This window comes from Lynx rufus, unplaced genomic scaffold (genome assembly GCF_022079265.1).
Source record: "Lynx rufus isolate CCGP_SWC_20201006 ecotype Redwood Valley unplaced genomic scaffold, mLynRuf1.p SCAF_5, whole genome shotgun sequence".
Lineage (NCBI taxonomy): Eukaryota > Metazoa > Chordata > Mammalia > Carnivora > Felidae > Lynx > Lynx rufus.
In genome coordinates, this window is record NW_025814867.1 from 148,255,286 (window position 1) to 148,377,181 (window position 121,896).

The window sequence follows — 121,896 nt, forward strand, 5'->3', positions numbered from 1 at the left end:
AGACATCTCAAAAATACTTTCTTGGCCATTGGCTCCAGATTCCCATCACTCCAAAACCTCATCGGTGAGATTGAGCTCCAAGTTGGGCTCAGCACTGGGCTCTGAGCTGGGGGTGGAGCCAGCTTAAGATTCTCTCTCTCTCTCTCTCTCTCTCTCAAAAAGAGAGAGAGAGAGGATATTAGGTGCTTCAACAGCCTGCCAACTTCTGCTCTGGGGTGGATGACGGAGGTGAGCCTTTGGGGGACATCCCTCCAGAGTCAGCCACCCTGGACCCAAAGCCACAGGACCTGTTCTGGCCCATCACTGCTGTCCCCAGCTTCAGCAAAGGGGGGGTCCAGCACGTGTAAACGCGAGGTAAGGAGCTGCACTGCTGTGGAAGTTGGGTGGTCCAAGAAACACAAAGGAGCTGATCGGAGGAAGGCCGTCCCCAATCTCACAGAAGGGCAATTATGTACGAGTTACAGCAGAGGGTAGGATGGGGGCAAGTCACGGCTATCCGTGTGATAAGTTCCTGCTCAAAGAGAAAATGGAAAAAGGGCTCCCACATTCTTCAACTCAGAAGCAGTCTGCTCCAGGCAGAGGATGACAGCGGTTCTCCAGGTAGAACTTGTACTAGAAGTAGACATTCAATGGTCTGAGAAGGAAAATGAGATCATCTTACTGGTTTCGGGGCCTACGAATAGCATCTCAGGCCCCTGAGGGCAGGATGGGGCGGGTGACCTCTGGGTCCAACAGGCATGGTTGGTAAGCTTATGGGAATATTACAGAAGCGTGGGGGTGTGTAAGGCTTGGTAAAAGCTTTAAGTAGTCAGGCCAGTGCCAGTGTCCCAGGGACAAACCCAGACATGAGAACCCGCCGTGAACTATGATCTCATCCTTGGCAGGTCCCCACTCTGCAGCTTGAGTGTAACAGAGCTCTGTTAACCTTTAGTCAAGAAGTTAACACACCTCTGCTACATTCGGGGCTCCAGAAACAATGGGCTCCATACCAACCCCACACTTCTGTAAGCCCTGGAGGATCACTAGATCTCAAGGTGGGCTTTGAACTTGGTGTCACCACCAACCATGGGTGTGGGCCTGGACATCTCAAGCCTCAAGAGTAGGAATGCTGATGCCTGGGAATTGGGGACATAGGAGACAAACACTCTACTTCTACATGTATTTACTGTTTGGGCCAACCATGTCAGGTGCCTTTCCTTTTTTGATCTTTGTGCCAGAGTCCTTCTCATGAGAATCAACATTAGCATCGCCTTAGCCGAAGGAGCCTGTCTTGGGTCGAAAGGCCAAACCCTTCCCCTCGCATTCAATCCTGGCTGGATTTTAAGGACTTTTGCCTTATCTCTCTCTCTCTCCAGCGTTTAGCCCTGTTTTGGGCACCTAGTTGGTACCCAATAACTGTTCAGAGGTGAATGAATGAATTCAACAGGTGAAGAAGAAGCTGGCCTAAGGGTGGTTTGCTTATTTGAGAAAGTCACTGAGCTTGTTAGTATCTCATCTCTTTCCACCAACCAGGAATAGAGACCAAAACCCAGATTAGTCTTTTCATGCCAGGACGTGTCCTGTCCTTTATATGGTGTACTCTTAACCTTGGAGTCCTTGCTTTTAGTCACTCCTAATACCCTAATACTCTGGTGCTTACCTGGATGGAGCTCACCTTGTGCTCTGATTGGGGAAGCCCATCCTCACCCAACCCCAACCTTCCACACTCCCTCACCTGACTCCGCCTGACAGCTCGGCCCACTGGCCCCTCCATCCGTTGGCAAGAGTGCACCGTTGACTGTTCTCTACTGACACGTAAGTGCAAACTGATGCTCAGGGCACCGCCTAAGACTGGAATTCAACCAAGGCTGCTAATGGCACACGACCAGAGATCATGACATTCCTTATTAAGCCACAGCAGTTTCCCTTCTCCTAGAATTTCCAAGCTCCCATACGAATCTCATCATGGCTTACCACCAGGTGTGGGTGAATTTCTCATCTTCCTGAGCCTCCCCCTTCCTTCGAAAACCATCTGTTTTTACCTTAAGGGAAATAAATCTTTAGGAAAAGCGGGCTGTTTGGGGGTCCAGAATTTCAACATATGGCACCAAACCTTTTCCTTCCCGCTGAATTTTTGGAGGAGCTCCTCACCTTGTGAATTTGTAGCACTCCAAAGCAGTGAACCCATATAAACACATGTAAATGCAAAGGGCCATCCACTAGTAGGCCCCTGCTGTATACCAGTTACGCAGAGGGAAGAAGGTAGAGAACTCTTCATCCAAGCAGCTGCTGTGAGAAGCCTTGGCTTTGTCAGGCAAGCCCACTGTGGCAGACCCTGAGCCGTGCTGATCGACACTGGGCATTCGGGGGGGGGGGGAGTGAAAAGTCTGAATCTGAGTGCGTGTTTGGGTTAGGTGGGATTCAGGAGGGCAGAAGAGGAGGTGGCAGGGGGAGGGAGAATGAGATGGCAGAATGTTCTGCAAGATGAAACCCCTCCTCTCGAGCCAAAATGAGCGGCCCCTCATGCACAGGAAAAGATGCTTCACATCACTTGCCCCAGGGAAAAGGAAACGCACACCACAGTGAGATGTCACTTCATACTCACTGGGTGATCAGACTGAAAAAGTCAGGTCACACTAAGCATCGGTGAGGAGGTGGAGAAAATCCAAGCCCTCATACACTCCTGGTGGGCGTGCAAAATGGTTCAGCTGCTTTGGGAGACAGGCCAGTCCTCAAATGATTAAACACAGAGTTGCCATATGACCCAGCAATTCTGCTCCTACGCATAGACCCAAGAGTAACAAAAGTGTGTCCACACACTTTTATGCAAGTATTCATAGCAGCATGATTCATAATAGCTGAAAAGTGGCAACAGCCAAATGCCCCTCAACTAATTAATGGATAAACAAAATGTGCCAAAGTATACAACAGAGTATTATTCCATCATACAAAGGAACAAAGTGCTGATACGTGATACAACGTGGATGAACCACGTAACTGTTCATGATGCGTGACAGGAACCAGTCACAAAAAGATCACATGTTCTAGGATTCCATTCTCACGAAAGCCCAGGATGGGGAAATCTGCAGGAACAGGAAGTAGATTCATGGTTGCTTAGACTAGGTTGGGGGTGGGGTTTGGGGCGGGGGGGTTGGAGGAAGGTTGGGGGATAATAACTAAAGGGTTCGGAGGGTTTTTTGAGGTGACAAAAATCCTCTAAAACAGACGGTGGTGTGCTGGTTGCACACATGTGTGAATACACCCAACGCCCTGAACTGTACACGTTAAACGGGTGAATCGTGTGCAATTAACGTGTCAACAAAACCATTTACGAAGAAACAAAGCGAAATGAAACCGAAAGTCTTCTTCCCGTCTTGTTGACTTCTTGTGGAAATTAACCAGAGAGGCACACTTTGCGACCGGGGAGGTGTGGCAGAAAGGGAGGCAGAGGCTGGTGGGAAAAGTGCAAACAGGCGCCACGCGAGGCCTTGGGCTCCCCCAAGCTGGCGAGTGCGCCTTGCTCTTACCCTGGCAGGATGCTTGGACATCGGGGTCGCACACAGACGTTCTCCAAGCGACACCACAATCCTCCGGAGCGATGTGCAGTGTCTTCCTGTTCGTGCTCTGACAGTGCGTCCTGAGGGTCGCGGAGCATCACCGTGCAGACTTCTCCATCCCTCACTTCGCCTGAAAAAGGTGCAATCAAGTGGGTGCCAAAACTCTCACTGGCTAATCCATCTCAAGAGGGCTCGGACAAGATCCCCAAGAAGGACCCGGCTTGGGGTGTCTGCTCCAGTCACTGCCACCTGTCAGGACGTGCAATTCCCACTTCCAAGTTGCTGGAAATTCCCAAGCATATGGAGTTGCTTTGTGAGACAGCACAGAGGAGTCTGGGGACGGGGGCGGGGCGGGGCGGGGAGTTCGTTAGAGTATTAAAAAAAAAAAAAAAAAGATGTCGCTAGGGTGCCTGGGTGACTCAGTCGGTGGAGCATCTGACTCTTGATTTTGGCTCAGATCATGATCCCATGGCCCCGGGATCGAGTCCCAAGTCAGGTGCTGTGCCGCACAACATGCTTGGGATTCTCCCTCTGCCCCTCTCCCCTGCTTGTGGGCTCTAAGGAAAAAAAAAAAAAAAAAAAAAGACATTGCTTGGCAATGATTTCAACATCTAATCTTTGTCAGTTGAGTTGTGTAAGCACTTGGGTGTCAAATGGCTTACATCGGGGGATTATTTGGTTCTCAGTCGCCATAGGAAAGTGCCCAGGAATGAATTGTTATTGTGCATTCAGAAGCAAGAGGCTGCAGCTGTTGCATATTGCAGGTCAAGGTCAGTAGCTCAGCAACGTCCCCTCTGTGCCAGCTCTTTTAAGCTGGGCCCTGCAGATCCCACCGGGACAACTTTTCAGACACCTGCAGGGTGCCTCGACTAATCATGTCTTTGAAATGTTTTCTCATCACTCAGTGATGTCCTACTTCAGCTCAAGTCCACTGGCCAGATAGACGGGGCAGATAGGGACACAATATGGGCACAGCCAGAGGCTGTGGACATGAGAACCAGCGTCCCCGGCCCCCGGAGCACCTGTGGAAACCCAGGCTGGAGTTTCCGTGTTGGATGCACGGTCTCCGTTAAGAAAACACCTCCTGTAAGATATTTTTGTCATCTGCTTTGCCTGAGGTCCCACCAGCCACACAGACACAGCCTGCTCAATAGTGTTGGGGGAGGCTCTGTATCTTTATGGAAGAAAAAAGAATCAAGTTGGTTCGTAAGCAGTTCAGCCAACAAGTATCTATTGAATGACTATTTCTCTCCAAGCTTCCTGTGGGGTGCCAGCAAATCAGAGACAAATAAATTGAAACACTTGGCAAACCGGCTGGGGGTTGGAAGGGAAGCCAGCCACCAGTTCGGGGTGGTTGGATCTGAGCTGGGGACACACCAGATTGCAGGAGCCCAGAGCAGGGACACAGAGAGTAGTTTAGCGTGACTTGAGGACATCAGACAAGCGTCCCCAAAGGAAAAGACGCTTGAGAAGGGTCCTGGAGAATGACTAGAAGCTGGAAAATCAGAGAAACCATTGCAGGTGAAGACACAGAGGGAGGGGAGGCAGGACCAGAGCAGTATGGGTGCCCCATGGTGCCTGCTGGCGAGAAAGAATTCCCAGCGTAGAGGAAGGTGTGTCGGGAGATTGAGTTTGGCCTGGGCATGAAGGTGAAGGGGAGTATGAAGATCACACATATGTGTTAGAAAGCTCACTCTGGGGGCGCCTGGGTGGCTCAGCCGGTTGAGCGTCCGGCTTTGGCTCAGGTCACGATCTCACAGTTCGTGAGTTCGAGCCCCGCCTCGGGCTCTGGGCTGACAGCTCAGAGCCTGGAGCCTGTTTCGGACCCTGTGTCTCCCTCTCTCTCTGCTCCTCCCCTGCTCATGCTCTCTGTCTCTCTCTCTCTCCTTCAAAAATGAATAAAAAGATTTAAAAAAATTTAAAAAAAAAAGAAAAGAAAGCTCACTCTGGCAGGAATGTGAGAGTGGATGGGGGAGGCTTTGCTAGAAACAAAGTGAGAACTGAGGCCCTGAGTGAATGAAGCAGGGACAAGGAGTCAGGACACCTCCCAGCACCCTGCCTTGAGTCACTAGGGGCAGGGCTACCCATCGGAGATGTGGAAACATGGAGAATATCCAATTGTGGGGTCCCTGGGAGAGGGCTGGGGGCAGTGTCGTGGAGAACAAGGGGCTGGGCCCCCCGGGCATGTTAAGACTTCCCTCCGATGTCAGAGAAGCTCATCTCTAATGGTGACAGAAACAAACACACGTCTGCGTGTCAGCTTTGAATATCTTTCTTAAATGAGGGCCTAGGGGTGGAGTATCCCAGGACTTCCCTTGCCCCCAAGAAGATCTAAGCCAGGATGGTGAGGAAGCTCTGAGCAGGTCATAATTGGTTTAATGCAATGCCTTGCTTCAAACTCCACTGCATCAGTGACAAACCAGATAAAGGGCTACTATCCAAAATCTGTGAAGAACTTATCAAACTCAACACCCCAAAACCAAATAATCCAGTGAAGAAACGGGCAAAAGACGTGAATAGACACTTTTCCAAAGCAGACATCCCGATGGCCGGCAGGCACATGAAAAGATGCTCGACATCACTCACCATCAGGGAAAGACAAACCAGAATCACAAAGAGATACCCCCTCACACTAGTCAGAATGAATGCCGAAAACTAACAGCTCAGGAAACGACAGATGTTGGCAAGGATGAGGCGAAAGGGGAGCCCTTTTGCTCTGTTGGGAGGAATGCAAGCTGGTGCAGCCTGTCTGGGAAACAGTATGGAGGCTCCTCAACAAATTAAAAATAGAACTCTCCTACGACCCAGCAATTGCACCACTAGGTATTTATCCAGAGGATAAAAAGTGCTGATTCGAAGGGGCATATGCTCCCCGATGTTTATAGCAGCACTATCGACAATAGCCAAAGTATGGAAAGAGCCTAAATGTCCATCGATGGATGAATGGACAAAGAAGATGTGGTGTATAGGTCCAATGGAATATTACTTGGCAACGAAAAAGAACGAAATCTTGCCATTTGCAACAATGTGGGTGGAACTAGAGTGTATTATGCTAAGCAAAATAAGTCAGAGAAAGACAGATACCATATATGACTTCGCTCGTATGTAGAATTTAAGAAACAAAACAGATGAACATAGGGGAAGAGAAGGAAAAAATAAGAAAAACAGAGAGGGAGGCAAACCATAAGAGACTCTTAAATACAGAGAATAAATTGAGGGCTGCTGGAGGGCAGGTAGGTGGGGGGATGGGCTAACTGGGTGATGGGTAGTAAGAAAGGCACTTGTTGGGGATGAGCACTGGGTGTTCTACATACGAGACGAATCGCCGAAGTTCTGCTCCTGAAACCAATAGTACACTGTGTGTTAACTAACTTTTTATTTTATTTAAAAAAATAAACTGGGGCTCTGGGGTGACTCAGTCGGCTAAGCATCCGACCCTTGATCTAGGCTCAGGTCATGATCTCACGGTTCGTGGTTTCGAGCCTGAAGTCGGGCTTTGCAGAGCCTGCTTGGGATTCTGTCTCTCCCTCTCCCTGCCCCTCCCCTGCTCATGCTCTCTCTCTCTCTCTCAAGATAAATAAACCACCTTAAAAAAAGCAATTAATTAAAACAAAGCAAAACGAAACCTCCATTGCATCATGAACCAGAAAGGAGGCAGGAGGGCTTACCAGTGACTTAGCAGTCTTGGCATGCGTCTGAAAAAATTTAAAGACACCCACTCTGACTCTTAGATATCGTTACAAACAGGGACTATGCGTGATGACACCACTACCTGGAGTTGTACGTCATCTTTCTTTGGAGTCTAAGACAGTACCTCAGGTCTAAGTCAGCTAATCTGTCCCACTCACGCTTTCGGCGTTTCTGGAAGAACATCTATGAAGGAAGTCTCTCGGAAGCTTTCAGAGTGACCAAGCTGACATTTTGACAGAATACGTTTTTTAAAGCATGGACGAGGCGAAGAGTGAGGGAGCAGCCAATAGACAGCTTCATAAAAAAAAAAAAACAAAACCCACAAATCCATGGAAGTGAATATAAATGGTAAGAAATGCAATACAACGAGAGATCTTTCTTCCCTTTTTATGAATCTGTTAAGCATACTCACCCTAGTGTTCCCACACACAGAGAGACTGGGGTCATTTTCTTCACCACGGCACTTGTTTGAAGTGTTGATGCTTTGCTAATGGAGCGGATTTAGGTAAGACAAGATTTAAACCGGGGTGTTAATTATCTGTTGCAGTAACAAATCACCCCAAAAGTGGCTTCCACAACCACGACTGTATTCTCTCCCGCTACCCCCCCTTACGCTGTGGACCGACTAGCTTCGGCTGCCATTTTCTCCACCTCGCGAGGTGGGCTGGGGCTACAGCTTCTGGGAGCTCTATTTTGCCAGAACACTCCATGGTGGCTTCTTTGCTTGCGTGGCCGAGAACTCGGTGGTCCTTCCTGTGGCCTTTCCCCCCCGAAGGAGGGGTCTCATGCCCCAGGGCCTCTCTGTGTGGACTCGCTCCACAGGAAGTAGTTAGACTCTACACAGCAGCTGGCTGCCAAGGCGACACGAGGGGAAGCTGCCAGGCCCTCTTAGGCCCCTTCGGCACGAGGGTGGTGTCCCTGTCACCACGTTCTCTTGGTGAAACTGAGGCTTAGGGCCCACTCAGACTCAGTGTGGGAGCGCGTGTCGCCAGAACAAGTGAGCTGGCAGTTGTGAGTCCTTGGCGGCCATCTTTGCACACAGGCCGCCACGACCCACAGTGCTGGAGAGGCTGTGTGGCCTAGGGGTTAGAGCATCAGCTCTGGAGTCACACAAGGGATGAAATTTTGCTTCATCCACGTCCTGCCCATAGTAGGAAACATGACGATGCTGTGTAAGACATAAAAAGAAGAATCGGTATCCTGTGCTGCCCTGACCCCGGGTGCCGTTGGAGACCCCGTGGTCTCCTCGCAGGTTCCTCTCCCCACTCGGCTCCTGTGGAGAAGGTCCCCCCGCCAAACACCCCTCCTCGTCACACAGAAGCTCGGGGCCTGCTGACCCCTGAGCGCGGGGTTCCAGTTCCCGCCCGGCTCGTGGAGTTCTCCAGACAAGCCCGTCACACCCTCCGTGGGACCCGGGCCACCTCACCCTCTTGCTGCTATAGAGCCCGCCTCTCACAGCCCTGTTTGTTCACTCTGGTCCTGAGTGTGACCCTCGTGGGGCCCCTGCGTGGCCTGCAGCGCCCCCCTCCCTCTGACTGCGAGTGAATGAGGCGGAGAGCCTGCTGTTGGTCTCGTCTGTCCAGTGTCGTCCTCCCCCGCCATCCCTGGGGCAGGAACCCCTCCCTCACCACTGGGGTGGGGACGGCAAGGTGATTAAAACAGATGACCCAAGCCAGGGTAGGGATGCTTCTGGAAAGGGGCCCGGAGCTAAGGAATGCACCCAGTCCGGGGAAGCAGAAAAAGGGAAGGAAACAGATTCTCCCCAGAGCCTCCGGAAGGAACACCGACACCTTGATTTTAGACTTCTGACTTCCAGGACTGTAAGACCATAAATCTGCCTTGTCCCAGGGCACAAAGCGTGTGATAATTTGTTACCAGCTGCAACAGAAAATGCTGTTTACCTTTTCCACAGCATTGCTCGCCTGAGATTATTTGTTTAGATCTTACCGTCCAGTTCCTCTGACCAAGCTCTGTGAGACTGGGCACCATGTCCGTCCTTCTTATCCCTTCTTCTCCAGCTCCTCCAACAATGCCTGGCACACCTCGATGCTCAATAAATACCTTCCGAAGGAGCATTAAATGCCAAATTGCACCACTGCAATGGTCTGAGTCCCGTACTCTCCGTGCTTCTGTTCTCCCAGTAGCTCAAACAATCACGGGAAGCCCGATTTTGAAAATCACTGCAACTTTATTTTGCACATTTCACAAAAATGCTTTATACTCAGAGTACTGAACCCTTTATTTAAAATTTTTTTTTAACGTTTATTTATTTTTGAGACAGAGAGAGACAGAGCATGAACAGGGGAGGGGCAGAGAGAGAGGGAGGCACAGAACCTGAAACAGGCTCCAGGCTCCCAGCTGTCAGCACGGAGCCCGACGCGGGGCTCGAACCCACAGACCGTGAGATCGTGACCTGAGCCGAAGTCGGACGCTTAACCGACTGAGCCACCCAGGCGCCCCGGTACTGAACCCTTTAAACCAAAAACTAGGGGCGCCTGGTGGCGCAGTCGGTTAAGCGTCCGACTTCAGCCAGGTCACGATCTCGCGGTCCGTGAGTTCGAGCCCCGCGTCAGGCTCTGGGCTGATGGCTCAGAGCCTGGAGCCTGTTTCCGATTCTGTGTCTCCCTCTCTCTCTGCCCCTCCCCCGTTCACGCTCTGTCTCTCTCTGTCCCAAAAATAAATAAACGTTGAAAAAAAAAATTTAAACCAAAAACTAAAATGAAGGGCACTCGGGTGGCTCAGTCGGTTAAAGCCTCCGACTCTTGGCTTTAGCTCAGGTCACAATCTCACGGTTCGCGAGTTCAAGCCTCGCGTCGGCCTCTGTGCTGATGGTTGTGGACCCTGCTTGGGATTTTTCTGTCTCTGTCTCTCTCTGCTCCTCCATGGCTTGCTCTCCCTCAAAAAATAAAAAAATAAACAAAACCAAAAATGAAACCTACCACGCATGCATAGCTGTATCTTTTCGCAGAAGTGCTTAGGAAAGAGCTTACTAAAATATTTTTGCAAACGTATTCGTTACAAAAGAGGCCAGAGAAGCACGCGTTTGGCTCAGTCAGTTGAGCATCCAACTCTTGATTTTTGGCTCAGGTCACGATCCCAGGGTCATGGGATCGAGCCCTACACCGGGCTCCATGCTGAGCATGGAACCCGCTTGAAATTCTGTCTCTCTCCCTCTGTCCGTCTCCTTCACGCTCTCTCCCTTCCTCCCCCCCCCCCAAAAAAAGAGAGGCACGAAATCAATGTTTAAATAGTCATGGCCTGGGGCGTCTGGGTGGCTCAGTTAAGTGTCCAACTTCAGCTCAGGTTATGATCTCACGGTTCACGAGTTCGAGCCCCACCTCGGGCTCTGCGCTGACAGCTCAGAGTCTGGAACCCGCTTCCGATTCTATGTCTCTCTCTGTCTGCCCCTCCTCCATGCACTCTCTCTCTCCCTCTTTCTCAAAAATAAATAAATGTTTAAAAAAAAGTTAAATTGTGGCATGCAGTACAAGGATAGTTTGAGGACGGCTCAGGTCTGTTTGGGGTTGATGGCTCCCAAGAGCCCAACGGCCTCCCAAGAGGGGTGCTGGCCTTCTGGCCATGTGAGCCTGGCCTCAATGAAGAGGTCACACGCCCCCTCTGAGGTGACACCTTACACCCTACTGCTGCACAACTAATTACCAACAACACAGAAGTCTAAAACAAGACACATTGATCACCTCGCAGTTTCTGTGGGTCGGGCGTGCCGGTGTGGGTTGGCTGGGGCCTCTGCTTAGGGTCTCTCCCTAGGTGAGACCACCATGAAATCAAGGTGCTAAGCAGAGCCAGGGTCTTACCTGTGCTCAGGGCCCTTTTCCACACTCATGCAGTTGTTAGCAGAATTCATTTCCTTGCAGTTTTAGGACCAAGGTCTTCTTTTTCTTACTGGCTGCTGGCCAGGGACAGCTCCCAGCTTCTAGAAGCTGCCCTGTGGGGGTCCTTGTCACCTGGTCCTCCTCTCACAACCGGGCAGCTCACCTCTTCCTGCTAGCAGGAGCGCCTTGCTGCGGCCTCTTTTCAACTTTAAGGGCTCCCCTGATTAGGCCAGGCCCACCCAGGACAATTTTCCTTTTGATTAACTCAGTCAGTGAGTAGGGCACTGAGTTCTATACGCAAAATCCCTTTTCCCACATAAAGTAATATAATCATGGGGGGGGTGATATCCCCTCAGGTCCTGTTCACCGGGAGCAAGGTTGGGAATCTTGGGGGCCATTTTGACCATGCTGCCCTAACCACACCCCCTCGACCCCCACACAGCTTCGCTGTCCAACCCTGGGACACACGCCTCAGCCCAGTTAAGCCCAGGGAACTCTCTGGTGGCTGGGGATAAAGGGACTAGCTCTTCAGACGAGGGACACCCCGCTGTGGACCTCTCTTACCTCCCGCCACGACCGGCCCACGTCCCTCCCTCTGCCTCCCCTTCCGGAGCCCCCCTGAGAACTTCCGGTTCCTCTTCCTGTTCTCTGAATGTGTGCGGCTCAGTTCGGGCAGCAGGGGGCGCTGCTGGCTTGGCCGGCGGGCAGGCACCGGAGGCTGCAGCTCAGGGGCGTCCCCCAGGCCCAGGCTCAGCTTCCTAGATCCTCAGCCTTCTCCCAGTCATCTGTCCTCGATCATCGGGACCCTGGCACTGGGAGGGGGCAGGCAGCGCGTATGCCTGAGGCCTCCTCTCTCCCAGCCCGTGTCTCTGCCAGGGATCTGTCCGTGTGGCCTTGTGGAGCTCCCCACCCAACCCACCCAGACCCTTGCTTCAAGTGACTTGGGTTCTCTGCTGCAAGCACCCAAGACTGAGCATTAGGAGTGGGAATGTCCCCCAAACTTGAGCCCTTAGGGCCATCTGTCGGTCACTTGCTTCTGCCTCACTGAAAACCGCTATCCTCGTTCGGAGCATCCCAGGCGTGACTCCCGGGCAAGATTCAAATGACCTGCTCCCTGGGGAGGAAACTTTATTTCCAGAAAGCACTCTGAATTTTTTTGGTGATTCAGGATTTCCAAAGCTGGCTCGGTGGTCCACCTGCTGCCTCGCCCACCTGGCATCACCAGGCTGGGGCAATAGGGGTCATCTCACGCCCTGGGGGTCTGACACCATCCGTCCGTGGGGAACTTTCCTCCCCCGGAAGAAACTCAGTATTTCTAGTATTCGGGGCCCACGGTGAAGGCCTGAAATTTGCCATCCATGCCTCTGTCAGCATTTTTGCTGGGAACTGCACGGAAGCATTATCTTTGGCAAACTTGAACACGAGGGAGTGTTCGGATGTTGGTGTAGCTGGACGGGGTCGCGCCAGGGAGAGAAGAGTACGTGAGGAGGTCTCAGAGCCAGGTAAGGATTTTAAATTGCATTATATATATGTATGTATGTATGTATTTTTAAAGTTTATTTATTTACTTTGAGAGAGAGAGAGAGAGTGCGAGGCAGAGGAGGGGCAGAGAGAAAGGGAGAGAGAATCCCAAGCAGGCCCCATTCTGTCAGTTCAGAGCCCGATGCGGGGCTTGAACTCACGCACCACGAGACGATGACCTGAGTCGAAGAGTCAGGTGCTTAACTGACTGAGCCACGCAGGCGCCCCTAGATTGCGTTCTAAGTCAGAGGGGGTATTAGCTTCCTACTGTTGCTGTAGCAGATTACCACACACCTGATGGCTTAATCCACATTCATTCTCTTTCGGTTCTTTCTGGAGGCCAGAGAGCAAAATGAGTTTCACAGGGTGGAAGTCAAGGTGTTGGCAAAGCTGACCTCCCTCTGGATGTTCGAAGGGAGACTCCTTTTCCTTGCCTGTTCCAGCTTCGGGGGTCGTGTTCCTTACATCCCTGGGCTCAGGGCCCCTCCATCCTCAAAGCCAGGAGCGTAGCATCTCAGTCTTTTCTGTAGTCAACTCTCTTTGCTTCCTTCTTATAAGGACCCTCGTGGTTGCATTTAGGCCCTACCCTGTTAATCCAGGATAATCTCATCACAAGGTGGGGAGCGTGAAAGAGGACAGTCAGAGTGACCCCAGGATTTCCAGGCTGAGCTGGGTGAAGGGTATCACCAGTCCCGGGGACAAGGAACAGTGGAGGAGGGACAGGCCTAATGGTCCTGCGTAGAAATAAAGACATTAAAAGAAAAAAAAAAAAAAAGAGTTTGGATCTGGGCACATTTTGCCTGAATGAATGAAAAAAAAAACCAACCAAACCAATAAGCCCAAGATGAAATGAAGTCTGGGTCAGGAACTCACCTTCTGAGATTGGCAGGCAGCTCAGTTCACCTGTTTACTTTCTCTTTCCATGTGATCTCCTATTTTCCCAAAGGTAAACGGTGCCTTGAGCTTCCTAGGTACTCAGCTTCCTTAGTGCCCAGTATCAGCAAAGGAGCTGGTGGCAAACCCGGATTGGGGGGTGTTGGGGGGTGAAGGCGGTGAATGCATTTGCCCTCATCACATTTGTTTCCTCGATAGCATTCCCTGTGATTGTGTTTGTCGGGTGTAATGCGTTCATAGAAACGAGCTATATTGTGCCATCTGCAATTTAATCTATGTGATGTTCTCCATTCTTGGTTATTCAACATGAGTGTGGGTTGTTTTTTTTTTTTAATTTTTGAATGTTTATTTATTTTTGAGAGAGAGACAGGGCGCAAGCAGGGAAGGGGCAGAGAGAGAGGGAGACACAGAATCTGAAGCAGGCTCCAGGCTCTGAGCTGTCAGCACACAGCCCGATGCGGGGCTCGAACTCACGAACCGTGAGATCATGACTTGAGCCAAAGTCGGACGCCTAACCGACTGGGCCACCCAGGCGCCCCTCAGTATAAGTGTATTTTAACAAAATTCTCCATACTCACTTGCTAGTACCTCTGCAAACAGTTGCTTTTTCACAAAACACTTGCTATAAAGACCAACTGGAACTATTTACTGTGTAAAAATTGTGAATTTAACTCAATTAAAAGAGGATATTTGGCAACTGAGCCCATAATAAAACCACATGAAGAATGCCAGAATTTGTAAAGCATAAACATGCGTGTGTGGTGCAAGCCATTATTTGTAATGGTTATGGGTGATCCTATGTAGCTTTAAAAAATTATTTCTCCATCATTTGTGGTGCTTAAACTTTTTTTTTTTATCTCTGTAAGCAAAAGATTGATGATGCACATTTTGTGTAATTTGCAAGAAAAATGTTTTGGAAGCTTCAAAAATAAAACTGACCTAGCAGAAAAGTGGGGTTTTTGTTTGTGTCTTTTTCCAGCGGTTTATTTCCAATGGTTCATCACTGCAAATGTATTTCCTGGTCCCATATGTCACTGTGGCCCGAGGTCTCATGAGAGTCTGGGTTGGCATTAAAGACACTCTATAAAGTCCATTTCATTTACCACTGATTATATGTATGTACTTCTTGAATTAGCAATGTGTTCGTTCTGAACATGTAAAAAGAATTAGTCCTGTACATTAAACTTTAAGAAAATAAATATGACTTAAAAATCAACTTGGACATACCAAGTTCTTCTAGAAAAGCTCATTCGAATGTTTATACTCTAATTTGGGATGCTGCTTTGCTTTGCTGTATAATATTGTTTAAAAATATTAAAGCATTTTAGGGGTGCCTGGGTGGCTCAGTCAGGTTGGGCATCTGGCTTTTGACTTTGGCTTGGGTCATGATCTCACAGTTCGTGGGATTGAGTCCCACATCAGGCTCTTCACTGACTGTGCAGAGCCTGCTTGGGATTCTCTCTCTCTTTCTCTCTGCCCCTCCCCCCTCAAAATAACTAAACAAACATTAAAAAAAGCACTATACACTTGGGAAATATTTCTACTAGGATGTGGAGAACGAAGACTTTCCCTCAATTGTTGTCCACGAAACAGGTTTTGGAATTTTTCCCCCTTTATCCTGATTTTTAAAATTCAAGTCAACTTTATTGAGGTGTACTTTATATGTAATAAAATGCACCCAGTGTAAGTAAGTATGCAGTTTGGTGAGTTTTGGGCAAATGCACACTTGTTGCTGCTTTTATTCCACGTGTTGCTCAGTCAAGGCACGGAGCATTTCCATCCTCTGGCACGTTCTTTCCTGCCCTTCTCAGTCACTCACTCTTTAGCTAACCACTCTGAGAAGAAAAATTTAAAAACAAAGCTTTTCTTTTCTCATCTATTGCCCTATCCCAACACAACTAGGTCTCTTTTTCTCCCTCTTTCATTCTTGTTTTTCTAGCAGCCTGGCAATTTGTATTAAAACACTAAGCTGCTTAATGCTCTATTGACTAGGGAGAGGAAAACATGCCCCATTATTTTCCTATTCTTTCTCAATGACCTCTTACTCTTCTGCATCTGAAATCCCCATCCATCCATCCATCCATGCATCCACCCACTCATCCATTCACTCATCTATCCATGCATCTATCAATCCATGCATCCATCCATCCTTCCGTCCGTCCATCCATCCATCCATCCATCCATCCGTCCATCCATCCACTCATCTATCCATGCATCCATCTATTCATGCATCCATCCTTCCATCAATCCTTCCGTCCATCCATCTGTCCATCCATCCATCCTTCCATCCATCCACCCATCTCTCCAACCCTCCATCCTTCCGTCCATCCGTCTGTCCATCCACTCATCCATTCACTCATCTATCCATGCATCCATCAATCCATGCATCCATCCATCCTTCCGTCCGTCCATCCATCCATCCATCCATCCTTCTATCCACCCATCCATCCACTCACCCATTCACTCATCTATCCATGCATCCATCCATCCATGCATCCATCCATCCTTCCATCCATCCATCCATCTCTCCATCCTTCCGTCCATCCATCTGTCCATCCACTCATCCATTCACTCATCTATCCATGCATCCATGCATGCATGCATGCATGCACCCATCATCCATGCATGCATGCATCCATGCACGCATGCATCACCCATCCATCCATCCTTCCATCCATCCATCCAACTTGTGTTGAATGTCTATTCTGAGGCACAGACTACCAGAAATCCTGCCTCCACTTGACTTAGGTTCTAACAAGGAAGACAAACAATTTAATTCTTATGCTAAGAAGTCAATACATATTACAAAGGGGAAGTATGGCACATAACGGGAGACTCAGCAGTAGCAGCTGGAAATGATTCTCAGGGGGAAGGAGACATCAGTGATGCAACTGTAGGACAACTATCAGTGAGTCAGTTAATCATTTCAGCAATGTTTATTGGTCGCCACTGGCCAGGCACAGTGGTAGCTGCTAGTGATTCAGAGAGAGGTGACTAGGACAGACATGGGCCTGCTCTCGTGGGGGGGTCACATCATTACGGAGTTAGCCTGGGCTGGGCTGGGGCAATGGGATAATGGTCTAGGCACAGGGAACGTGGGGGATGGTGCATAGGAAAGAGATGATATGGTGAGTTAGACACACTGAAAATTCCATGTGACCAGAGCTTAAATGTCAGCCAGGAGGGGGTTCCTGATGACACCGAAGGACAGAACGGTGAGCAGCGGCTACGGCAACCGGTCAGCTCTCATTCGCTCTGTCAAACGGTCATTGTATCCCTAACCAGAATCTGGAAAAAGAAATGTTGAATGTAGACACCACATCTCAATCACTTTCACATAATTTCCTTCTGCCGTTCATAAACACAGCCACGATTAAAATGACCTTTCACGCACAGCAGAGAGGCGGCACTGAAGAAAATGAGGTATGTGAGAATAAAATCCATCTACCTGATTGCCATGTAGCTTTGGTGAGTCACAAGAGTGAGAATTTCAGATGTGAATTAGAGATTGCCAAGAGGGGTGGCATTACTTGAAAAGAAAAAACATCCCCTACGTGTCTTTAAGGAATCAGAAGACCAGAGAATTAGGGGAGAAAGAATGTATTTCTTACATATATTCTAACTTCTTCCCAAATAATTTTCAGGTTATTTATAGTCTCCCTCTGAATTGACCTTTCGATGACTGTTACTTGATAGGCACTTAATATATTGAGGCAAATATTCCACAGAGTTCTGCAAACCTATGACAATACATTTAGAGCACGACATGCCCCAGCTGCTGATTCATTTTTTGGCCATAACATGTCCATATACTGTAGTTAATCCTTTGCAATTTAATATTTGATAAGATCTATTTCCTTTGTAGTGAATTCTGTACGTGTCACTGAAAATTAAAGTTCTCCGAAAACCCCCATCACCTGTGGGCACTGATTTCACACTCCATTCTGGAAATATAAAATCTTAAACGCTTGCTGACTGCAAATCAATGTTCATAATCCAAATATTAATAGCCGCATGAAATGTTAATACTTCTCCATCGATTACCACCCTTCACTTGGATTTAGCATACATTTCACGGAGGCTGGGTTTCTTTTCTTGGATGACCCTAGGCTGGTTACTGCCAGATCAGAAATATATCCTATCAGGGCACCTGGGGGGTTCTCAGTCAGTTGAGTGACCGACTCTTGATTTCTGCTCAGGTCATGGTCTCACGCGGTTCATGGGTTGGAGCCCCGTGTCAGGCTCTGTGCTGGCAGAGCGGAGCCTGCTTGGGATTCTCTCTCTCTCTCCCTCTTTCTCTCTGCCCCTTCCCTGCTTGCTCTCTCTCTCTCTCTCTCAAAATAAATAAACTTTTTTTTTTTAATGTTTACTTATTGAGAGACAGAGCACGAGCGGGGGAGGGGCAGACAGGGAGGAAGGCACAGAATCCAAAGCAGGCTCCATCCAGGCTCTGAGCTGTCAGCACAGAGCCCGAGGCAGGGCTTGAACCCACGAACTGTGAGATCATGACCTGAGCCAAAGCCGGCCGCTCAGCCGACTGGGCCAACCAGGTGCCCTATAAAAATAAACTTAAAAAAAAAAAAAAAAGGAAATATGTTCCATCAAAATCTAAGGAACACAGTCAATCAGTGGCAAAGGGCGTGTTCTGCACGGTTCCGCCTGTTTTGTGTCCGTTGCTTTGCATTTCACGGAGCCCTCTGAGGAGCAGGGCCAAAGAGATGTCTGAGTCTTGAGCACGCTTGTGACCGGGGGCCCTTCATGGCCATCAGCCTGGTAACCAGCAATCGCATGCACTGTGGGTTTCAGAAGCTCAGCTGAGGCTGCCACAGAACTGCTCACCTGACATCACCGTCCTGAGTGAAGATGTTCGTTGACTTGTGATTTCTACTCTAGGCTTTGCCGGCTCTGCGGGCAGTGGGACCGTCTGCTTACATTTTCCCAGGTGGGCAAAGGGGACCGACGGGAAATCTGAGTTTACTGACTAATGTTAACACTTCTCCATCCATCACGACCGTCGGATTTAGCATACCTTTCGTGGGGGGCCGGGTTTCTTTCCTCGGATGACCCTTAAGCCGGTTACCCCCAGATCAGAAATACGTCCTATCAAAATCTAGTTAAGGGACACATTCAATCAGTGGCGAAGGGTGACAACTGACAACACGATTTGATTTTATTCCAGGGTTATTTATGAAATAGGATCCTGGGCTGGCACACGGGGCTTACTGGGCTCCCAGCTACTCAACAGGACGATGAATGGCAGCCCCCTCCCTCACGAGGCGGTCACTTAGTGAATCTGCTCGATAATCAGATTTGGCCACCCGACTGAAAAATGGATTTTCCAACATGTTTAAACGTCAAACATCGACGGGTTGAAAATATGTAAATTCTCCTGGACACGACCGGAGGAGCTATTCTTAGAGAAAAAAAACACAAGAGCATGTGAGCGTTCACGGAAAAGTGCCCAATGTTAACCTTGATCAAGATTAATGTCGTCTGCTAGAGTTCAGCCAATAAACCCTGGATTGTCTGGGCCTCTGTGGGCATGCACAGAAAGCACGCCGCCACGTGTCATAAGGGCTCCAGGGGGAAAGGCTGCTTGGGATTCAGACGGAAGGCTCAGAGACAGACTTCCGGAACATTAACTGGCCTTTGTCATTCAGTGTCTTGCCTGGGCTTCTAGCAGGAAAGACAGCTCCTCCTATGAACGATCGGAAACGTTGTTGCTTATTGGAGCTGGTGGTTTTGCTGGGGAACAGGGTTTTCCTCGTCTCCCTCCACAAAGCAAATACCCAGACTCCCGATTTCGGTTTTCTCCATTTTCCGCTTTACTAGGTGATATACAGTTAGTGTGGTTAACCCCCCATGAACCACAGGAAAGCATCACAAGTTTCTCAATGGCAGCTGACGAAGGAAGGAGCCCTTTGGAGACGGCAAGGTTCACAGGGTTCACAGACCGATCGTCAGAAATAAAAGGGCACAGAGATCAAGCTTTCCGTAAAGAGGATATTGTGTTGATTTATTATAGACTGCAGTTAAAAAAAATATTTTGAGGTTAGCCTCTCCAGTTTAAAAGCACTTAGCCAGGAACACTTGAACAGCTAGGCAATGGTCTCTCCCTCACGGCCCCCCAACACCTCACCAAGTACTGTAAACAGGGTTTTGAGAACATCCCGTCAATTTCTTGATACGGACAACCTAATGCATTTGCTTCTTAAGGAAAACCACCTTCCAAATTTCCAAAGCATGCACTGTTACTGGGCGTTAGGGATTTCAAAAGGACAAATTTCGTTATGGTGTTGTAAGGCCAAAATAGAATACCTATTTACCAGACACACACATGACGACCAGAAAAAAATTACAGACGTTAACCTAGTGTAACAATTCCATCAGGAATCAATGGGGAAAAAGGCACTGCGTCCCTAGCATTCCACCACATATCTACTATCCACTTGACATGCTTTGAATTCAAGTCCCGTCCGACATTTAACAGCGTTTTCTACAACATACAAGTCACAGGTAGGGTAATATTCTGACACTACGATTCCACTGCCGTATTTTTCACCCGAGTGTACAAATGGGAATGAAAATATGCTATCGGCTTTATTTACAGGTTTATCTCGATGTTTTAGTGGGGTTAAAAAAACAAAAATCAACTATCTCCACCAACGGTTCCCCAGGAAGGTATTTTGGCTACGATTCATGTGTACAAACCACCACGGAAAAGAAATAAATGGAACTGATGTCTGACCCCAAACACCTAACCTAAAATTTCTCACCCACTAAATGCTGGCAGTGACACTGCTGTTCTCTGCACTTTACGAAGTGAAACTCTACGTGGGAATTTCAGATCGACTTCTTTTGCCAAAGCACAAGGGCTATGTTGCAATGGATAGGATGCTGAATGAACGTATTCCAGGTGCATTCCACGTGTGAGTGCTGTCGCAGAGAATCATGAATCTGGAAAGGCGATCGGTTGTTCAAGCTTTCCCATCTTCCCAAAAGATGTAACACAACAATGGCATAACTATACACAAACAGAGGTTAGTTCTGAAAATCCGTAATATACATGCACAAACATTAGAACGTGATGGGGAGAAAAATGAAACACTACAATTCCCACACTGCATTGTTGTTTCCACAGCCTTTCTGCACCGGACGCTTTGTGGCTTCGCGGTGCCTTTTCCTACCAGTAGAGAGAGTCTGCCCCGTGGGCTGGTTGGAAACAGAGGGTTCTCCCCACACCCAGGGATCAAGCCGCCCTTGACAAAAGACAGAACCTACCAGAAAAGAACAAGTACAAAACACGATCGGTTATCGGTTTTCTCGAGACGTGCCCAAATGTCCTCGTGCGATCACCTTAAACTTCAGTGATTGGCCCAGGACATTCCCGGAAGCCATGAACATTGACGGATGCCCAGCATTAGAACCAGAGGACAAAGCCTTGATTCTCTTCTGAGCAACGCGAACTGGAATTTCTGCCGCAGCGATCACGGCTGCCACCTCCCCAGTTGTGAGCGGCCACTTGCACAGAAAAAGATTCCTCTCCGTGAGTGTGATTCGGAATACTTCTTCCTCCGGGCGCCAGTTCAGCTTAAGTGGAGAGGCGTATACTCTGGCCTTCTGGTCTGGATAATTTTTGGTTTGGGTCTCTTCATTCTTTCCGTCTCCTCCTCCTCCTCGTTCTCCTGATCGCTCTCACAGACGTGGACCACCACGCTGGGGGTGGTGTCGGTCGCTGCGTGCAATTCATACTTTTCCCCTGGGGAAAGAAGAGAAATGCAGGGTAACTGCAAGGGCAAGGACCGGAGAGCCAAGAAACAAAAGCAAACGGAAGAGCATGTATGGGTCTGCTCGGCCTGGCTTCTGCGGACGTTCAATGGGGACCGAGGGACACAGCCAGATATGCTCTGGATTGGTATTTCTTTGGTGGCTCTAGCGGGGAAAAAAAAAAAATTACACACACACACACACACACACACACACACACACACACACAGAGTCACCGTTATATATTATTCTGCTTTCAGTCAAACACTGAATCTAGGCATATGAAAGCAACGGAAGGAGTATATTTTTTAATGACACTTAACGTGTCCACCAGGCCTCCTAAAATACCCAGATGGCTTCCCCATTGTGGTGCGATGTGTTCGGGGAGACAGTGCACGAATAAAACGCGTTAGGAAAGGACATCGAGAGCTTCCGTCTTTTTTAAGTTTATTTATTTATTTTGAGACAGAGAGAGGGAGAGAGAGAACTCATGAACTGTGAGATCATAACCCAAGCAGAAATCAAGAGTCGGGGGGCACCTGGGTGGCTCAGGGGGTTGAGCGTCAGACTTCGGCTCAGGTCATGATCTCACGATCCGTGAGTTCGAGCCCCGCGTCGGGCTCTGTGCTGACAGCTCAGAGCCTGGAGAACTGCTTCCGATTCCGTGTCTCCCTCTCTCTCTGCCCCTCCCCTGCTTGCACTCTGTCTCTCCCTCCCTCTCAAAAATAAGTAAACATTATGAAAAAAAAAAAAAGAAATCAAGAGTTGGATGGTTAACTAACTGAGCCACCCAGGCACCCCAGGAGCCTCCCTCTTGAGGCTCCCACCGAGGCGGTTTGCACTGGAGACAGGCCACAAAGGGGGCCCACACGTGGCCTGTGATTCCCTCCACTCAGGACCTGGAGCCCGTGCAAAGTCACCTTCCCTCGCATTCCTGTGACCTTCCACGGCCTCCTCCGAGAAATGGGATAATTATGGCACTGACCTCACAGAGCTGCTCAGGTAAGTACAAGCTAAGTGCTTGGGACCTGCTGCACGGTCCACAGGCCCATTAAGTGTCACCTAGTTTTACTAATGTTGACAAATAGGGCGCGGATCTTGACTGGTCGGAAGCAGGGAGTAGTAGAAATGTTACGATTTAAGCAGGTGGTGGTGGGGGGGTTGCTTCGGCTGGCTCCGCCCCCTCGGGGTGCAGAGGTGGGTTTTCCTTCAAGTTCTGTGTGCTCTTCCCCAGCCCGATTCCAGACCTTCCCGCCTCCCGCTGCTTTGGGGACGCCTCTGAACACGGAAGGCACTTTTCCTCATAAGAAAGGAAATTGCCGGTTCTCTATCTGGAACGTTCATGGCAAATGCATCTGAAAAGGTGAGTGCGCCTCAGCTCTGTCAGGGAGGGAATTGAGGTGGAGGGTCACAAGATCACAGCCGTGGGGTCAGGGTCCTTATCTACCTGCCCATCAGCCAGGGTCCAGAAGGCCTCAGTGTAGGGCCACATTTGCAAACTCTTTGCAATCTTGCTGGCGGCAAAGCACGGCCCAGTTTGAGATCTGGTTCCAGCTCACTGTCACGTAAACTAAGGGCGAATGGATTGCATTATGTCTTTTCTGAAAGGGCTTCTCAAATCAGAAAGGAGGGGTAGGTTCTGGAGTGGGAAGGACTGCCTTCAGCAGCACTCCTTGCCCTTGGAGGAGTCTGTCCCCTCCCCCAGCTGGAGGACCCGTTTCTTCTCTTGTCTAGCGTCCCGGCAGACTCCAGCCCTCAGCTCGGCTAAGGCACCTCAGCCAGGAGCTCGCGCTTCCTCGGACTGGCCAGGTCCGCCTTGACCTTGACACCAACATCGGCAGTGAGTAATGGGATTCTAGCTTTCTCCCACAGAGGCGATTTCCGCTGGGGGCAGTGTGTTCAGAAATGTAATCTTTTCAACACGAAACTGCTGATGGTCCATGAAATAAAACCCTCAACCCAAAGGAGTATCATCAGGTTTCTGGTCCGGAAGAAATGGTCTCAGTATTTGTTTGCTCTGTGTGGATAGGGCAGGAGCTCAAACTGCTTCACCCCAAGACGTCCTCACGAACCTGCCCGCTCACCCCAAACCCAGCAGGTAGGACAGGAACCACCAACATCGGATTGTTTCCAAAAATCATGTGTTGGGCGCAGCCTAGGGGCCAGGCACGTTTTGAAGTGCTTTCTACACAACGGTCTCACCTACGGCTCACAGCTCCACTGGGTAATACCCACTGTATGGAGAAGAAGACTGAGGCCAGAGCACCTGTTATCTCCCCGAACACTCACACGTTCGTCCCATCGGAGGACTGAAGACTCTTCTTTCTCAGCTGGGGAGCACCCCAATGGGGCCAAGAGGGGGCGTGCATGACTGGGGCCCTTTCTTCACTACGCCCTACGGTTCCCTTGAACATTCAAAGGAGCAGGTGAGAATCAGACCAACCACCTTGACTAAAGATGAAATTTCCAACGTGTAGGGTGGTTTGTTTTCCCTTTCCAAGTCTAATTGCTCATCCTGGAGCGACAGGGCCTGGTGCTGGTGCTCAGTGGGTGACGGGAAGGATTCCCGTGATGCTGGCAACGAGCGGTCACGGTGCTTGGTACCCAGGACCCGCTAAGGAATGAGGCCAGAGGCAGGCAGCTGTGCGTGTCCCCAGCAACTTGAGTTACAGTCGCAGATGAAAGCGACTAGAAACCATTCATAAAACACGCGGGGGGCCACGGTGGGGGGAGGCGCTCCCTGAGGCAGGTGAGCATCTCCGTCTGGGCCCGTGAACGCCATCTCTGCCCATCTGTCTCCCTGCTCCCACCCAAGAGCACAGCTTACCTGGCCCTAGCTTGGAGATAGCGTATAACAGATCATAATTTATGACAGGAGTAGCGTCTTCCACTTGTTTCCAACCAACGGGCGGCGAGGCAGGAGGAGAGATCAGAAACTGCTTGTCCGGATTCGGGGGGGCCAGGTGGGAACTTCCTATGTGTAACGTCTGCGGAGAGAAAGAAATACAGGCACGTGGTTTCTGGAGGAAAGAACCCAAGCGAGGCGACAGCGCTCAGTGACAGCTTGTGGAGGACAGGCGCAAAAGGACAAGCCTACGTCTGGGCGGCAGAACGCATGCGGTTCCGGAGGGGGCTCGTGACCCAGTCCGTATGGAGAAGGCAAAGGGGTGACGGCACAAACATGGTTAGAGCGCCCTCCCAGGACTGGGACCCACAGGCACAGGGATTGCCAGGAATCACCACGGACGGAGACCGGTGGAAAAGGAGTAGCGTCGTACTAGAAATGGACAAAATAAAGCACTGTTGCTGACGTCACAGGGATCTCAGCCATTTCTTCTAGCTCCTCAGGTCACAAAGGCAGAACAGAGGCTCCAAGAGGCTAAGCGACAGCTCTAAGATGATACAGCCTCTGGGAGGGCAAAGTGGGGCTGGGGTCCCAGGGCCCCCGCCCACCCGGTGGTACCCCACAATTCCCTTCCTCTGCGGTTCCAAATCAGATGCCAAAAGCAAAGAAGGAAAAAAAGATCCACCTTCCAGGAGATTAAAAAAAAAAAAATACTATCTTGAGAATGCGAACTGGTGCAGCCCCTCTGGAAAATAGCATGGAGGTTCTTCAAAAAATTCAAAATAGAACTACCCTACGACCCAGCAATTGCACTACGAGGCATTTATCCAAGGGATATAGGTGTGCTGTTTTGAAGGGACACATGCACCCCCATGTTTATAGCAGCACTATCGACAGTAGCCAAAGTATGGAGAGAGCCCAAATGTCATTCATCAACTGATGAATGGATGAAGAAGATGTGGTATGTATGTACATACATATCGGCAATCAAAAAGAATGAAATCTTGCCATTTGCAACAACGTGGATGGAACTAGAGGGTATTATGCTAAGTGAAATTAAAGACAGACGAGTATCATAAGACTTCATATGTGGAATTTAAGATACAAAAGAGATGAACATAGGGGAGGGGAAGCAAAAATAATATACAAATAGGGAGGGGGACGAAACATAAGAGACTCCAACTGAGGGTTGCTGGAGGGGTTGTGGCTGGGGGGATGGGCTAAATGGACAGGGGGCATCGAGGAGGAAATTGTTGGGATGAGCACTGGGTGTTGTGCGTAGGGGATGAAACACTGGATTCTACTCCTGAAATCATTATTGCACCATATGCTAATGAACTGGGATGTAAACCTAAAAAAGTTAAATTAAATTAAAAAAAACTAAAAAATAGCATGAAACGATAACCCATGGTTCTAGTCTGGGCTTAGAAGTCCTCTCTGTGCAGTTAGAGGGCTGCCCAGAAAGATGTTGTATCAAAATCTTACCAGTTTGGGTTTTATTTGTATTTTAATCTCCCACTCCCCGCCCCCCCCCCCCCCCGCCAAATTTTCACACTGAGCGTGCATTTACTTTAATAATCAGAAAAAGTGGAAGGACAAAGTCATTCTACAGACCCAAGGTCGAAAACCCGTGCTTTGCGCCGCCACCAGGGGGCAGGGCATCCTAGCTCTAATTTATACTTGAAGGGCCTGCAAGGTGGCCTCCTCCCAGGGTCAGGAAGTGTCCCCACAGGTTCCGCTCCTCTACTGGCCTGGGGAGCTCAGAGCCCCCGTGGGGACGAGCCGTAACCAGAAAGCTGCACCTGAGAAGCTCCTTCCCCTTCCACGGCCAACCTGTTGGACCCCAGATGCAACAGCATATAGAACTTTGTGAGCTGCCTTGAAAATGGGTCACCTTATCACTGAAGGTCTGGGGGGTGGGGGAGAACCAGAAGGGTGGTGAGCAAGAGAAACAGCAAACCCATTCACAGCCCTTCGAGCGCGACCCGGGGCTGGGACTCCTGCCACCAGGAGGCTTTCTTAGCGTTTGCTACCTGTCTGGTTAACTCTTTTTTTTTTTTTTTCCTTTCCAGCCAGGCCTGGCAGCCTTGTGCCCACGCGGCTGCCCGCACTTGGCAGACGGCTGGTTCTCCACCGAGGGAGGCTCGGTGCTGCCGAGAACCTGCATAGAGTGAGGCCCCGCTCAGGTCTGCTCTTGGTCTGAAACAAGTCAGTAGCCCTAACCCTTGAGCCAGTTCCTGGAAACATGCTGCACAAACCTTAGAGTGTTAGACTAGCCACGCCCACAGCCTTGTACTCTTAACTACCTTGTACAACTACCTTGTACTCTTAACTACTGAATGAGCAGGAAAGGTTCTCCCAGCGCTACTCATCCCAAGGTCAAGGGCCATTTTGGAGATCGCTTGCTTTTAAACACATGCTGATGTTTGATTTCTTTCTTTTCTTTCTTTCTTTCTTTCTCTCTTTCTTTCTTTCTCTCTTTTCTTTCTTTCTCTCTTTGTTTCTTTCTTTCTTTCTTTTCTTTCTCTTTCTCCCTCTTTTTCTTTTTTTCTTTTTCTCTTTCTTTTCTTTCTTTCTCTCTTTTCTTTCTTCCTTCCTTCCTTCCTCTCTCTTTCTCTCCCTCCCTCCCTTTTTTATTTTGAGAGAGCGAGAGAGAGAGAGAGAGAGAGCGCGTGCAAGCAGGAAAGGAACAGAGAGAGAGAGAATCCCAAGCAGGCTCCACGTTCAGTGCAGAATCCAACACGGGGCTCGATCTCAAAACTGTGAGATCATGACCTGAGCTGAAATCAAGAGTCTGGCACTCAACTGACTGAGCCACCCAGGCACCCCATGTTGATGTTTTCTTAAATAGGCGGGACATTCAAAATTTAGAGTATGGATTTTGCCTTCCTCAAAATGAATTCTTAAGAGTTTTAAATCAACCCAGCCGGGTACGTTGACCAGAAAGGCTGTCCACGATACACTGCTAAGTGAAAAAGAAGGCTGTAGTAATTCAATTTTTTTTTTTTTTTTGTGCAAGCAAATTAACTCATACTCATGCACTTGTATGTTTGTATATGTGAAGGGGAAAGTGTGTGAGGATTCACACTAGATTTTCAAAGGTGGTTATGTTAGGCGATGGCTTTAAAGGGGGAGTGGAGAAATGTATCTACCTATTTACTTTTAGGGACTATTGTACTGTACTTGGATTGTTTCAGTTAATCTGTGTTGCTTTTGTCATTTAAATGACAAAATAAACATGCTTAAAAAAAGGGTGGAGAGGGGCGCCTGGGTGGCTCCCTCGCCGATTTGGGCTCAGGTCAAGATCTCACGGTCAGTGAGTTCAAGCCCCTCGTCGGGCTCTGTGCTGACAGCTCTGAAACACAGCCTGTTTCAGATTCTGTGTCTCCCTCTCGCTGACCCTCCCCTGTTCATGCTCTGTCTCTCTCTGTCTCAAAAATAAATAAAACGTTAAAAAATTAAAAAAAAAAAAAAAGGGTGGAGATGTAACAATGTTCCCTGCAGGGTTATCTGTGATAGTGAAACATTGGAAAACAAGATAAATGTCTGAGAGTAAAGACTGCTTAAATATGTCTGAAATATCTATATGGTAGAATATTACGTACCTGGAAATGATCTTACTAAACACATTTTAATGTTGCGGTAGAATGATCACGGATGATACACGGTGAAAAAGGAAGGGTACAGAATAGGATCTACTTAAAAAAAATTTTTTTTTGTTTATTTTCGATGAGAGAGAGTGTGAGCAGAGGAGGGGCAGAGAGAGAAAGACAGGGAATCTGAAGCAGGTTCCAGGCTCTGAGCTGTCAGCACAGAGCCGGACGCGGGGCCCAAACCCACGAACTGTGAGATCATGACCTGAGTTGAAGTCGGACGCTTAACTGTCTGAGCCCCCCAGGCGCCCCCAGGATATACTTTTAATTCCAACATTGCAATTGAAATGCGTATGCATTAAAAAAAAATCAATGTATAACATAATCAATGTCTGAGCTACTTTTAAAAAGGGTGAGAGGGAGAAGCAGGTGTATCACTGCATTCAACTCACCTGGGCAAAATATAATTTCATTTCCTTTCCAAGAAATTCAGTCTTATGCAGCTGGAGTCTGGCGTCCGCCGCAGATAAGGGGTTGCTGAAGTTTATTCTGACCCGTTTGAAGCTCTTAAAATACTGAAAGGTGATATCCTTGTCGTATGTCCTAAAGAGGGATTCAAATTTGGCCTGAAAAGTAATAACAAAAATAAAAGGAGTTAAAATATACCTGCATAGGAGTCCTGACGACTACATCGCATTTCCACTTGAGGAAGGGAATTAGTGTCATTTCGAGAACACCCAACTTCTTTCTTAGACAAGAAAAGCCAGCCTTACCCCTTCAAGGAAGATTTGCTTTTGGCCCCTTTAAATTCTAATACAGGTGATTTTCTAAGAAAGTTAGAATGTAGGCTTTCTTAAATTCATTCAATCAGCAAAACAATTACCAGTCGCAGAAACATTCTTTTGAAAGTAGGAAAGGAGGACATTCCAAGGATGTCCAGCTTGGTAATTTGTCACCCCCCCCAACAATTCCTTATGTCCAACAACCTTCCCAGGCCTAGTGAACTCCCACCCCCACTGCTCAACACAGGGAGTGGCTGTGTATATCAGATGTTTCTTTAGGGTTTAAAAACACTGGAACTCATTTGAAAAAAAAAACACGGGGGGGGGGGGCACCTGGGTGGCTCAGTCGGTTAAGCAGCCGACTTCAGCTCAGGTCATGATCTCGCGGTCTGTGGGTTTGAGCCCCGAGTCAGGCTCTGTGCTGACAGCTCAGAGCCTGGAGCCTGCTTCTAATTCTGTGTCTCCCTCTCTCTCTGCCCCTCCCCTGCTTGCTCTCTGTCTCTCTCTGTCTCTGTCTCTCTCTCTCAAATAATAAACATTAAAAAATTTTTTCTTTTTAATTTTACTGCATTGGGAAACAATGAAGTTAATAAGAAACCCTGCATTTCTCAGTGTAAAGGAAGAGGTTTAAAAAGAAATCTCCCTATTATTTTCCCACTGAGTCTGTTACTTTTTAACTCTCTAAAATAATACTGGTTTAAAAATTAATGTACGGCCAATGGACCCATTTCTTTCTTCCCTTTCAAAAAAATTTTTTACTTATTTAAATTCAAGCTAGTTACCATACAGCGTAGTATTGGTTTCGGGAGTAGAACCCCCACCCAGTGCTAGTCCCAACAGCTGACCTCCTTTATGCCCAGCACCCATTTAGCCCATCCCCCGCCCTGCTCCACTCCAGCAAACCCTCAGTTTGTTCTCTGTAGTTAAGAGTCTCTTACGGTTTGCCTCCCACAAATGGATCCATTTCTGCATGCGGGCTACAATGTATGTATATTTCTAGCTCTAGTGTTACAACGCCTAGTGAAAGTTACAAAACAGCATGAGTTCTTAGGATGGAAATGCCCAAGTCCAAGGGTGTTAGGCTTAGATTCAGGAAGGAGCTCACCAGCTTTCTGGGAGAAGCTGTGTGGAGAGGCCCCTGCTGGGCTGGGTCCTGGGGTGGTGGCTTTTGCGGGAGGGTGTGGGGCGAGATGGGAGACCACAGCGAGGTCTCAAGGCTCCAACCAGAGACGGAGTTGATAGTCAAAACTTCCAGAAAGATTGTATGGACATTGAGGCGTCCTACCCTCCGAGCCTTTTCTTCCAGACTGAACAGGAAGGACAGGTGGTGGGAAGTCTGCGCAAGGCAGAAAGGGCCGGCTGAGGGTCCCATTGGGGAAGGGGCGCGCCTTCTACAAAGGGGACCGAGGTCGAGGAGGAGGCGGGCGGGGCGCACCAAGTACCTTGGAAACCTGCGGAAAGCAGTTTCTGCAGAAGGGACGCCTTACAAGAGAACATTTTCAAGAATGTTCAGTGCTAGAGAGAGGCAAGGGCATGGGACCTCCAGGCGCAAGAGGCTTCACGGGCAGGACAGGACTTGTGTTCCAGCGTGGGGGCGGTCAGCCCGTGCCCACCAGGCAGGTTGTCCAAGGGTGGGGGTGGCAACAACTCACCAACTTTCTCTCTCTGAATCCCGTGGCTTTGCTTTCGTTTATGAAAACCTCTGAGGGGTTTTGCAGAGGCAAAGAATGAGAAAAATGTTACACAGCAGATGCTTCCCAGAGGATTTCATCTGGCCGCGGGCGGACTTTTTCCCCACCTCTCTCCAGCGGGAGCTCAGGCAAGTTTCTGGCGCACGGTCTGTGCATATATATTTGGAATTTTGCATGACCTCATCAATAGGCATTGTGACCCACTGTTTAGTTTTGGAGTTATGATTCAGAATTTAGGGGAGATGACTTTGAGGAATATTTTTAGAATACAAGTCAGGGCTCAGGACCAGACCACAAGAGAAGGCACACAGAGTCTGTTAAAGCCACATCACTATGACGCCATTCTCCTAAAAAATAATCTTATTTGTTCTGACAGCTGGGATCAGCTCTTATAGTTGCTGGACGCTGTCCCTCTTTGATTGAATAAACAATGATTTTACTCACATAAGGCTAATATGAAATACGTAGCTTTTGTGGGATTTTCACACATAGAATGTGCTGCTATCTCGTTCAGAAACCACAGTCCTAGCTGTCAAGCATCATACACACTCGTGCAGTTCAATTTGATTAAAGAAAAAAAAAATCCTTCACATGTCCCAATATGGCATGGGCTCTAAAGCCTATAGCACGAACACCATTCCCCAAACACAAGACACAGAACTCACTCATATACAATATTGTTAGAGATCAATTAGACAGCTGGGTAGCTACTGATGGAAATCTTACATCTTCATCGAATGAAGAAGAAAAGCACGGTGACTACAATGACTAATTCTACTAATTACCACCAATGAGAGCTGCTTCCCCACACTTAAACTTAAGAGATTTATCCAGTTTTTTGTTTGCTATGGCTGCATTTTCCCTAGCTAAAGGAAGCTGAAAACTCGAGGACAGGCCCTTGTAATTACCACAGACATACAAATATCTTTGCGATATTTATTTCCCAAGATAAAATTACACTGTTCTGATCTCTAGATGTCAAAGTGAAACGCTCTGTTCACGGCCAGAAAAAGCTTCCCTCTAAAAGGTTGCTTACAACCTACACAGAATGAAAAATACAAACCATGTTAAAACTTTGCATTACTGATTGGTCAAGGGACCTGGATGTTTTCAAATACTGAGAGTTTTAAACATTCCTTCACAGTTAATCCCTCGGGCAACAGCTTTGTTTGATAAAGCACCAAATATTTTGGACTTATTTCAAAACCCCCAAACCCGCAAGACAGCCACATCACACCCCCGCAAAGATTTCAGCTGCTATTTCCAATTAACACAGTGCTTTGAAACCTCTCAAAAATCACATTATATTAGAAGCCTTACCCTGGTTTCACTTTCGCTGAAGATATCACTGTTTGCCACACAGGCAATCAGGGAGCTAAAGCTGTAGTTGAAGTTTCTAAAGTGCATCTTGCTTTCTTAGAGCGAAAGCACTAGCGACTCAGGCAGTCAAGCCCCAAGTGACGGTCCCTTGCAAGAGGCTGGAGGTTGTCGCTCCAGCAGGCCCTTATAAAGCACCGAAGTCCAGCCCCCTGGGAAAAAAAAAGCACAGCTTCTAGAGCATCCTGTTTGGACAGCAAATTCCTGAGTCAAGTCCTGCATGCTTTTAGGCAGACAGAGACAGAGTGTAAGTTTCTACTGGAAAGAGGTGACGTCAACACCTTAGTCATTTTCCCTATGCTAATTAACTTTGCTTGGGGAGGATGGAAAAAACAGCCAAGGTTTGCCTTGCAGCTGCTTTATCAACTCCTCTTGCAACATAGTTTCCACTGGTAGTAATTCCATTCAGCCACTCAGACACCATGCTCCTCAACTGAATGGGACCACCCTTCTTAAGATGGAAAATGTTACAGAAGAAAAACGAGGAAGGTCTCAGCAGTAAACAGTAATTAGCCTCTGGGGGAGTTTTGAGCCTTTGGGAAACCTGGAAACTCAAGCCTTGGCTAGTTGTTTGATCCCTGTAATTCCCTGAAAACCTCAATCCAAGTTTCATGTTGGGGTATTAGAGAAAACGTTTTGAAATCTTTCTTGGTCAATGAACTCTGTTTTTAAAGAAAAAAAAAAAAGTGGAATTCATTTTGAAATATGGCGCTTTTTTTCCACCCTAATTGAACTTTACTGGATAAATGTCCCCATTCTCACTTGTATTCCACAGTGGGAATGTGAGAAGAGCTCCTCAAGCAATCCTGGGATTCTTCACTGGAAAATTTTACTATTGTAATCTGGAAACCAGGAAGATGCAACACTTTGATCATTTTCTGGGAGCTACTGGATTCAGAAAAAGATACAAACACATTTTAGAGAATCTAGCTTCTGGAGTTGAGAAAAGAAAACACTGAGATCAGCTGTCCTGTTTTGAGACACATAGACTAAAAGTTGTGTTTTTCTTCTCATAGAAAAGGAAGAAGAAATGAAAGGAATGCATGCTACAGTTGGAGAGCGTACCTGAAAACGGGGCTCTTTTCAGGTGAAATATCTGCCCCTTCTTTCCAAAGGCTGCAACTCTGAGGTGCTAAGCACGTTTCCAGTTTCGATCCCTGTGGCAGCCTGGGTCCTCGGTCCTTCCCAATCTCCCCAGTTGCATTATCCCCTAAAAGCACTCAAGTTACTTCTAAAAGCATTGTCTAGTCTAGCGGCACACAGAGACACCTCCTAAGCTTCCAGAAGTTAACTAGAACTCTGCCATTCACATGTAAGAATTACCTTCAGAGAACCATTAAAATTAGCCAATAATATTACAGTCTCCAATAATGGAGCAAAACGAAACCGGAGCATTTATCCCTCCAAAGGAGGAAAAGTCAAGTCTTGGATGAATGAGCATTGCTTAATTTCAATGCGCACTGCCTTACTGCCAACTGTAGAGTTATGTAAGAAACCAGTTATGGTGTTCGCTTTGCCAAATTACCCATAACTCCCAACCCGAGAAGATCTAAATGCATATATTCTAAAACAGTTTGGAACACTGTGAATAGTACGGGTCTGCCTCAAACCGCACGGGGATTCGGTCGCATGAGATGGTGCTTGGCGATGGGTAGCGTGTGTTTGGGCGTGCCGTATTTTCAGTGCTGTCGGCAGCCTGTCCCTGACACACGCACGTTGTGGCGGTGGCGGTAGTGTGGGTATGGGAGGCGTTGGTGGGGGGAGGGGGAGGCGCTAAGGGGAAAGAAAGGGGGGGAGGTAGGACACAGGAGCCTCCTCCAGAGAGGCTGGGGAGGGCTCTGAGGTGCACCGCCCCTCCCCCCTGCCCTGCCACGTCCACGTCCACCCCACGGTCCCCCTCCACCCCCCCTCCCCGCTTTTTCTCTTTCTCCTGGAGTCCACCTTAGCAAATAGAGTTAAACGGCGGTCAGAGGAGAAAGAAGAGGCACATTTCTGCTCTGAGAAATAAATGATACATGACCGCTCTTTCACTAGGCTGCCCCAAAAGCCTAATGTGTGATTCTGTACCTGCCTTTGACTTGATTTTAAGGTCCATTTGAATCAAATTGTGATCCTGAGTGCTCCCATTTTTACACCCAGAAGAGGCGCTCAAAACAGTGACCAACTGTAGGGGGGCTGAAAAGAATGCTTTTCGGCAAAACTCCTCGGGTCACAAAGTGACCAGGGCCTTGGACCAGAGAGGGGCACCTACGGTCCCCCAGCACCGGCTTCCTCAGCTACTGCGTGAGAGGCATGGAGCAGATGCGGGTTTTCGAAGTACGTCACTGAGTGGCAAGGCTCCTTCATGGCGCTCCAGCCCTGGCTGCAGGGACGTTATAAAGGGACAGGACACCTGTCTCGTCCCTGTACCCAGAGGTAACACTGCTTTAAACGCATCTCAGTTTCCCTTCATCTGCTAATCTGACAGTTCTCATCAGGAATGCCCACTCTTCAGGGCAACTGGGTGGCTCAGCCGGTTAAGCATCCAACTTCGGCTCAGGTCATGATCTTACGGTTCATGAGTTCGAGCCCTGCGTCCGGCTCTGTGCTGACAGCTCAGAGCCGGATCCTAATTCAGATTCTGTTTTTCCCTCTCTCTCTGCCCCTCCCATGTTCTCTCTCTCTCTCTCTCAAGAATAAACATTAAAAAAAAATTTTTTTTAGGAATGTCCGCTCTTCAGCTGCGTGTCTATTATACGGGAACTTGGATTTCTAAATGTCCTATGCAAAAGCATTACATTGTAAACAGTGCCTGTCCTCATGGAGGATAAAAATTGTTCCAAAACAAGTATTAAAAAAAAGTAGACGTTCCTACATGTGTATCCCTTGTCATTTGGGAGACAAGTGCATTCCTGATTCTTGTTTGCTAGTCGGATAGAAGTGATTTGAAGAAAGCAGTGCCTAATGTCTCATTAGAGCTCTTGAGAAGCATACCAAAAATTGCACTTAAATTAGTAAAACTGACACCAGAAGTTGAAGAAGAAATGAAATGCTTTAGTCAACTGAAAGCTTTAGATGTTTTGCATTTCTTCCATTCGTGCCATAAAAATCCTAAATTCATCTAACTTGCAGTAAGAGCATATTTTCACTAAGAAGTTTTCTATTTTCAGGGAGGAAAAACTGAGGTTTAGGGTGAATTCCACCATTTCCATTACAGCATTCCCGGAGCAGAGTTAGGATGACCTCAGCGCGTCCTTATAAACCCCAAGGAGTTTGCACCTCTGCCAAGAATGTGCCACCACCAGGGAAACGGTTCTACAAGACGACCAGAAAGGGAAACTGAGTGTGGACCTTGATGTGCAAACCGAAGCAGAGCAAAGAACGGGGCAATTCACAAAAGATGGGGGGGGGGGGGCCCGGAGGGCGGGGCGGGGGAGGACATACCTGACTGAGATAAAAGGTACCCGTTTAAAGAGCATTCATCTTGAACGCTAATGAAACTCAGGGCTTAGGCGAGTTTTTAGCTTCTGAGATAATGGAATTGTTTTATTGTTGCTTCGTATTTGGAGCCCTTGCTGCCTCTGACGTGGAGCTTTGTGCCTCCAACCTCGGTTACTGTACAATGGAGAGACCTAGGACCTCACGCTTACTCATCTTTACCGTTTTCCCAGTCTGATCGATGGTATTAACCGAGGGGAGTGTTCTTGTCCTCAGCTTGTAACCCTGGTTAATATCCAATTCAGCGGTGGAGCGGGATCGAACAACGTGATGCTGGCAGAGCGCTGAGCAGGGCGCCTGAAACACTACCGGGGGTGGTTGTGTGTGAGCCGCGTCTCTGTTTCCTACTTCACCTGTCGTGATACTGAGGTTGAAAAGGGCACAGTTTATTTAGGGGAGCCAGGACTCACCCTGGTCCATCAACGGCAGATTCCAGGCCGGTTCCAGGGAACTACAGCGCCGTGCTCCCCTGGCAGCTGCACCTTCTGGTGTCGGAGCTCATTTCCCCACCTCTGTTCTCTCAGTTGCTGGACTGTCTAGGGCATCTTGGACGTCTTCCTCTTCTAGGTGCCCTGCCCGCAGGTCCGGGGAGAGGTCTGTGGATTCTCTGTACCACCCTCCACTTTGCACTCCCCGCACAGCACTTCAGGCGGCTTCTGCGACTGCAATACCTTTCTAACAGGCCTCACGGTGGCCACTTTCTTATGGCTCCAGGATAGTACATAATTCCCACAACAGGTAACTTCCCGAAGCCGAGTTTGATCATGTTTTTCTCCCATGGGAAAAACTTCAGCGATTTCCATTGTTCCTTAGGTTGAAGATGACGACTTTTACTAAGTATTCATCCATCCATCCATCCATCCACCCATCAACCCACCCCCATCCCATCCATCCACCCATCCATTCTTTCACCCAAGCAGGTTTTTAGGTATTGGAGATTCAAGGGTGAACAAAACAGACAAAACCCTCCGCTTTCACGGAGCTGATATTCTAAATGGGAAGAGAAGAAAAAGAAAAGAAACAAGATAATTGGGTAAAGTACACAGTGTGTTTAGACAGTGGTAAGTGCTGGGGGAAAGGCACAGAGAGGGGACAGGAAGAGCTGGGGAAAGATGTTGAAAGAGAGACTGGTCAGAGAAGGCATCCCTGAGAAGGTGACATGTCGATGCATCAGATCTGAAGGAAGTGGGAGACTGAACTGTGGGATGCTGGGGAACAGCATTCTGGGCCTGGGAACAGAATACACCAAGGCGCCCAGCCAAGAGAATCTTGGCACATTCAAGGCCCTGCAGGGGAGAAGGGTGGAGAAAGCGGTTGGGAACAAGGCCATTGGAGCCTTTGAGCCCTGAGAGAACTCTGGCTTAAATTCTGATTGAGGTGGCAGCCATCAGGGGGTTTTGAGCAGGACTTGACTTCCATACAACAGAACCACTCCAGTATCTTAGTTCAGAATAGAGCAAACAGCACGGTGGAAGCAAGATCCCAGTGAGGCTTGAGGCCTTTCCCGGCCATGGAGCCCTCAGCTGTGCCTGTTTTCCTCACTGCCCTCAGCCAGCTACTCTCTTGTCTCTCTCCTCTGCCCATCAGACCCCTATATATCCTTTAAAGCGCATCACAAACACTGCTTCTCTGGGAGACGCCCTTCCGTTAACCCAGTGACCCTCTGGGCTCTCCTCCTAGTTACATTCTTATCTGGCAAATCTCCCTGACTGCAGTGAAAGCCACATGGGGGCAACGGCACTCATTCTGTGCTTCCTGGAGATGCTGGTAAATGTTTGCGACATTCAGAGACTGCCCCAGCGAGGGCCCATCTGAGTCCCACAAAGAGCCAGAATTCACCAGGCATCAAAGGGCCATGGCCTTTGGTGTTCCTGACTGAAGGGTGTCCCTGTGTCTCTGGTTTAAGCAAAGGCCATGCCACTCCTTTTTGTCACAGGACGTCGTGTAGCATCGGTAAAGGCACATGTGTGCTCAGAGGGTGCCAGTCCCATTCCGGGACATACGTTCTCCGTCCCTGCTGTGTGGGAGCCCGCAGGTCACCCAGGCGGGGGTGGGGGGGGGCACTGAGCCATCAAGTCCAGACTTGGGGGCCCCACCCCTGGGACGCTCCTGGAGGCCTAGGATTCTTCGGGGTCTATGGCAGCCGTCTTGAAAATCTTCTGCATGTGGGAAGAACATATTCAGCTTACTATATTTTCACTTCTTTTAATGCCACTGATGTCTTTTTAAAATGCCTATTTTTAGGGTATGTTTTATAAGGTGCCCAGTGTAGAGTTGAAATCGTGTAGAATTTATGAACAAAAATGCTTTCACTGGCAGATGTACTAAAAACTCTTTTACCAATGAGATTCATGATCAAAACCCACGGAGACCATTTGTCTATGCGGCAGTGTGATTAAATCCCCATTTTTCTTTGAGCTTCGCCCTAACGATCCAGGAGAAGAAAGAGAGCAGGAAAAATATTCTTCTTCTTGATCTCGGAAGGAATCTCCATTCTTGTTCTCTGTCAGGAGGAATCAGAGAATGAGCTCGGGGAGGAGGCCAGATTTGGGCTCAGGAATTTATTGCTTTTAGCACTACTTTATTACTGGTAAGATCGGCTGCGTCACAGGGAGGGGCCTCCATTTCAAAGCAAATGTAAAACAAAGCAGGTGACCTTTCTGCTGATGGGCTCCAGGGTTCTAACCAGAACCCCCTAAAAAAACAGGCAGGTTGGGGTTCTTCCACAACAGAGGGTGACGCCTGCCGTAAGAATTCCAAATCTGCAATAAGAGAACCGTCTTAAGTGAAGATCACTTCTATGTTTAATAAGCACTAATCCTCTGGATCTGCAGGGTAACGCAGAAGAAATGAGACTAATACTAAGCTTCAGCCTGGTACATTTCTGATAATTTGAAAAACAGAAGAGTCTGACGGATCTGCTACTTTGCACGGATTAGTACAAGAGAGTATACACATAATTAGTATTTCTGGGAGAACACAGAGCTTTCAAGGACTTAAATATATAATATGGGTGGCGCATTGAAGCCAGTGTCAAAAAGGATCGATGTATTTTTTTTTAATGTTTATTTATTTTTGAGACAGAGAGAGACAGAGCATGAATGGGGGAGGGGCAGAGAGACAGGGAGACACAGAATCTGAAGCAGGCTCCAGGCTCCGAGCTGTCAGCACAGAGCCTGAGGCGGGGCTCGAACTCACAGACCGCGAGATCGTGACCTGAGCCGAAGTCGGACGCTTAACCAACTGAGCCACCCAGGCGCCCCAGGATCGATGTATTTTAGCAGAAGGGGAGGCATACTCTGTTAAAGGTTATGGTAGAGTGTTAAAAAAAAAAATGCAATCATCAAAAAAAAAAAAAAAAAAAAGAAGAAATAAAATGAAATAATCAGTTGATTAGGAAAAAGTAGGGATGAGAAGCATGTTCGAATTTATACCTTAAAAAGGAGGTCAGGGCTCAGGCAAGATTTCATCTCGGTTGTTAAACTCCACGTGAGCTCAAAATCCCATTAACTTTTGTTTCCTTATTACCTCAATCTTTCCTTAGTACAGAAAGGTTAAACAACCCTCTGTGACTTTTTGGAAACGCATGGCTTAGGAGGCCGAAGACGGAGAAAACAGCCATAGGCAAATCGGAACTATGCTTAATGAGCGGCCTGGAGACCAGCGGACGTGGATTAAGGGAGGTAACGTTTATTCAGAGGTGACTGTGGCCAAAGCCACCCTAATTAATCATCCCTTATTTGCTCTCTTTTGTCGAGTCCTTTCCCGACCCACCTCGCTTTAATTACTGATTTTAATTTCTGCCTTGATGCCTTCCTCAGCTGGGGCACAATTTTGTGGCAGCAAAAACCCCTGGGCAGGAAGTGTATGGGAGCAGCTAGCGACAATCTGCCCCTGTGCTTACCACTCATGGGGCTGGTTATCTCTCATTCCAGCCCTTCATTGATTCATTCCCATCAACTAAACCAACCCTCCTTTTAAGTTCATTTATTTATTTATGTATTTAGAGAGAGAGAGCAGGGGAGGAGCAGAGAGAGAGAGACAGAGAGAGAGACAGAGAGAGAGAGAGAGAATCCCAAGCACGCTCCACGCTGTCAGCTCAGAGCCCAACTCGGGGCTCAAACTTACAAACTGTGAGATCACAACCTGAGCCGAAATCAAGAGTCAGACGCTCAACTGACTGAGCTACCCAGGCGCCCCATAAACCGCCTTCCATTCAAAGTATGAGCTCTACTTTTTAGTGTGAACGCTGACGGAAGAACCCGGATCCTTTCGTTGCATATTCCATGCTCATCCGGAAGAACTGACCCAACCAGACGTGGGCAGGACATGGGCCGCCGGGAGGCAGAAGCCACGTGTCATGCTAGTAGGTTCTCCCGAGGAACCTGGCACAGTGCTGGGGTCACGCAATAGCCTATCGATACCCGGTGAATGTCTGGTTAAACAAGCAGAAGATGAAAAAGTGAGAAGGTTGTGCAAGAGAGAGGAAAGAGGGGAGCAAAATCAAAATCCGTAAAACCAGATAGAAAACACAGTTTTCAAAACCTTTGCTCTGCAGAGTTTGTATCCACACCCAATTTAAAAACTCAGGAGTCAGCTCAGAAATTGTTCCTTGCCAAATGCGGGAGAAGAGAAAACTGTGTCATGAGTGCTTTCCTACTATTTCCATTACCGCCCCCAGGCCCTGTTTTCCTGTCTGTAGCCGAGAAGTTTCTAACAAGGCCACAGCTTAGGTTGCCTTTTTATACTTTTGTTGCCTTCTTCCCTGATTATTTAAAGTCTGAAAATAAGTTGCATGAGGAAGTATATCCTGTCTTCGTAAGAATGGCACAATGATTTAAAATACGCTAACGTATATTTAAAAGGAAATATACTGGGGCGCCTGGGGGGCTCAGTCAGTTAAGCGTCTGACTTCGGCTCAGGTTATGATCTCACAGTCCGTGAGTTCGAGCCCCGCGTCGGGCTCTGTGCTGACAGCTCGGAGCCTGAAGCCTGCTTCAGATTCTGTGTCTCCCTCTCTCTGTTCCTCCCTCACTCTCTCTCTCTCAAAAATAAAGATTAAAAAAATTAAAAAAAAAAAAAGAAATATACTAAAGTATATTTAAAAAGAAAAAGATAAATTATCAACACAGAACAAAGGAGACTCCACCGCAACTTGGATATTAACACGCACCATCAAAAAAGAGAATGGTTGCACCAGGTCTGTTGTTAAGGAAATTTGGGCATTCCTGTCAAGTGACTAGAATTTGGGCACACATCTTTACTCCGTAGCATCTGGGATGGAAGAGCTGTCCCCTTAGGTCTAGAATTGCCAGCTCCCCAACACTTAAAAAAGTTAGTTGTCAATATTGAAAAACTGGGAAGTTTCACATAGAAATAGAATTTAAAAAAATTTTTTAATGTTTTTTTTTTGGGGGGGGAGTAGGGGAGGGGCAGAGAGAGAGGGAGACACAGAATCCGAAGCAGGCTCCAGGCTCTGAGCTGTCAGCACAGAGCCTGACGTGGGGCTCAAACTCACGAATCACGAGATCACGACCTGAGCCGAAGTCGGACCCTGAACCGACTGAGACACCTAGGTGGCCCTAGAAATAGAATTTCTGGCTTCTTTGCGGGGGGGGGGTGGGGGGGTGGGGTGGGAAGGGAAGATGTGTCAACTCAGGGCCCAGAGACCCATATGGTGATGGCTGAACTGGTGGCTAAACCCTGTGCTCTCCAGATATCATTGTCCCCATCACTCCAGACCCCAAAGGCATTTGAGCTTTTGGCCTCTGGCTTAATTTAGGAAGTCATCAAAAATAGCTTAGTCCCTTGCTGTGAGCCAGACACTGAGAGATAGGGATACACACGAAGGCGCTCACCCATCCACCCCCCCGGCTCAAAGTGTTTCATGTCACATAATCTACTTCAAATAACGCATTTATTTGTTAAGAAAATGTTTTAAATATTTATTTTTGAGAGAGAGAGAGAGAGAGAGCAAGCTCCAGCGGGGGAGGGGCAGAGAGAGAGGGAGACACAGAATCTGAAGCAGGTTCCGGGCTCTGAGCTGTCAGCACAGAGCCCGACGCGGGGCTCGAACCCAGGAGCCGTTGCGATCATGACCTGAGCTGAAGTTGGACGCTTAACCAACTGAGCCACCCAGGGGCCCCTCAAATAATACATTTAGAGAGCATGTCCATTACACCTCACAAGGCAATTCTTCGTCTTTTTCCTTCTGGCCCATTCACTGGCACAACACATTTTCATAAGTGACTTCCTGGGCATTTGCTGAACGTTCTCTCCCGCCTCTGAAATTATACAGTAATGTAAGCGACTGGTGGAGACATTATTAAAGGGATTACGCAGATTCTGCTCAAACAACTACAAACCACAGTTGGTTTCTTTAGAAATTGTTAGGAAGACGTTGGGTCATACCAGAGACGCAGCCAGCATGGCTAAGAATCAGAACCTTAACCCACTTACAGATTTCTGCAGAACTCGTTTGTGATTGATGGAGGCAGAAAGGTTCTGTCACGAATGGCCTTAGAAGACAGGGTTAGAGATGATCCGAAAGTAGACAGAGTTCCAGGTATTTTCAGAGTGAGGCTTTTAAATTTTTTTTTTTCAACGTTTATTTATTTTTGGGACAGAGAGAGAGACAGAGCATGAACGGGGGAGGGCCAGAGAGAGAGGGAGACACAGCATCGGAAACAGGCTCCAGGCTCTGAGCCATCAGCCCAGAGCCTGACGCGGGGCTCGAACTCACGGACCGCGAGATCGTGACCTGGCTGAAGTCGGACGCTTAACCGACTGCGCCACCCAGGCGCCCCCATGAGGCTTTTAAGACAGTTCTTTAACAGACCATTTAAACTGCCTTTGTAAAAATTTAGGATCCAGCTTAATCGAACTTCTTATGTTGAAATAAGTCTTAGGAAGATGGTGCCTGACTTCATCCTTTATGTTATTTTATTTTTAATGTTTATTTGTTTATTTTGAGAGAGGGAGAGAAAGCATGAGCAGGGGAGGGGCAGAGAGAAAGGGAGAAAGAGAATCCTAACCGGGCTCCACGCTGTCAGCACGGAGCCCAACGGTGGGGGGGGGGGGGGCCCAATCTCACAAACTGTGAGATCACGACCTGAGCTGAGGTCAGGAGTTGGACGCTCAACGTGCTGAACCATCCAGGTGCCCCCTGACTTCATCCTTTAAAGAAACCTCCCCCAAGAGTCTGAAGATGGAATACAGGGTCATCAACCGCTGGGGGGTGGGGTGGGGGTGGGGGTGGGGTGGGGGTTCTGGGGACGACGCGACCCTCACTGGAGCAGAAGAAGGGCTTGTGCTGATGCCCCCACATTGGTCAGCTCCGGGATGGCAGCGACCTTGAGAAGGGGTGGGGAACTTAGAGAGACGGGTGGCTCTGCTCAGCTGATATAATCCCCCAAAGGGACAACTGCCAAGGGCAGCTGGGTGGCAAATCCTCTATTCCTGAAGGGTCCTGGAGCGTGTCACTGTGTTTGCCAACCAACCAACCGAAGAGGGAAACAAAGGCAAGAAAAACATAGTTTAAGTTAAATGTCCTTACAGCTTGCAGCCCACTGGTAGACGTCTGAAACATGGAAAGCGTGACCTTCCTCAAGGACCTCATGGCTGCCTTAGTGCCTTAACGTGTGTGTTTTATCAAAGACTAAAAGTAACCTTATCTTAACAGCGCCAGCCCCTCAAGGTCCTGAAAAGCCTTGCTTCCAAATTCCCTAGAAACGTACTGTCTCTCTATCCCTTCTCCCTCCGCAAACTCGAAAGTATTTAATCAGTCCCTCCTCACAATCCTGGCACAGCTCTTTCTGCCCAGGGGTCCTGTCCCCATGCTGTAATGAAATCACCTTTTTGCACCAAAAACGTCTCAAGAATTCTTCTCTTCTTCCTCCTCCTTCTCCTCCTCCCCTTCTCCTTCTTCTTCTTTTTGAAGTTTATTTATTTTGAGAGAGAGAGAGAATGAGAGAGAGAACAAGGGAGAGGCAAAGAGAGAGGAAGAGTGGGAGAATCCCAAGCAGGTTCCACGCTGCCAGCACGGGGCTCAAACTCACAAACCATGAGATCATGACCTGAGCCAAAATCGAGAGTCAGACGCTTAACCGACCGAGCCACCCAGACGCCTCTCGAGAATTCTTTCTTAGCCATTCGCTCACGAACCCCATTTTATAATTTCATCACAACCAACCACCAATCGTTCCCAAGATCAAGGAACCAACAAGTTCCAAGGTCAAAGATTTGTACACTAAGTTAATCATCTGAACTATCCCACAAGTAGGACAGACTTCAAACTGGATTCCATGAAAATACTACTGATTTTACTCCAGATCATTAGGTCATTGATCCATGTTAAGGAACTTGAAAAAAATACAGTTAAAAAAAAAAAAAAGGTAGTAAACTCAACAGTTTCAGAATCTCAGTATTTACCATGTCAGTTGAAGCCCCGACAATTTTACTCCTACGAATTTATTCTACAGAAAGTACAGAGCTGTGGGCAAAGGTTTAGATGCAAACATATACCCTGCAACCCTGCTTGTGCAAATAACATACCAAAACCAACCAGTGACCGGCTAATATGCTGAATCCATTCCACAGGCTACAGAGCCCTTCACACTAAGGAGGTGAAAACTAACGACATAAAAAAAAGATGTTCACAACTGACTGTTAAGAGAAAAGAAAAGCAGGTTACAAAGCCACGTTTATTGCTGGGATCCATTGTGGCGAAAAGAAAAAATGTGCATGTTAGTTACGATTGCAGGGTTTTCCTTTTGTGCCTATTTGGACTAACTAGTATTACTGTTTGGGCTTACAGTGAACATTTATTACTTTTGTAATAACACGAAGGCTTCTCTGTCTGCCCTCCCTTCACTTTCTCTTATGTATCAATGGTCACAGAAACCGTGGTTAACAGATAACGCTCTTGCAAAGTTAGACGGTTAGGGGGAGAGGAAATTTACCCCCCTATTTCTCGCACAGCGGTGTGTGGCTTGTGGCTTTCATTTCTTTGCCCTGTGAGTATTTGTTACCCACAATTTCCAAACCTGGTGTTCTTAACTCGTTAATATTTTGGGGGTGCCAACTGTTGAGAGAATCCCCTTTCTTACTTACCTAAATACTTTTCAAAAACAGAGATTTCACCAGAAAATACTGCTTTTGTGTTTTCTTCGATAACCTCCTTGGCCAGCCATTTTTATCCGGTGAAGTGACCAACCACTTAGTTGTGTTGACTGGGACATTCTCACCGGAGTCCGGGCCACCGCGTGCCAGGAGACGGTCACGTGACTGTCCTGCTCCCTGGTGTTGAGCTGCACATTAGCATGACCAGATCTTAAGCAGCACACTCAACTCAGCAGGCTCTAGGGGGTGGCTGGCAGAGAGTTATCTGCTGGGTTTTGGAAAATCTCCTATCCGGGCTTTGCAAATGACCTCCAGCATGATGCCTTCTCCGAGCAGAGCCGTCAGATTCTTTCTTGTCACTCCCATGTCCCCACATCTACCCCTTCCTCATCTGTGTTTTCTCCACTCTTCTTGCTGACCCAGAATCACATTCGGAGCTCTTTCTTTCTCCTTGGGACGGCCCTGCCCTCTGCGTCTCCCTTCTAACGAGACTGGAATGTTACCTAATGAGCTTCCCCCCCCCCCATTACAGTGTTAATGATGACAGCTGTTCAAGTATAAGAGCTCTCAGAGAATTTGTATTTAATCAGCATATTATGGAGATCAAAGTCTCGTCCCCAAAGGAATGACTGCATTGCTAAGAGGAAAATTCCAGACAGCAAATCGGTTACAGGGGGGAAAGTCCCCTAGACAGGTGAGCTTTTCTGAGGCAGGGTTCTACCTACGTGGAGATATTTTGAGCACCTATATTGAGTAGGTTCTTATGTGAGCTGTTTGGGATATAGAGCAGACGTTCGAGCATCAAGAAAAATGATTCATTTGTGTATTCATTCAACTATCATTTGTTAATCTCCAGCCTTGCATGACCTTGAGCAGAGAACCCAGGTGCCCACGTTTGGACTTCTGACTACAGACCTGTCAGCTAATAGATGCGTGTTGCGTTATGGGGCGCCTGGGTGGCGCAGTCGGTTAAGCGTCCGACTTCAGCCAGGTCGCGATCTCGCGGTCCGTGAGTTCGAGCCCCGCGTCGGGCTCTGGGCTGATGGCTCAGAGCCTGGAGCCTGTTTCCGATTCTGTGTCTCCCTCTCTCTCTGCCCCTCCCCCGTTCATGCTCTGTCTCTCCCTGTCCCAAAAATAAATAAACGTTGAGATGCGTGTTGCGTTAAGCCACTGAATCTGCGGTAACTGATTATGCAGTTACAGAACATATTTAATGAATCAGGATCTGGGTTTTTAATAAGTCCTCTAAGTGATAGGATACACACTCAAGTTGGAACACCTCTGGTGTACATAAAGGGCCCACACAGCAGAGCTCGGCAGGCGGCTCTGAAAAAGTTTTTAAGAGTACAAAAGAGGGGCGCCTGGGTGGCTCAGGCGGTTAAGCATCTGACTTCAGCTCAGGTCACGATCTCGAGGTTCGTGAGGTCCAGTCCTGTGTTCAGCTCCGTGCTGACAGCTCAGAGCCTGGAGCCCGCTTCAGATTGTGTGTCTCCCTCTCTCTCTTCCTCTCCCCCGCTCGCGCTCTCTCGCGCTCAAAAATAAATACACATTTTTTAAAAATTTAAAAAAAAGAGCACAAAAGAAAAAAAAAATCTCGACTTGCCCTTCAGGTGTAAGATCAGACTGACTGCTGGACGTTCTGTAAATGCCAGGCAGGGGGGCCGTGCAAAATTCCCTTTCCCCCCATTCAACCTAAGGGTCAAGGGCAGCTAGAGCTAACACTGATAAAGTAGCTGCAGAAGAAAAGTTCTAACGGAAGCGGGACCGGGAAGGTGGACCGTGTCCCATAGTCTGAGAGGCTGAGAGGGAGGTTGACCTGAGTCTCTGAAACTATGAAGGTAGGACCTACTTCACAGGGTGGTTGTGGGGCCCTAAGAGGACCCCACCCGGGGTCAGCACAGGACCTGGCTCGTGGTGGCTTTGCAGTCGGGGGGGAACTGTGAGCGCACTCCCCTTTCTCCCTTCCTCCGATCCATCCTTCTGCACACCACTCATTTCTTCCAGTTTTTTCTGACTCTTTTCCGATTAGTGTTACCACGGTTTCTCTTTCTCCACCCGTTTATTTTTAATCTCCATGTGTCTTCACATCTAAAGTGTGTTTCTTATTGACAGCATCTGGTGGGGTCTTGTTTTTTCATCCCCTCCGACAATCCCTGTCGTTAAGACCCCTGGTGTTCAAAGCGATTGCTCATTTAGTTGGATTCATAGCTACCATTTTGGTTACAATTTCTGGCTCTTTCTAAAATCCCTGCCTGTTTCTTTTCCCCATCCTTCTTTCCATCTCTCTAGTTTGTTCTTCCACCCCCCCTTTCACTGCCAGGAGGGCGCCTTCACCTGGGGCTGCCTCGGGAGTGACATGGAGGATACCATCTTGAGGGTACCGTCTTGAGGGTACCGTCTTGTGGATGGCCACGGGCGCCTTCACGTAAGCTTAGGGCAGCTCTGTTTATAGGAGTGGGTGTCTGGAAATCCTCGCCCAGTTCTCTGCATGCTACTGGACAGCAGTAGAGCAATAGGACCTGGCATACAAGGAGGAAGACGTGCCTTGGGAACATTCTAGAAGGTGAGTCTTGGAAAATGCACCACCACAGCCTCTTGGAGACATTCCTAACTTGGGATATTACAAAACAGCCTGTCTCTCTCTTCCTGCCAGCACTGCTTGGGCCTCCGTTCGCTCTCAGGAGAAAATCCAACATCCAGACCATGAGTGGCCCCTGGGACCTCTCGGCGCAGGTCCTGCCTTGCCCTTGCCACAGCCCAGGTCCGGCCACACGGACCTGGTTCATCACTGCTCCCCAGGCTTCTAAGGCTCAGGGCTTTCATCCAAGCTTCTTCCTCTGCCTGGATCACCTCCTGCATCTCCTCCTAGCCAAGTCCCACTTGAATAATAATTTAAATATCATCTCTGGGGGCACAAAAGTTGCCCCTGGGCCCCCAGATGTGGCAAACTCTTCTGTTAAGCATTCCTATTCTTTCCTGGCACCTATGATGACTACAATTGGTTGTGGGTTTATCTTTTCACCATGTCTTCCCTGCTGTGCACTCCCCAAGAGTTGGAAAACGACCGTCCAACCATGTTTTCAATGACTTGAAAACGTGACATAGAGCACGGAGTTAGCAATTTACATGTGCCGTTGGGGGTACAGGACTCCAGCACACTGTGCTGAATTCTGCAGTAGATTTATGCTGGTGATCTGCACCACGGTTGTTCCTTTTGCCATAACAACTTATACAGAGGGTGGGATCTAAGTACAGTGTGTCAAAATCAAGGGTTAGAATTTGCTACAGGAATAGAATACCTATTGAACTCTCTGTTTAAATTATATAGCTAGGCTATCTTGCCACATTGAAAATGAATTCAGAAGAGGTCCTAAAAAATTAAAATTAGGAATATGTGTGGATATATGTTTAATTTTTTTTAATTTTTATTTATTTTTGAGAGAGAGAGAGAGCGCACAAGCAGGGGAGGAGCAGAGAGAGAGGGAGACACAGGATCCGAAGCAGGCTCCAGGCTCTGTCAGCACAGAGCCCGATGTGGGGCTCAAACCCACGAACCGTGGGGTCACGACCTGAGCCGAAGTTGGACGTCCAATTGACTGAGCCACCCAGGTGCTCCAATGTGCGTATATATGTTTAGATGTTTGATGTACATTTGCATAGCATGATGGGAATGTAAGTGAAAGGCAGAATGGTTGCTAAAGAGTTAAAACACAGGGCTGACCCTGAAGAGTCAAAGCAACGTTGAGAAAGAAGAACAAAGTTGGAGGCACCATGTTTTCTGATTTCAAACTATACTACAAAACAGTGGTAATCAAAACAGTATGGTACTGGCACCCAAACAGGTGCATAGCTCAATGGAACAGAATGGAGGAGCTCAGAGGTAAACCCATGGCATATGGTCAATTAATGGATGACAGAGGAGGCCAGAATATATAATGGGGAAAAGACAGTCTCTTCAATAAATGGTGCTGGGAAAACTGGAGAGCTACATGCAAAAGAATGAAACTGGATCGCTTTCTTATATACAAAAATAATTCAAAATGGATTAAAGACTTCCATGCAAGACCTGAAACCATAGAACTCCTAGAAGGAAACACAGGCAGTAAGCTCTTGGACATCAACCTTAGTAATATATTTTTTTAAATGTATTTTCTTTTTTAAACATTTATTTATGTACGTATGTATTTTAAGTAGGCTTCATGTCTAGCGAGGAGCCCAACGCAAGGCTTTGGGCCACGCTCACAACCCTAAGATCCAGACCTGAGGTCAAGAGCTGGACACTCAACCTACTGAACCACCCAGGCGCCCTGATGGAGGCATTTATATGTGACTTTATGTTGACAAAGCTGAATAGAATTCTCTGGCCCGCTGTCACTGGGGTCACAGCCGCTGGGACCTCCTCTCCTGAACCTTGTGCCTGAAGTCAGGGACAGGCTGGATTGGCCTTGGTTCAGCAGCCCCATATACTTCTCAGTGGGATGTGATCTCTCAGAGAAACGAGATCAGAAAGCAAAAGCACAGCAAAGTTATAAAAGCAGCACCCCCACCCCCACCCCAGCCTTGTTTCAAGGTCATCTCAAGCTTGCCTCTTGCTCATGTGGGAGATAACAGTATTCTACCAGCCGGTCAGCGTGTGTTCCCCACGCTTCCAGAACCAGCAAGAGGACGGTCTGAACACTGCCTGGCATTTGTTAACAAAAGCTTGTACTGGTGGAGTACTTGCGTGTTGGTCCCCCACAGAAAAATGACGTGAGCCTCGTTCTAGAAATGAGGAAGTAGATCTCAGGCTCCTTGTGGTTTCTCGTGAAAACTGCAGCAATGTGGGGCAGGGGTAAAAGGAAACCCTGATGGCACAAAAACAGACACTCAGATCAGTGGAACAGAACAGAAAACGGACCCACAAACATAAGGCCAACTCATCTTTGACAAAGCAGGAAAGAATATCCAATGGAATAAAGACAGTCTCTTCAGCAGGTGGTGCTGGGAAAACTGGACAGCGACAGGCAGAAAAATGAACCTGGACCACTTTCTTACACCAGACACAAAAATAAACTCAAAATGGATGAAAGACCTCAATGTAAGACAGGAAGCCATCAAAATCCTCAAGGAAAACCTCTTTGATCTTGGCCGCAGCAATTTCTTACTCAACACGTCTCCAGAGGTAAGGGAAACACAAGCAAAAATGAACTACTGGGACCTCATCAAAATAAAAAGCTTCTGCACAGCGAAGGAAACAATCAGCAAAACTAAAAGGCAACCGACAGAATGGGAGAAGATATTTGCAAATGACATAGCAGATAAAAGGTTAGTATCCAAAATCTATAAAGAACTTATCAAACTCAACACCCGAAAGAACAAATAATCCAGTGAAGAAATGGGAGAAATACATGAATAGACACTTCTCCAAGGAAGGCATCCAGATGGCCAACCGACACATGAAAAAATGCTCAACATCACTCATCATCAGGGAAAGACAAATCAAAACCACAAGGAGATACCACCTGACACCTGTCAGAATGGCTAACATGAACAACTCGGGCAACAACAGATGTTGGCAAGGGATGCGGAGAAAGAGGATCTCTTTTGCACTTCTGATGGGAATGCAAGTTGGTGCAGCCACCCTAGAAGGAGGTTCCTCAAAAAACTAAAAATAGAACTACCCTACTACGACCCAGCAATTGCTCTATGAGGTATTTATCCAAGGGATACGGGTGTGCTGTTTCAAAGGGGCACATGCACCCCCATGTTTATAGCAGCACTATCAACAGTAACCAAAGTATGGAAAGAGCCCAAATATCCATCGATGGATGAATGGATAAAGAAGAAGTGGTATATATATACAATGGAGTATTACTCGGCAATCAAAAAGGATGAAATCTTGCCATTTGCAACTACATGGATAGAACTGGAGGGTATTATGCTAAGCGAAACTAGCCAGTCAGAGAAAGGCAAATATCATACGACTTCACTCATATGAGGACTTCAAGAGACAAAACAGATGAACATAAGTGAAGGGAAGCAAAAACAATATAAAAACAGGGAGGGGGACAAAACAGAAGAGGCTCTTAAATATGGGGAACAAACAGAGGGTTGCTGGAGGGGTTGTGGGAGGGGGGATGGGCTAAATGGGGAAGGGACATTAAGGAATCTACTCCTGAAATCATTGTTGCACTAGATGCTAACTAATTTGGATGTAAATGAAAAAAAATAGTAATAAAAAAAAAGGGAAACCTTGAAAAACAACGATGACAACAACAACAACAACCAGATGTGTGTGCTCAGTTTGCTCTTGTGTAGAAGAGGGAGATGAGCCTGATGGGGAAGATGCTTTATATCCCAATTTTTCTGAGCCTAGGATTTCTCCCAATGCTTCCCAGTACTTACACTAACCATGTTTGGGATGAAATCATGTTTCCTTGCGTGGCCCTGTGCTTTGCATTCTAGAATGTTTATCACTATGAGGGGCTCCACCCCCCCACCCCCGCCAAGTACCAGCAGCTCACCCGCCATTGCTGCGATCCCGGTGGATGTCTCCCATGGCTTTTCAAGTGCCCCTGGGAAGACAACTCTGGGATCCAAGATGAAGCTGGTTTGTTCTAACACGCTAAGAATAGCCCCAGCATGCCAACGCATTCCTACGTTCTGTTAATTTCTTTTCAAAAGGCAAGGGTGGCCTCTCTTCATACAGGGCTCCTTTAAAACATGTCATTTCAAATGGGTCCAAAGAAGATATCATCTGCATTGAAAAACACAGGCAGAAATGTTGAAAAGATTTCAGTCGACCCTGAATAAAATGAAATCCTTCGGAGATATAACATGCTCTTTGATATCTGAAGGACGGCAAAAGAAAGAGATTTACAGAAATAAAATGGCTAATAGCAAAGGGTCTCTGTGACTCAGAAAATGGTTAGCAGTCACATGAGGCAAAAGTTCATTTTTTTCTATTAAACACCCCCCCCCCCCCCGACCCAAAATTCCGCCTAATAGCAATCTCTGCATCCAAACATTTACCCGCACACTCACTAACCTTTGGCCCTAAGAACTTTCCGGATTTATTAGATGTTGGCTTTAAGAAGAAATGACCTAAAAATACTGACTCTATGTACTTGCTCGCGGTTTCTTCCTTATCATTAATCTTTTTCCCTTTTTTTTTTTTGTTTTCAAATGTGGACATTAAAACACTTTCTTTGTTTCAAACTAAATAGCTTTTAACTTAAAGTCACTAGCCGGTATAAGGGAGCATTGAGTTACTCGAAAAATCCCAGTATGGTCAGCAAGGCATGTAACTACCACATTCTTATTTCAGAAGCTGATGTGAAAAACGTACCATCAATGTTCACAGGAAAGAACAATCACCGTAGCTTCAAAGCCAAGCCGTCTTCGTGGTTTGCAAATAAACACAGCATTCTCAAATACCAATAGGCAAATAAGTTATGACAGCTCTCAGAGCAGAAAATAGAAGTCAGAGCGCATGGCGACTTCCACTGTGCCAGGAACCAAAGAATAGGAGGAAGTAGCTAAGAACAGCAGCGGGGTTTTCCCTGAGATGTAGACTTTACAAGAAGGGTTCAATTCCATTTGAGATATGGAAAGACAGAGTGGTTTTTTCCCATGAAAAGGGGAAACAGGAAAAGGTAGAAGTTGCTTGACCCATTACTGTGTCGTGTCTGGAAAATGAAAATGATGGGAAAATGATTAGTCGCGAGTGCGTGACTTATTAAAAGGGACCTGCGTGAACACTTCCCAGAAGCTCTGTTTTGGGGTCCACGCTCTTGAAGGCTCTACGTGGTCAACAAACATAGTGGGTTCCCGGGGTGGTGTTTTCTTTGAACCCAAAGGGTCACAGAAAGATTCCCACCAGGCCGCAGCCACGCCACCTCCAGAATCAAGGGGGTGGTGGAGTTCCCAAGGGCCCAGGAGCGTCAGGAGCTTGAACCCAGGCGAGGGGGAGCCCCCAGCACACCCAAGAGAAAGGGGCATTTCCGGTGGAGCCAAGAGGAGAGCTTTCAGGGGCAACCAGGCGGGCACTCAGGTCTACTGCTCTGTGCACACCACACATCCCCCTCTCTGCTCACCCTTTACTCACTCCTGCCACGCGGGCTAAGAGCCCCTAGGAGACGGAGAATCTGGAAAAAATAGTCCCGACAGGAAAAGCAAAAAGGCCAAGAAAATGAGATAAATTAAGTGCCTTGCCCACTGCAATGGATTGAACTGTGTCCTCCCCAAATTTGTATGTTGAAGCTCAAATTCCCATTGTGGTGGTCTTAGGAGGTGGGGCCTCTGGGACCTAATTAGACGTCTAGACGAGGTCATGAGGATGGGGCCCCCAAGATGGGATTGGTGTCCTCACAAGGAGAGAAAGGGAGGCCAGGCCTCACTCTCTCTGCCACGTGAGGACACAGCAAGAAGGCAGTCATCTTCGGGATGCCTGGGTGGCTCAGTCGGTTGAGCACTGAACTTCAGCTCAGGTCATGATCTTGGCAGTTCGTGAGTTCGAGCCCCGCGTCAGGCTCTGTGCTGACAGCTCAGAGACTGGAGCCCACTTCGGATCCTGTGTCTCCCTCTCTCTCTCTGCCCTCCCTCGTTCACGCTCTGTCTCTCTCAAAAATAAATAAAGCTTAGAAAAATTTAAATTGGGAAGGTAGAGTTTTCAAAAGGGTACACACGATTAAAAAAATGTCAAGTCAGTTCGTGCTCGGGATTTTAAATTCTCTGCAATATCGAAATTTTCCAAATATGAGTACGCTACTTTTAAAAACAGCCTTATTTGAGATGTAATTTAAAAATCATTATACTACCTTGAAAATCTCTGCCTTTAACTATATCGTTATAAACTGGCATTTTGCTTAACATTGTAAGAAATACCGTATAACTGAAAAATACCGTTCACGATAATTTCAAAAGCGATTTTTTTTTTACAGTCTATTTTATTTATTTTGAGAGAGACAGAGACAGTGCGAGTGGGGGAGGGGCAGGGAGAGAGGGAGAGACAGAGAATCCCAGCAGCCTCTGCACTGGCAGCACAGAGCCCCCTGCGGGGCTCGAACCCACGAAACCGTGAGGTCATGACCTGAGCCGAAACCAAGAGCTGGGCCCTTAACCGAATGAGCCACCCAGGCACCCCTCAAAAGCGATTATTAACCTCTGTATCTATCCATGAACCTGGTCTGTCTGGTTCAAAATGTGCCGGCCAGAAGAACGTTGAATTCCGTTCGAATGCCGCCTACATAACACGTTATTTCTCCTAAGTTACATTGCAAATCCAAGTAACAGGGTATTAAGCAATTACGGAGAAATGCACGCTTTTCCCGTCTGCACTTATTTTGTGTGTTTCTTTCTTATTTTGTGTAGTTTGGATGATTTTGCTAAATTGCACTGCCAGCTGGCTTGTTGCTGTCCATCACCCAGAAGGAGCTGGGAGATTTCGTTTGCTGCATGCTGAGATGTGACCAAGCAGTCGTGTCTGAAGTTCTCTTTCGTCTGCCTTCTGTTCCTCCTGCTCTCTGCGGTCTCCGTCCTCCGTGAAGAGAGGAGGCTGCCTGTCCCTGGCCAGTGACTGAGGTGCTCTGCTGGGCACGCTGTGGGGGGGCTCAGGGCACTCTGACCCATGCTGGCAGTGACCCTGGAAGGCACTGGGCAGAAGAAGACAGCCAGCCAGGGGCCGTGGTTGTGGCAGCCTGCATGCAAAGAAGATGAAATCTGCCACGAAGGCACTTTCTAGGAGAGCCTGTGACTTTCTGGAATGTTGTTGTTAGTTCTTTCGAGCGGTGTTCACTTGCTAGCCCGGTGGCGGTTCAGGTGATATTCTAATTTGCTTTCGAGTTGCGAAATGGGTCTGCTAGACGATTCGCCGTGGTTGTTCAAAATCGGCATTCGTGGTGGCTGCCTAACCAAAAGACACCAAAGTGACAATTTATGGAGGTAAGCTTGGAAGGTTAATACTCACAGCGAGGGTGGTGCTGGCACCCCTCGAGTCCAGGTTAACACGGGGCTGCACGATACCTGCCTTGTTTCCACCATCCACAAAGCAAACAGGGTTTAACTCCACTGGTGGCATCTACCCCAGCAGAGCCTCCCTAAAGGACTGCACTGGGAGCCCAAGGGAGGGGGACTGGCAGGAGGGCCACAGGCTCCGTGGCTGACCTTCTGAAATGCTGCCGTGTGCGGGTTGCCGTTGTCATTCATTCGTTCATCCGCTCATCCATCCACTCATTGACCATCTACTACAGGCCCGGCATGGGCTATGCCAGGTGCTGGGGCCCAGAACAGACTCCACCAGGGTTCCTTGAGGTGCCAATCGGCCCGCAGACTGAGCCCAGGAGCTACTGAACGCAGAATCCGTGTGTGATCCTGATGCCCCTCCCCCAGGTGCTCCTGCCGGTGGTGGGCAGCGTGGGGAGGAGCAAGTCAGAACAGAGGAAGCACAACCAAGACTGCTCCTAAGTGGCCAAGGTCCACCCTGTTCTCTGCAAAACACCTGGGCTTATTTCTACAGAAATCTCATCTCCAGTGGGCTACACTATCGCTTCGAGAATTATGTTGCTGTCGTTGCACTTCTTTTTAAGAAAAAATTTTTTTAACGTTTATTTATTTTTGAGACAGAGACAGAGCATGAACGGGGGAGGGGCAGAGAGAGAGGGAGACACAGAATCGGAAGCAGGCTCCAGGCTCCGAGCCATCAGCCCAGAGCCGGACGCGGGGCTCGAACTCACGGACGGTGAGATCGTGACCTGAGCCGAGGTCGGACGCTTAACCGACTGAGCCACCCAGGCGCCCCTGTTGTTGCGATTCTTAATTTCTGTGCTAGGATTCCAGACCTGCACCCACAGTGGAAAGACCGCTGGGGGAAAGCTGCCTTCTCCAAGCCAGGGAGAGAGAGGCCTCAGAAAAAAACCCATCCCTGCTGACACCTTGAACTTGGACTGCCAGCCTCCCGAACCGTGAGAGCATAAATGTCTGCTGTTTAAGTCCCCCTCCCCACCCCACAGGAGCCTATGGTTTGTCTTAACATCTTCAGGGAGAACTTTCTGGAAGAAAACGATCAGCTAGGAATGTAACGACAGCCCCAGTCCACCACTGGAATGCACCCCCAGCTGTCTCTGGAGAAGTTTGGTGGTGTGGGCAGAGCTTTATGGTGCACCTGATGGGATTTGCCTCCTGCCATCACCCAGCACCACGCTGTCAGTCTGTCCTTCATGGATGCAAAACCACACAACTCTGATGTTGACAAAGTAAGACCAGCAATTCTGATAGTGATTAAACTCACCTTTTCAAATGCCACGTTCTTGGCAACCATTTGGAATGGGGACTTTGCTTTTTCCCCCTAAACAAAGACCCAAAGAAAACAGTGGAAAGGCTTTCAGAGGGCACCCATGACACTCAGGGAAAGCATCAAGGATATACACATGCCAGTGGTGACTATTTTTACTCCTACATTCTGAACACTGTTTCTTTTCAAACAGAGTTTATGAAAGGTCAGCCCGGCTGCCTTCTAACCGGAAAAGTCACAGAAATGTACCCGTCCAGAAAATATCTATACCAGTTTCTTCCTTGGAAAAAATAATGACAAATCCTGAATCATATTTCCTAGGATCTTAAAATAATGATGTCGATTTGCCGGTTTATTTGCAAATTCCACGGTACTAAAATAACCAGTTAAAGATTTAACCTACTTCCACTGGGGCAATTAGGGGGAAAAGGCAGCGGAAATCAGCCCTGTCACTTTGGCTTAAGGATTCTTCAGGCTGGTCCAAATGCATATTCTGATGATGGGTGGTTCTTAAGCACAGCAACAGCTCAAATTTCTGGGCTGGGATACTCCCCTTGTGAATATTCTTTTTTGATTCTTTCTTTAAATCAGCCTTAAGGAATTCATAAATCTCTTAGACCTTCCTTCCCAGAACATCTAGCATCGCCCCCTTGGTCTGTGAAGTTGAAGTCCCCTACTGTCTTTCTGAACTTTGTGAGCCCTTTCCCTGCATGTCAGAGGATAAAGACGAGGGGTACGTAACACATTTTTAGAATGGAGGCTCAAGTGTAGGTCCTGTGGGTCCCATGAGGAGACTTGGATGACCAATAGTTGTAGAAATCGTCCTCATACTAAGGAAGCGTTTAGTCAGTGGAGAAAGGGAGGGAATTGCCAGAACCCTCCAAGGCCTTGGCAGAATTTGGGGCACACAGTCACGTACTCAGAGGATGAAATGGAGTTTGAGATGCTAGGTGGGAAGGTCAGCAGGGGACTCATGCCACAGGCCTCTGAGGGCTCCTCCGTCCCGGGGTGTTTCCTGGTCCTGCCGGGGGTAGTGTTATTGGGACGTGAAGAGACGTGAGGTCACGGACACACAAGGGTTCTGCACACACTGGCACAGGGTAGCAAGGTTTGGCTCCCTGCTAACTTTGCAGACACAGCTCATTTATACAGCAAGTGGCCAGGACGGCCTGGATTCTCACGGGGTGGCCCTGAGCCAGCAGCACTGGCATCACCTGTGAGCTTGTGAGAAAGGCAGAACGGCCGGGCCCCACCTGAGATCTACCGAAGCACAGTCTGCGTTTTAACAAGACGCCCAGGTCACCTATGCACGCTGTGTGGCAGCTTATAGACAAGAGATGTCGAGTTTGCACGGTTCTGGAGGTTGGAAAGCCCAAGGTCAAGACACTAGCTGATCTGGTGTCTGGTGGGGTGCCCTTCCTGGTTCGCAGAAGGCTATCTCCTTGCTGTGTCATCACACGGTAGAAGGGGAGAGGGAGTTCTCTGGGGTCTCTCTGGTAAAGGCACTAATTTCATCCGCGGGGGCTCTGCCCTCATAACTTAATCACCCCCAAAGGCCCCGCCTCCGGTACCATCACCTTGGGAGGCTAGGATTGCAACACTTGAGTTTCCAGTGTGGGGGGACCCAAACATTCCATCCATGGCACACAGTAAGGTGTGAGAGGCACTGGTCCAGGGTTGGGGGGCGGGGAGGAAGATCTGCCAATTACCATCTGATCGCTAAGTGCTACCATGTGACAAGCACATTCAGCTGTCCTCGGATAACTTGTGGACCAATAATTCTCCAGGGGAATCTTGCCAGATTGCCACAAATGGCAAACAAGGCAAACCTGGTTTACAGGATTCTTCCAGAGAAATGTTTACCGGGTTGCCAAGGACACCAGAGTCAACTAGACATTTCGTCGATGTTGAATGGGGAGTGTGAATGCTCACAGATAGGTTCCACTCTTATTGAATTCTCCCATTAGATACACTGGTAAATATATATATATATATATATATATATATATATTTAAAGGCGTCTGGGTGGCTCAGTCAGTACAGCATCCGACTCTTGATTTCAGCTCAGGTCGTGATCCCAGGGTCCAGGATCGAGCCCTGCACTGGGCTCCATGCTGAGCATGAAGGCTGCTTAAGATTCTCTCTCTCTGCCTCTGCCCCTCTCCCTGCCTTGCACTCTCTCTCTACATATATATATAATATATATATATATATAATGTATATATGTATATATATATAATATATATGTAGATAGATAGATAATATATATATTAGGTAGATATATATAATATATAATATATTATATATATCTAATATATATCTAATGTAATATATATATTACATATATATCTAATATATATATATATATAATATATATATTTCCCAAGCTATAATGATTGAATGCCATGTGTACTTATCAAGCAGTCAAGCATAGGAGGCAGGAAAGAGGTGATGTGATTATGTGACTTGTATTCCAGAAAAACAACCTTATTTCCCTCCCCATACAGTTTTAATAGGTGACTATATACGTTCAGCATTTTCCTCTAGTGATATAGTTTTCCAGACCTTACATGACTCAAACTTTCAATCCACTGCATTTCCATAAGTTTTTCTCTCCTTAACAGGACGACAGGAGACTGGAACGCGCTGCCTTATTCTGAATTTCCGAGTGCCCTTCTACACACGCACAACGCAGGGAGGAGGACCTCTGTTGTAGACCACAAAGGGCATGGTTGTGTAAGCCTGCAAGACCTGAGGTTCCAGAGAAAGTATTAGAAAACGAAAGAAAGAGACGGATTCCTCCCTTTGTAATGTGACTCCGTCAAGGCCAACTGCTTTCTCAACTTTACAGGGCTGTGAGGGTGAATGTCCTTGTCTCCACTGGAGTGGGGATGGGTGGAAATCCATTCAAGCTGACTGTAGGGACAGCCAACTACTGGAAGGAATATAGCACTTTTCAGTTTTATCTCGAAAAATATGATTAAAAAAAAAAAAAGACTCCAGGTGCCTTGGAGCCTTATGCCACATGATTTACAGCACATAAAATCATGGAAAGTCGCACCACTTCCTGATAGCACACGGCTCATGCTGGCCACCGAAGCCCTTCTTCTGACTAATTCATTCCATGCTGTAGTTTTCCATGTCTGACTCATAACCATATCCTACTTTTCTCATTTCCTGAAGTGATTCGGATGAAGGTTATTCCACATAAAAAGTGGAATGATCTCTAAAACCCAGAAACCTATGCAGAATTTTGAAGTCTTGACTGTAGGTCCTGAAGAAGCTTTTGGCCATAAATTCGTAAGATGGGCCCATGTTTCTGGGTTCTAAAGGGCATCGTATACTCCAGTAGATGAGCCTGGAGCACGATGCTGGGCTCATGAGCAAAACTCACTGAATTCCGCCCCAGAATCAGATCTACTTGTAACGGAACAAAGAAGGTATAAAGCAAAAATCTTTTCAGAACCAAAGGGAGGTCTGCATTTAGGAAGGATGATTAGGATACAAAGAGGAGTAGAAGCAGTAGAGATGCACCTCTCTATGAGAAGGTGCACCATTAGGCTTTACTTAAAGGGGTATTTCAATATTTAACCACCGACTTTTTTTTTTTTTTTTTACAATATTACCAAAAGGAATATGGAGTATTTTAAATTGCCTTGACTTGCTTGTGCTTTAAGGGGGATAAGTGACTTAAAATCACTGTGTTCTCTTAAAAAAAATTCTCGGAGGGGAGGGGGGGGGCCTGGGTGGCTCAGTTGGTTAAATGTCTGACTCTTGATTTTGGCTCAGGTCATGATCTCACAGTCTGTGAGTTCAAGCCCCGCGTCGGGCTCTGTGCTGACAGCTCAGAGCCCGGAGCCTGCTTCGGATTCTGTGTCTCCCTCTCTCTCTGCCCCTCCCCTGCTCACACTCTGTCTCTCACTCTCACTCTCAATAATAAATAAACACTGAAACAAACAAAAAGAAAGCACTTTAGTCTTTTTTTTTTTTAAAGAAAAGAGTCCTTATCTCTTTGAGATGCATACAGTTGAAGTGATACGATACCTGGAAGCGTGTTTAAAATTACCCATGGAGTGAGGATGGGAAGGGGGGGTTCCATGTGTTGACGATTGTTGAAACTGGGTGATGAGTTGAGCGCATGGGATACACTGGCTCATCTTCTCTACTTTCGCACACATTTGAAAAACTACACAGACGAAAAATTCTTTTTAAAGAGTTCGAAGGCAGATAAAAAAAAAGGTAAAGAGCTGGTAAGTGACTTAAAACAAAGTCAGCACTCCGTACAAATTCTACACAGACGTGCGTAAGATGGTTTTCGTAATAAAATGTGTAAATTCACACGAGGTGAAAATACGTAATTTAATTGTTAACAGTTTTTCAAGAGAGTGAGGTCTCTGATGAAAAATTTCATCCTTTGATGCTAAAAGTACACAACAGAATTCTCTTGGATTTGGTTTCCTTTTGCAATTACTGGCGATACAGTCAGCAGGGAAAATATTGAGAACACGTTTCAAAATGCTGGAAAACGGAAGCAGAGAAACACCTCAGCTCACCTTTTGGAGGAGGACCAAGTAATATGGACCTTTTTTTTTTTTTATTTTATTTTTTATTTAAAAAAAATTTTTTTTTTCAACGTTTATTTATTTTTGCGACAGAGAGAGACAGAGCATGAACGAGGGAGGGGCAGAGAGAGAGGGAGACACGGAATCGGAAACAGGCTCCAGGCTCTGAGCCATCAGCCCAGAGCCCGACGCGGGGCTCGAACTCACGGAGCGTGAGATCGTGACCTGGCTGAAGTCGGACGCTTAACCGACTGCGCCACCCAGGCGCCCCAATATGGACCTTTTTGTTGCCTGCTGTGTAACAGACCTGTGTCAGGTCAGTCACGTGACCTGAGTGGTCTCAGGGCCACGTTCAGAAGGATGCTTTTACTGCACCGCTGATGAGACATTTGGATACTTTGTGAGTGTTTCCTTTTTAAAAACGTTTATTTATTTATTTTGAGAGAGAGGGAGAGAAGGAGAGAGAGAGAGAGAGAGAGAGAGAGAGAGAGAATTCCAAGTAAGTTCTGTACTCTTTGTGCAGAGCCTGATGCTGGGCTTGGTTTCACCAACCGCGAGACTGTGATCTGAGCCGAAATCAAGAGTCGGACGCTTTTCCAACTGAGCCCCCAGGCGCCCCCACTTTATGGTACTCTAATTTGAAGCTGTGAAGCCCACACCAGAGTCATCGAAAGGCAATGCCCATTCGCCCAGACCCTTGGTGCGTACACGGCTCGTTCCTGGCGCCCGTTTGGGATGCAGCAGGCCCTGACTCGTGCAACAATCCGACCAGGTGTGGCTTATTTCACCCATGGATGTCTTTTTTTCACCCATGGAAAGGCTGACGCAGATCATGTGAAGGTTCAAGTCAAGGGAGTGACTCAACAGGAAGGCCAGAAATAAAACCCAACCCAAACACCGCTAAATCCCGGCGTCCCACTTCCACCATCACAACGCACTCTTCCCAGGCCAGGGGGTGCAGGGGGAAGCCGCGAGGCTGAAGGACGTATTAACATGCATGTTAGCCAGTACAGGTGGTGGATCTTCAAATTTCCAGATAATTCTAAAAAATAACGAACACTAACTCAACGTTAGCATTTAACAATACCTAAAAGATGAGGAAGGTGTCCATTGGTCACCGGCAGTGACGTTGAAAGACTTAGCAAATAATGACGGTGACAATGGCGAAGGCGATGGCAACAGTAGCCATCGTGAACTTGACAGCTCCCTGTCTCCCGGGTTCCAAGGCAGGTACTCTGCAGACAACGACCTACTAGGTGAGAGAGGCACCGTTCCTCTCTCATGGATGAGGAACTAAGGCTGCGCCTCGTGCTGAATTCTCTCGGATGTTTGACTCAGAATCAGAATCTGAAGAAAGGCGACAATGAAATTGTACCCAGGCTAACACAAATTCTTAAAATAGTGAAGAACGATCTATCATAGCCAGTGGAAAACCATGTTGACAGTTCAAGCTGTCAAGGAGGTGCCTGTGGTCTCATGTACTACTGGTGGGAAAAAAGCACAGTTCTTTTCTTTTCTTTTTTTATTTTAGAGAGAGAAAGAATCTGAAGCAGGCTCCGTGCTCAGCACGGAGCTGGATGTGGGGCTCGATCCCACAACCCTAAGACCATGACCTGAGCTGAAATCGAGAGTCGGATGCTTAACTGACTGAGCCACCCAGGCACCCCCAGACTGTGCATTTTACGCACTGATCTCAAAACGATTAAATATTAGGCTTTCAACAATTGTTATATATTCCCTTCTCTATAGAAAACTTGGCTGTCTAAAGATTTTTGAATAGCAGAGGTTTTACTCTGGCTTTCCAAAGAGGCATGGCATCTTAGGAGGGATGCTGGTCCAGGAGGTGGGTTTGGTTTCTAGCCCCAGCTTTGGCAAAAACAAGCTGAGCTGCACTGGGCAGAACATTCCATCTCCCCGGATCACGGTCTCATGTGTTGCAAAGTCAATGAATGGTAAAGGATCCTTCGGCCCCAGCACTCTGAATCCAGAGCATCTAAAAGGACAATGGCAGAGATGGCAAAGGTTACAATCCTGAATAATATGATTCAGCTTATATAACGGAACCAAGTGCGGGAAAGCAGGCAGAGATAGTAACACTCAAGTGTATTAAATTCTATGCTAATAGAGCGCTATAAAAACATTTTACCTGGACACTAAAAACAGGTTTCCAAGTAATCATAATAATAAAAAAACCCCATAAGTTGCTGTCAACCCAGCTGCATGAAACTCCCATCGGAGTCACTGGAAATTGTGAGAAGGCATAGATGAATAAATGTAGCCTACTTATTCCAAGAATCGTTGGAAAATTCAGAACAAGGCCAGGATAGGGAAAAAAATAAAAGAAACTTGTCTGACAAATTAAGTAGCGTCAGGAAGTTTCATACAGGCTGTTTGATTCACGCAGCACAGGATTCTTTCTGTAAGAACTTTCATTAAAGCCTGTTTGTTCTGGATAAAGACCGATACGCTCACAAATGAGTTCAGACAAGCACAAGCTCCGTGAGGAATCCTATTATGTAGGTGTTTCTGTAAATTTCACAGGCAAAGCAAGAAGATAAAGGGCTTGTTTGTGAGGTGCACAAATGTCCTGCTGGTAATGGTCTAATCAGCCTAATGCTTTAAATGCCACGCTCTCAAACGTCCCCTTGTTCCAGCGGATTAAGTCCTTCCAAATACCCGGAACTGGGTCCCACAGAAGGTCCTGATGTTCCTCTGGGAACGTGGCTCAGGTATTTCCAGTTTATTACGCCGGCTCTGACATAATGATTCTAAATGACACTCAAACTATGCTTTGCAGTCTACAAGGTCTTTTCAAACGCATGAACTCATTTGAGTTTCCCGAAACCCGTGGAGAGGACGAAGGCAAGGCATTCTTATCTTTACCTTCGCAGAAATGAGAGGCTCGGGGAGCTCAGATTACTCGCCCAAGGTCGTGCAGCTCACAACTGGCGGAGTCTACATGCACTTGCGTGCCCTCTCACTGTGACCCAAGACGGCTGTACCCAAATACGCCTTCCTGTAAATCCCCGAGATAGTGCCGAAAAAGGCACGACGGTTTGGGTACGTGGACCCGCCCTCAGATTACAGTGGTGAGTCAGCAAACACTACTTAACAGGAACTTTGGTGAGCTCATTTAGGTCTCGGGCTCTGACCCGACATAGGGATAGGATCGCTAAAAAAAAATTCCCCCCGAATGTATCTTTTAATGCAAGAAGTCAGATGCTAGGTATTTTTGAGGGCTCTGATACAAACCTAGAATCTGCTTAAGTGAGGAATAGAGGTTGCACGATTTATGACTAACAAGCAAGCATAAGGCTTTAGTCTGAGCGTGTGGCTGAGCGAAGGCATATATCGGCACAGACACAGGCCTCCACGAAGGTGCTAGTGAGGAAGAACACACATAGGAAAGGATGCAAGTACCTGTGAGACGGCGAATTTTATTTTTTAAAGTTGATTTATTTATTTTGAGAGAGAGCACACGGGAGGGGCAGAAAGAGAGGGAGAGAGGCCGAATCCCAAGCAGGCTCCACGCTGTCAGTGCAGAGCCCTATGTGGGGCTCGAACTCAGAAACTGGGAGATCGTGGCCTGAGCGGAAATCAAGAGTCGGGCCGCCTAACGGACTGAGCCACCCAGGTGCCCTGAAGGCAAATGTTAAAACTCCTTCTGTGAACTGTTCCACATAAAGATACCAACCTCGACATCCGTAAGAATTTAAAAGCAGGATCTCCCTTTATCATTTCCCCATATTCTACACTTAGAACAAACAGGGAATAGAGAATATGAGGGAAAAATGAGGAAGAAGAACAGAAGCGAACGATGAATATCCGGACTGATCTTCAGCTCAAGGTTGTTGACTTTTGTGGGACCTCCATTTACTGGAAAACCTCGTTATAAGAGGATTGCTGTAAAGTTGTAAATGATGAAAGCAGGGTTTTATAATGGAAACTATTTTGCAATTCTCTAATAATTTTAATACTTAATATAATAGCTTCAGATGTACCAGAAGAACATTTGGTTGAAGTGGCAACAACAACAAAAAAATAGTGTGTTAAAAATCGGAACTATTGACACGATTTCACAAAGACATCAGAAGAACGTTACGTCTGTTGGGGAAACGCTGTGAGTGCCTGGGGGGGACGTCAATGGAGAATTAGTGGCGAAATAAAAGAATAAATAGGAGTAATGTCCAGCAAAGCGGTATATACCCCACTTTTCGAAAGTTCGCGTTCTGGCCCTCTGCTTTTACCAAAGACCTATGTAGTACCTGCTTTCTCTTAACCACAAGAAATTGAACAGGACTTTCACTTCTATGAAAGAAGGCAAAAAGCTACGAGAGCGTTCGGCGTTGGTTTTGCAGCAAGTCACATAGAGGCGGCGCGCGCCCTGAGCGACCAGAGTGACGCCCCCAAGGGCCTTCCCCAGGAACTACACCCAGCATCTTCGCGATTAGTCCCTGGAGCACTGAACTTGCGTCTCGGAGCACCTGTGCTCTATCTTGACTGATATTGCGCATCCTTTATTTAGCAAGATACGTCCTAAGAAAAGAAAGTCCAAAGACAGTGGAGTTTTGGGGGTGTCTGGAAACGCTCGAAAGTTTTCCATACAAATGCTAATTGCTTCTTTGCTTTACGCCACTTCAGCTTACGAAAGTTTTCACAGGGACACGCCACGTTCAGAGAGTGGGGGAACCTGTCGTTAGAAACTAATGCTGTGTTGAGATCGCGATCAGTGTAAATACAGGATAAAAGTTCCCAATCTCTGCCCTTTTCTCCAGCACCAAGAAACTCTTCTTGACACGTGGGTTATTTTAAAACTTTTATTTTTAGTACAAAGAAAAATAATCCCCCAAGTATATCTGTAAGCCTGGTTGGACTGTTTGCAATGTCAGAAATAGTGATCTGCCCTCATACCCTGTTTATTTTAAATAGCGTTCGAATGCTCCGTAGGTGAACAAAAACACATTTGAATAGTCTTATCTTCCCCCAAGAGTGAAAAAATATTGTCGTTGGTTTCACTTGGCTGGTTGAACGCTTGAAAGCACAATGGCAAAGGGCAAGCACTTTCTGGAGAATGGTTACCTCTTTCTGGATTATTTCACATGGAAATTAGTTACCTGAGTAATCTGTTTACGAAAGGAAGAGAAGCTAATACACAGTGTCAATGCCAAGAAAATCTGAATTCTAATGCCAAAATATCGTCAATAATGGCCCCATGTGGGGGGGGGCACAATAGTCCTACTGTTCTGAAGAGTTGACCCATTTTCCACAGGCATTGAGGATTCGGGTTCTGGGCTCCTGAAAAGGCCCAAGATGCTATCTTTTCCAATTCAGGAATCTGCCCAGAAAATTCCAGGCTGCGCTGCACTCAAGTACATCTTCTCTAGCGTGAGCGCGTTAGCTGAAGTGGAGCACTCCCAGATCAGCCGCATGTTTTCTGGGAGGTCACGCAGAAGAAGCACTTCAAGGAAATCTGACAGAACGCTCGGTGAATTCCATAATGAAAGCACATAAAAACAATCATCTTCCCCCGGTGTCCCTCAGGGGTAATTTCTTAAGGTTCCATTTTGGCTAAGAATCAATAAAGGCTTCATGGAGCACTGATGTACCTTCTTATACTCCTGGAAAATCAAATTACTCTCTATTTTATAATTTCCCCCAAGGGTTTGCTTTATTATGTCATCACTGATTGCATACCTACTACGTGCCAGGCATTCCTAAGAAAGTGTCTTTCTCGCGGGGGGCAGACCCACAGTGGCACACGGAGTCAAGGGACAAATGCCCTGGGGAGGCACCTGCAAAGGGCCACAGGACCATACAGGGGGAAGACTGGGGGAGGGAGGGCTGGTCTGCCTACCTGAAACGTCTAGCACGCTCACAAAAGCACGCTTTTACACAACAACTTAACACAACCGGATTGTCCATTAAAAAACATGTTTTTTTAATGTTTGTTTATTTTTGAGAGAGTGAGCGCAAGTGGGGGATGGGGAGAGAGAGGAGGCACAGAATCTGAAGCAGGCTCCAGGCTCTGGGCTGTCAGCACAGAGCCCGACGTGGGGCTCGAACTCACGAACCTTGAGATCATGACCTGAGCTGAAGTCAGAGGCTTAACCGACTGAGCCACCACGCGCCCCCTGGACTGTCCACTTGAAAATGGTTGGGGCGCCTGGGTGGCTCAGTCGGTTAAGCCCCTGACTCTTGATCTCAGCTCAGGTCATGATCTCGCAGTTCGTGAGACGGAGAGGGGGCTCTGTGCTGATGGCTCGGAGCCCGCTTGCGATTCTCTACCTCTCCCCCTCCCTCTGCCCCTCCACTGCTCGCTCTCTCTCTTTCTCAAAACTAAATAACTAAACCTTAAAATAAAAATTAAAAAAAAAAACAAAAATGGTTAAGAACGGTAAATTTTGTCATATGTATTGTCGCAATTAAAAAAAAAAAAAAAAAAAAAGGACACACAGTCTCCGTCTAGTCCCGGGGAAACATCAGACAGATCCAGGCTGAAGGATGTTCTACAAAATGATGGGCTGCAGCTTTCTAAAGTGTCTAGGTCATGAGAATGCACGAGAAAGACTGGGGCACGGCTGTGGGCTGAAGGAGACTCGAGACAAGACGCCCACTGCAATGTTCAAGCCTCAGGTAGATCCTTTCATTACAGCGGACATCCCCGAGACAAATGGGGCGCTGTCAGGGGAATCTCACGGTGGCATGGCAGTGACGCATCAGCCCTGACGTCCTGATCCTGAGAGTTTCATTGTGATTATGTAGAAGCACAGCCGGGTCGTGAGGAGATATCCCACGGTATTCGGGCACCAGGTGGGTAACCACTTTCCGGCAGCTCAGAGAAAAAAAGTTATCTGTGTTGAACTTGTAACTTTTCTAGAGGGGCGCCGGGGTGGCTCAGTCGGTTGAGCGTCTGACTTCGGCTCAGGTCATGATCTCACGGCCCAGGAGTTCGAGCCCCGCGTCGGGGCTCTGTGTTGGCAGCTCGGAGCCAGGAGCCTGTTTGGGATTCTGTGTCTCGCTCTTTCTCTGACTCTCCCCTGTTCATGCTCTGTCTCAAAAATAAACGTTAAAAAAAAAAGTAAAAAAAAAAAACTTTTCTAGAGGAATAACAACCCTCACAATGGTAAGTGCCCAAAAAAAAAGCCCCACAGAAGAACTATGCCATCAAGCTGGGCAGAGGCTAAACCCAGCATTGTCTCGGGGTGGTGGGGGGCTCTGGGCTGCCCAGGGTCGCATCCCAGCCTCACTGTGTGCGCTATGAACTCACCACCTTGGGCAAGGTATGGAAGCTCTGTGCGCTCTAGTTTTCTCATCTGTAAATATGACACATAATCAAAGACCCCGGTGATGGCGTATCCAGGTCAACCCTGCCAGCAGCGCGCCGAGGCGTATCTTATGCGGTGAACTGGCTATCTGTCATCACTCCTCTCTCCCCTTTGCCGGACACACCAACGAGGGACATCTTCCGAAAACAAAGCTTTTATCTTCATTTCTGCTCACCTCACTTGGCATCATCATCATCACCACGTATTGATTACGTGTCCGTTGTTTTCAGGGCAAAGGAATGTTGGGAGACACACCCTGACCTTTGTAGAACGAGCATCTAAAGTGGAAAGCCAATCCGTTTGACATTAGCTATTACAAACCTAGGAACCCACCATACACTGTAGCTTAAAACTTATTTTGAGGCCGATGGTGGCAAAATATTTCTGAGTTAAAATTCAGGATTTACTGATGTTGACACTGAAAAGTGGTTCAACCTTTCTGGAAGACAAGTCTGCAATATGCAACAACGTTCATAAAGGGTCCATAAGCTGGGACTCTCTAATTCCATTTGGGGGAATTAATTCCTATGTTTAAAAAAAAAAAAAGAGGTTGTAGAAAAGTGTTTTAATTCAGTGCTGTTTGTGATAGAAAAATATCTGGGGGGAAATGCAACAAAATGCAGAGTTCTCCATAAGAGCAAACAGCTACCGTTTGCCGAGGGCCAGTGCAGAGGCTGGTTTACGGGGAGCCCCAGGCAGAGAGGCATGGAAAAGCAGGAACCTTCCAGAACTGCATAGGGCTCAGCAGCTGAAGCACATGGGGTGGGAGCGGTCACAGCAGAGGAAATAAATAAGAAATGAAGCCGGAGAGGCAAGAGGGGGCCAGAGGCGAAGGAAGGAGACCGATTTGTGACTCGAGCAGACACTCAGGCACCTCAGAGAGCTTGAATGGGGAACAGAGGGGAGAGGGGAGAACGGTGCGCAAGCTGGGACAGCCACCAGGTGACTGGGTGGCCGGTGAGAAGGCTCAGACCCAGGAAGGGGTTCTGGGGGTGTACATGTGAGAAAAGGGCCAGTGAGTAAAAGCAGAATATAAACACAGTTGAGGGCTATAACGCCGTAAAATGTGTGCTTGCTAACCAGAAAAGATTTGAAAGCAGATTAAAAATAAAGCAAATTGAATACGATGTGCATTGATTTTTTTTCCTGAAAATTTAATGAAAACCTCATAATCATAAATATACGTATTTTAAATCCCGGCTTTTGACCTCTACTTGTCATTTAGCATAAGGCTGCCCAAGTGCGTCTGTGACGGGGGCCGGTCTGCAATGAGGTCAGAAGAGAACCAAGGGAAGGCGTTTAGAAACTTTTAAAAGCAATTTATCAGGAAAATTGTATGTCTGTTGCATCTAAGAATAAGACGTTGAGGCTTGCATACTGTAGGTCTTTCTGTTCACGCCATTCTTCTAGCAATGTATTTTTATCATGTTGCGTTTAGATGGCAAGGGGTTGAAAACTGCAACAAATCTGGTCAAAGTCACAGGCAGTTTGGGAAGCGTGGCCTGCCATCCTGGAGGAGCGGGTCGCGCAGAGCCACCTGCTCCGGGAGGCTTCGCAGCCCCACCTCCCAGCCCATCCCTGGGCCCCCCCAAACCCGGGTGCTGCTCCATTTCCGGGGCGGACACTTGTGTTCCCAGCACCCGGCCAGGGACACAGAGCGAGGGCGACCCCCTCACGTTTCAATGGCACGTCCCTGTTTAAGGCCATTTCCTGCGTATCGTCTCAGGGACCTGCACCCCGTCTCTTGCACCCAAGGCTGGCTGCTACCCTCTCTCAGGAACACCTTCGACTCCCTGCCTGAACTGCCGCCTTTCTGGATCATACTAGACAGTGCCACGGTGGAAACGGGGATGCCTTGGGCCGAAGAGAAGAGGGAAGTATCTCAGAGCCGTGTAAGGATGCAGCGGGCTGCCCGCGAACACAGGAAGCTGCCCTTGCCCCCGCAGAGGCCCGGCGACCGTGAACATGGACGGGCGCGGGCCTGGCCACGCAGACCCGCACAGTGGCTTCGGGACCCGGAAAGCCTCTTCCCCACCCCGGGTCTCCCAATCCTGCACGGAGAACCCCACACCTGCTCCATATCACAGCACTTGGGTTGAGGGCGAGCTGTCTTTCTTGAACAAACGGAGGCCCGCATATCAGGCACCTAAACGGTTAAAAGCCTTCATCAGTCAAAAGTTTTAAATAAAATATGTTCTGTCTTCCTAACTCGAAAAAAAAAAAAGGTTACTGTAGTGTATTGAATGTGCCCCCTTCTGCCATCTGTTGAAGTGCTCATGTCAACGTGATGGTATCTGGGCGAGGGCCTTTGGGAGGTAACTAGAGGACCGTGGTGGGGCCGTCATGAATGGGTTGGTGTTTTTACCAGAGGTCCTAGAGCTCGCTCACTCTTTCTGCCACGTGAGGATACGAGGAGAGGTTGGCCCTCTGCCAGCCAGAGGGGGGCTCTCTCTAAACCCCAACCACGCTCGCACCCCGATCTCCGACTTCCAGCTTCCAGGGCTGTGAGAAATAGGTTTCTGTGATTTAGAAGCCACCCGGTCTGTGGGACTTTGTTAAAGCAGCTCCAGCTGACGGTCATAGTGACCTGCGAGGCCAGGCACCAATTTCGGATTCTCAGACTCCCTGGGGTCCCTAACTGGGATGTGCCAACAAGAGAGAACTAACCCCTTCTTTTCCTAACACCGCCTGCACCCCATGCCCTGGGGTCATACTCCATGGGGCCCTGCTCACTCCAGACCGGCACCCAAGTTGACACGTTAAAGCTATGCCCACAACCCCAAGACGATTGTTGCTCAGCCGTCCTGTGGCCTAGAGGGGCTTCGTCCACGGACCTGGGTAGGAGACCCACAGAGACCTTGGCAGTGGATCTGGGTCATCTAGCGAGGGAGGCGCGGGGTCCTGGGTATCCACAGTGTGGCGGAAATGGAGAGGTATAGGGCCTGGATGGTGTGCCCCTTTGGGAACTGGGGACGTGGCCAGAGGGTTCCACTGGCGAAGCCCACTGCCGGGGTCCACCATGGAAGGCTGACTACAAGCCACACGCCGCCACGTTCCCCGCCCCAAACCCCCAAAACATGGCTCCTCTGTCCTCCAGCTTCTCCGAGGCACAACTAAACTGTCCTTGCTTTTTCTTCCCCGCCCCTTTTTCTTTCTCCCTTCTCAGCGTGTGCACACGCACGGGCCGACTTCTGCACACGCGCACAGCCAGGGCGCCCATGCACATAAGCGCACGCCGGTAGGTAGGTGCGAAACGTAGGTAGCAAACCAATCACTTGCTCCCCCGGTCAGAGGGAGCACGGCACACTCCCAAGACACACAGGCCCTCACCTGGAGGGGGGGCCAGGATCGTGGTTAGCGCCCTCACTTCAGAGTTGTTTGACCGGACGGCTTTAAACTAATAATCTGACCCACGGTGTTGCTTTGACTTCCACCCACCCCCAAGCCCCCAAACGCCACGATGATTCCGAGTGTTTCTGCATTTGAGGCTCCGTGTGGGCGCAACCCACATGCTTTCGAGCAAGAGAGGCAGAGATCGTTTCCACTAAAAAGAAACTTGGAATACTTAAAAGATTGGGAATACAAGCTCTAAGAGGCATCACTCTGTTACAAAAAGGTAACCCAAGTACTCAGAATAACCTCAAATCAACGTTGAAACAAAACTTCAAGGGCACCTGGGTGGCTCAGTCAGTTCAGCGTCTGACTCTTGGTTTCCACTCAGGTCATGACCTCGCCATTCCTGAGATCAAGCCCAGAGTCCCAGCATGGGGCTCTACAATGACAGCGTGGAGTCTGGTTGGGATTCTCTCTCTCTCCCGCTCTCTGCCCCTCCTGCTCTCTCTCTCTCTCAAATAAATTAACTTAAAAAAAAAAAATTAAAACTTCAGCCTAGTTACTGGCAGGAAAAAATGCTTGGGAAAATCTTTGTAAGGTTTAACGTACAACCAACTGAAGAAGTCTCTAGCAAGTCTGGGCTTCATTAGAATTTCCTACTTGCTGCTGCTGCTGTAATGAAATAGTAACCTAAGAAGAAACGCGGGGAGGAATCACGTGCTTCTCTTTTTCCATTTCTATTCCAGAGTTCTGTCTGCTACGTGGACAGCAGATAATCAGAGTGAAAGAGATATTGTTGTCCCGTGTCTCATGCATTTGGTCGGTTCTCACAGTCAGGACCAAATTCCACCCGATGGATGACTGCATAGGAGGGCTAAGCTGTGAGAGCAGGGGAGGTGTTGGCGGACCCGTGTGGCACTGCACTTAACGCAGCTTCCAGGGGGACGTGAGCCTTCCACTCAAGACCTGGGCTCCGGCTTTGAAAGCCCACCACAGTCCCATCAAGAGGAAGTTCAACACGCACGCTGAAAGCTGACTTCCGGCTTCGGCACTCCAGCTGGCTACTCGTGCTTTGGCCAACGCTTCCTGGGCCCCTTCAAGTCAGGATTCCATCTGGAAGTCCGCACACTTTTTTTTTCTGCACTCGCTTTAGGCAGCAGAAAGGGCAAACCGAAGACACTCTTTATTGGATGCAGCTCTTCGCCCCCCCCCCCACCAAAGCCATCAACAGACCTTGCTAATTGAATTAAATTGGCTGTTAAGAGCTTGACCTCGAACGTGTTTTAACCTTTCGGTTAACTGTGAGAATTCAGTGTTCCAAGTTCGCAATGACAACGAGGCCGTAATTGAGTCTAAAAAGTGTGTCTGCTGGTGAGAGATGGCAGGGTGCCAGGCAGCAGAAGTGCGTTGGGGCCACTTTAGTTCCCTGACATTTCCAGTAGACGGGCTCCTCAGAAGGGTCTCCTGATACCAACACGGGAATCCCGAGTGGATCGTATGTTAAGGGTGAGGGGCTGTCAGTGGAAGGGAGCTTTGTTGCTCTAAGCTTCTGTGCTCAGGGACAAGTGGGGCAGAACCCGCTGAACGGGACGCATTTGGACCTGCCTTTTCACGGGCAGGTGGCCAAGTGCCTTTCAAGGACTAAATGGTAGGCTCACAGGGAGAGTCTTTGGAATAAAACTTAGTTTTGAAGTTGGAGAAACTGCTGTGTAGGAATCACCATAAATCCTGAAAGACTGATCCTCAAATAAGAGTCCGTTTCCTTCCAGGAATTTAAAATAATTTAATCCGAACACTAACGGATGCTGCCTTTAGTCTGTGTGATTCTTTACAAGTTAGCCTATCTTAGATTAGAGGCCATTTTCAAAAAAAGTTTAGTGTGTGTGTGTGTGTGTGTGTGTGTGTGTGTAAAAGAGAGAGAGAGAGAAAGAGAGAGAACCAGCGGGGGAGGGGCAGAGAGACAGGAGGACAGAGGATCTGAAGCAGGCTCTGAGATGTCAGCACAGAGCCCGATGTGGGGTTCGAACTCACAGTGAGGATGGGGCGTGTGAGGGGTGGGGATGATTGGATAAAAGGGAAGGGAGGAGGAGGAGAGGGGAGGGAAAGGAAAGCAATGAACAATGTAAGCATGTCCTGTGTGCCAGCAACTGTGTGTAGGTGTTCACGTGTATTATCCTTTTAAATTTCTCCTCTTCGGGAAATGTATAAAATTGTTGAATTATTGGGGCACCTGGGTGGCTCAGTCGGTTAAGAGTCTGACTTTGGCTCAGGTCATGATTTCATGGTCCGTGGGTTTGAGCGCCGTGTCGGGCTCTGTGCTGACAGCTCAGAGCCTGGAGCCTGCTTCAGATTCTGTGTCTCCCTCTCTCTCTGCCCCTCCCCAGCTCACACTCTGTCCCTCTCTGTCTCCTAAAAAATAAAACGTTAAACAAAATTAAAGAAAAAACAACAAAAAACCTGATTAAGTGCATTCTATAGAACTTAAACTTACATTTACCTCTCAAAAAGAGGTATTGGGTCAAAACGTGAATGTACTTTTAATTAATGAAACTAAATCTCCTAATAATGTCAATCAATTCATTTAAAATTAAAACAATACAGCTAATACAGATAAAAAATGTAAATGACTTCACAATTAGTCACTAAGACTAATTTGGTAAATTACAACAAACTGATTTTACTTGCTTGCCAATCAAAGACCTAATTTAATTATCAGTAACATAATTGGTGACCAAGAAAGGGCAGAGAATGGTCATCCCAGTGCCAGAAGAACCCGTTTATAAAGCTAGGGAAACACAGTGCCCAGTGGTTCCCAGGATGTAGGCTGGGAAACCTGCAGAATTCACCTGCACTGTCTGAAGGGCTCGCATGTGTCTGTGGGACTAGAACACAAGCAGTTAAGTCCCTTATGAGATCCTGGGAGATTTGGTAAGAGCCTAAGGCAAAAAAAAAAAAAAAAAAAAAAAAAAAAGCCTCTCCAGAGACAGCTCCTTTCATTCCCGTCAGGAGCTAGAATGTCAAAATCTGGATTCATCCACAGCTCTTTTCTGTCCGGCGTTTGCTGTCTCTTGCTGGCGGGAGAACACAGAGAAGAGAAAGCAGGAAGTGCAGTTCTGACCCCGCCTGCCCTCGTCTGGATTCCGCGTCCTCGATTATAAAATAAGGGGAACTTGGGGCGCCTGGGTGGCTCAGTCGGTTGAGCTTCTGACTTCGGCTCAGGTCATGATCTCGCGGTTTGTGAGTTCGAGCCCCGCGTCGGGCTCTGTGCTGACAGCTCGGAGCCTGGAACCTGCTTCGGATTCTGTGTCTCCCTCTCTCTCTCTCTGCCTCTCCCCTGCTCATGCTCTCTGTCTCTCAATAATAAATAAATGTTAAAAAAATTTTTTTAAATAAAATAAGGGGAACTCCTAGGAGTCTGTGGATGTGATGGGGAACTCCATGGGGGGGGTTCCAAGGCAGACCGCTACTGCACAACGGGGCAACTCCTCTTTGCTCTGCTTACGTGTTGGGTTCAGTGAGAGAGTTCGTTTGAAAAACGAATCTTGATTTCATTAAAAACAACAACAAAACCCAAAAATGAGACCATTTCAAAACCACTTGGCTGGATCTCTAAGGTTTCTTCCAGCTTCAACAATTCTGAAGTCAATGAAAGTGAGTGAATTTGACTTATCTGGTCTCCGTTCCTAGATCCAAGCCAACGTCACCTAGAATTTATGGTACAAGATGAAATTACTTTGGATTTACGATGCTGATCCAAGGATAATATCTGAAAACAGACTTGAGGTATATGGAAAAATTTTAGCAGACTGCCTCGAATTTGGGGGACCAAAAGCTTCCAACTTCTTCCTTTTTGCCTCCTTTTTGCTTCTGGGACAAAGGTTGGCATCGTGATGGTGACTGAGGGAGCAGGGAAGGACACAGAGAGAACACTGAATCACGGCTTGGATAAAGTCAAGATTAGGTAGCTAATCTCTCGTATTCACATCGCTGATGACAATATTTTGCCTTGGTTGAGATCCCTCATCAATGTCCGGCCACCATGCTGGCCTTGCTCAATTTCCAACTCACTCCTGCTCACAGGTTCTGATTATTGGACATAAAGCCAGGCCAACCAATCCCACTACAAAGACATCCTATATAACTTCAGGTGCATCTTCAAGGCTTCCGGGGCAAACTTCCATTCACCACTGTTGCCTCAGCAGGTGTTTCGTACCTTTTTCTACCCCTGAGACTTTAGCCCCCGTCAATGACCTGAACCTCCACTTTTTAAGACTATCAAAGCCGAGAAACTTGAATTAACTTCTCCCTTTGTACGACACCATTTTTCTGTATTCTCACTCATTCTTGGCTCCTTCTCTATCTTGCCAATAAGAACCATCGCTCCTGCCTCCTGTGAGGCCTTACTGTATCCCATAATAACTTCTACTGGTAATTTTCATTATTGCTGTTAACAACATACGTTGCCTCCCTAGTTGGTAGAACACTGTCAAATTTATCTGTGCCACAAAAACACATACAGATAGAAAATATAAGAGATAGAGAGTGCCAATTTAGGAGGCCTGACATGCAATTGCCAGGGTTCCAGAAAGAGGAGAAATAAATGAAGGGGAAGAGATTAAGAATGCTTAAAAAAAAAAAAAAAAAATTCCTCGGGCCTAAAGGAAATGATTGTTGAGATGGAAATAAATTGGCAAATGAAGACCACCATGAACAAAGATTCACATGTAAACCTATCTCCAAAGCATTTCAGAACATAAATGATGAAGAAAAATGCTTTTTTTTTTTTAATTTTTTTTTTTTTCAACGTTTATTTATTTTTGGGACAGAGAGAGACAGAGCATGAACGGGGGAGGGGCAGAGAGAGAGGGAGACACAGAATCGGAAACAGGCTCCAGGCTCTGAGCCATCAGCCCAGAGCCTGACGCGGGGCTCGAACTCCCGGACCGCGAGATCGTGACCTGGCTGAAGTCGGACGCTCAACCGACTGCGCCACCCAGGCGCCCCAAGAAAAATGCTTTAAGAGAAAAACAAATAAGTTCCCTACAAAGGTGTGTGAGTTAGACTGACCTCAGCCTTTACATCAGCGAAACCCGTCCCTAGAGGACAATGAGCTTCCCGAAAAGTTCTGGGAGAGAACAGTATTCATTAGACAATTCTACATGCAGAGAAAAACTAGCAATCAAGTGGGAAGGTGCCTAACTATTTTTTTTGAGATATTTCAAGAAGTCACATCATTTACTTTTCATTCTCTCTTGGGTGTTGGGGAGAGTTAAGGTGAATGTAGTCCGGCCAGATGAAGGCATGAACCACAGAAGACAACGACAGGGGATCTTGGGAACGTTCAGGGAGGAGTGAAGAAAAGTGCCCAGGTGGCAGGAAAGCCTCAGATCTTGAGAAGAGCCAGGCCAGAATGCAAAAATGTGAATAACAGAAAGTTTCCCATAATTGAGAAGACACAAAGACTTCAGACTATGATAAAGCCTCTCTCTCTCTCTCTCTGTCTCTCTCTCTCTCTGTCTCTCTCTCTCTCTGTCTCTCTCTCTGTCTCTCTCTCTCTCTCTCTCTCACACACACACACACACACACACACAGAAATTAAGAAAAATAAAAATACTACCCAAGTAAGTCAGGTCCAAGAATCACAGGATTTTAAACTGGCAGATTTTTGAGTTTTATAAAAGGAGAGTCCATTTCCCTTTGATGTTAGATACTTTCTCTTCCAGTGCCTCGTGGGTCATGAAGTTGGACTTAGAAGGAAATGAATCCTAACCAACTGGTTGGCCCAGTGCTGAAGAACATTTTCAGAGTTATAATAGCATAAACCCTGCTTACTGATGTTCCGGTTTTAGAATCAACTTATGAACAAAACATGGACAACGGTCACAGGCACAGCATGTAAACATTAATCACCTGAATATAAAGGCAGGGCCCCTAGAAGGTGGAACTGGACAGATGGGAGGAAATCACGAAGAGATGAGAGGGAAAGGGAAGTGGACACTGTCAGCTGTAAAATTTGAGGGCCTCTCCTAAAACTAGTCCCCTTCCATCAGGTGAGTTTTTTAAGCAACATCATGGGTCACTTTTTACCCAAACTGGCCCTGGGGCTTTGCAGAGACTTGGTCAGGAGGCGCCTCTCCCTGCAGCAGCTACCTGGCCCCTCCCCCACAACCATGGCCCACCCTCAGCAGGGGCGCGGTACTCCTCAGGAAAACACCAGCTCTCCACCTCGTCCCTGCCCCGCCGGGAGCTCCCACACTCAACTTGCTAACGACAGCATTTCCTTCTTCCCTCCTCCTCTTCCTAACCCCTCTCTCTCCCTCTCCTGATCATGCAGCTTCTGGTAGACGCCCGACATCATGGCGGAGGTGATCTTGCTCCTGAGGGGAGCCCATTTTAAGGACGTCCAGACAGAGCCTGAGAAATCTCTGCCTGGAGGGTGACAAAGCAGAAGGTGTGAAGTAAAAGTGTTTTCTAAAAGGCAGAGCGGGGCACCTGGGTGGCTCAGTCGGTTAAGCATCCGCCTCTCGGTTTCGGCTCGGGTCATGACCTCCCAGTACTTGAGATCGAGCCCCACGTCGGGCTCCGGGCCGACAGCGCGGAGCCGGCTGGGGCTTCTGGTTCTCTCTCTCGGCCCCTCCCCCACGTGTGCGTGGCTCTCTCTCAAAATAAATAAATACACATTTAAAAAAAAAAAAAGTGAAAATAGCAGGCATTTCACACGGGAAGGGCAGCGACGAGGCCTTCCTCAGCAGGATTCCGCTAATTGGGAGGACGCGCGCAAAAAAATCCCGAGACACGGGGGAGTGGACGAGGAGGCAGTTGGCCGGGCGAGCCTCAAACACCTCGTTTTCGTTTCCTCCTCCGGACAGCCCTTCGAGGTGGGTGTCGGTTCCCTGACCAGGAAACGAACTCAAAACAAAGTGAGGTGGTCCAACCCAGGCCCGCGTGGCCGGAGCTCGGGTTCCTTTCGTCACACGGTCCGGGACGGTCAGCTCTCGGTCGCTCTGGTGAAGCCTCCCAGATGCCGCAGCCCAGATGTGGGGGCTGCAGGAGGGGGGAGTTCAGCAGGAGGGAGAGCTTGAGGGAGATCTGGCCTGGGGTCCAGGAGCTCAACAACGGAGCTGAGCCGAGACGGTCCCAGGCCGCTGCCTGGTGACACAATTCGGTGGTTTCAGAACTGGCCTCCTAGTTCTTCCTTCTGTTTCCCAACACGGGCGCGGGGGTTTCGGGCTTCCCCGGATCAGCGCAGTAACGGAGTCGGGGAGCCCTCCAGGATCACGCCTGCCCCACTCGCGCCCCCGGGGGGCCGTGCCCTCTCCCTGACCCGTTCCTTCCCTCAAGGAGATCCGAGGCCTCTGCGAGGACCGGGCTCTGGACGGCTTCCAGGGGAGCCTGTGACAAGGAGAAGAGAGCCTCCGGGACACCATCCAACTCAGACCCGAGCGAACCGGGGCGGGGGGCGCCTCTGAGGAGTTCCAAGCGTGGCGGGGTCCTCCTGTTCCTTTAATAAAGCCACCTACGGGGGCGCCTGGGTGGCTCAGTTGGTTAAGCGTCCGACTTCAGCTCAGGTCACGATCTCGCGGTCCGTGGGTTCGAGCCCCGCGTCGGGCTCTGGGCTGATGGCTCGGAGCCTGGAGCCTGGATTCTGTGTCTCCCTCTCTCTCTGCCCCTCCCCCGTTCATGCTCTGTCTCTCTCTGTCTCAAAAGTAAATAAAACGGTAAAAAAAAATTAGAAAATAAAAAAATAAAGCCACCTACGAATGCCTCCTGTCCCTCTCCGCTCGGCCTTTCTTTTTAAGGAAGGATGCTGAATTTTACTACAAATAAAACCCAAACCAGCCAGGAACTAGAGTCTTCGGAAGAAAGAAATTGTAGTAGGTTGAAAGAGTGAGCCACTGGCACCAGAGAAGTCTGCACATTTGGGTGAACACATAACGATGTCTTAAAGTATAAACTGGGCAGATTGCCAGGGGGTCTAATGGCTTGCTTGGCAGGGAATCTATTGCAGTCGAATGAATATTATAATACAAAGGCATGGGTGGGAGAAGACGCAAAGACACCCAGCGACTTATGCTATCCCCTTGGGCTCAATCGTGACTTGGCTTTTAAGCATATGGCCAACTCATGCATGCATGCGTTCATGCGTTCATTCATGAAACGCTTACTAACAACACATCACAAGGCGAGCAGAGAACGTGTGTTAGGAACGAGCAGGGCAGTACCAAGACAGGCTTTTCACTGGAGAAGATCAGAGGTTAGCTGGGAAGAGTCCGTCTCTCTGTCTTACAATCAACAGGCCGCACAAAGAGGATTTGGAGGGCAGCGAAAATACTCTGTGTGACGCTGTAACGGTGGATGCATATCGCCGTACATTTGTCCAGACCCCCAGAACGTACAACACGACACCAAGAGGGAGCCCGACCGTAAACTGTGGACTCTGGGTGATGATGATGTGTCCGTGCAGGGCCATCAACCGTAGCAAAGGCACCCTCTGGTACAGGCTGTGGATAATGGGGAGGTTGTGGATAATGGGGAGGTTGTGCATGGCGGGGGCGGGAGGGGGGAGTGGAGCAGGGCCATATGGAAAATCTGCATCGTCCGTACAATTTTGCTGTGAACATAAAACTAGTCTAAAACATGAAGTCTCTTGATTTTTATTTTTGTTTTATTATTATTTTTTAAAGTTTATTTCTTTGAGAGAGACAGAGACAGCACAAGTGGGGGAGGGGCAGAGAGAGAGGGAGAGAGAGAGAATCCCCAGCAGGCTGCATGCTGCCGGCACAGAACCCTACGCAGGGCTGGAACTCATGAAACCGCGAGACCGTGACCTGAGCCGAAACCAAGAGTCGGACACTTAACCGAATGAGCCACCTGGGTGCCCCTATTTTATTTTACTTTAAAGTTTATTTTGAGAAAGAGAGTGAGCATGTGTACGAGCAGGTGGGTGCAGAGAGAGACTCCCAAGCAGGCTCCACACTCACCACAGAGCCCAACACAGAGCTCGATCTCACAATCCACAAGATCATGGCCCCCGCGCTGAAATCAGGAGTCGAACACTGAACCGACTGAGCCACCCAGGTGCCCCTCTAAAACATGAAGTCTCTTTAAAAAAAAAAAACAAACGAACAATCTTAAGAGGCTACCAGAAGGACCGAAGGGGGCCAACTGGATGCAGAAGCAGGGAGAGGCATCCCAGGCAGACCCACCACCAGCTTCATCGTACAGCTGTTTGCATCCTGGGGACCCCACTGGGTCCACACCCCTGCATTAAACGAGCCATGCTAGGGAAAGGCAGGGGAGGAACAGAGACGTAAGCAGGAGCCAAACAAAAGGCCTGTTTGCCAAGTAAGGATCTCGAACTTCAACTTCTAGACTGTGGATAAGTGCGAAGGAGTTCTTCATAGCAGGACAGTGAGATGCTTAAACAGATCTTCAGAAAGATCTCTCAGGGAGCAGGCTAGAGGTAGATCGGGGGTCACAGGAGCGGACGGCAAAGTCAGGTATGAGGCTGTTGCAGTCACCTAGGCAAGGGACGGTCTCAGAGACCGAACTGAGGCAGTTCTGGTGAGGACAGGGAAGTGGAAACGGGAGGGACGCATGGTTAGATGTGAAATCTACAGAACTTTTGGCTGAATCAGTGATGGTGAGAGAGAAGGTATCAACAACTCTCTCCCTTGTTTCTGACCCGAACAGCTCAGTGGTTGGGAGAAAACAAAGGAGAGGTGGACAAGTTTAGGAGCGGGGCCGGCGGCCCAGGTTTGGACACACACAGCTTGAGAGGTTTGTGAGCGTCCGAACGGAAGTCCCGCTGGGACATGTCGGGAGTCCGTAGAGAGGTCTGGATGTCAGTCTGTAGACTACTGACAGGGGCTGAAGAGGAGGAAGAGGCCGAGCCAGCTAAGGTCGGAGTCCAGGGGCCCCCCAGCCGACATGTGAGAATTCAAAAATGGGAAAGGGCAAGATGTGTGCTGTGGAAAACATAAGATCTTTGTATTGTCCTTGACCCTCGTATTTCTCTACTTACCTCCGGTTTTTTACCCCCAGAATATATAATTTGGGTAAGCGAATGAGGACCTCATGCTGGACTCCATGTTAAATGCATACGAATGATGGGCCCAATCTGGAAAGAAGAATATTGCACTGAAAAACTCCAGGAAGGGGTGGTGTGGAGGAAAGACATCTGAATTACCTTGCAGGAGGAAATTTAGAAATGTATTTTATCAAAGATCAGGAGGTCTCCTGCTGCGAGTAGCAATCAGCCAGACCCCCTAGAAATCTGTGACAGGCCACACTACCTATTCTTTTTTTTTTTTAACGTTTATTCATTTTTTGATAGAGACCCAGCATGAGCGGGGGAGGGGCAGAGAGAGAGGGAGACACAGAATCCCAAGCAGGCTCCAGGCTCTGAGCTGGGTCAGCACAGAGCCCGACGCGGGGCTCGAAGATCATGACCTGTGAGATCATGACCTGAGCCGAAGTCGGACGCTCAACCGACTGAGCCCCAACCACACTGCATATTCTTATCATCTCTCCACTGAGCCGAGAAAGTAAGAAGATAACCAGTGTGCATCCAAAGCCTACTGGACAATCATTTTTATAAATGGGCCATTTGGCTGAGGCCATTGACAGTGGAAATGCTTTGTCACAGACAACTGAACTGGTTGTCTAAGGCTCGATTCCCATGCAGCTTGCCGTCACGGGGCAGCAGGTGGATTGGACAGACCAGCTCTATTCTGGGGCCAACCCTGACATCTGTTCCCGTCCTGGCGGCCCCTCTCTGGGCCCTGGGGCGATGGGTCTGCCCAGAGAGGGAGAGGAGACTTTGTAGACAGTCTTCCCTACAAGTAACCCTTCCTAAGGGTTAGAGAAGAATCTCTGGAACTTAGTGGGTCCTCTGGGAGGTCCATCTTGGCCGGAGCGACACTGCAGGGGCATCGGTCACACTACAGAATGTTCCAGGTGGTCTGTGTGGCTGTGCACACAGCGTCTTGGCCACCAGCCTCTCCTGGCCTGGGAAGAGCAGGGCTGGGTTACCAGTCCCAACTCAACACTTGTGAGTCCCTGTGACCCCTGGGCAAGGTCACCCAGCACTTAGGTGCCTCACGTGAGGAACAACAAAACCAAGCAGACAAAAAAAAAAAAAAAAAAAAAACCCAGGAAATGAAAAAAGGATCTGTATTTAGCGATTCTGGAAGGTGGGTCCCTGAGAGATGTTTAGGCCGGCTGTTTAGGAATTGCTTGGGAAGGTTATTCAACTTGCAGTGCTGAAGGCCAAGTCCAGATCACTGGCCCTGGGCCTGGAGCAAGGATGGGGGCCTCTGAATTTCTCATGAGCTCAGGACCCATTCAATAATCATGACCCCAAACCTAACACAGTGTAGCTGCATTCCTCAGACGTTACTTACACTTGCTGATGAATAACACTATTTTGCTTTACAGAAAACAGAATAAAATGAATTAGTCAAGGGTTCTAAAATAGACCCATCTCTCAGTTCCCCGGAATGAATTCTCTAAAACGGAAACAGAGTGTCAGCTACGTCCCTGGGCTCAGGGGAGGGCGGTGGTGGGTTGGCCAGGTTCAGGGCCACGAGCTCCGACTCCATCGGGGCCGCTGGTTTTCAGTAATGACCGTGAGCTGAAGGATTTTTGTTTGGTTTGGTTGTTTTTTTTTTTTCTTTGAAATTGCCTGTCCGTTCTATCAAACAGAAATGACCACCACCGATCTTTCCCCCCGTGGAAGAATTCATATGGGATTTGCTACCAGTCTGACTCTTTTCAAGTGACAGCAGGCGTCAGGGAACAGAGAGGAGAAGGTCACATTGCATTCCTTTCAGACCCAAAGTGTCCGCACTGCCCTCACTTCAACGGCTCAAAATAAAAAAGCGAACTTGGCCACAGGTTCCCAAGGAGAGGGGAGGAGGCCCCGTTCATCTTGCTTTTGCAGGTAAGGTGAGTCCGGCTTTAGAACACGAAGAGCCGCCTTATCTCCCCTCAAGCGTGCTGGAAACGGAAGCCGGTCTGCACAGCCCGGTCGGCACTTGCAGCTTCCTTGGGCTGAACGTGCTGGCGCTCAGGCCTGATAGCGAGTGGGGTCAGCACGAATGGAAAGAATGACAGTGTGTCCCTCCATCTTCCTGAGACTCCGGCTGATATGGAAACCGGCTGGCGCAGGCAGCAGTGGAAAGTATGAATCCGTTCTTGCCGGGGGTTGAATGACTGAAGAATAATCAGATCGGGGCTCATGTTCAAATATCACCGTGGCTCACTTGACAGGCTATTATCCAGTCACGTCCTCTGCGCTGCAGGGATTGTATGCTGTAACCCGACGCAGCTGAAAGGCAGCGCTTGCAAAAACAGGCGCGGGACACTGGACAGACTCCCGGGAACCAGCGTGGGGAGGGGACATGGGTGTGGGGATTGCCCTGGGGGCTCTGGATGCTTTTCTTCGGCCCCTCACCTCGGACCCTGGGGTCCGAAGAGGCATGCAGTATTCACCCCACTTTATGGATGAGGGAATCCAACCCCAGAGAGGTTAACCAACTTGCCCGAGGTTGCACAGAGCAGGGATCCAAAGCCCAGGCGCTGTGAGTCTGAGACCCCCGAGACCTTAGAGGCTTCCTCCTTCCTTGGCTCCCGTCCATTGATGACATATGTATAAAAGCTGGCTGGTTGCGCGTCAAGAAAAAGCATAGAAAGTCACCCCAGGGGATGTTTGTAAACAAGACCGGCGAGGAGGAGGGAGAGGAAGGAGACTTTTAGGCCAAAAGACTTCAAAAATGTCTTTTGACAAGCACTAGAAAAATCCTGAAAACCGAAAACACTGAGCAGTGAGTCGGAGTTCTAGGCCCTTCTAGGGATGGGCCCAGGGGCCTCAGGGGAGTCTTAGGCTCTGTGGGAAAGATCAATATTGGAAATCACTTCAAGCTGGAGAGTTTAAATAGCCAACGGCCTTCCTTGTGATTTTGTTTTCAAAGACTACCTCACAGTTCAAAGATACCAGTTCTAACGTCTCAACAGCCAAATGAAGATGCTGTTTCTAGGATCTTGACTGCCCTGCTCAGGAAGCTCCAGGACCGGGCACAGGAAGGAAGGCTAGAAGGAGAGTCTTGTTAAAAAACAGAACAAGGGTGCCCGAGTTGCCAGTGGGTTAAGCGTCCCACTCTTGGTTTCGCTCAGGTCATGATCTTGCGGTCTGTGGGTTCCAGCACCGCGTCAGGCTCTGTGCTGACAGTGGGAGCCTGCCTGGGATTTTCTCTCTCTCTCTCTCTCTCTCTCTCTCTCTCTCTCTGCCCCTTATTGCCTGTCTCTCTCTCTCTCTCTCTCAAAATAAATAAATAAACTTAAAAAAAAAATTGAAAAAACTGAACAGAACAGGGGTGCCTGCCTGGCTCAGCCGGAAGAACATGCAGCTCTTGATCTCAGGGTTGTGAGTTTGAGCCCCATGTTGGGTGTAGACATAAACAAATTAAAAAAAAAATGTTTTTTAAGTTTATTTATTTTTGAGAGAGAGAGAGAGAGAGAGAGAGAGAGGGAGGGAGGGAGGGAAGGAGGGAAGGAAGGAGAGAGAAAGAGAGAGACAGAATGCCAGGAAGGGGCAGAGAGAAAGTAAGAGAAAGAATCCCGAGCAGACTCCATGCTGCCAGCGCAGAGCCTGATGCAGGGCTCGAACTCACAGAACCCTGAGATCATGACCTGAGCTGAAGTTGGATGCTTAACCGACTGAGCCACCCAGGCGCCCCACAAACAAACAAACTTAAAACAAACAAACAGAACAAAGATGAACATCTCCGAGGGTCAAAAAATGAGTTGATGGTGCCCCTTAATGATCTTTCGAATCTGAGAAAGTATTACTCACACCCTCTCTTTCCTCTTATTTGAAAAGTTTCCTCAAACGGGAGAAGAGGAGGAAGAGGAAGGGGAAGTTCCCACTCTTGGCTCTCCGTGTACTAAATTCTGACCTTGGAGATGAAGAAGCCCAAAGAAAAACAAGCAGTCATCCCCAGACGTCAGTGCCATTACTAAGGACAAAGAAATCACTAAGAATGAAAAGCCTCCATTGTTTGCAGCCCTAAAAAGTATGAAACACAATCAGGATACCCAGCGTGACAGTTTCAGCGGTGGAGTAATCATGGGAAAAAAAAAAAAATCTAAAAATAAAAAGTCGGGAAGATGGGCAAGTGGCCTGGTGCCCACCGAGAGTGCACCCAGCAAGCGCGCCTCCCAGGGGACCTGCCACATTCTTGCAAAGCAGGTGCCTTCCTATTTAGGTCACAGAATCAGGGAGTGACCTGGGGGCTCTGATTTTGTTATCAAAAGGCCAACAGGGCTGCTCTCTTCCAAGCCAGATGAGGCATTTACTCTAGCACCTGGGCTGGATGGAGTTTGGTGCCATTTTAAAGAATGCCTGTGAGACTGTGATTGATAAGAAATAGATATTTCGTCTTCATCTCTGTGTCCCTGTGGGTCAGGGAACTCCTAAAACCCTTGCAATTTGCTAAGCGTTGGAGGGCAGAAAGGTGTCTTTGTTATGTTAATGAGGCGAGTTTTAGACCACTTCTCAGAATGGGGGGGGGGGGGGAGAGCCGGTGGGACTGGCTGAAGTTGCTGGGTGAACCCACTGGGTGATTGGAGGGCTGGAAGTTTCAGTCCCACCCCTTGACCTAGGGAGGGCAGGGGGTCTGGAGGCCAAGGATTTCATCCATCACGCTCCTGTAATGAAGCCTCCGTAAGAACCCCAAAGGACCGTGTTCAGATAGCTTCTGGGTTGGGGGACACATAGAGATGAACAAAAGGGCGTGCCCAGAGATAGGGAAGCGCCGTGCCCTTTCCCCACACCTTGTCCTGTGCCTCCCTTCCGTCTGGCCGCTCCTGACTTACAGCCTCTAATAATACACCAGTAGTCTAGTACGTCAAATGCTCCTCTGAGTTCTGTGAGCCGCTCTAGTGAATGAATCAGACCCAAGGCGAGGGCCGTGGGAGCCTCCGATTTATAGCTGGGTGGTCGGGAACACAGGTGGCAGCCTAGACTTGGGGCTGGCACCTGAAGTGTACGGGTGTGGGGCTGGGGGGCAGTCTGGTAGGGCTGAGCCCTGAACCTGTGAGATCCGACGCCACCTCCAAGTAGATGGTGTCGGAATGGAGTCGGATCGTTGGACACCCAGCTGGTGTCTGAGAACTGGTGTGGTGGGGAAATTCCTCCCCACCCAGACACGTTGGAATTGGGTCCAGGGTCACTAGTTTCAGAGAACAGCCTGATACTTGTTCTAGAACAATAGTGCTAAGAAATTCCTACAGATAGTCTCCACCCCCCCCCGGGTTTATTGGTTGACTGATAAAAACATACTGATTAATAATCTTATATATTTAAGATGAATAAATCTATCTACCTATCTATCTATCTATCTATCTATCTATCTATCTATCTATATTGTCAAAGGAGTCCTACAATCAAGCTTATTTACGTACCAATGGTTAACCTCTGGGGCGCTTGAGTGGTTCAGTTGGTCAAGGGACTCTTGATTTCCACTCAGGTCAGTTCCCAGGACCCTGGGATAGAGCCCTGCATGGGATTCTGTGCTGAGTGTGGAGCCGGCTTGGGATTCTCTCTTTCTCCCTCTGCCCCCTCCCCTTCTGGCTTTCTCTCTCTCTCTCTGAAAAAAACAAAAAACATTACTTACCCCCTTTTGTGTGTGTGTGTGGTGAGAACACTTAAGATCTACTCTCTTAGCAAATTTCAAGTATACAATACAGTGTTATTAACTATAGTCACCATGCTGTATATTAGATCCCTAGACCTTATTCCTCTTATAACCAAAAACGTACCCTTGACCAACATGTCCCCATTTTGCCCACACCCCCTAGCCCCTGATAACCAATAGATTACTCTAGTAGTGTTATAGGTTAAATTGCACCTGCCTCCCTAAATTCCCATGTTGAGGTTCTAACCCTCAGGACCTCAGAATGTGACTCTATTTGGAGAGAGGGCCTTTAAAAGGTAATTAAGTTAAAATGAGGCTCTTAGAGTGAGTCCTAATCCAGTCTGACTGGTGTCCTCTTATGAAGAGATTAGAAAGGGTGCATGGCTGGCTCGGTTTGTAGAGCACGTGACTTTTGATGTGAGGTCATAAGTTCAGGCCCCATGTTGGGCAGAGAGCTTCTTTAAAAAAAAATGGGGACGCCTTGGTGGCTCAGTTGGTTAAGGGTCCGACTCTTGATCTCTGCTCAGGTCTTCACTTCAGGGTCTTGAGTTCAAGCCCCGCAATGGGCTCCACACTGGGTGTGAAGCCTACTTAGAAAAAAAGTTGGGGGTGGCGCCTGGGTGGCTCAGTAGGTTGAGTGTCTGACTTCAGCTCAGGTCATGATCTCACGGTTCATGAGTTCGAGCCCCGCGTTGGGCTCTGTACTGACAGCTCAGATCCTGGAACCTGCTTCGGATTCTGTGTCTCCCTCTCTCTCTCTGCCCCTCCCCAACTCGTGCTTTGTCTCTCTCTCTCTCTCAAAAAAATAAACGTTAAGAAAAAAAAAAAAAAGATTAGGATACATAAAGGGACATCAGACATATGCATACAGGGGAAAGACTACACCCGGACACACAAGAAGGTGGCCATCCGCAAGCCAGTGAGAAAGAAAGAACTCAGGAGAAACCAAACCTGCCACCATCTTGACCTTAGACTTCAACCTCCAAAACTGCTGGAAAATAAATGTATTTTGTTGTTAAAGACACCCAGTCTGTGGCACTTTGATGCGGCAGCTCTCGTAAACTAACAAACACAAAGAGCCTCTATTTTGCTTTGCATCTCAACAGGTTGATAAACATAACCCTGATTTACAGAGATCCCATGACCAGACCAGGTAACAGAGACCTGAAGGCTGACTATTAAGAAAACAAACTACACACACACACACACAAGCAAAGTTCATACGAAGTCTAACGAGGAGTTACCAGTTTACTCCCAAATACCTTAGGATGACTTTTCTTTGAACCTTCTGCTGAAGAGCATGCCTCCTCCTTCCCCCCTCCTGCCCACCCAACCACCCACCTGAGGACAGGGCTGGCCAAAGGCAGCTTGCTAGAACCATCTGGAGTGCCCCAGCCTGCTGGCTGACATCATGCGACAATTTGTTGACTTTACCTTTTGCCCGTATTCTAGAGGCAGAAAAATCTCACACCTTATTTCAAGTAATCTCTGTTAATATCCTTCCCTAGCCTTCAGAAGGTATTAAGAATCCAAAGGGAGGGCACTTGGGGCACTCAGTCATTAAGCATCTGACTTCGGCTCAGGTCATGATCTCAGGGTTCGTGAGTTCAAGCCCCACGTCAGGTGAGCTTGAGCCCTGCTTCGGGTGAGCCCAGCTTCTCTCTCCCTCTCTCTCCCTCTCTCTCTCTGTCTCTCTCTCTCTGCCCCTCCTGCGATACTCTCTCTCTGCCCCTCATTCACTTGTGCCCTCTCTCTCTCTCAAAAAAAAAAAAAAAAAAAAAAGAACCTGAAGGGAAATCAGAAATTCAGTTAGCTAGAAATAACCAAAATGTCTCATTCAGAGTGAATTCACCAAACAACTTCAAAGCAAAATAATAATGAAAAACAAGACTTCCAACACCAAAGTATCTCTTTCCAAATGCTGCCACCAAATCTAACAAAACAGACATCACCAAGGTTAAAAAAATTTTTCCTTTGTAAAAATAAAGCTTCGTAATTATAGTTTGTTCTTGTGAATGACTCCTCAAATACAACCTTCTTGCAAAAGGGTTTCTTTTACCAGCCTACTCGTCTTCCATTGCTGACGGCAGTGGAAAATTACATTCCCCTATGAAATATAATCTTGTTGATATTAACACCTACTGAGGTTTGCATCAAATTGCTAGGTGAGATGGTATAATTAGGAACAGGTCGGGGGAAAATTACAAAGGATGCAGAGGACATCAGTCCTCTTTATGAAAAGATCATAAATTGCTTTTAACTTTGGGTCAGGTGCTTACAAATTAGAAGGAGTTCATAGGCTAGGCTTCTTCAAACTCTGCAGAAGCATGTACCTGCCTGCCTGGTGCCAGGGTCTTGTTGAAAATAAACCTGTATGTTTTCCATGTCTGACTTTTCACCAGAGGATTCATGAGAGCATCATGAATCCAAATGACAAAATCAAATGCACACTGACCACTAGTCCCCACAGCTGCATGTAAATGTGTGGCATTAGGAACTAAAAACGAGAATTTTATGTTATCAGAGGGTCATGCTTTGATACACATTTAACAGATACTAATTCTGTATGCTGAAAGGGCAATGCTCCAAGATTTTACCTCAACTGTGTACTTGGATTATTATAAAAATAATTTATAAATCATTCTTGTTTAAGATGAATTTTATCTTTTTCTAGAAAAATTAATAGCAGAATTTCAAAAGAGTTGAATGATTTCTAAAGATTATATAAGATTTCAACTTTACTCTTAATTCATTTTGGTGATTATTAAAACATTAACAGTTGCAAGAGGTCTTTTAAGAACCTTACTGACACACATACGCAGAAAGCAAATTTACATGTTATTTCCAGAATAATACATTAGCTACAGAAGCAGCACATGCTAAGATAGTATTTCTACTCTCTAATTCATATCAGACCTTAATAAGTCAAGGATGCATGTTGTAATCTCTACAACAACCACTATGAGAACACTAAAAGAATAGTAAAGAAATGTATAATGGACAAATTAGGGGAGGGAATGAAATAATGAAACAAAATAATTTTTAAAATGATGCCTTCTTTTGCGTCATTTTTTAAGGTTATTTTATTGTTATATATACGGGGGGAGGGGGGTGGGAAGGAAAGAGTGAACATGTAAAAGGGGAGAGAAAGGAGAAAAACATCCCAATCACAGTTTTATTTTAACTGTGTTTCAATTTTAACACACTTCTCTTGGCATCATGAATACAAACTCAGTAAGGCAACAGATGATATGAACAACACAAATGACAAATTTAACCCAATTGACTATAAGGTGTTGTTCAGTGCATCCAACAAGCTACAAAATACACATTCTTTTCAGGGTGCCTGGCTGGCTCAGTCGGAAGAGCACATGACTCTTGATCTTGGGGTTGTGAGTTCCAGCCCCACACTGGGTGTAGAGGTTACTTAAAAACAAAATCATTAAAAAAAAAATACACATGCTTTTCAAGTATACATGAAACTGGCCCTTAGTGGAGCTATGAAGCAAATCTGAAAAAATGTCAAGGGACTGAGACAGAGTGTTCTCTGATCACACAGAATTATGCTGGGAATCAATGACACAAAAGATAAGTAGAATATTCCCAAATATTTGTAAATGAAGCAATGCACTTATAAAGAACCCATGGGTCAAAGAAGAAACTACAATGGACATCATAATATATCTTCAAGTGAAAGGTAAAAGATATGACACACCAAAACTTGGAAGATGCAACAGAAGTAACATCGTAGAGGGAAACTTACAGCCTCATATGCACATATTGAAAAAGAAGAAAGACTAAAAATCAATGATTTACTTATTAATCTCAAAAAGCAAGAAAACAGAACACAAGTATAACCCAAAGAAAAGAAGGGAGAGGGGAAGAGTGAAAAAAAAATTGAAATAGAAAATTAATATACAATAAAAAAAAAATGAACAGTCAAGGGTTGGCTCTTTGAAAACATTAATAAATTCAATAAACCTTTGACAGGACACATGAAGCACAAGTTGTCACTGTCAGAGTTGAAAACAGGAGACATCACTATAGGTCCTACAGATACTTAAAAGCCTATAAAAATGCAATACAATTTTTATGAAAATATATTTGAGATTTCAAATAAAATGGACAAATTCCAAGAAAATTGCAACTTAACAAAACAGACAAGAGAAAATCAATTAGTTTTATCTCTGTTAAAGAAGCTGAATCTTGGGGCGCCTGGGTGGCGCAGTCGGTTAAGCCTCCGACTTCAGCCAGGTCACGATCTCGCGGTCCATGAGTTCGAGCCCCGCGTCGGGCTCTGGGCTGATGGCTCAGAGCCTGGAGCCTGTTTCCGATTCTGTGTCTCCCTCTCTCTCTGCCCCTCCCCCGTTCATGCTCTGTCTCTCTCTGTCCCAAGAAAAATAAATAAACGTTGAAAAAAAAAAAAAAAAAAGAAGCTGAATCTTTAATTTTAAAACCTTCTCAGAATAAGACTCCAGGCCCTCACAGAAGATCCATGAAGTCTTCCAACCATTTAAGGAAGAAATAACATCAATTTTACATAAAATCTTCAATAGACACAAAAAGGGGAACTCTTCTCACCTGTTTTATGATTTTGGCATAACTTTGATCCTAAAACCTGACAAGGATATCAGGTTTTTTATTACTGACCCATGTCTTTCAGGAACCTAGACATAAAATTCCAAAACAAAAGAGTAATAAAGCAAAGCTGGACTTGTAAAAAAGGAACACTGTACCACAATCAAGGAAATATGAAGGTATGTATGTCAAAAGACATGTAGGAGAATGTTACAGAGGGATTATTATGATACCCCAACTGGAAAACATCCAAATGGCATCAATAACAGAATAATAAATAAATAAATTGTGATATATTCATAGAAACAACAATGAAAATGAACTATTACTACAGGTGTGATGGTTAATTTTATGTGTCAACTGGGTCATGGTGTCCATATATGTGGTCAAACGTTATTCTGAATGCTTCTGCAAGTGTGTTTTTGGAAGAGATGAATATTTAAATTGGTGAACTTTGAGGAAGCAGATTGCTCTCCCTAATGTGGCGGGCCTCATCCAATTAGTTGAAGGCCTGAGTAGAAAAAAAAAGACTGACCTCCTCCAAGCAAGAGTAAGTTCTGCAACAGAAGGCTTTCAGACTTGAACTGCAACACCAGGTCTCTCTCTAGTCTCCAGCCAGACTTTCTTTGGACTCGAATTGCAACATCACCTCACCCTTGGGTCCACAGCCTGCTGGCCCACCCTGCAGGTTTGGGGCTTGCCAGCCTCCACAATCATGTGAGCCAATTCCTTAATGTAAATCTCTCTATATAAATATATACATCCTATTGGTTCTGTTTCTCTGGAGCACTCTAATACCACATGCAACAGAATGCTGAACAAAAAAACCGAGATACAAATAATTAAAAACATGTTTCCATTTAAGTTAAAAACAAACAAAACTAATCTAAGATAGTCTATATATGCATATTATTAACATACATTATATAGTTATACATTCATACTTAATATACATTATATAATATATAGGAAAGGGGATTAGTTTTGTACCTCTGTGTATCTCTATCTCCCTGTATATGTCTCTCTCTCTCACTTAGTTCTGTTTCTCTGCAGAACCCCAAATAATATAGAAGTCCAGCAAACACTTTTCAGTACTTACCCATTTCCCCTTTGCTCCCTATTTTCTGCTCACACTGGTTTCCTGTGGGAACACTCTTTCTGCCAGAGGCCTCTGCGCAGGCCCCCACCTCTTCCTGGACTTTAACTGGCTCTTTGCAGCCCTGAGACCCCAGTTTAATTTTTTTTTTCAACGTTTTTATTTTTATTTTTGGGACAGAGAGAGACAGAGCATGAACGGGGGAGGGGCAGAGAGAGAGGGAGACACAGAATCGGAAATAGGCTCCAGGCTCTGAGCCATCAGCCCACAGCCCGACGCGGGGCTCGAACTCACGGACCGCGAGATCGTGACCTGGCTGAAGTCGGATGCTTAACCGACTGCGCCACCCAGGTGCCCCGAGACCCCAGTTTAAATGTCATCTCCTCAAAAAGATCTTCAGGGGGCCCCACTAGGTGCCTCCCATTATTGCTTATCAGGCCCTCATTTGGTTTACTCATGGCAGTAATCCCAATCTATCACCAATATACTTAAAAAAAAACAAAAAACAAAACCTGTCTCTCCCATGAAAAATGCACATTCCAGGAGGGCAAAGACATTGCTATGTTTTCTCCCGGGTCTACGGACATTGCCAGGAGCGTTCAATAAATATTTGTTGGATAAGCAAGTGAATGAATAAAGGAATGTCTAATGAGCACACCTCTCAGAGTATTAACTTCAGCATTCTGATCTGGAAGGGAATAAGAACTAGAAACCTCAGGAAAAATGTTCTGAATCCCCTTTCTAAATTGGATCTCTTCAACGTTATCCTGAGACATCTCCCCACATTGACAAAGCCCCTCCGTCCCAGCCACGGCCAGCACCTGGTAGCCTACAGGGCTCCACCATTCCAGGACCCTGTATTTCAGCCCATATCCCCTCCTAAGGCAGAGCCAGGACTAAGGGCTGATCCATCACAAGCGTGACGGTCCCTGTGTGCAAGGCCACAGAAGGAAATTTACAAAAAGATGAGAAGACATGCTTCCTCTACTTGAGAAGCCAGGAGCCTCAAGGATAAGTCAAACTACGCCCCTATTGTAAGATAAAGTGTATCTAGCCAATCAAAGCATCAGGATGACCGGATCTGGATGGCCTAGAAAATTCTGGGCACAATAATATTCTCTGTCTTGACCTGAGGGGCAATGATGAAGATTCTTTCTTTAGTAAAAACCCATCCAGCTGTACCTTTATAATCTGTGTACAGGTGATGCCTGTACAGCGTTCAGAGAAGAAACCCGCCAGGACCCACATAAGGGACTTCCTTACAAAGAGCGTGGACTCAAGTGGGAACTCGGGTCCAGTCCTCGCTTCCAGAATGCTACCCAGCCGACGCCAGTATAAATCTTTGTCAGGAAGGATTCATCCCTTCATTTGATAAATATTGGTTTGGGCACGTCCCGTGTGCCAGGGAGAGCTCTGGAACTGGAGATACATAACAATGAACAAAAATACCGCCCCCCCGCATGCGGTTCACAGTCTGGAAAGCAGAGTTGGACAATAAATAATAAATAAAACACACAGTGTGTCACATGAGGGAGAAGCGGCCTGGAGGATGACGGAGTAGCACGTGGGACCGAGAGTGCAGGGGAGGGGATACACCTGAAATAAGATGGCCAGGGACCGTCTCCCTGGGAAGGTGACATCTGAGCCAGGACCCAAAGGAGGTGAGGAAGCCAGCGATGGCCTTCTGGGCACCAACTGTTCCAGGAGGAGGGAAGAGCAAGCAGAGAGGCCTGGGGTGGGACCTCGGAGCACGAGGTGTTCACTGAACACGTGCGGGAGGACGCGGGCACAGGGGCTGGCCAGCTACCGCAGGGACGCCCCGAAGTCCAGGGGCCCTTGGACGGCGTACGTAAAGGGGACAGAAATGAAAGGTGAGCTTCAAACACAGCTAGTTCAAGACTAAACGGCGCTTAAGTCTTTCAAGCTACCACTGAATTCCAGTTTGATTAACTGATCTATTTAAAGGATTCAAGGTTCCCACAAGCGGGATCCTATGACCGTCAGGCTGATACCAGAATGGCCATCATTTTACACGTGTGTGCAGAACGGGCCATCATGGGGGCGCCCGACTGGCTCAGTTGGTTGAGCCCACGACTCCTGATTTCGGCTAAGGTCACAATCTCATGGTTGGTGAGATCAAACCCCGCATTGGGCTCTGAGCTCATAGCACAGTCTGCTTGGAATTCTTTCTCTCTCTCTCTCTCTCTCACAATAAATACATACATACATACATACATACACAAAGAAACAAACTTAAAAAAAAAGAATAAGCCATCATGGAATTCTACCCATGCCCCCAATACCACCCCCCCCTTACAATAAACGTGGTCACGTACCGAACTAGAGAAGGATCTGGATTCCAGCTGTGAGGTGTCATCACAGGTAATGCATAAGTGCTCCCACCCCCTTACACTCTGTCAGACCCCACCGTCTTTTTAAAAATTTTTATTTAAGAAAAAAGTTTTCAATGTTTATTTTTTTATTTAAAAAAAATTTTTTTTTCAACGTTTATTTATTTTTGGGACAGAGAGAGACAGAGCATGAACGGGGGAGGGGCAGAGAGAGAGGGAGACACAGAATCGGAAACAGGCTCCAGGCTCTGAGCCATCAGCCCAGAGCCCGACGCAGGGCTCGAACTCACGGACCGCGAGATCGTGACCTGCCTGAAGTCGGACGCTTAACCGACTGCGCCACCCAGGCGCCCCTTCAATGTTTATTTTTGAGAGAGAGACAGAGCGTGAGCGGGGGAAGGGCAGAGAGAGAGGGAGACACAAAATCTGAAGCAGCTCCAGGCTCTAAGCTGTCAGAGCCCGATGTGGGGCTCGAACTCACAAACCACGAGATCATGACCTGAGCTGGTCAGACGCTCGACTGACTGAGCCACCCAGGTGCCCCCCAGATCCCCCTGTCTTTACAGAGTCTTCCTCCGTTTGGGTTTACGGAGATGAGAGAAAAATGATGGGGAATCAGACCTGAGAAACTGCCCCAATTCATCCACACGTCTGAACTTGCATTCTGGAGGGATGTTCTGCTTAAAGGGTTGGGGGTGGGGGGGGCTCCTAGCCTCGCAAGCGCTCCTGGGTGTCAGGACCCCCTCTAGCAGTCAGCCCTGCTTCATTATTTCAGGATGGTAGTGCCCGAACCCATGCCCAAACCCTGTTAAAACTGTCCTCTGATTGGCTAAGAAAAGATGTGATAAAGCCCAAGGATCAGCATTTAGGCTGCTGTTTTTCGGAATAAAATGCCGCCAGGAGGTGATTACGTTCAAGCAGAGGGGGGGATGTCCAGCCTTCCCAGCACTAGGGGCAGTCTGTTCCCTCACACACCCACACAAACCCCTGACCTCCTTTTCCACCCAAGCCACCTTTCTGGGGCCACCCAGGTGCCTGTCATTGTTCTACACCGAGGCCTCAAAGTCTGTTAAGAATAGAACCATTTATCAAGGGCCCACATTGATTTATGAAACCTTGAAAAGCGAACAGAAACCAATCATCTGTTCCTTGTGTTTTCTGATTCCGTGGGAAAATAAAACAAACAAAAAAACAACCACACATTTCTTGGCTGGGGCCATCTGTCCCCGACCAGATTTTCCTATGTAACTTCTATGTACTCTAGTGATTAATACAGAGATGCCAATCTCCAATAACAGGAAAGCCTCAATGGCTGGACTTAAGTGGAGCTCCAGGAGGACACGGGAATGGACTGTAACGCTGTTTCTCCTAAGTGTGTGGGGACATAAAGACCCGGAGGATGGGCGCTGGGCCTCGAGCAGTCACGAGGGCTTCAATACACAGAAGACCCGTGCCCATGGGCTCTGCACCAACACTGAGCGGAATCACAAATAAACCTCGGTGGCCTTCGTTCTTTTTTTTTTTTTTAATTTTTTTTTTCAACATTTATTTATTTTTGGGACAGAGAGAGACAGAGCATGAACGGGGGAGGGGCAGAGAGAGAGGGAGACACAGAATCGGAAACAGGCTCCAGGCTCTGAGCCATCAGCCCAGAGCCCGACGCGGGGCTCGAACTCACGGACCGCGAGATCGTGACCTGGCTGAAGTCGGACGCTTAACCGACTGCGCCACCCAGGCGCCCCCCGGTGGCCTTCGTTCTAAAATGAGATCGACCTTCCCTCACCTAGATTACACCAGGACTTGACCCAGTCTGCACACGGTAGGACTTCGTGTGATGCTTTCAGTCTTGCTCAGTTATGGAGATGGTCTCCAATGACAGCCTGGTCGTGGACAGGGGCAGAATAGTGAAGCGCCAACGTCTTTGGGTGAAAAATGCTCAGACACTGGCAACGCCACGTGTTTCGACCTGATACTAATAATTAGCTCTCGGCCCCCCGGCCACGAGCCTGCAGAGCGCCTACGACCGACTGCCAGACAAGGCACAGCGTACTTTCACCATATGCCAGCCCACCCTCCCTCGGCCGATCCTCTAAGTGCGTCGTCACAGATTATAAAATAAATCAAACGGTTAGGAATAAGATTTGGTTTATGACACGGGTGAGCTGTCACCCCGAATCACGAGCTTCCCTTAGAGCTGTGTCAAAGGGATCCTTACCGAGCGAACGTGTCCGCTCTGTTTTGCGCATACTAAGCATGGGAAGTGCTCCTGGATGATGAACCTGCTCGGCCTCTCTCTTAGGCGAGGGAGGGGGCTTGAATAGAAACGGCCGTGCCAGCTTTATAGGTGAAGACATCGAGTCCCCAAGAGATGGAAGCATGGAGTCCCAATGGGCCACAGGGTCGGGGTGAGGAGCCCCCTGGCTGCTGAGCCAAGCACAGAGAAAGGACACGCACAGCTTCCGGAACAGCAGGTAGGTTTAGTAAAACGTCTAGAAGACAGAAGAAAATTGTTGTGGGCATTCTCTTTGTGAACGTTCTGGGCTAGTTCCTGGCTTCCTGGGTCCCCCTTCCCACCAAATATGTGTGAGCTGCCTGCTGTCATTCCCTGGACAGACACTGATGGAGTGCTCCTGCACACCAGGTCTCAGGTCGGGGTACAGGGCGACCACCAGGGAGAGTCCTGCCCTCAAGCAGCAGGTGTACAGACTACAGGAGGGGCTCATGCTCTGGGCAACCACGGCCCCAGGCATGCTTATAATTCTGTCGCCCGTGTAGGAAAAAACTGCTAGCTGACACTTATTTTTTGTTCTGAGGCTGGAGGGCTGGGCGACGGGTGACATCTGCATTCTTAGGCTCTTATTTAGCACGACAGGCAAGTGATTATTTTCAGAATCGTGGCAAAACAGGAAAGGTACTGCAATGTTACGTATCGAGTGATGAGATTGGAGGACCCTGACCCTTGAGTCGGAAACTACATCTACCTAAACTCGACAGTCCGATCACTGGATCAGGCAAAGGATACAAACTGTCCAGAGGAAACAGAACCAGTAAACAAGCACGTGGGGACACAGAACGATTTTGCAGTCAGAGACGCAGCTGGAAGAGACTGTTTCATGAAGATGAGCAGAGAGGTGCCCTTGACGGGGAGCCTTGAGCCCCTGAGAGTCTGTCAGGTGCATTTGACCTGATGGGTGTAACGTGAGGGCAGGGGCTGACACAAAGTCCAGGGGCTCGGATGGCAATGATGGTTGGGCAGCCGGGTGCCCGGGGAGCAGCAGTGTTCGGATCTGGGCCCACGGGCATCGCTTCTGAATCCCAGGCCGGCTACCGGCCTTCACAGGAACTTTCCAGGCCACACGTAACGACAGTGTGTACCTCACAGGGATGCTGGAATCAAACTAAATGGGGGACCAGAGTGAAGAGGCAGCAGGGGGCGGTGGTCAAGGACTCGGGGCTCTGGGATAGAACAGCCTGGGCTCAAATCCTGCCCCGCCCCCAACTTAGCTGTGCAACACAGAGCCGGCGACTTCACCTCTGGGGGCCTCGGTTAGTCCATCCATAAAATGGAGACGAGAGCAGCTTTTCTGTGTGTGTGTGTGTGTCAGGATGTGTCCACATTTCGAAGCACGTTCAACAGTGCCTGGCACAGAACAAAGGCTCTAGAAGCATTTACTTGGCCACAACACGCAGAGGAGCCAGCTGCTGTGTGGACTGGCACACAGTAGGTGCTGAGCGGGTGGCTGGGGAAAAGTCACCACAGCCCTTCTCTGGATGTGCTGGTGGCGGGGGCGGGGACAGGAAAAGAGAGTCACCAAAGCCGGAGGACAGTGACTTAGTTTTTAAGCTCTAAGGAAGTACACCAAGACCTTTCAAGGTCTTGCCTGACCATGGGGGAAAAAAAAAAAAGAAAAAAAAGAGCACCTGGGGCAAAAGACTAGAATCCTAGTGATTTTGTGTTCTGCTCAAGCCGAGTTTGACCTTTTTGCAAATTACTGACTCGGCCCGGAGTGAACACAAGCCGTCTGTTCGCCACAAGTTCCAGCGTCTGGGAATGGTCCGAAGGCCAGGCTCTGCAGGTGGTCCCCGCCATCTCAGCCACTGCGGAAACCGGGAGAAACAGAACCCCTGGGCTTTGCCTGCTCCCGGGAGGCGGGTCCTTTTCCTACCTGGCAGCTGACTCCCCAGCTGGCAAACAGGTTCAGACATGCAAACTCCTTCACCGGCCCCTGGGATAGCATCACTCCCCAGACCAACGCGCCGCCCGGACGGGCCCGTGAGCCAGCGTCCTGACAGCTCCAGTGGGGTCGCTGGTGCTGGACAAGCCGCCCCAAGGGCCCTGGGACCCTGCTGTCGGAAAGCAGCTGTGCCTCTGCCCCGCTGAGACATGCATGTGACCGGGCCAGGAAAGGGGACTCCCTGGGGGCCACCGGTGCAGCCATCCGCACGTACCCAGGCAGTGCTCTCAATACGCCTGCACGGAGGACTCTCACCGAGGGGCAGAGGCGGATGGAGCCTAGAGGTCACCTGCCCTCGGGGCAGGGAGAGTGTCCCCTGTGTGGAGAGCTAACATTTGTGGAGGGCATACTGGGGAGCCGGGCCCTCTGAGCACCTTCCAGCTACGGACTCGTGGAATGTTCACGGCGGCCCTACCCACGAGGTGGCCATTACCATCTTCCAGGCCAGTGAGCCAAGGCACAGAGAAGGTGAGCACAGAGAGGGTGAGCAAGTTGCCCAGAGTCACACGACGAGGGAGTGGCAGGGCAAGCGCTCGGCACCGTCACCACTAAGCTCCGACCAACGACCTCCGGGTGTGAGCGCCGGGTCTTCCTCTCGGCCAGAAAGAGTGAGGAGTCCCTCATGGGGTAAGGTCACTCCTGCTTCATGTGAACGAGTGGCCGGCAGGAAGGGAAAGTCCAGGAGAATGCCAGCTGTGGCCCAAAGTGACTGCCTAGGAAATCTCCACGGGGAGAGGCGGAGGGTCGGCTCAAGTAGGAAAATTCCAAGTGACTTGTGAGCACCACTATGGTTTCTCTGTCACCGGGAGACCCACCCTGGGCTGGAGCCCTGGCCCGAGGGCCTTCCTTTTTTTTTTTTTTAATGTGTTTTTTTTTTTTTTTTTTTTTTACGTTTATTTATTTTTGAGACAGAGAGAGAGAGACAGAGCATGAACGGGGGAGGAGCAGAGAGAGAGGGAGACACAGAATCGGAAGCAGGCTCCAGGCTCTGAGCCCAGAGCCGGATGCGGGGCTTGAACTCCCGGACCGCGAGATCGCGAGATCGTGACCTGAGCTGAAGTCAGGCGCTTAACCGACTGAGCCACCCAGGCGCGCCCCACCGCCCCCAGGGCCTTCCTAAAGGCTCTCCTTTCTTTATTCTCTCCCCCCACACCCCAACTCAGCAGACGCGAATTGCTTTTCTGGTTTGGATCAGTCACAGGGGTAGGAGCCACACACTGCTGTGTTGCTGGAAGTGCGCATGTTCACAGTCTTGAAGGAAGAAGACTAGAAAATACATGTGGACCCAGAGGGCACAGTTACTAGCATCTCCTGAGGATGCTAGAACACAGTGCCAAGGGCTGCCTTCAACCCCACCTGCCGAGAGGCCAGGCGCAGGGCCCGGATGGGCTCCAGCACCGCACCACCCGAACCCCAAGGGAACCGTGCAGAGCAGAGCAGGGAAACTCAGCTGAAACTCACCAACCGCGCAAGCCTCAGGGTCAACCCACCCGGTGAAGAAGTCAGCGGGGTCTGGCACGTTCACCGACCGCTTGTTGGTCTGCACACCCCACGACGTGGTTGTCACTTCAAGAAGGGAAACAGGAAGTGAGGAGGAAGGTGGGGGTCAGGCCTAGTGGGAAAAGCTTGAGACGAGAACGGGGCGCCTGCCTGGGCGTCTCTTTGCCATTAGCCATGAACTTGCCGCGCGAGACTGCTTGCAATCTCAACCTCTCTGAGCGCACCGAGGGGCCACCAGGTGGTTTCCAGAGCTCACGTCCTATCCTCTCACGATACGAAAGCGGAATCGTGCTGCCCGGTTCTGTGGCCACAAGCCGTGTGTGGGTATTTCAGTTAAAGTTACTTACACTGAAGATAAGAAATTCCGTTTCTCAGCAGCACCAGCCACATGTTGAGCGCTCAATAGCATGTGACAATTTAAAGTAATCTAAGTGAAATAAAATTAAAAATTCAGCTCCTCAATCGTATCCACCACATTTCTTAGGCTCAGTGGCTCAGTGGCTCTTGCCCTGGGCAGCACAGATAAAGAACCTTTCCATCAACACAGAGTTGGTGGGTTGGGCAGTGTCGAGACTGGGCAGAGACATATGGTTCATAGAACATCCTTCCAGTCACTTCTTTAAAGGAGGATCAAGTCTACTTAAAAGCAACAAGAGAACTTGGGGCACCTAGATGGCTCAGTCACTTAAGCATCCAACTCTTGATTTCGGCTCAGGTTATGATCTCATGGTTTGTGGGTGCAAGCCCCGTGTCAGGCTCTGGGCCAACAGTGCGGAGTCTGCTTGGGATTCTCTCTCTCTGCCTCTCCTCTGCTCTCTCTCTCTCTCTCTCTCAAAAACGAAAAAATAAACATTGAAACAAACAAACAAACAAACAAACAAAGCAAGAAGAGAGCTGGATGTGTTTGTTGTGCACAAGCAGGTTTAGACCAGGAAAGGACCGTATTCATCAAAGTTACATGCGGGTGAGTTAAACTACCATACCGCCATCCCAAGGTTATGGTCAATGGTAAGATGCGAGCACACTCCCCTTAAAAGTTCGGTACAAGATAAAGATGCCATCTGACACCACTATAATCATTGTTAGAGTGCCATGTGGCTAAGAAATTAAGCCACAAGTTTGTAAAGCACGTGTCAAATTATCACTAGTTTCAGAGGATACGACTTTACAGCTGGAAAATACAAAAGAATCAACTGAACCCGTTAGAAACAGTAAGAGGCTTAGTGTGGTGGTTAGTTACAAAGTTAATCCATAGAAACAACACTTTTCTTTATATGACAGAAGTCAGTAAAATAGTAAAAGAGAGCTCGCATTTTAATACATTTCCTATGTTTGCATAAAAAATATTTACACCCAAGAATCTGAAACATGAATACAAACTACAAACAACAGACAGGATCTACATGAAGAAAATGTCAAATCTCTATTGGTGGCAAAAAGGTGGCCCAAATAGGTAGAATATTATAGAAACGTAACATTCCCGATGCGAATATTCACTTAAATAACTGTAAGCCCAAAGCAATCTCACTCCAAATCCTAACAGGTTTGCTTGTTGCACTTCTTATTCCATTCTTTGTAGGGGGTAGAGGAGAGTTTGAACGTGACAGAATGAATGATTCTGAAGTTTACGAAGAATAAGCAAACGAGGGGCACCTGGGTGGCTCAGCTGGTTGAGCAAAATGGCAAGTTTTGACCGAGCTACGTAAATCAAGTGAGATGCTGTCATTTAAAAGGTGCTGAGGGGCGCCTGGGTGGCTCAGTCAGTTAAGTGTCCGACTTTGGCTCAGGTCACGATCTCGCCATTCCTGACTTTGAGCCCCGCACTGGGCTCTCTGCTGTCAGCACAGAACCTGCTTGGGATCCTCTGTGCCACCCCCCCCCCCCCACCACCGGCCACCTCTCACCCACTTGTGTGCGCACGTTCTCTCTCTCTCTCTCTCTCAAAAATAATAAACATTTAAAAACCAAAACAAAATAAAATAATAAGAGTCCATTGTTTTATAAAAAATGCTGAGTTTGAGGAGTCTGGGTGGCTCAGTCAACTGAGCATCGGACTCTTTTTTTTTTTTTAATGTTTTTTTATTTTTGAGAGAGAAAGAGAGAGAGGCAGAGCATGAGCAGGGGAGGGGCAGAGAGAGGGAGACCCAGAATCCGAGGCATTCAGCACTGGGCTGTCAGCACAGAACCCGACGTGGGACTTGAATTCACAAACCGTGAGATCATGACCTGAGCCGGAGTCGGACGTTTAACACACTGAGCCACCCAGGTGCCCCTTGAGCACTGGACTCTTGATTTCGGCTCAGGTCACGATCCCAGGGTCGTGGGATCGAGCCCCACGTCAGGTTCCACGCTGAGCATGGAGCCCCCTTGAGAGTCTCTCTCCCCTCTCCCCTGCTTGCACACACACACTCTCTCAAAAATAAAAATTAAGAAAAAAAAATGAAACTGGCTGGAAAATGAAATGCTGAGAGAGAAGAATGGGGGAGAATTAGACCCAATAACTGTTAAAGAAGGCTAACATGTTAGGCCACGCCACTAAAATAGCATGAAATAGGTTCACAAATGGGAAAAAAGATTAACACCCTGATTAATACCGACGTGTATTTCAAATCTGTGGGATTTGGAACGCACAGGTAACATGCAAAAAGAAAACCAGAAATCTGCCTTACTCCTTATACCAAAATACCCAATGAATTAATGGCAAACATCAGAATATATATATATATATATATATGTATAAGTGTATATATAAATGTATATATACATATATGTATATATATGTAAATGTAGTAGAAAAACATACTCCTATACATCTTGGCCCAGGAAAGGACTTTGTAGGTATGAGACAAACCCAGAAGACTGGAAGGCAAAAAAAAGTTCCACATCTGAACTACAAATAAAAAGAGTAAACATTTCTGTGGGATAAAAACCACATACATTCAAATGGCAAACTGGGGGAAACGTCTGCAATATACGTGATAAAATACCAATTTCTTTAATATACAGGAAATTCTTACAAATTCTTAAGTCCACAAACTTACCAGAAAAGTAGCAAAAAGATATAAACAATCAACTCACAGGAACAACAACAACAACTCAACAAGAGTTCGAGAAGCATGAAAGATGATCAACCCTGTTCCTACTTTAGGAAATACCGGTTCAAACAAAGAGATACTATTTTTCACCTCGGAACGACGATCTTGGCAGTGATCTAAAATGCTTTAGAATCCCTTTTGTTGGCAAGAATGTGGGGAAAGAGGAAGTTTGATGCAGTGTAGGGGTTAATATACAGGAGTGTAAACATTTTGGAGAGCAAGCTGGCAGCATCTATTGATACGCAAAATCACTAAACCCTCTGACTCAGAAATTCCACTTCTAGAAATGTAATACACACATTTGCACAAGTAAACAAAGATATATGTATAAGGAGCTGCTTGCAAGAATGTTTATATAGGGGGAAAAACCCACGAACAACCTAAATATCTATCAGTAGGAATTGTGGTTAAATGTTATATTCTTTTTTTTTTTTTTTAATGTTCTATTCTTATACTGAAATGCCAGGGAGCCATCAAAAGAAATGCAGTCTGTTGGAAAGATAGCCACAGTATTTTAAAAAGGCAAGTAGCAAAAGAACATATAGTATGACACTGCATGAATATATATACATGGAATATATCTAAGTGCATTTATCTCTTTATCTACACCACATACACATTGATGCATGCATAGAACATGCATGAAACAGTATACATAAAACTTAACAGAGGCTATCTTTAAGAAACAGTTTGCGAGAAGAGGATGGGGAATTTTCAGTAAGTGCTTTTATTTTTATGGCCAAGTATTACTTCTATAATGAATTATTCTTCAGATCAAATAGCAATCTAGACGAATGAAAAAACCCATGGTTGGTACTCAGAAATGTGTTATGAGCTGTGCTCTTCAGAAAGTTCTCCCTAATGCCATTAGATACTGTTACACCAGCACGCTGTGGACCTAGCGCGATGGTGCGTAAACTCTTTGCTAAAGCCAGCTTAGAATGGCAGTGCTCTCTGGCAAGAAGGTTAAGGGGTGAGTTATCCTGGGCCCGAAGCACAGAGAACTGGCTCTAAGAAGTATGAGCCCAGATCATACAGTGCTAAAGTCCAACCTTCAGTCCCTACTGGTGCCACCCTATGATGTAATCATCTGGAATTACTGTAACCGGGGACAGACTGCGGGGTGACAGGCTGCTGTGGGGCTAACCATAAAGCTTTTAAAGATTGGTTCATTTAATTAAAAGCACAGCAGGCCGCTGAGTACTAAGCAGACAGCATGCATCTCATTAAGGAAGGTCATCTTTCCTGGCACGAAGTAATGGAAACCAGGGCAGCATTCAGAGATAAGATCACAAGTTGATTTTGCCCTCTTAGGGACAAGATTTGGCAGAGAATGACCAGCCACCTTCTATCAAGGGTGCTAGAGTCTGGCTGGTGCAGTAAGTGGAGATTTAGCAGATGACAGTGAATTTCTGAAAAGATGTGTCTCCTAAAAGGCATTCTAAGAACAGTGAAAGAGAAAAGAGGGAGAGAAAACGAAAGGATATAAGGAAAGAAGAGAGGGAGGGCAAGAGAGAGTGAAAGACTCCCTAGCAAACATGGTATTTACTTTTCAATTACAGAATTTTTTTTAAAAATTGTGCTGGAAAGGGGCGTCTGGGTGGCTTAGTTAGTTAAGCATCCGACTTCGGCTCAGTCACGATCTCAACGGTTCGTGAGTTTGAGCCCCTTGTTGGGCTCTGTACTGACAGCTAAGAGCCTGGAGCCTGCTTTGGAAACTGTCACTCCAAATCCGAACATTTATTAATAAATGTCTAAAAATAATTTTTTTAAATAATAAAATAAGAATAAAAATTGTGCTGGGAAGTCTAGGATTTTTTTTTTTTTTAACGTGTATTTAGTTTTAAGAGCAGAGAGAGACAGAGAGTGAGCAGGGGAGGGGCAGAGAGAGAGGGAGACACAGAACCCAAGCAGGCTCCAGGCTCTGAGCTGTCAGCACAGAGCCCGATGCGGGGTTCGAACCCACAAACCGCGAGATCATGACCTGGGCCGAAGTCAGACATTTAACTGACTGAACTCCCCAGACGCCCCTAGGATTTCTCATCATCAGCATTAATGATTTTATGCTTTAGGGCTCATGGATTTTTACATCCATTGTCTTGAGATTTGTTTTTACAGTGTTTCGGGGGTTTTTTTGTTGTTGTTGTTTATTTATTTATCTTGAGAGAGAGAGAAGGGGAGAGGGAGAGAGAGAGGGATACTGAGAATCCCAAGCAGGCTCCACATTGTCAGCGCAGAGCCGCACATGGGGCTCGATCCCACAAACGGTGAGATCATGACCGGAGCCGAGATCAAGAGTCAGAGGCTTCATCGGCTGAGCCACCCAGGCGCCCCACAGCGTTTTGTTTCTTAAGTTGTTTTCAACTTTGTAGCAGAGTTCATTTCATGTTAAAGCATACTTGATCTAAGCTTTTACAAGTGATGACAGGCCATGCTAGCCTCCTGGTGTGACACATCCTGCCACAGTGTTCCTAATGTTGAGCAGCACCTCAGCCAGTTAATCTCATACACATGCTCCCCTGTGCGGGAACCTCCTGGGAAAATAAGGCTTAGTATTTAATGGACTTAAAAGAGCAATACTTTCATTTTTATGTTAGTGTTTTACTTCTACCGCCGTACTTAATATTTATTAAGTGCCTACTGTGTGGCAGGCACCGTCCTAGGCACAGGATAAATAGCAGTGAGCGACTCAGACACTGTAGTATTTAAATTTTAAGACTAGTTTTAATAAAACTGCTAGCATGTACTAAACACTTACTTTGAGCCTGGTGTTATTCTTAGCTCTTTATTTTGTGAAAATTAATCAAGGGAAACCTCGCCAAAATGGGAGGCCAGAAGGGGGAGTGCTAACACCTTACCTCCCATCAAATGGAGGGAGGGAGGAACCTTGCACAAGGATACTACTTGATCACAGCCAATAGGAGGAAGAAAGGGTTTCTCCTGCCCCAGCAACAGCTCAGCCAATGAGAAGCCACAATACTTGAATTCCCTATTTAGGCCAATGGCTTTTTTGTTTACACAGCCCTCCCAACCTCCCCTTTCTTTATGAAAGAACATTCTTCTCCTTTGTTCTCCAGGCTTGTCTGTGGTTTAGCCTTAGTTTGCTTCTCTGGAATTGCAATTCTGTTATTCCGGAATTAACGCATTTTTGTTGGTAAAATAACTAACAGCTTTATTTAATTTATTTCATTTACATTATTTTATTTTTAATTTTATTATTTTTAGTTACCTGGACACCACTGTTTATTTTTTTTTAATTGAAGTATGCTTGACATATAATATGGAGTTTTATTTTTAAGGTTAACAATTTATATTTATCCTTATTTAGGGAAGGAAGAATTCTTCCTCTACCCTTTAAAGTCTTCCAGCCAGACCAAAAATTACTTTGACCTGAGACAAATTAACAGGAGAAGTTTTATTATGTGTGCATGGAGACCCAATAGTGAAATTGAGACCCAGAGAAATGACCAAGGCATATAGTTTTCATACTTTTTAGACAAAGAAACAATACATCTGTAAGGAATTGACAGGACAAAGAAAAACTTAACTTTTGGGAGCTTCAATTAGTAAGGAATTCTTTTTTTTTTTATTTTTGAGAGAGAAAGGGAGAGAGCGCGAGCAGGGGAGGGGCAGAGAGAGAGGGAGACAGAATCGGAAGCAGGGTCCAGGCCCTGAGCTATCAGCCCAGAGCCCAACGCGGGGCTCAAACCCACAAACCCATGAGATCACGACCTGAGCCGAAGTCGGATGCTCAACCGACTGAGCCACCCAGTCGCCTCTAATTAGTAAGGAATTCTAATCAGAATTTGGACTAGGGTCATAAGTTAGTAAAAAGTAACAGGGTTATTTGTACAGCTTTCTCAGCCCCGAATTTCTCTCTGATAAGGATGTCTCTTCTCTTTACCTCCTAGTACAGGGAGGGTACCTTCTGCATGGGAGGATTATATCTTGCCTTCACGGGGGCAGAGGGCGGTCTGAGTGTCTTCTTGCACAGGCCGTCTCTTAAGTAACCTTTTTTAAAAACAGTCAATACGCCAAAGTGGCACATTTTGGGGTGGCCTGACCTTATTCCCTATGTTCACAGCCCCAGGAGGTAGGTACTTTGATTACCCATTTTAAAAACAAAGAGACCAGGGATGCCTGGGTGGCTCAGTTGGTTAAGCGTTCTTCAACTCTTGATCTCAGCTCAGGTCTTGATCTCAGGGTCATGAGTTCAAGGCCCGCACCGGGCTCTGGGCTGGGAGTGAGGCCTACTTAAAGCACAAAAAAGTCACTCGCCCAAGGTCACACAGCCAGTTGCTGGCAGAGCTGGGATTTGAACTCAGGCTGACTTGGCTTTGGGACCCACCCTCCTATTCCCAACATCATAACACCTTTAAGCATTCAGGACTCTAAAGCAAGGTAGGCATGTGCCCGTAACAAATGGCACTTAAGGATCTTCCAGGCGCACACGCCTGCACCTTTCCACTTTCAGCGGAGCCGTAAGAGTTAAGATTAATACCAAGCAGCAAAGGAACCTGCCACCAGGTGATCCTGCCAGTGTGGCCCCTGTGCTATCTAGTAGAGAAAACGAAGGAGGAAAAGGAAATAAATGAAAAGGGAATGAGTTAACAAACAAATGGCAACCCAACACGAATCATCATCCAGTAATATAATCATGGCCGTTAAAGTGGGGTCGTTGATAAAGACAAAACATACTTTTGGAGTATCTCGTGCCTTCAGATGCTAGCACAGACACTGCTGTGCTGTATTTAACACCTCACCGCATCCAGGAAAGGTGAACACACCCCCTCGCCCTCCTTTTACAGACTGAAGATGAAGCTTGGAATCTCGGCCACAGCCCTCGAGGTGACCAAGCCTCTACTGAGGCATGTACCGCCCCGTTCTGTCCTCTGCACGACGGCCCCCCCACCCCAGCAAATGCGGGGAGTCATCCTCCCCATACAATGTCTCTACCTCCCACCCCACCTCACACGCGCCACCGTCTCAGGCGGGCTCACCACGTGGAGGACCGGGTCATTTTCCCCAACTTGCTCTACAGAACTGAAAGGCTCCAAACGGGGAGGCTACAAAGTATTCTGCCGACGAGCAGTTATTTCCCAGTACGTGTCAGGAACAAATATTTGACAAAACAGAGCAAATTAGGGTCAAAGTGTTAGTCCCCTGCAAATTTATTGACCATTTCAAAGAAATACACCACTTCAGGATTGATTTTAAAAATAAAAACAGTCTGGAAATCCTGTGTCGGGATCAACAGGGGGCTGAGTTTGAAGGCTACGTTCACCCCAGGACAGGGGCTCCCATGTGAGAGAACACTTCCCGCTGCACAGGTCTGGAGACCGATCTGCCAGCACAAGCTTTACTTTTGTAAGTAGTCTGTGTGGTAACCTAAAATCGGAAGCCAGCTCAGAAAATTCCCATTATCGGGCGCCTGGGTGGCGCAGTCGGTTAAGCGTCCGACTTCAGCCAGGTCACGATCTTGCGGTCCGTGAGTTCGAGCCCCGCGTCAGGCTCTGGGCTGATGGCTCAGAGCCTGGAGCCTGTTTCCGATTCTGTGTCTCCCTCTCTCTCTCTGCCCCTCCCCCGTTCATGCTCTGTCTCTCTCTGTCCCAAAAATAAATAAATGTTAAAAAAAAAAAAATTTATTAGAAAATTCCCATTATCTCTGAAATGGTGTCCGATTCATCCGAATGAGTTCCCTTTGTATTTCTTTATGCTGATAACTTCAATGTTTATTTTGAGACAGAGAGAGAGAGCACGTGTGCAAGAATGTGCATGTGGGGGAGGTCCAGAGAGAGAGGGAGAGAGAGAATCCCAAGCAGGCTCTACACTGTCAGCAAGGAGCCTGATGCGGGCCTCGATCCCACAAACCCTGAGATCGTGACCTGAGCTGAAATCAAGAGTCAGATGCTCAACCGACTGAGCCACCCGGGTGCTCCTTTGTTGATGATTGTTTTAACTATTATTTTTTTATTTTTTTAAGTTTATTTATTTATTTATTTTGAGAGAGACAGAGAGTGCAGGAGGGGTAGAGAGAGTGAGGGAGAGAGAGAATCCCAAGCAGGCTCCACACTGTCAGCACAGAGCCCGATGCAGGGCTCGATCCCACAAACCCTGAGATCATGAACTGAGCCGAGACCAAGAGTCCGACACTTAACCGACTGAGCCACCCAGGTGCCCCTCCGCTGATAATTGGAGTCATAGTCCCGACAAACCTCAAACCGGAGCCTGAGGCAGAGGAAGTGCCAAACTCGAACCAGGCATGGCTGGAGTAGGAGGACCACATGCCCCTGTGCTTCCTGTTCCCACCGAAGGCCCGGCATGGCCCGGTGGCAGGGAAGGGGCCACTCAGGAGGTGGCTCTCACTCCCTTGGTCTTCTGTGGGCAGGGGAGGCGGTCCCTCCGCATGGAAGTTTCAACTACACACTAATCTTTAAATAGCTTCTTTTGCGGTACAGGCGTGACTTCTTCCTGCTGAAAATGCACTTTCTGTCCTGATGCCTGAATTAAAGTCTAAGTCAACAGACAGGCTCCATCGCAGAACATACGCGAAGTTACTTCCCCCTGGTGGCCAGTGCCGGTGTTTTGAACAGCATGGGACTGGCTCAGGGGCAAAGCTCTCTGCCTCTCGGGCCAGGAGGGGCCCCGGATGCCCTGCTCTGTGGCAGCCCCCTAACAGTGGCACTGGGACAGTTTTGCCTGTCCTGGCTCACTTGTCTCTAGCTGTCCTCATCATTCATGCGCTCTGGGTTCTTTGGGTGGAGCGGGGGTGGGAGAGGGGAGGACGTTATTTCCGGGGAATTACACGGGCAGTACAAAAGGCGGCGGGTAGGGGCCAGGAGACCTGTTCTAGTTCCAGCCAATGTCCCGGGAGCACCCCTGAGGAGACATCATCCCCTCTCTGAGCCTTGATTCCTCCTCAGAGAAAAGCAGGATGTGGGCTGAGGGGCCCTTCCTGCCCTGGTTCTGCGAGAGTGCCCACGGTCAGAGGCCCAATTGCCGCGGGATTCTATGTGCTGAGTAGTTTTGCAAAGGGGGAAGAAGCCTTCTTCTACAAAAGAGGCAAAGATAGTATTTTTCTTAGAAGGTTGTAAGAAGGATTAAATGATGTGCTGGGTACCCCGGGGGGCTCAGTCGGTTAAGCGCCTCACTTGGGCTCAGGACATGATCTCATGGTTTGTGAGCTCGAGCCCCGCGTCGGGCTCTGAACTGACAGTGTGGAGCCTTCTTGGGATCCATTCTCTCTGTCTCTCTCTCAAAATAAATAAACTTAAAAAAAATAAATGATGTGCATAAAATATTTGGAACAAATGGTGCTTCATAAACAGGGTGCTTGCTTATCATTAATTGTACAACTACTAAGTTTGTACTTTATCATCCAAACTTACGAGTCAAAGGGGTACGACTGATAACTTTCCCGGGACGATGGACATAAATCAGACGTGCAAATGGGACATACTGTCACCTGTCAATAAGTAATAGCCATCAGGAGATTTGGAAAAGTCCCAAGTAAGCAAGAGACTGTAAGAACAAACATTTCACATAAGTGGTCCGGCCCTGTGAGGCTCTCTTTGGCAGACCCTCCAATGCTGAATGGACAGAATCAATGCTGCGGTCAGTTAAACGCTCTCTGACACAGGTTTCTTTCACATCAGCCCCATGTAAATTTCCAAGTGACTGAAATTCACGTCCTCTGCAGCTACAAACCCGCAGACAGGCCTCTCACTGACCAGTGTAGGACTCGGGTATGGGTGTGAAGGAAGCAGAATGTCACCCCCCCCAAGTATCCCTCTTTGACATGAAAGTTATTTTGAGCTGAAGTTCTATCTCCTCCCTCTTTTTCTGCCTACAGGCAGCATGTAAAGTCTCCTTTTACTGGAGACAACTCCAGACTCTTTATCAGCCCAGAGAAGACACCAGAGGAACCTTACTCCTCCCACATCTTTACCTTTCCACAGTCGGCTGCCCTTGGAAGCCTGAAATGGCTTTTCTCCGCCCTGCCGTTCCTCTGCAAGTATGTCGTTCTTTGTTCAAGAGGATTGATAAGCCGAGTTCCATTTCGCTGAGGCTTCTCCCTTGTGACATGCACGGCACCCAGTAATAACGGTCTGTTTTTTCTCTTATTAATCTGTCTTTTTGTTAAAGAGCCACAGCCGAAAACCCAGGATGAGTAGAGGTCAGGTTCTGCCTCCCCTACAGGTGGGAGAGCCGGATGGAAGAGAACTACATTCACACTAGAGAAGTTCCCTTCTTGAGCAACTTCCTGCTTGGAAAAGTCTGATTTTAACATGTGGGCGTGCTGGGGAGCAAAGGGCAAATAGGCCCTGTTCTAACCATGTGCCGCTGATGTAAGAGTGTAAAGCCACCCATATCGTTTCGAGAGCCAGAAATGGCCTCACAGACATTATCCAATTCAACCTGCTCACTTTATAGAGGAAGCAACTGAGGTTTGGTTAAATAACTTGCCCAACGACATGTGGTTTTTTATGGATCTACTAAGTGCTTTGGTTACGTTGACCAACTGACCATAACACACCGGAATCACAAGTTAGTTCTGCGTCTTTGCTGCTAACCTGTGAGCCCATGAAGGTGGGGATGGTTGGTGTCTGTCACTCACCAAAGGCTGTCTAGGGCTGCGCCCCCTCATGCTGATGTCACCATGACCGTGGGGTGGGGATGACTGTCTTCATTCTGCAACCAAGGAGGCGGGGCCTTGGGGCGGGTGGGAGACTCACCTGGGGTCCCAGGACTGGTCCTAAAACCAGCACAGGGCTCAGAATAGGCATCCAGTAAACGTTTGTTGAATGAATGGATGAACGAATGAATGAACGAACAGACGAACGAATGAATGAATGAATGAATGAAGTGATGGAGCCAAGGTTCAAATCCAGGTCTTTCTGGCTCCAGCGCCCAGGCCCTGCCTTCTGCTTGAACACAAGAACATCACTATGGCTGTCACTGATATACCAAGAGCACTCGGATACACCGTTAAGTATAAATAAATGGCTGAAGGAGTAACAGAGCTGTAACTCATCTGAACCTCCGTTTTCCTGTGGATAAAAATACTTTCTTCACCGAGCAGCCCTGGGGTTTCAATAAGATGTGAAAGACATGAAAAATTCATGTGCAGAGCTGTACTCTGTAAGATGACGAGGGCCCAAGCCCTGGAGGTTGCCAAGACGAGGCTTGAATCAGAGGACCAGCACTTCCTGGCTATGCGACCTAGGACAGGCTACTTGGCCTCTGCTGGCCTCGGTCTCCACATCTGTGCAATGGGGATGTTATTGTACCTATTGCGCAGAGTTCTTATAAGAAGATGAAAAGAAATATATTACACATAAAAAACCTCACCGTAATGAATGCGAACTACTTTATCATCTTTAAAATAAAGCAGAGAGGCGCCTGGGTGGCTCAGTCAGTTAAGCATCGGACTCCTGATCAGTTAAGCCCCCTGCCCCTTGCGTGTGATTTCGGCTCAGGTCATGATCTTATAGTTCGTGAGTTTGAGCCCTGTGTTGGGTTCTGCACTGACCACGTGGAGCCTGCATGGGATGGGATTCTCTCTCTCCCCCCCGCCCCTCCCCAGCTCTCTCACACACACACACACACACACACACACACACACACACACACACACTCTCTCTCTCTCTCTCTCTCTCTCTCTCAGAAATAAACTTAGTAAATAAATAAAATAAAGCAGGAAGTTTAACAAAAACATATAAAGGGGGGAAGGAAAACACGCTACTGTTACGTTGAGTGAAAACAAATCCAAACTCGGCTATCTGAACTAACTGACACTTTCATTTTTTAAATCTGAATTCAGGCCAGCCTCAAATACTTGTTCCTATGGCGTTGGTTAGGACTAACACAGGAGTTTCACCCCACACCTGCTGAAATTAGCACCGAAAGGAAAAATACTGTCCTGACCCTTCCCAACGTCAATGGGTCTAGTTTCCCGAGCTCTCCTTTCAGAAACGGAGTGGCTAACAGCTTTTGATACTGTAGAAACCTAATAACCTAGCTATAGTCCTATCAATGGGGTATTTTATGTTCAGTGGTGCCACCTAAAACTGTGGAGAAAAGAACTTTTATAGGGTTGAAGCTTAAAAAAAAAAAAAAAATCAGATTAGAAAAAACCTTCATAAGCACTTGAGGGTTAGCTGCTCCAAGAAGTCAGAAGAGTTTACAAAGAAAACAGTGTCCTAACAGATGAGCTCCCGCGGCAGGCAGCCTGAGATGGCCCAGGGACCTCCACCTCCCGGGAGTCCCGCCCTGGTGGGCGCCCCCTGCCCCTGGCACGGCCTCACTTCTCACCCACAGAGCAGAGCAAAAGTGGTGGGGTTCCTTCCGCTCTGAGGTTAGGACTCCGGATTCCCCGCCTGTCACGTGCCCTTCCTCGCTCGCTCGAGGGAAGCCAGCGGCCAGGCCGGGAGGTGCCCTGTGGAGACGCCCACGTGGCAAGGAGACCGGGGAGGCCTCTGGCCAACAGCCACCAAGGAGGTGAGGCCCTCAGCCCAGGAGCCTCCCAGAAAGGCAATCCTGCGGCCAACCACGTGAGGGAGGCTGGAAGCAGACACTCCTTCTGCGTGGCCTTCGGAGGAGGCCGACCTGGAGGGAGAGGCGCCAAGCAAAGCCGTCCCTGGAATCCTGACCCTCAGAAACCGTGGGATAATGAAATGTATTGTTTTCAAGCGCTGTGTCTTGGGGCGCCTGGGCGGCTCGGTGGGTGAAGCGTCGGACTCTTGCTTTCGGCTCAGGTCAAGATCACGGTTCGTGGGTTCGAGCCTCACGTCTGGCTCGGTGCTGACACCGAGGAGCCTGCTTGGGATTCTCTCTCTCTCCCTCTCTCTGCCCCTCCCCAACTCTCTCTAAAGAAACGACCATGTTTTGAGTTGGTTTGTCGCACAGCCGTAGATAACTGATGTACCAACGCAGGTGGTTATGTTTACCCCGTCCTAGTCAGTGATAAGCATTTTCTGTACATCGTAACACGTACTGTCACCACCCCCACTTTACAGGTGGGGAAACTAAGGCACGGTGGGAGAAATAGCATCCTCAGACTCCCACTGTGGACCCGCGTGGTGAAGGTTTGCTTCAGACCCATGCCCTCTGCTAGCAGGCGGCACTGTCTCTTCTCGCGCACACTTCAGTGGGGAGGGGAGCATATTAAACCCCATCAAATCTTTTGACATTAAAAAAACATAAGTAGGGGCGCCTGGGTGGCTCAGTGGGTTGAGCGTCCGACTTCGGCTCAGGTCACGATCTCGCGGTTCGTGGGTTCGAGCCCCGCGTCGGGCTCTGTGCTGATGGCTCGGAGCCTGGAGCCCGCTTCGGATTCTGCGTCTCCCTCTCTCTCTGCCCCTCCCCCGCTCACGCTCTCTCTCAAAAATAAATAAATGTTAAAAAAGAAAAGAAAAGAAAAAAGTTCCCTGTCACAACCGAATTGTATTTCAAATGACTGGCACTCGCCCCCCCAGCCCTTGAAAGGGGTCCTGACGATCGGCACCGAAAATGCGGGCCGCGGGGGCCTATCCCCGCTGCCACCCTCAATGCGCACACTGATGTGCGACACTGCTGTGTGATGCAGTCACGCAGCCCGGCAAACGGGTCCCCTCAGGCAGCAGGGATGACAAGCGTGGACTGGACCGTCTGAGGACCTTTTTCAAAAGTCAAGAGGCGACAAACACAACCTGAAATGTGGACACAGGAATCAGACTCCAGCAGCTTCTGCTTTAGCTACTCTGTTCTCTCACGAGGCCAGTTTGTGTTTTGTTCCCTTTTGGGACTGTCTTGGGGCCCGGAAAGTCCCGGCTGCAGGGCAGTGACAGCGGATGCTACTGCTGCTGAGTGCCCGGTGGTAGGGGACAGAGCTGAAAGCGACCCACACGCTTGCTCCCACGACGAGTGACGGGGAGGGACCCAAGGAACCTCACGGATATAAAAAATCATTTGATTTATGTAAGAGTCAGAAATTCTAAAATTAGGGATATAGTGAATAAATTCTAAAATAAACTTTGCACGGATGAAACACACGGTTGGGGTTTTTGTGGGCTTTTTTTGTTTTGTGTTTTTTGGCTTTTTTTTTTTAACATAGAACATGCTGAACATTTCCAAAGAAATTAAACCATACCATATTGGTTTACCATCTATCTACTCTTTGGGGGTGGGTGTCGGGGCCGTTTTACACATGGTTCAAGTTTGAGAAACCACATGCCTATGACACTCGGGTGAGGCTAAAAATGGCCTGAGAATGCCTGGATTTGACACTGCAGAGGAAGCCGACTGCCACTGTCCAGCTGGAATGTCACATCTCACGACACGCTGCCACAGACTGACTTGTAACAGGAAGAGGCAGAAACACGGCCAAGGGCCCACAGTCTTGGGAGCAGAAGTCAGCTCCCAAGTAGCATCAGCCATGCTACCCCAGACATGGATACTAAAACCATCTCCATCATCCAATTCCTATTGAATGGTATCCTGTCTACAAAAATCGGTTCTGGGAAGACAAGTCCAGCATGTGACATCTGGAGACTGAGCAGCCGCGGAAAGGGAGGCGCACGGAGGCGAAGGGAGGCAACCCCAGGTTAAAGCACACGCCCCGATCCCGCGTGTCACCTCCCAAAGGCTAGGGCTCTAGGGCAGACAGCCAATCACCCTGCTTTCCAGCTACGAGGTCAAACACCACTCAGAGAAGGGAGGCGTCAGACCACGAGCCTGACTTCTAGTTTAGCCATGAGCCAATCGAGGCACAGATCTGGCTCAAAATGGAACCCAGCGGCCAATTACTCAAGGATCTTTTCATGGCCCAACAACGCCTCCGGTCAGGCAAAACCCCTTCCAGGTAGGACAACGGTCCCCAACCTGGACTCCCCATTAGAATCACCTGGGGGAGCTTTCCGGGCAATTCTTTCCAGGCGGTTCCCAGTCCGTGAGACTGCAGCTGGTCTGGACGATTTTAGAGCTCCCCAGGGACTCTCGTGTATGTAGCTAAGGTGCGATCGATCACTCGTCACTGATGGAGAGAAATCAAAGCCACCACTCAAACTCCTTTTAGGGCTCTCGGAATATTTCCTGTTATTAAAAGAAAGTCATGTCTGTATCACAAATCTTAAGTGGGCATCTGTTTTAAGGAAGGTGAGTTTATTCACTAGAGAAGAGTCATTTTTTTGATGATTAATATGTTCTGACTTAGCCTTTGGGCAAAGCGCTAGCAACCTAATACACAGGGGTGCCTGGGTGGCTCAGGTGGTCGGGCATCCGACTTTGGCTCAGGTCAGGATCTCATGATTCACGAGTACAAGCCTCGCTTCGGGCTGTATGCTGCTGTCAGCACAGAGCCCGCTTCGGATCCTCTGTTTCCCCACACCCCCTCCTCGGCCCCTCCCCCCCCTCAAAAATCAATAAACATTAAAAAGAATCAAATATGCATTCATCTTTCAGACAACAGATAAAGCGGTATTCTTTCCTATTACCGTATGGAACTATATTTGCTGCTGGGAAACTCACAGAGCATTTTTTGAGAACTCCTCTAAGTTTCTAGTTAGCTTTTATTCTAGGGAACCAGTGGACCACTGCCGACAAGCCAAAGCACCTGTAATTCCTGGTTCAAAGTGCTGCCTTGCTTTCTCAGTAAAGCAAAAACAGTCTCGCAAAAGGAGGACGGTAATGGGATATGCTACATTAATATCTGTACAACAGGAACTAATTTTATTTTAATAAAAGTCTTCATTCATTTGTAATGGTGCAAATCTCTAGTAATATTACTTGAAATTAATGACCATACAGCTTCAGTTAGGTGTTAGATAAGCATTTAATGAACACGTTCGTTATAAATTATTTACAGCATCGATGATGACCCAGCTAATAGAAACAAATTTCACCTATCAGACCTAACTGTTAGGGCTAGAAAATGACCTCTGATCTACATTCCCAAATGAATTGGTGCCTCAGGTCGATTTCTTTCTTTCGGGACTAAGAGAATAATACGAGCCTGGGTGAACAGTCTGGCACAGCCCTTTTCCTTCCCACCGTCTGCCATGGTCTGGGTGTTTGTGGTCCCCCCAGTTTTGCATGCCGACATCTTAACCCCTGAAGGTGATGGTATTAGCAGATGAGGGCTTTAGGGGGTATTTAGGTCAAGGATGGAGCCCTCTGGCTGGGACCAGCGCCCTTATGAAAGAGCCCCCCGCCCCAGCTCCCCATCCCTGCCAGGGCTTCAGGACACAGCGAGAAGTCTGCATTCCAGAAGAGGGCTGCCCCCCGTGCTGGCCTCTGGAATGGTGAGGAATAAATGTCTGTTGTTTATTTATTTTATTTAATTTTTTAATTTTTTATGTTTATTTTATTTTTGAGAGAGAGAGAGAGAGAGAGAGAGAGAGAGAGAGAGAGAGAGAGACAGGCTGCGAACGGGGGAGGGGCAGAGAAAGAAGGAGACACAGAATCTGAAGAGGCTCCAGGTTGAGTTGTCAGCACAGAGGCCGACGCGGGGCTCGAACTCCTGAACTGCGAGATTGTGACCTGAGCTGAAATCGGACGTTTAACTGACTGAGCCACCCGGGCTCCCCATGTCTGTTACTTATAAGCCACTCAGTCTGTGGCATTTTGTTCTAGCGTCCCCTAACAAGCTAAGCCACCATCACTCATCCAGGTGGCCTTCTAAGAGACTGTTGGATGAGAGGGGACCACCAGACACCCTACCCCCTGCTGGCCCTGCGACTTCTGTCAGCAATGCAGTTAGCGGCATGCCCACTAGGGGTCAGACCACACTGACCTGATGGAGAAGGACATTTTCATTACACCACCTTCGGGTGATCTGGCCCGATGGGAGAGAGAAAAGCCTTTAAACTAATAAGGCTGTCAGAAGCCACACCTTCCCACCTAGAGGGATGGTTTTAGCTAAAGGAGAAATCTCTTTTTACTGGAAGGCTCACCAAAGGCCACACGGGGATTTCTGCTCTCACCGCCTCGGTTGGCAGAACTATTCGCCCTCCGAGCCTCTGACTAGCCCAGTGAATTTTGTGTCTTCGCCAATTGTTTGACATCTTACAGGACCCTATGGATGCACAACCAAAGCTCATAAAGCTCCCCCACCTCCATTCTGACAGACTCAAATAGAGTCTCTGTCCTTTGGTCCATCTCCAACACCCCATCAGAGTCCAAACACTTCCAAAGCTCCCTGGGACAAGGAAAGGCAAGAGTCGCCTAGGGGGTCTCCTTGCTTCCTCTCTTGACCCCCCCCCCCCCACTCTCCTTGTCCAAGAGACGTTCTCCGCTCAGCTCGGCTGTTAGAATAACATCTGAATCCCTCCCATGGCCACCAAGGCCCCTCATGGAACCATTCCCCCCGCTGTGTCGAACCTCAGTCTCCCCCTACCATCTCCCACTCGGCCACGAGGGCCCCTTTGCGCCTTCTGAATTCAGTCAGTTCACCACTGCCTTGGAACTTCTGCATTGGCTGTTCCCTCTGCCTGGAGGCCAGCCACGCGAAATCTGCACCGGGAGCTTCCTCCTGCCAGCCCAGTCCGAGCTGTGCAGAGACACCTTCCAGGGCCACTCCATCTAAAGTGGCCCCATGCGGACTCCTCTCTGCACGTCCTCTTTGCCTGCATCGTCCCCAGGGCCCTTCTCTGCCCTCTCTCCCCTTCTCCGGGCTCTGGAAGGCTGAGCCCACCTATGGGACTGTATTGTTCGGGGCCCCCCTGCCTCCTGGCTGCCAGCTGGCTTCAGCCAAGGAGATCAGAAAGCCAGGGCAAGCGGGGGTATTTCCTCCCTGCCAGTCCCTGCCACAGCATCTCAATTCCATCCCTTCACATCTGCCTCTCCTGCCGGGCCGCTGCTCTCCCCAGGCTCCAGCAATGCCACTTCCTCCCCTCGATACCCACCCCCCCTCAGCGGACTCTCTTAGTCCTGCTGCGATTAATCAGTTCTTTACTAAAACCCCTTCAACCACCACAGTGCTCCCGTGAGGACTGATTCTGACTCAGCCCCCATCCTCCCCTGGGTGGCTCTCTAGCCTATAATCCTGTTACTTTCTCCATTGCACTTCATACTATCTGAAATGACCTTGTTCCCTTATATTCCTCTGTTACCTAACCCCCCCTTCAACCACTAGAAGATCAGCAGGAAGCTCGCCCCTCTACTCACTGGGCCCCAAACAGTGCCTGGAACGTAGTAAGCATTCGATAAACCGCAAGAGAATAGATGAAGGAATGAATGGTAGCCCAGTGCCTGTTCAAAATATCCCCTCCTTAGTAAGCCCTTCGCTGATCATCATTACTAAAACATCAATCTCCCTCCCCTCCCAGACCTCCACTCCTTCCTCCCCTATCTCCTCCTTCCTACTTTTTCCTATAGCACTGTCACCTCGTGACATGTTTAATATTTGTTCACTGTCTGTTGCCGCCCACAAAAAGGTCAGCCCCGAAAGGCAGACTTGCTGTTCCATTCACTGCTGTGCCCTCAGAGCCCAGAATAGCGCCTGGCCCAAGCAGAGTTGCCAACATTTGTTATAAACGAATAGCTAGCAAAGTGGACCAAATTTCATACAAAGCAATCTCAGGAATGCCCCCCACACTTACTGGGAAAACTGGAAAACTACGAATTGCTAGACACCCAAGCAAATAAACGCAGTCTTACATGACCTGACCTGGCTCCATCAGAAGGACAGCCTCGGACCCCCGGGAAAGAGACCTGAAATGCTAGTTAGACCTTGGCCGCGGGAAGAGAAAAGGTTTTAGAGTAAGACGAGCGGGACCCCGCACTTACGACAACTGTTGCTTTAGAAAGCATGCACAGGAAGTTGCCTAAGCACACGGCCCTTGTAAATCCTTTCTGAAAGTGGATGGGCACATAAATTACAAATAAATGGGACTCCAGCACACCATTCTCGGTTCCACAGTGGCGTACCTCTTGGCAACAGCCTCCTACTACAAGTTCATAGACAGTATACGCAGACCCAGAGCCAAGCATGGAAAGCATCGCTTTTTTTGACAGCTGCTCTCCTCCTGAGGCATATCTCTTAAAGACAGGCTTTATTCTGCAACGCCTGCGTTGTCCAAATCCTATTCTGCACACTAATTGTAGATTGGAAATAAATTCCTCCTCCCTGCCACCACCATTGATTACTCATACCTGCCCCCTCACCCTCCTAAATTTCTAAACTGGGTGGATTAAAAAAAAAAAAAAATCAACTCCCCATGCATAGCGTGTCCCAATGGTGGCAAGTCACCCCTTCAGAGAGCAAGATTCCCGACTGTTCTAAAGGCCTAGAGAATGGGTCCCTTCCCCTCAACACCATTCGACCGAAACTGGCCAGCCACAGGATAATGAGCAACCACAGATCCTCACCCAAACATTGGTTTTTCTTCCAAGAGTGCAGATTGAGAATGCAGAGACGCTGTCCTATTTATGAACAGTGAGTCACGTCGCCGCTCCACGTCTGTTTCCTCCTCCCGATGAATGAGGGGAGCCCCTTCCCCAAAGCAGTAAGTGCCACCGGGCTACCTTACATGCCCCAGGGGTGGCCCTGCGAGCTCCCGAACACGCCGGGTGCTAATTCATCCCGAGATTGTCTCTTACTTCACTCCCCCCAACCCCTACTCTCCCCACCCGAGTGGACACCCGGGGGCAGGAGCTTGCCTGCGAGGTGGTGACCGGCCACCGTCAAAGGCGAGGCGCTGAAAGCCCCCCTGCGGGTTGCGCGCGCGGCCCGGCAGGTGCTCAGGGACCCGGGACCCTCCGGGAGCGCGCCCCCGCCCCACCGGGCCGTGAGTGGACCGCGGCAGGGCGGCCGGGGGCATCGCCACGTCCCCGAGGGTCGCCTCCCGGCCCCGCCGGTGGCCGGGGCTGGAGAGGCTGCCCCGGGCCGGCCGGACCTGGGCGCCGCGACCCGCGCCGCCTCCTCCGGGCAACAAGTGTCCGCCCTCCACCCGACGGCCCGCCCGGCCCGGCCCTCACCCGGCACAGGCCGTCCACGAACACGCGCGGGTCCAGGTGGCAGGCGATGGTGGCGCTGGGCAGGTCCTGCAGGTCCACCTCTTCCATCTCGCAGTCGATGAAGCTCCAGTCGCCGCCGCCCTCGTCGGCCTCGGCCGCCCCCGAGAACTGCGCGAAGGGCCGCAGCGTCACCCCCGGCTGCGCTCGCGCCTCGGCCGCCTCGGCCGCCGCCCGGAGCCGGGGCCCGGCCACGGCGTCCTCCATCCCCGCGCCCGAGCCCGCGCGCTCCCGTCGACTGAGCCGGACTCGTGCGCGCGCCCCTCGCGCTCTCCCGCGCGCCGACTCGGCGGTTAACCCCCTCGGGCTCTCGTCTCAGCCGGCGGCGGTCACCACGGCTCCCCCGGACGCGGCCTCCGCGCGCCGGCCCCGCCCAGCCCCGGGGGCGGAGCTCGGGAAGGACACAGCCGCGGGGCCCTTTAAGACCGGCCCCCCGCTGGGTGATTGTATCCCGCCCTCCCAGGAGAGAAAGCCAATAAAGGAACGGGATTCTCCTCACGTGATCCTCATTCGGGCCGCCCTCACCCCGAAGCCTTACGGTGGCCATGCTGGTTAGGGGCACGGGCCTCATCAACCAGTGCCGCTTTGCAGCCAGCTGGTGTCACCTGAAAGGCGCAAGGCTGCGTCTTGGGCGCCGGGATGGTAGCTGGAGAGGCAGCGCTTCTCTAGTTCCCAGGCGGTGACGCTTTGAGGCACAAAGGCCAACTTTGGGGGATTTAAGCGAGATTCAGTTGTGG

At 48.2% G+C, this 121,896-nt stretch overlaps 1 protein-coding gene across 2 annotated transcripts; it reads right to left on the reverse strand.

The window, feature by feature from the left end:
- Window positions 1-19,149: 19,149 nt before the first annotated feature.
- On the reverse strand, window positions 19,150-121,513 carry RCAN1 (regulator of calcineurin 1). Of its 2 annotated transcripts, none has more exons than XM_047099666.1 (4): window positions 121,124-121,513; window positions 28,132-28,305; window positions 24,069-24,228; window positions 19,150-21,233 (listed from the first exon to the last, which is right to left on the reverse strand). In XM_047099666.1, exons 1-4 carry the CDS (start codon window positions 121,364-121,366, stop codon window positions 21,061-21,063), a joined length of 750 nt encoding a protein of 249 aa, XP_046955622.1. In that variant the 5' UTR covers window positions 121,367-121,513; the 3' UTR covers window positions 19,150-21,060. The 2 variants fall into 2 exon arrangements, with proteins under 2 accessions (XP_046955622.1, XP_046955623.1); XM_047099667.1 differs by lacking the exon at window positions 121,124-121,513 and adding an exon at window positions 31,473-31,567 and having other exon boundaries at window positions 19,151-21,233.
- Between the last annotated feature and the right edge of the window lie 383 nt (window positions 121,514-121,896).

Excerpts from the sequence above, each read along its gene's own strand:
- RCAN1 (XM_047099666.1), bottom strand. The coding sequence starts at position 121,366 with ATGGAGGACGCCGTGGCCGGGCCCCGGCTCCGGGCGGCGGCCGAGGCG. Across the intron at positions 24,229-28,131 it reads TGAAATTATATTTTGCCCAG|ACGTTACACATAGGAAGTTC; the intron begins GTGAGTTGAATG and ends TTCTCTCCGCAG. Across the intron at positions 21,234-24,068 it reads TATCTCCAAGCTAGGGCCAG|GGGAAAAGTATGAATTGCAC; the intron begins GTAAGCTGTGCT and ends TTCTTTCCCCAG.